This window comes from Melospiza melodia, chromosome 7 (genome assembly GCF_035770615.1).
Source record: "Melospiza melodia melodia isolate bMelMel2 chromosome 7, bMelMel2.pri, whole genome shotgun sequence".
Taxonomy (NCBI): domain Eukaryota; kingdom Metazoa; phylum Chordata; class Aves; order Passeriformes; family Passerellidae; genus Melospiza; species Melospiza melodia.
In genome coordinates this window covers 16,326,662-16,470,840 of record NC_086200.1, presented here as the reverse complement: position 1 = coordinate 16,470,840, position 144,179 = coordinate 16,326,662, and positions in this window count along the sequence as shown.

Sequence of the window (144,179 nt, the reverse complement as noted above, 5' to 3'; positions counted from 1 at the left end):
ATTTTCAGGAGCCAGCCAGTCACTCCCAGCCATAGGCCCCCAGACACAAAGCTCGGCCCGTTTCCCTGGCAAACAAAAGTAAGCTGCCCCGTATCTGGATGGCAGATTGCAGGAGCCACTTGGTACTATCAAACCAGCCCGACATGGCACTGGTGCCACCTCTGGTCTGGGAACCATCCTGCGTATCGTAGGTTCAAAGGAGCCAGCCGGCCACTCCCAGCCACAGGCCCCCAAACACAAACAACGGCGCTTTTCCCTGGAAAACAAACCTCGCCTGCCAACTTTTTGATGGCAGATTGCAGGAGCCACTTGGTACTATCAAACCAGCCCAACTTGGCACTGGTGCCACCATGGGTCTGCTCACCATCCTGCCTATCGTAGCTTTTCAGGAGCCAGCCGGTCACTCCCAGCCATAGGCCCCCAGACACAAACCTCGGCCCGTTTCCCTGGCAAACAAAAGTAAGCTGCCCCGTTTCTGGATGGCAGATTGCAGGACGCACTTGGTACTATCAAACCAGCCCATCTTGGCAGTGGTGCCACCTCTTCTCTGGGAACCATCCTGCGTATCGTGGATTCTAATTAGCCAGCCAGCCACTCCAAGCCACAGGCCCCCAAACAAAAACAACGGCTCTTTTCCCTGGAAAACAAAACTCGCCTGCCAACTTTTTGATGGCAGATTGCAGGAGCCACTTGGTACTATCAAACCAGCCCAACTTGGCACTGCTGCCACCATGGGTCTGGTCACCATCCTGCCTATCGTAGCTTTTCAGGAGCCAGCCAGTCACTCCCAGCCATAGGCCCCGAGACCCAAACCTCGGCCCGTTTCCCTGGCAAAAAAAAGTAAGCTGCCCCGCTTCTGGATGGCAGATTGCAGGAGCCACTTGGTACTATCAAACCAGCCCAACTTGGCACTGCTGCCACCATGGGTCTGGTCACCATCCTGCCTAACGTAGATTTCAGGAGCCAGCCGCTCAATCCCAGCCATAGGCCCGGAGACACAAACCTCGGCCCGTTTCCCTGGCAAATAAAAGTAAGCTACCCCGCTTCTGGATGGCAGATTGCAGGACGCACTTGGTACTATCATATCAGCCCAACTTGGCACTGGTGTCACCTTGGGTCTTGGAACCATCCTGCGTATCGTGGATTCTAAGGAGCCAGCCGGCCACTCCCAGCCACAGGCCCCCAAACACAAACAACGGCGCTTTTCCCTGGAAAACAAAACTCGCCTGCCAACTATTTGATGGCAGATTGCAGGAGCCACTTGGTACTATCAAATCAGCCCAACTTGGCACTGGTGCCACCATGGGTCTGGTCACCATCCTGCCTATCGTAGCTTTTCAGGAGCCAGCCAGTCACTCCCAGCCATAGGCCCCCAGACACAAACCTCGGCCCGTTTCCCTGGCAAACAAAAGTAAGCTGCCCCGTTTCTGGATGGCAGATTGCAGGAGCCACTTGGTACTATCAAACCAGCCCGACATGGCACTGGTGCCACCTCTGGTCTGGGAACCATGCTGCGTATCGTGGATTCTAATTAGCCAGCCGGCTACTCCCAGCCACAGGCCCCCAAACACAAACAATGGCGCTTTTCCCTGGAAAACAAAACTCGCCTGCCAACATTTGATGGCAGATTGCAGGAGCCACTTGGTACTATCAAACCAGCCCAACTTGACACTGCTGCCACCATGGTTCTGGTCACCATCCTGCCTATCGTAGCTCTTCAGGAGCCAGCCGGTCACTCCCAGCCATAGGCCCCCAGACACAAACCTCGGCCCGTTTCCCTGGCAAAAAAAAGTAAGCTGCCCCGCTTCTGGATGGCAGATTGCAGGAGCCACTTGGTACTATCAAACCAGCCCGACATGGCACTGGTGCCACCTCTGGTCTGGGAACCATGCTGCGTATCGTGGATTCTAATTAGCCAGCCGGCCACTCCCAGCCACAGGCCCCCAAACACAAACAATGGCGCTTTTCCCTGGAAAAGAATACTCGCCTGCCAACATTTGATGGCAGATTGGGAGAGCCACTTGGTACTATCAAACCAGCCCAACTTGGCACTGCTGCCACCATGGGTCTGGTCACCATCCTGCCTATCGTAGCTTTTCAGGAGCCAGCCAGTCACTCCCAGCCATAGGCCCCCAGACACAAACTTCGGCCCGTTTCCCTGGCAAAAAAAAGTAAGCTGCCCCGCTTCTGGATGGCAGATTTCAGGAGCCACTTGGTACTATCAAACAAGCCCAACATTGCACTGGTGCCACCTCTGGTCTGGGAACCATCCTGCATATCGTGGATTCTAATTAGCCAGCCGGCCACTCCCAGCCACAGGCCCCCAAACACAAACAACTGCGCTTTTCCCTGGAAAACAAAATTCGCCTGCCAGCTTTTTGATGGCAGATTGCAGGAGACACTTGGTATTATCAAACCAGCCCAAATTGACACTGCTGCTACCATGGGTCTGGTCACCATCCTGCCTAACGTAGCTTTTCAGGAGCCAGCCGGTCACTCCCAGCCATAGGCCCCGAGTCACAAACCTCGGCCCGTTTCCCTGGCAAATAAAAGTAAGCTGCCCCGCTTCTGGATGGCAGATTGCAGGAGCCACTTGGTACTATCAAACCAGCCCGACATGGCACTGGTGCCACCTCTGGTCTGGGAACCATGCTGCGTATCGTGGATTCTAATTAGCCAGCCGGCCACTCCCAGCCACAGGCCCCCAAACACAAACAATGGCGCTTTTCCCTGGAAATGAAAACTCGCCTGCCAACATTTGATGGCAGATTGCAGGAGCCACTTGGTACTATCAAACCAGCCCAACTTGGCACGGCTGCCACCATGGGTCTGGTCACCATCCTGCCTATCGTAGCTTTTCAGGAGCCAGCCAGTCACTCCCAGCCATAGGCCCCCAGACACAAACCTCGGCCCGTTTCCCTGGCAAAAAAAAGTAAGCTGCCCCGCTTCTGGATGGCAGATTGCAGGAGCCACTTGGTACTATCAAACCAGCCCGACATGGCACTGGTGCCACCTCTGGTCTGGGAACCATCCTGCGTATCGTGGATTCTAATTAGCCAGCCGGCCACTCCCAGCCACAGGCCCCCAAACACAAACCATGGCGCTTTTCCCTGGAAAAGAAAACTCGCCTGCCAACATTTGATGGCAGATTGCAGGAGCCACTTGGTACTATCAAACCAGCCCAACTTGGCACTGGTGCCACCATGGGTCTGGTCACCATCCTGCCTATCGTAGCTTTTCAGGAGCCAGCCGGTCACTCCCAGCCATAGGCCCCCAGACACAAACCTCGGCCCATTTCCCTGGCAAACAAAAGTAAGCATCCCCGCTTCTGGATGGCAGATTGCAGGACGCACTTGGTACTATCAAACCAGCCCAACTTGGCACTGGTGCCACCTTGGGTCTGGGAACTATCCTGCGTAACGTGGATTCTAATTAGCCAGCCAGCCACTCCCAGCCACAGGCCCCCAAACACAAACAACGGCGCTTTTCCCTGGAAAACAAAACTCGCCTGCCAACTTTTTGATGGCAGATTGCAGGAGCCACTTGGTACTATCAAACCAGCCCAACTTGGCACTGCTGCCACCATGGGTCTGGTCACCATCCTGCCTATCGTAGCTTTTCAGGAGCCAGCCGGTCACTCCCAGCCATAGGCTCTGTGACACAAACCTCGGCCCGTTTCCCTGGCAAAAAAAAGTAAGCTGCCCCGCTTCTGGATGGCAGATTGCAGGAGCCACATGGTACTATCAAACCAGCCCGACATGGCACTGGTGCCACCTCTGGTCTGGGAACCATCCTGCATATCGTGGATTCTAAGGAGCCAGCCGGCCACTCCCAGCCACAGGCCCCCAAACATAAACAATAGCGCTTTTCCCTGGAAAACAAAACTCGCCTGCCAACTTTTTGATGGCAGATTGCAGGAGCCACTTGGTACTATCAAACCAGCCCAACTTGGCACTGGTGCCACCATGGGTCTGGTCACCATCCTGCCTATCGTAGCTTTTCAGGAGCCAGCCGGTCACTCCCAGCCATAGGCCCCCAGACACAAATCTCGGCCCGTTTCCCTCGCAAACAAAAGTAAGCTGCCCCGTTTCTGGATGGCAGATTGCAGGAGCCACTTGGTACTATCAAACCAGCCCGACATGGCACTGGTGCCACCTCTGGTCTGGGAACCATCCTGCGTATCGTGTCTTCTAAGGAACCAGCCGACCACTCCCAGCCACAGGCACCCAAACAAAAACAACGGCGCTTTACCCTGGAAAACAAAACTCGCCTGCCGACTTTTTGATGGCAGATTGCATTAGCCACTTGGTACTATCAAACCAGCCCAACTTGGCACTGCTGCCACCATGGGTCTGGTCACCATCCTGCCTATCGTAGCTTTTCAGGAGCCAGCCGGTCACTCCCAGCCATAGGCCCCCAGACACAAACCTCGGCCCGTTTCCCTGGCAAACAAAAGTAAGCTGCCCCGTATCTGGATGGCAGATTGCAGGAGTCACTTGGTACTATCAAACCAGCCCGACATGGCACTGGTGCCACCTCTGGTCTGGGAACCATCCTGCGTATCGTGGATTCTAATTAGCCAGCCGGCCACTCCCAGCCACAGGCCCCCAAACACAAACAACGGCTCTTTTTCCCTGGAAAACAAAACTCGCCTGCCAACTTTTGGATGGCAGATTGGGGGAGCCACTTGGTACTATCAAACCAGCCCAACTTGGCACTGGTGCCACCATGGGTCTGGTCACCATCCTGCCTATCGTAGCTTTTCAGGAGCCAGCCAGTCACTCCCAGCCATAGGCCCCGAGACACAAACCTCGGCCCGTTTCCCTGGCAAAAAAAAGTAAGCTGCCCCGCTTCTGGATGGCAGATTGCAGGAGCCACTTGGTACTATCAAACAAGCCCGACTTGGAACTGGTGCCACCTCTGGTCTGGGAACCATCCTGCGTATCGTGGATTCTAATTAGCCAGCCGGCCACTCCCAGCCACAGGCCCCCAAACACAAACAATGGCGCTTTTCCCTGGAAAACAAAACTCGCCTGCCAACATTTTGATGGCAGATTGCAGGAGACACTTGGTATTATCAAACCAGCCCAAATTGACACTGCTGCCACCATGGGTCTGGTCACCATCCTGCCTAACGTAGCTTTTCAGGAGCCAGCCGGTCACTCCCAGCCATAGGCCCCGAGACACAAACCTCGGCCCGTTTCCCTGGCAAAAAAAAGTAAGCATCCCCGCTTCTGGATGGCAGATTGCAGGAGCCACTTGGTACTATCAAACCAGCCCGACATGGCACTGGTGCCACCTCTGGTCTGGGAACCATCCTGCGTATCGTGGATTCTAATTAGCCAGCCGGCCACTCCCATCCGCAGGCCCCCAAACACAAACAATGGCGCTTTTCCCTGGAAAAGAAAACTCGCCTGCCAACATTTGATGGCAGATTGCAGGAGCCACTTGGTACTATCAAACCAGCCCAACTTGGCACTGGTGCCACCATGGGTCTGGTCACCATCCTGCCTATCGTAGCTTTTCAGGAGCCAGCCGGTCACTCCCAGCCATAGGCCCCCAGACACAAACCTCGGCCCGTTTCCCTGGCAAACAAAAGTAAGCATCCCCGCTTCTGGATGGCAGATTGCAGGACGCACTTGGTACTATCAAACCAGCCCAACTTGGCACTGGTGCCACCTTGGGTCTGGGAACCATCCTGCGTAACGTGGATTCTAATAAGCCAGCCAGCCACTCCCAGCCACAGGCCCCCAAACACAAACAACGGCGCTTTTCCCTGGAAAACAAAACTCGCCTGCCAACTTTGTGATGGCAGATTGCAGGAGCCACTTGGTACTATCAAACCAGCCCAACTTGGCACTGCTGCCACCATGGGTCTGGTCACCATCCTGCCTATCATAGCTTTTCAGGAGCCAGCCGGTCACTCCCAGCCATAGGCTCCGAGACCCAAACCTCGGCCCGTTTCCCTGGCAAAAAAAAGTAAGCTGCCCCGCTTCTGGATGGCAGATTGCAGGAGCCACTTGGTACTATCAAACCAGCCCGACATGGCACTGGTGCCACCTCTGGTCTGGGAACCATCCTGCATATCGTGGATTCTAAGGAGCCAGCCGGCCACTCCCAGCCACAGGCCCCCAAACATAAACAATAGCGCTTTTCCCTGGAAAACAAAACTCGCCTGCCAACTTTTTGATGGCAGATTGCAGGAGCCACTTGGTACTATCAAACCAGCCCAACTTGGCACTGGTGCCACCATGGGTCTGCTCACCATCCTGCCTATCGTAGCTTTTAAGGAGCCAGCCGGTCACTCCCAGCCATAGGCCCCCAGACACAAACCTCGGCCCGTTTCCCTCGCAAACAAAAGTAAGCTGCCCCGTTTCTGGATGGCAGATTGCAGGAGCCACTTGGTACTATCAAACCAGCCCGACTTGGCACTGCTGCCACCTCTGGTCTGGGAACCATCCTGCGTATCGTGTCTTCTAAGGAGACAGCCGTCCACTCCCAGCCACAGGCACCCAAACTAAAACAACGGCGCTTTTCCCTGGAAAACAAAACTCGCCTGCCAAATTTTTGATGGCAGATTGCAGGAGCCACTTGGTACTATCAAACCAGCCCAACTTGGCACTGCTGCCACCATGGGTCTGGTCACCATCCTGCCTATCGTAGCTTTTCAGGAGCCAGCCGGTCACTCCCAGCCATAGGCCCCCAGACACAAACCTCGGCCCGTTTCCCTGGCAAACAAAAGTAAGCTGCCCCGCTTCTGGATGGCAGATTGCAGGAGCCACTTGGTACTATCAAACAAGCCCAACATGGCACTGGTGCCACCTCTGGTCTGGGAACCATCCTGCGTATCGTGGATTCTAATTAGCCAGCCGGCCACTCCCAGCCACAGGCCCCCAAACACAAACAATGGCGCTTTTCCCTGGAAAACAAAACTCGCCTGCAAACTTTTTGATGGCAGATTGCAGGAGACACTTGGTATTATCAAACCAGCCCAAATTGACACTGCTGCCACCATGGGTCTGGTCACCATCCTGCCTAACGTAGCTTTTCAGGAGCCAGCCGGTCACTCCCAGCCATAGGCCCCCAGACACAAACCTCGGCCCGTTTCCCTCGCAAACAAAAGTAAGCTGCCCCACTTCTGGATGGCAGATTGCAGGAGCCACTTTGCACCATCAAACTAGCCCGACTTGGCACTGGTGCCACCTCTGGTCTGGGAACCATCCTGCGTATCGTGGATTCTAAGGAGCCAGCCGGCCACTCCCAGCCACAGGCCCCCAAACACAAACAACGGCGCTTTTCCCTGGAAAACAAAACTCGCCTGCCAACTTTTTGATGGCAGATTGCAGGAGCCACTTGGTACTATCAAACCAGCCCAACTTGGCACTGCTGCCACCATGGGTCTGGTCACCATCCTGCCTATCGTAGCTTTTCAGGAGCCAGCCGGTCACTCCCAGCCATAGGCCCCCAGACACAAACCTCGGCCCGTTTCCCTGGCAAAAAAAAGTAAGCTGCCCCGCTTCTGGATGGCAGATTGCAGGAGCCACTTGGTACTATCAAACAAGCCCGACATGGCACTGGTGCCACCTCTGGTCTGGGAACCATCCTGCGTATCGTGGATACTAATTAGCCAGCCGGCCACTCCCAGCCACAGGCCCCCAAACACAAACAATGGCGCTTTTCCCTGGAAAACAAAACTCGCATGCCAACTTTTTGATGGCAGATTGCAGGAGACACTTGGTATTATCAAACCAGCCCAAATTGACACTGCTGCCACCATGGGTCTGGTCACCATCCTGCCTAACGTAGCTTTTCACGAGCCAGCCGGTCACTCCCAGCCATAGGCCCCGAGACACAAACCTCGGCCCGTTTCCCTGGCAAATAAAAGTAAGCTGCCCCGCTTCTGGATGGCAGATTGCAGGAGCCACTTGGTACTATCAAACCAGCCCAACTTGGCACTGGTGCCACCATGGGTCTGGTCACCATCCTGCCTATCGTAGCTTTTCAGGAGCCAGCCAGTCACTCCCAGCCATAGGCCCTGAGACACAAACCTCGGCCCGTTTCCCTGGCAAAAAAATTAAGCTGCCCCGCTTCTGGATGGCAGATTGCAGGAGCCACTTGGTACTATCAAACCAGACCGACATGGCACTGCTGCCACCTCTGGTTTGGGAACCATGCTGCGTATCGTGGATTCTAATTAGCCAGCCGGCCACTCCCAGCCACAGGCCCCCAAACACAAACAATGGCGCTTTTCCCTGGAAAAGAAAACTCACCTGCCAACATTTGATGGCAGATTGCAGGAGCCACTTGGTACTATCAAACCAGCCCAACTTGGCACGGCTGCCACCATGGGTCTGGTCACCATCCTGCCTATCGTAGCTTTTCAGGAGGCAGCCAGTCACTCCCAGCCATAGGCCCCGAGACACAAACCTCGGCCCGTTTCCCTGGCAAACAAAAGTAAGCTGCCCCGCTTCTGGATGGCAGATTTCAGGAGCCACTTGGTACTATCAAACCAGCCCGACATGGCACTGGTGCCACCTCTGGTCTGGGAACCATCCTGCGTATCGTGGATTCTAATTAGCCAGCTGGCCACTCCCAGCCACAGGCCCCCAAACACAAACAATGGCGCTTTTCCCTGGAAAACAAAACTCGCCTGCCAACATTTGATGGCAGATTGCAGGAGCCACTTGGTACTATCAAACCAGCCCAACTTGGCACTGGTGCCACCATGGGTCTGGTCACCATCCTGCCTATCGTAGCTTTTCAGGAGCCAGCCGGTCACTCCCAGCCATAGGCCCCCAGACACAAACCTCGGCCCGTTTCCCTGGTAAACAAAAGTAAGCTGCCCCACTTCTGGATGGCAGATTGCAGGAGCCACTTTGCACCATCAAACTAGCCCGACTTGCCACTGGTGCCACCTCTGGTCTGGGAACCATCCTGCGTATCGTGGATTCTAAGGAGCCAGCCGGCCACTCCCAGCCACAGGCCCCCAAACACAAACAACGGCGCTTTTCCCTGGAAAACAAAACTCGCCTGCCAACTTTTTGATGGCAGATTGCAGGAGCCACTTGGTACTATCAAACCAGCCCAACTTGGCACTGGTGCCACCATGGGTCTGGTCACCATCCTGCCTATCGTAGCTTTTCAGGAGCCAGCCGCTCAATCCCAGCCATAGGCCCCGAGACACAAACCTCGGCCCGTTTCCCTGGCAAACAAAAGTAAGCTGCCCCGCTTCTGGATGGCAGATTGAAGGAGCCACTTGGTACTATCAAACCAGACCGACATGGCACTGGTGCCACCTCTGGTCTGGGAACCATCCTGCGTATCGTAGGTTCAAAGGAGCCAGCCGGCCACTCCCAGCCACAGGCCCCCAAACACAAACAACGGCGCTTTTCCCTGGAAAACAAAACTCGCCTGCCAACTTTTTGATGGCAGATTGCAGGAGCCACTTGGTACTATCAAACCAGCCCAACTTGGCACTGGTGCCACCATGGGTCTGGTCACCATCCTGCCTATCGTAGCTTTTCAGGAGCCAGCCGGTCACTCCCAGCCATAGGCCCCCAGACACAAACCTCGGCCCGTTTCCCTGGCAAACAAAAGTAGGCATCCCCGCTTCTGGATGGCAGATTGCAGGAGACACTTGGTACTATCAAACAAGCCCGACATGGCACTGGTGCCACCTCTGGTCTGGGAACCATCCTGCGTATCGTAGGTTCAAAGGAGCCAGCCGGCCACTCCCAGCCACAGGCCCCCAAACATAAACAATAGCGCTTTTCCCTGGAAAACAAAACTCGCCTGCCAACTTTTTGATGGCAGATTGCAGGAGCCACTTGGTACTATCAAACCAGCCCAACTTGGCACTGCTGCCACCATGGGTCTGGTCACCATCCTGCCTAACGTAGCTTTTCAGGAGCCAGCCGGTCACTCCCAGCCATAGGCCCCGAGACACAAACCTAGGCCCGTTTCATTGGCAAATAAAAGTAAGCTGCCCCGCTTCTGGATGGCAGATTGCAGGAGCCACTTGGTACTATCAAACCAGCCCAACTTGGCACTGGTGCCACCATGGGTCTGGTCACCATCCTGCCTATCGTAGCTTTTCAGGAGCCAGCCAGTCACTCCCAGCCATAGGCCCTGAGACACAAACCTCGGCCCGTTTCCCTGGCAAAAAAAAGTAAGCTGCCCCGCTTCTGGATGGCAGATTGCAGGAGCCACTTGGTACTATCAAACCAGCCCAACTTGGCACGGCTGCCACCATGGGTCTGGTCACCATCCTGCCTATCGTAGCTTTTCAGGAGGCAGCCAGTCACTCCCAGCCATAGGCCCCGAGACACAAACCTCGGCCCGTTTCCCTGGCAAACAAAAGTAAGCTGCCCCGCTTCTGGATGGCAGATTGCAGGAGCCACTTGGTACTATCAAACCAGCCCGACATGGCACTGGTGCAACCTCTGGTCTGGGAACCATCCTGCGTATCGTGGATTCTAATTAGCCAGCTGGCCACTCCCAGCCACAGGCCCCCAAACACAAACAATGGCGCTTTTCCCTGGAAAAGAAAACTCGCCTGCCAATATTTGATGGCAGATTGCCGAGACACTTGGTACTATCAAATCAGCCCAACTTGGCACTGGTGCCACCATGGGTCTGGTCACCATCCTGCCTATCGTAGCTTTTCAGGAGCCAGCCGGTCACTCCCAGCCATAGGCCCCCAGACACAAACCTCGGCCCGTTTCCCTGGTAAACAAAAGTAAGCTGCCCCACTTCTGGATGGCAGATTGCAGGAGCCACTTTGCACCATCAAACTAGCCCGACTTGCCACTGGTGCCACCTCTGGTCTGGGAACCATCCTGCGTATCGTGGATTCTAAGGAGCCAGCCGGCCACTCCCAGCCACAGGCCCCCAAACACAAACAACGGCGCTTTTCCCTGGAAAACAAAACTCGCCTGCCAACTTTTTGATGGCAGATTGCAGGAGACACTTGGTACTATCAAACCAGCCCAACTTGGCACTGGTGCCACCATGGGTCTGGTCACCATCCTGCCTATCGTAGCTTTTCAGGAGCCAGCCGCTCAATCACAGCCATAGGCCCCGAGACACAAACCTCGGCCCGTTTCCCTGGCAAACAAAAGTAAGCTGCCCCGTTTCTGGATGGCAGATTGCAGGAGCCACTTGGTACTATCAAACCAGCCCGACATGGCACTGGTGCCACCTCTGGTCTGGGAACCATCCTGCGTATTGTAGGTTCAAAGGAGCCAGCCGGCCACTCCCAGCCACAGGCCCCCAAACACAAACAACGGCGCTTTTCCCTGGAAAACAAAACTCGCCTGCCAACATTTGATGGCAGATTGCAGGAGCCACTTGGTACTATCAAACCAGCCCAACTTGGCACTGGTGCCACCATGGGTCTGGTCACCATCCTGCCTATCGTAGCTTTTCAGGAGCCAGCCGGTCACTCCCAGCCATAGGCCCCCAGACACAAACCTCGGCCCGTTTCCCTGGCAAACAAAAGTAGGCATCCCCGCTTCTGGATGGCAGATTGCAGGAGCCACTTGGTACTATCAAACAAGCCCGACATGGCACTGGTGCCACCTCTGGTCTGGGAACCATCCTGCGTATCGTGGATTCTAATTAGCCAGCCGGCCACTCCCAGCCACAGGCCCCCAAACATAAACAATAGCGCTTTTCCCTGGAAAACAAAACTCGCCTGCCAACTTTTTGATGGCAGGTTGCAGGAGCCACTTGGTACTATCAAACCAGCCCAACTTGGCACTGCTGCCACCATGGGTCTGGTCACCATCCTGCCTAACGTAGCTTTTCAGGAGCCAGCCGGTCACTCCCAGCCATAGGCCCCGAGACACAAACCTCGGCCCGTTTCCCTGGCAAAAAAAAGTAAGCTGCCCCGCTTCTGGATGGCAGATTGCAGGAGCCACTTGGTACTATCAAACCAGCCCAACTTGGCACGGCTGCCACCATGGGTCTGGTCACCATCCTGCCTATCGTAGCTTTTCAGGAGGCAGCCAGTCACTCCCAGCCATAGGCCCCGAGACACAAACCTCGGCCCGTTTCCCTGGCAAAAAAAAGTAAGCTGCCCCGCTTCTGGATGGCAGATTGCAGGAGCCACTTGGTACTATCAAACCAGCCCGACATGGCACTGGTGCCACCTCTGGTCTGGGAACCATCCTGCGTATCGTGGATTCTAATTAGGCAGCTGGCCACTCCCAGCCACAGGCCCCCAAACACAAACAATGGCGCTTTTCCCTGGAAAAGAAAACTCGCCTGCCAACATTTGATGGCAGATTGCAGGAGCCACTTGGTACTATCAAACCAGCCCAACTTGGCACTGGTGCCACCATGGGTCTAGTCACCATCCTGCCTATCGTAGCTTTTCAGGAGCCAGCCGGTCACTCCCAGCCATAGGCCCCCAGACACAAACCTCGGCCCGTTTCCCTGGCAAACAAAAGTAAGCTGCCCCACTTCTGGATGGCAGATTGCTGGAGCCACTTTGCACCATCAAACTAGCCCGACTTGCCACTGGTGCCACCTTGGGTCTGGGAACCATCCTGCGTATCGTGGATTCTAAGGAGCCAGCCGGCCACTCCCAGCCACAGGCCCCCAAACACAAACAACGGCGCTTTTCCCTGGAAAACAAAACTCGCCTGCCAACTTTTTGATGGCAGATTGCAGGAGCCACTTGGTACTATCAAACCAGCCCAACTTGGCACTGCTGCCACCATGGGTCTGGTCACCATCCTGCCTATCGTAGCTTTTCAGGAGCCAGCCGGTCACTCCCAGCCATAGGCCCCCAGACACAAACCTCGGCCCGTTTCCCTGGCAAACAAAAGTAGGCATCCCCGCTTCTGGATGGCAGATTGCAGGAGCCACTTGGTACTATCAAACAAGCCCGACATGGCACTGGTGCCACCTCTGGTCTGGGAACCATCCTGCGTATCGTGGATTCTAATTAGCCAGCCGGCCACTCCCAGCCACAGGCCCCCAAACATAAACAATAGCGCTTTTCCCTGGAAAACAAAACTCGCCTGCCAACTTTTTGATGGCAGGTTGCAGGAGCCACTTGGTACTATCAAACCAGCCCAACTTGGCACTGCTGCCACCATGGGTCTGGTCACCATCCTGCCTAACGTAGCTTTTCAGGAGCCAGCCGGTCACTCCCAGCCATAGGCCCCGAGACACAAACCTCGGCCCGTTTCCCTGGCAAAAAAAAGTAAGCTGCCCCGCTTCTGGATGGCAGATTGCAGGAGCCACTTGGTACTATCAAACCAGCCCAACTTGGCACGGCTGCCACCATGGGTCTGGTCACCATCCTACCTATCGTAGCTTTTCAGGAGGCAGCCAGTCACTCCCAGCCATAGGCCCCGAGACACAAACCTCGGCCCGTTTCCCTGGCAAAAAAAAGTAAACTGCCCCGCTTCTGGATGGCAGATTGCAGGAGCCACTTGGTACTATCAAACCAGCCCGACATGGCACTGGTGCCACCTCTGGTCTGGGAACCATCCTGCGTATCGTGGATTCTAATTAGGCAGCTGGCCACTCCCAGCCACAGGCCCCCAAACACAAACAATGGCGCTTTTCCCTGGAAAAGAAAACTCGCCTGCCAACATTTGATGGCAGATTGCAGGAGCCACTTGGTACTATCAAACCAGCCCAACTTGGCACTGGTGCCACCATGGGTCTAGTCACCATCCTGCCTATCGTAGCTTTTCAGGAGCCAGCCGGTCACTCCCAGCCATAGGTCCCCAGACACAAACCTCGGCCCGTTTCCCTGGCAAACAAAAGTAAGCTGCCCCACTTCTGGATGGCAGATTGCTGGAGCCACTTTGCACCATCAAACTAGCCCGACTTGCCACTGGTGCCACCTTGGGTCTGGGAACCATCCTGCGTATCGTGGATTCTAAGGAGCCAGCCGGCCACTCCCAGCCACAGGCCCCCAAACACAAACAACGGCGCTTTTCCCTGGAAAACAAAACTCGCCTGCCAACTTTTTGATGGCAGATTGCAGGAGCCACTTGGTACTATCAAACCAGCCCAACTTGGCACTGCTGCCACCATGGGTCTGGTCACCATCCTGCCTATCGTAGCTTTTCAGGAGCCAGCCGCTCAATCCCAGCCATAGGCCCCGAGACACAAACCTCGGCCCGTTTCCCTGGCAAACAAAAGTAAGCTGCCCCGTTTCTGGATGGCAGATTGCAGGAGCCACTTGGTACTATCAAACCAGCCCGACATGGCACTGGTGCCACCTCTGGTCTGGGAACCATCCTGCGTATCGTAGGTTCAAAGGAGCCAGCCGGCCACTCCCAGCCACAGGCCCCCAAACACAAACAACGGCGCTTTTCCCTGGAAAACAAAACTCGCCTGCCAACTTTTTGATGGCAGATTGCAGGAGCCACTTGGTACTATCAAACCAGCCCAACTTGGCACTGCTGCCACCATGGGTCTGGTCACCATCCTGCCTATCGTAGCTTTTCAGGAGCCAGCCGGTCACTCCCAGCCATAGGCCCCCAGACACAAATCTCGGCCCGTTTCCCTGGCAAACAAAAGTAAGCTACCCCGCTTCTGGATGGCAGATTGCAGGAGCCACTTGGTACTATCAAACCAGCCCGACTTGGCACTGGTGCCACCTTGGGTCTGGGAACCATCCTGCGTATCGTGGATTCTAATTAGCCAGCCGGCCACTCCCAGCCACAGGACCCCAAACACAAACAATAGCGCTTTTCCCTGGAAAACAAAACTCGCCTGCCAACTATTTGATGGCAGATTGCAGGAGCCACTTGGTACTATCAAACCAGCCCAACTTGGCACGGCTGCCACCATGGGTCTGGTCACCATCCTGCCTATCGTAGCTTTTCAGGAGCCAGCCGTTCACTCCCAGCCATAGGCCCCCAGACACAAACCTCGGCCCGTTTCCCTGGCAAACAAAAGTAAGCTGCCCCGTTTCTGGATGGCAGATTGCAGGAGCCACTTGGTACTATCAAAGCAGCCCGACATGGCACTGGTGCCACCTCTGGTCTGGGAACCATCCTGCGTATCGTAGGTTCAAAGGAGCCAGCCGGCCACTCCCAGCCACAGGCCCCCAAACACAATCAACGGCGCTTTTCCCTGGAAAACAAAACTCGCCTGCCAACTTTTTGATGGCAGATTGCAGGAGCCACTTGGTACTATCAAACCAGCCCAACTTGGCACTGGTGCCACCATGGGTCTGGTCACCATCCTGCCTATCGTAGCTTTTCAGGAGCCAGGCGGTCAATCCCAGCCATAGGCCCCCAGACACAAACCTCGGCCCGTTTCCCTGGCAAACAAAAGTAAGCTGCCCCGCTTCTGGATGGCAGATTGCAGGAACCACATGGTAGTATCAAACCAGCCCGACATGGCACTGGTGCCACCTCTGGTCTGGGAACCATCCTGCGTATCGTGGATTCTAATAAGCCAGCCGGCCACTCCCAGCCACAGGCCCCCAAACACAAACAGTGCCGCTTTTCCCTGGAAAACAAAACTCGCCTGCCAACTTTTTGATGGCAGATTGCAGGAGACACTTGGTACTATCAAACCAGCCCAAATTGGCACTGCTGCCACCATGAGTCGGGTCACCATCCTGCCTATCGTAGCTTTTCAGGAGCCAGCCGGTCACTCCCAGCCATAGGCCCCGAGACACAAACCTCGGCCCGTTTCCCTGGCAAACAAAAGTAAGCTGCCCCGCTTCTGGATGGCAGATTGCAGGACGCACTTGGTACTATCAAACCAGCCCGACATGGCACTGGTGCCACCTCTGGTCTGGGAACCATGCTGCGTATCGTAGGTTCAAAGGAGCCAGCCGGCCACTCCCAGCCACAGGCCCCCAAACACAAACAACGGCGCTTTTCCCTGGAAAACAAAACTCGCCTGCCAACATTTTGATGGCAGATTGCAGGGGCCACTTGGTACTATCAAACCAGCCCAACTTGGCACTGCTGCCACCATGGGTCTGGTCACCATCCTGCCTATCGTAGCTTTTCAGGAGCCAGCCGCTCAATCCCAGCCATAGGCCCCGAGACACAAACCTCGGCCCGTTTCCCTGGCAAACAAAAGTAAGCTGCCCCGTTTCTGGATGGCAGATTGCAGGAGCCACTTGGTACTATCAAACCAGCCCGACATGGCACTGGTGCCACCTCTGGTCTGGGAACCATCCTGCGTATCGTAGGTTCAAAGGAGCCAGCCGGCCACTCCCAGCCACAGGCCCCCAAACACAAACAACGGCGCTTTTCCCTGGAAAACAAAACTCGCCTGCCAACTTTTTGTGAGCAGATTGCAGGAGCCACTTGGTACTATCAAACCAGCCCAACTTGGCACGGCTGCCACCATGGGTCTGGTCACCATCCTGCCTATCGTAGCTTTTCAGGAGCCAGCCGGTCACTCCCAGCCATAGGCCCCCAGACACAAACCTCGGCCCGTTTCCGAGGCAAACAAAAGTAAGCTGCCCCGCTTCTGGATGGCAGATTGCAGGACGCACTTGGTACTATCAAACTAGCCCGACTTGGCACTGGTGCCACCTCTGGTCTGGGAACCATCCTGCGTAACGTGGATTCTAATTAGCCAGCCGGTCACTCCCAGCCATAGGCCCCGAGACACAAACCTCGGCCCGTTTCCCTGGCAAAAAAAAGTAAGCTGCCCCGCTTCTGGATGGCAGATTGCAGGAGCCACTTGGTACTATCAAACCAGCCCGACTTGGCACTGGTGCCACCTCTGGTCTGGGAACCATCCTGCATATCGTGGATTCTAAGGAGCCAGCCGGCCACTCCCAGCCACAGGCCCCCAAACACAAACAACGGCGCTTTTCCCTGGAAAACAAAACTCGCCTGCCAACTTTTTGATGGCAGATTGCAGGAGCCACTTGGTACTATCAAACCAGCCCAACTTGGCACTGGTGCCACCATGGGTCTGGTCACCATCCTGCCTATCGTAGCTTTTCAGGAGCCAGCCGGTCACTCCCAGCCATAGGCCCCCAGACACAAATCTCGGCCCGTTTCCCTGGCAAACAAAAGTAAGCTGCCCCGCTTCTGGATGGCCGATTGCAGGAGCCACTTCGCACCGTCAAAGCAGCACGACTTGGCACTTTTGCCACCTCTGGTCTGGGAACCATCCTGCGTATCGTGGATTCTAAGGAGCCAGCCGGCCACTCCCAGCCACAGGCCCCCAAACACAAACAACGGCGCTTTTCCCTGGAAAACAAAACTCGCCTGCCAACTTTTTGATGGCAGATTGCAGGAGCCACTTGGTACTATCAAACCAGCCCAACTTGGCACTGGTGCCACCATGGGTCTGGTCACCATCCTGCCTATCGTAGCTTTTCAGGAGCCAGCCCATCAATCCCAGCCATAGGCCCCCAGACACAAACCTCGGCCCGTTTCCGAGGCAAACAAAAGTAAGCTGCCCCGCTTCTGGATGGCAGATTGTAGGAACCACATGGTAGTATCAAACCAGCCCGACTTGGCACTGGTGCCACCTCTGGTCTGGGAACCATCCTGCGCATCGTGTCTTCTAAGGAGCCAGCCGACCACTCCCAGCCACAGGCACCCAAACAAAAACAACGGCGCTTTTCTCTGGAAAACAAAACTTGCCTGCCAAATTTTTGATGGCAGATTGCAGGAGCCACTTGGTACTATCAAACCAGCCCAACTTGGCACTGCTGCCACCATGGGTCTGGTCACCATCCTGCCTATCGTAGCTTTTCAGGAGCCAGACGGTCACTCCCAGCCATAGGCCCCCAGACACAAACCTCGGCCCGTTTCCCTCGCAAACAAAAGTAAGCTGCCCCGCTTCTGGATGGCAGATTGCAGGAGCCACTTCGCACCATCAAAGCAGCCCGACTTGGCACTGGTGCCACCTCTGGTCTGGGAACCATCCTGCGTATCGTGGATTCTAATTAGCCAGCCAGCCACTCCCAGCCACAGGCCCCCAAACACAAACAACAGCGCTTTTCCCTGGAAAACAAAACTCGCCTGCCAACTTTTTAATGGCAGATTTCAGGAGCCACTTGGTACTATCAAACCAGCCCAACTTGGCACTGCTGCCACCATGGGTCTGGTCACCATCCTGCCTATCGTAGCTTTTCAGGACCCAGCCAGTCACTCCCAGCCATAGGCCCCGAGACACAAGCCTCGGCCGGTTTCCCTGGCAAAAAAAAGTAAGCTGCCCCGCTTCTGGATGGCCGATTGCAGGAGCCACTTGGTACTATCAAACCAGCCCGACATGGCACTGGTGCCACCTCTGGTCTGGGAACCATCCTGCGTATCGTGGATTCTAATAAGCCAGCCGGCCACTCCCAGCCACAGGCCCCCAAACAAAAACAGTGCCGCTTTTCCCTGGAAAACAAAACTCGCCTGCCAACTTTTTGATGGCAGATTGCAGGAGACACTTGGTACTATCAAATCAGCCCAAATTGGCACTGCTGCCACCATGAGTCAGGTCACCATCCTGCCTATCGTAGCTTTTCAGGAGCCAGCCGGTCACTCCCAGCCATAGGCCCCGAGACACAAACCTCGGCCCGTTTCCCTGGCAAACAAAAGTAAGCTGCCCCGCTTCTGGATGGCAGATTGCAGGACGCACTTGGTACTATCAAACCAGCCCGACATGGCACTGGTGCCACCTCTGGTCTGGGAACCATGCTGCATATCGTGGATTCTAATTAGCCAGCCGGCCACTCCCAGCCACAGGCCCCCAAACACAAACAATGGCGCTTTTCCCTGGAAAACAAAACTCGCCTGCAACATTTGATGGCAGATTGCAGGAGCCACTTGGTACTATCAAACCAGCCCAACTTGGCACTGCTGCCACCATGGGTCTGGTCACCATCCTGCTTATCGTAGCTTTTCAGGAGCCAGCCGGTCACTCCCAGCCATAGGCCCCCAGACACAAGCCTCGGCCCTTTACCCTGGCAAACAAAAGTAAGCTACCCCACTTCTGGATGGCAGATTGCAGGAGCCACTTTGCACCATCAAACTAGCCCGACTTGGCACTGGTGCCACCTCTGGTCTGGGAACCATCCTGCGTATCGTGGATTCTAAGGAGCCAGCAGGCCACTCCCAGCCACAGGCCCCCAAACACAAACAACGGCGCTTTTCCCTGGAAAACAAAACTCGCCTGCCAACTTTTTGATGGCAGATTGCAGGAGCCACTTGGTACTATCAAACCAGCCCAACTTGGCACTGCTGCCACCATGGGTCTGGTCACCATCCTGCCTATAGTAGCTTTTCAGGAGCCAGCCGCTCAATCCCAGCCATAGGCCCCGAGACACAAACCTCGGCCCGTTTCCCTGGCAAACAAAAGTAAGCTGCCCCGTTTCTGGATGGCAGATTGCAGGAGCCACTTGGTACTATCAAACCAGCCCGACATGGCACTGGTGCCACCTCTGGTCTGGGAACCATCCTGCGTATCGTAGGTTCAAAGGAGCCAGCCGGCCACTCCCAGCCACAGGCCCCCAAACACAAACAACGGCGCTTTTCCCTGGAAAACAAAACTCGCCTGCCAACTTTTTGATGGCAGATTGCAGGAGACACTTGGTACTATCAAACCAGCCCAACTTGGCACGGCTGCCACCATGGGTCTGGTCACCATCCTGCCTATCGTAGCTTTTCAGGAGCCAGCCAGTCACTCCCAGCCATAGGCCCCGAGACACAAACCTCGGCCCGTTTCCCTGGCAAAAAAAAGTAAGCTGCCCCGCTTCTGGATGGCAGATTGCAGGAGCCACTTGGTACTATCAAACCAGCCCGACATGGCACTGGTGCCACCTCTGGTCTGGGAACCATCCTGCGTATCGTGGATTCTAATTAGCCAGCCGGCCACTCCCAGCCACAGGCCCCCAAACACAAACAACGGCGCTTTTCCCTGGAAAGCAAAACTCGCCTGCCAACTTTTTGTGAGCAGATTGCAGGAGCCACTTGGTACTATCAAACCAGCCCAACTTGGCACGGCTGCCACCATGGGTCTGGTCACCATCCTGCCTATCGTAGCTTTTCAGGAGCCAGCCGGTCACTCCCAGCCATAGGCCCCCAGACACAAACCTCGGCCCGTTTCCGAGGCAAACAAAAGTAAGCTGCCCCGCTTCTGGATGGCAGATTGCAGGACGCACTTGGTACTATCAAACTAGCCCAACTTGGCACTGGTGCCACCTCTGGTCTGGGAACCATCCTGCGTAACGTGGATTCTAATTAGCCAGCCAGCCACTCCCAGCCACAGGCCCCCAAACACAAACAACGGCGCTTTTCCCTGGAAAACAAAACTCGCCTGCCAACTGTTTGATGGCAGATTGCAGGAGCCACTTGGTACTATCAAACCAGCCCAACTTGGCACTGCTGCCACCATGGGTCTGGTCACCATCCTGCCTATCGTAGCTTTTCAGGAGCCAGCCGGTCACTCCCAGCCATAGGCCCCGAGACACAAACCTCGGCCCGTTTCCCTGGCAAAAAAAAGTAAGCTGCCCCGCTTCTGGATGGCAGATTGCAGGAGCCACTTGGTACTATCAAACCAGCCCGACTTGGCACTGGTGCCACCTCTGGTCTGGGAACCATCCTGCATATCGTGGATTCTAAGGAGCCAGCCGGCCACTCCCAGCCACAGGCCCCCAAACACAAACAACGGCGCTTTTCCCTGGAAAACAAAACTCGCCTGCCAACTTTTTGATGGCAGATTGCAGGAGCCACTTGGTACTATCAAACCAGCCCAACTTGGCACTGGTGCCACCATGGGTCTGGTCACCATCCTGCCTATCGTAGCTTTTCAGGAGCCAGCCGGTCACTCCCAGCCATAGGCCCCCAGACACAAATCTCGGCCCGTTTCCCTGGCAAACAAAAGTAAGCTGCCCCGCTTCTGGATGGCCGATTGCAGGAGCCACTTCGCACCGACAAAGCAGCCCGACTTGGCACTTGTGCCACCTCTGGTCTGGGAACCATCCTGCGTATCGTGGATTCTAAGGAGCCAGCCGGCCACTCCCAGCCACAGGCCCCCAAACACAAACAACGGCGCTTTTCCCTGGAAAACAAAACTCGCCTGCCAACTTTTTGATGGCAGATTGCAGGAGCCACTTGGTACTATCAAACCAGCCCAACTTGGCACTGGTGCCACCATGGGTCTGGTCACCATCCTGCCTATCGTAGCTTTTCAGGAGCCAGGCGGTCAATCCCAGCCATAGGCCCCCAGACACAAACCTCGGCCCGTTTCCGAGGCAAACAAAAGTAAGCTGCCCCGCTTCTGGATGGCAGATTGTAGGAACCACATGGTAGTATCAAACCAGCCCGACTTGGCACTGGTGCCACCTCTGGTCTGGGAACCATCCTGCGTATCGTGTCTTCTAAGGAGCCAGCCGACCACTCCCAGCCACAGGCACCCAAACAAAAACAACGGCGCTTTTCTCTGGAAAACAAAACTTGCCTGCCAAATTTTTGATGGCAGATTGCAGGAGCCACTTGGTACTATCAAACCAGCCCAACTTGGCACTGGTGCCACCATGGGTCTGGTCACCATCCTGCCTATCGTAGCTTTTCAGGAGCCAGCCAGTCACTCCCAGCCATAGGCCCCCAGACACAAACCTCGGCCCGTTTCCCTCGCAAACAAAAGTAAGCTGCCCCGCTTCTGGATGGCAGATTGCAGGAGCCACTTCGCACCATCAAAGCAGCCCGACTTGGCACTGGTGCCACCTCTGGTCTGGGAACCATCCTGCGTATCGTGGATTCTAATTAGCCAGCCAGCCACTCCCAGCCACAGGCCCCCAAACACAAACAACAGCGCTTTTCCCTGGAAAACAAAACTCGCCTGCCAACTTTTTGATGGCAGATTTCAGGAGCCACTTGGTACTATCAAACCAGCCCAACTTGGCACTGCTGCCACCATGGGTCTGGTCACCATCCTGCCTATCGTAGCTTTTCAGGACCCAGCCAGTCACTCCCAGCCATAGGCCCCGAGACACAAGCCTCGGCCGGTTTCCCTGGCAAAAAAAAGTAAGCTGCCCCGCTTCTGGATGGCCGATTGCAGGAGCCACTTGGTACTATCAAACCAGCCCGACATGGCACTGGTGCCACCTCTGGTCTGGGAACCATCCTGCGTATCGTGGATTCTAATAAGCCAGCCGGCCACTCCCAGCCACAGGCCCCCAAACAAAAACAGTGCCGCTTTTCCCTGGAAAACAAAACTCGCCTGCCAACTTTTTGATGGCAGATTGCAGGAGACACTTGGTACTATCAAATCAGCCCAAATTGGCACTGCTGCCACCATGAGTCAGGTCACCATCCTGCCTATCGTAGCTTTTCAGGAGCCAGCCGGTCACTCCCAGCCATAGGCCCCCAGACACAAACCTCGGCCCGTTTCCCTGGCAAACAAAAGTAAGCTGCCCCGCTTCTGGATGGCAGATTGCAGGACGCACTTGGTACTATCAAACCAGCCCGACATGGCACTGGTGCCACCTCTGGTCTGGGAACCATGCTGCATATCGTGGATTCTAATTAGCCAGCCGGCCACTCCCAGCCACAGGCCCCCAAACACAAACAATGGCGCTTTTCCCTGGAAAACAAAACTCGCCTGCAACATTTGATGGCAGATTGCAGGAGCCACTTGGTACTATCAAAGCAGCCCAACTTGGCACTGCTGCCACAATGGGTCTGGTCACCATCCTGCTTATCGTAGCTTTTCAGGAGCCAGCCGGTCACTCCCAGCCATAGGCCCCCAGACACAAGCCTCGGCCCTTTACCCTGGCAAACAAAAGTAAGCTACCCCACTTCTGGATGGCAGATTGCAGGAGCCACTTTGCACCATCAAACTAGCCCGACTTGGCACTGGTGCCACCTCTGGTCTGGGAACCATCCTGCGTATCGTGGATTCTAAGGAGCCAGCAGGCCACTCCCAGCCACAGGCCCCCAAACACAAACAACGGCGCTTTTCCCTGGAAAACAAAACTCGCCTGCCAACTTTTTGATGGCAGATTGCAGGAGCCACTTGGTACTATCAAACCAGCCCAACTTGGCACTGCTGCCACCATGGGTCTGGTCACCATCCTGCCTATAGTAGCTTTTCAGGAGCCAGCCGCTCAATCCCAGCCATAGGCCCCGAGACACAAACCTCGGCCCGTTTCCCTGGCAAACAAAAGTAAGCTGCCCCGTTTCTGGATGGCAGATTGCAGGAGCCACTTGGTACTATCAAACCAGCCCGACATGGCACTGGTGCCACCTCTGGTCTGGGAACCATCCTGCGTATCGTAGGTTCAAAGGAGCCAGCCGGCCACTCCCAGCCACAGGCCCCCAAACACAAACAACGGCGCTTTTCCCTGGAAAACAAAACTCGCCTGCCAACTTTTTGATGGCAGATTGCAGGAGACACTTGGTACTATCAAACCAGCCCAACTTGGCACGGCTGCCACCATGGGTCTGGTCACCATCCTGCCTATCGTAGCTTTTCAGGAGCCAGCCAGTCACTCCCAGCCATAGGCCCCGAGACACAAACCTCGGCCCGTTTCCCTGGCAAAAAAAAGTAAGCTGCCCCGCTTCTGGATGGCAGATTGCAGGAGCCACTTGGTACTATCAAACCAGCCCGACATGGCACTGGTGCCACCTCTGGTCTGGGAACCATCCTGCGTATCGTGGATTCTAATTAGCCAGCCGGCCACTCCCAGCCACAGGCCCCCAAACACAAACAACGGCGCTTTTCCCTGGAAAGCAAAACTCGCCTGCCAACATTTGACGGCATATTGCAGGAGCCACTTGGTACTATCAAACCAGCCACACTTGGCACTGCTGCCACCATGGGTCTGGTCACCATCCTGCCTATCGTAGCTTTTCAGGAGCCAGCCGGTCACTCCCAGCCATAGGCCCCCAGACACAAACCTCGGCCCGTTTCCCTGGCAAACAAAAGTAAGCTGCCCCGCTTCTGGATGGCAGATTGCAGGACGCACTTGGTACTATCAAACCAGCCCGACATGGCACTGGTGCCACCTCTGGTCTGGGAACCATCCTGCGTATCGTGGATTCTAATTAGCCAGCCAGCCACTCCCAGCCACAGGCCCCCAAACACAAACAACAGCGCTTTTCCCTGGAAAACAAAACTCGCCTGCCAACTTTTTGATGGCAGATTTCAGGAGCCACTTGGTACTATCAAACCAGCCCAACTTGGCACTGCTGCCACCATGGGTCTGGTCACCATCCTGCCTATCGTAGCTTTTCAGGAGCCAGCCAGTCACTCCCAGCCATAGGCCCCGAGACACAAGCCTCGGCCGGTTTCCCTGGCAAAAAAAAGTAAGCTGCCCCGCTTCTGGATGGCCGATTGCAGGAGCCACTTGGTACTATCAAACCAGCCCGACATGGCACTGGTGCCACCTCTGGTCTGGGAACCATCCTGCGTATCGTGGATTCTAATAAGCCAGCCGGCCACTCCCAGCCACAGGCCCCCAAACAAAAACAGTGCCGCTTTTCCCTGGAAAACAAAACTCGCCTGCCAACTTTTTGATGGCAGATTGCAGGAGACACTTGGTACTATCAAATCAGCCCAAATTGGCACTGCTGCCACCATGAGTCAGGTCACCATCCTGCCTATCGTAGCTTTTCAGGAGCCAGCCGGTCACTCCCAGCCATAGGCCCCCAGACACAAACCTCGGCCCGTTTCCCTGGCAAACAAAAGTAAGCTGCCCCGCTTCTGGATGGCAGATTGCAGGACGCACTTGGTACTATCAAACCAGCCCGACATGGCACTGGTGCCACCTCTGGTCTGGGAACCATGCTGCGTATCGTGGATTCTAATTAGCCAGCCGGCCACTCCCAGCCACAGGCCCCCAAACACAAACAATGGCGCTTTTCCCTGGAAAACAAAACTCGCCTGCAACATTTGATGGCAGATTGCAGGAGCCACTTGGTACTATCAAACCAGCCCAACTTGGCACTGCTGCCACCATGGGTCTGGTCACCATCCTGCTTATCGTAGCTTTTCAGGAGCCAGACGGTCACTCCCAGCCATAGGCCCCCAGACACAAGCCTCGGCCCTTTACCCTGGCAAACAAAAGTAAGCTACCCCACTTCTGGATGGCAGATTGCAGGAGCCACTTTGCACCATCAAACTAGCCCGACTTGGCACTGGTGCCACCTCTGGTCTGGGAACCATCCTGCGTATCGTGGATTCTAAGGAGCCAGCAGGCCACTCCCAGCCACAGGCCCCCAAACACAAACAACGGCGCTTTTCCCTGGAAAACAAAACTCGCCTGCCAACTTTTTGATGGCAGATTGCAGGAGCCACTTGGTACTATCAAACCAGCCCAACTTGGCACTGCTGCCACCATGGGTCTGGTCACCATCCTGCCTATAGTAGCTTTTCAGGAGCCAGCCGCTCAATCCCAGCCATAGGCCCCGAGACACAAACCTCGGCCCGTTTGCCTGGCAAACAAAAGTAAGCTGCCCCGTTTCTGGATGGCAGATTGCAGGAGCCACTTGGTACTATCAAACCAGCCCGACATGGCACTGGTGCCACCTCTGGTCTGGGAACCATCCTGCGTATCGTAGGTTCAAAGGAGCCAGCCGGCCACTCCCAGCCACAGGCCCCCAAACACAAACAACGGCGCTTTTCCCTGAAAAACAAAACTCGCCTGCCACCTTTTGATGGCAGATTGAAGGAGACACTTGGTACTATCAAACCAGCCCAACTTGGCACTGGTGCCACCATGGGTCTGGTCACCATCCTGCCTATCGTAGCTTTTCAGGAGCCAGCCAGTCACTCCCAGCCATAGGCCCCGAGACACAAACCTCGGCCCGTTTCCCTGGCAAAAAAAAGTAAGCTGCCCCGCTTCTGGATGGCAGATTGCAGGAGCCACTTGGTACTATCAAACCAGCCCGACATGGCACTGGTGCCACCTCTGGTCTGGGAACCATCCTGCGTATCGTGGATTCTAATTAGCCAGCCGGCCACTCCCAGCCACAGGCCCCCAAACACAAACAACGGCGCTTTTCCCTGGAAAGCAAAACTCGCCTGCCAACATTTGACGGCATATTGCAGGAGCCACTTGGTACTATCAAACCAGCCCAACTTGGCACTGCTGCCACCATGGGTCTGGTCACCATCCTGCCTATCGTAGCTTTTCAGGAGCCAGCCGGTCACTCCCAGCCATAGGCCCCCAGACACAAACCTCGGCCCGTTTCCCTGGCAAACAAAAGTAAGCTGCCCCGCTTCTGGATGGCAGATTGCAGGACGCACTTGGTACTATCAAACCAGCCCGACATGGCACTGGTGCCACCTCTGATCTGGGAACCATGCTGCGTATCGTGGATTCTAATTAGCCAGCCAGCCACTCCCAGCCACAGGCCCCCAAACACAAACAACGGCGCTTTTCCCTGGAAAACAAAACTCGCCTGCCAACTTTTTGATGGCAGATTGCAGGAGCCACTTGGTACTATCAAACCAGCCCAACTTGGCACTGCTGCCACCATGGGTCTGGTCACCATCCTGCCTATCGTAGCTTTTCAGGAGCCAGCCGCTCAATCCCAGCCATAGGCCCCGAGACACAAACCTCGGCCCGTTTCCCTGGCAAAAAAAAGTAAGCTGCCCCGCTTCTGGATGGCAGATTGCAGGAGCCACTTGGTACTATCAAACCAGCCCGACTTGGCACTGGTGCCACCTCTGGTCTGGGAACCATCCTGCATATCGTGGATTCTAAGGAGCCAGCCGGCCACTCCCAGCCACAGGCCCCCAAACACAAACAACGGCGCTTTTCCCTGGAAAACAAAACTCGCCTGCAAACTCTTTGATGGCAGATTGCAGGAGCCACTTGGTACTATCAAACCAGCCCAACTTGGCACTGCTGCCACCATGGGTCTGGTCACCATCCTGCCTATCGTAGCTTTTCAGGAGCCAGCCGGTCACTCCCAGCCATAGGCCCCCAGACACAAATCTCGGCCCGTTTCCCTGGCAAACAAAAGTAAGCTGCCCCGCTTCTGGATGGCAGATTGCAGAAGCCACTTCGCACCATCAAAGCAGCCCGACTTGGCACTTGTGCCACCTCTGGTCTGGGAACCATCCTGCGTATCGTGGATTCTAAGGAGCCAGCCGGCCACTCCCAGCCACAGGCCCCCAAACACAAACAACGGCGCTTTTCCCTGGAAAACAAAACTCGCCTGCCAACTTTTTGATGGCAGATTGCAGGAGCCACTTGGTACTATCAAACCAGCCCAACTTGGCACTGGTGCCACCATGGGTCTGGTCACCATCCTGCCTATCGTAGCTTTTCAGGAGCCAGGCGGTCAATCCCAGCCATAGGCCCCCAGACACAAACCTCGGCCCGTTTCCCATGCAAACAAAAGTAAGCTGCCCCGCTTCTGGATGGCAGATTGCAGGAACCACATGGTAGTATCAAACCAGCCCGACTTGGCACTGGTGCCACCTCTGGTCTGGGAACCATCCTGCGTATCGTGTCTTCTAAGGAGCCAGCCGACCACTCCCAGCCACAGGCACCCAAACAAAAACAACGGCGCTTTTCTCTGGAAAACAAAACTTGCCTGCCAACATTTTGATGGCAGATTGCAGGAGCCACTTGGTACTATCAAACCAGCCCAACTTGGCACTGCTGCCACCATGGGTCTGGTCACCATCCTGCCTATCGTAGCTTTTCAGGAGCCAGCCGGTCACTCCCAGCCATAGGCCCCCAGACACAAACCTCGGCCCGTTTCCCTCGCAAACAAAAGTAAGCTGCCCCGCTTCTGGATGGCAGATTGCAGGAGCCACTTCGCACAATCAAAGCAGCCCGACTTGGCACTGGTGCCACCTCTGGTCTGGGAACCATCCTGCGTATCGTGGATTCTAATTAGCCAGCCAGCCACTCCCAGCCACAGGCCCCCAAACACAAACAACAGCGCTTTTCCCTGGAAAACAAAACTCGCCTGCCAACTTTTTGATGGCAGATTGCAGGAGCCACTTGGTACTATCAAACCAGCCCAACTTGGCACTGCTGCCACCATGGGTCTGGTCACCATCCTGCCTATTGTAGCTTTTCAGGACCCAGCCAGTCACTCCCAGCCATAGGCCCCGAGACACAAGCCTCGGCCGGTTTCCCAGGCAAAAAAAAGTAAGCTGCCCCGCTTCTGGATGGCCGATTGCAGGAGCCACTTGGTACTATCAAACCAGCCCGACATGGCACTGGTGCCACCTCTGGTCTGGGAACCATCCTGCGTATCGTGGATTCTAAGGAGCCAGCAGGCCACTCCCAGCCACAGGCCCCCAAACACAAACAACGGCGCTTTTCCCTGGAAAACAAAACTCGCCTGCCAACTTTTTGATGGCAGATTGCAGGAGCCACTTGGTACTATCAAACCAGCCCAACTTGGCACTGCTGCCACCATGGGTCTGGTCACCATCCTGCCTATAGTAGCTTTTCAGGAGCCAGCCGCTCAATCCCAGCCATAGGCCCCGAGACACAAACCTCGGCCCGTTTCCCTGGCAAACAAAAGTAAGCTGCCCCGTTTCTGGATGGCAGATTGCAGGAGCCACTTGGTACTATCAAACCAGCCCGACATGGCACTGGTGCCACCTCTGGTCTGGGAACCATCCTGCGTATCGTAGGTTCAAAGGAGCCAGCCGGCCACTCCCAGCCACAGGCCCCCAAACACAAACAACGGCGCTTTTCCCTGGAAAACAAAACTCGCCTGCCAACTTTTTGATGGCAGATTGCAGGAGCCACTTGGTACTATCAAACCAGCCCAACTTGGCACGGCTGCAACCATGGGTCTGGTCACCATCCTGCCTATCGTAGCTTTTCAGGAGCCAGCCACTCACTCCCAGCCATAGGCCCCCAGACACAAACCTCGGCCCGTTTCCCTGGCAAAAAAAAGTAAGCTGCCCCGCTTCTGGATGGCAGATTGCAGGAGCCACTTGGTACTATCAAACCAGCCCGACATGGCACTGGTGCCACCTCTGGTCTGGGAACCATCCTACGTATCGTGGATTCTAATTAGCCAGCAGGCCACTCCCAGCCACAGGCCCCCAAACACAAACAACGGCGCTTTTCCCTGGAAAACAAAACTCGCCTGCCAACATTTGACGGCATATTGCAGGAGCCACTTTGTATAATCAAACCAGCCCAACTTGGCACTGGTGCCACCATGGGTCTGGTCACCATCCTGCCTATCGTAGCTTTTCAGGAGCCAGCCGGTCACTCCCAGCCATAGGCCCCGAGACACAAACCTCGGCCCTTTACCCTGGCAAACAAAAGTAAGCTACCCCACTTCTGGATGGCAGATTGCAGGAGCCACTTTGCACCATCAAACTAGCCCGACTTGGCACTGGTGCCACCTCTGGTCTGGGAACCATCCTGCGTATCGTGGATTCTAAGGAGCCAGCAGGCCACTCCCAGCCACAGGCCCCCAAACACAAACAACGGCGCTTTTCCCTGGAAAACAAAACTCGCCTGCCAACTTTTTGATGGCAGATTGCAGGAGCCACTTGGTACTATCAAACCAGCCCAACTTGGCACTGCTGCCACCATGGGTCTGGTCACCATCCTGCCTATAGTAGCTTTTCAGGAGCCAGCCGCTCAATCCCAGCCATAGGCCCCGAGACACAAACCTCGGCCCGTTTGCCTGGCAAACAAAAGTAAGCTGCCCCGTTTCTGGATGGCAGATTGCAGGAGCCACTTGGTACTATCAAACCAGCCCGACATGGCACTGGTGCCACCTCTGGTCTGGGAACCATCCTGCGTATCGTAGGTTCAAAGGAGCCAGCCGGCCACTCCCAGCCACAGGCCCCCAAACACAAACAACGGCGCTTTACCCTGAAAAACAAAACTCGCCTGCCAACATTTTGATGGCAGATTGAAGGAGACACTTGGTACTATCAAACCAGCCCAACTTGGCACTGGTGCCACCATGGGTCTGGTCACCATCCTGCCTATCGTAGCTTTTCAGGAGCCAGCCAGTCACTCCCAGCCATAGGCCCCGAGACACAAACCTCGGCCCGTTTCCCTGGCAAAAAAAAGTAAGCTGCCCCGCTTCTGGATGGCAGATTGCAGGAGCCACTTGGTACTATCAAACCAGCCCGACATGGCACTGGTGCCACCTCTGGTCTGGGAACCATCCTGCGTATCGTGGATTCTAATTAGCCAGCCGGCCACTCCCAGCCACAGGCCCCCAAACACAAACAACGGCGCTTTTCCCTGGAAAGCAAAACTCGCCTGCCAACATTTGACGGCATATTGCAGGAGCCACTTGGTACTATCAAACCAGCCCAACTTGGCACTGCTGCCACCATGGGTCTGGTCACCATCCTGCCTATCGTAGCTTTTCAGGAGCCAGCCGGTCACTCCCAGCCATAGGCCCCCAGACACAAACCTCGGCCCGTTTCCCTGGCAAACAAAAGTAAGCTGCCCCGCTTCTGGATGGCAGATTGCAGGACGCACTTGGTACTATCAAACCAGCCCGACATGGCACTGGTGCCACCTCTGATCTGGGAACCATGCTGCGTATCGTGGATTCTAATTAGCCAGCCAGCCACTCCCAGCCACAGGCCCCCAAACACAAACAACGGCGCTTTTCCCTGGAAAACAAAACTCGCCTGCCAACTGTTTGATGGCAGATTGCAGGAGCCACTTGGTACTATCAAACCAGCCCAACTTGGCACTGCTGCCACCATGGGTCTGGTCACCATCCTGCCTATCGTAGCTTTTCAGGAGCCAGCCGCTCAATCCCAGCCATAGGCCCCGAGACACAAACCTCGGCCCGTTTCCCTGGCAAAAAAAAGTAAGCTGCCCCGCTTCTGGATGGCAGATTGCAGGAGCCACTTGGTACTATCAAACCAGCCCGACTTGGCACTGGTGCCACCTCTGGTCTGGGAACCATCCTGCATATCGTGGATTCTAAGGAGCCAGCCGGCCACTCCCAGCCACAGGCCCCCAAACACAAACAACGGCGCTTTTCCCTGGAAAACAAAACTCGCCTGCAAACTCTTTGATGGCAGATTGCAGGAGCCACTTGGTACTATCAAACCAGCCCAACTTGGCACTGCTGCCACCATGGGTCTGGTCACCATCCTGCCTATCGTAGCTTTTCAGGAGCCAGCCGGTCACTCCCAGCCATAGGCCCCCAGACACAAATCTCGGCCCGTTTCCCTGGCAAACAAAAGTAAGCTGCCCCGCTTCTGGATGGCAGATTGCAGAAGCCACTTCGCACCATCAAAGCAGCCCGACTTGGCACTTGTGCCACCTCTGGTCTGGGAACCATCCTGCGTATCGTGGATTCTAAGGAGCCAGCCGGCCACTCCCAGCCACAGGCCCCCAAACACAAACAACGGCGCTTTTCCCTGGAAAACAAAACTCGCCTGCCAACTTTTTGATGGCAGATTGCAGGAGCCACTTGGTACTATCAAACCAGCCCAGCTTGGCACTGGTGCCACCATGGGTCTGGTCACCATCCTGCCTATCGTAGCTTTTCAGGAGCCAGGCGGTCAATCCCAGCCATAGGCCCCCAGACACAAACCTCGGCCCGTTTCCGAGGCAAACAAAAGTAAGCTGCCCCGCTTCTGGATGGCAGATTGCAGGAACCACATGGTAGTATCAAACCAGCCCGACTTGGCACTGGTGCCACCTCTGGTCTGGGAACCATCCTGCGTATCGTGTCTTCTAAGGAGCCAGCCGACCACTCCCAGCCACAGGCACCCAAACAAAAACAACGGCGCTTTTCTCTGGAAAACAAAACTTGCCTGCCAACATTTTGATGGCAGATTGCAGGAGCCACTTGGTACTATCAAACCAGCCCAACTTGGCACTGCTGCCACCATGGGTCTGGTCACCATCCTGCCTATCGTAGCTTTTCAGGAGCCAGCCGGTCACTCCCAGCCATAGGCCCCCAGACACAAACCTCGGCCCGTTTCCCTCGCAAACAAAAGTAAGCTGCCCCGCTTCTGGATGGCAGATTGCAGGAGCCACTTCGCACAATCAAAGCAGCCCGACTTGGCACTGGTGCCACCTCTGGTCTGGGAACCATCCTGCGTATCGTGGATTCTAATTAGCCAGCCAGCCACTCCCAGCCACAGGCCCCCAAACACAAACAACAGCGCTTTTCCCTGGAAAACAAAACTCGCCTGCCAACTTTTTGATGGCAGATTGCAGGAGCCACTTGGTACTATCAAACCAGCCCAACTTGGCACTGCTGCCACCATGGGTCTGGTCACCATCCTGCCTATCGTAGCTTTTCAGGACCCAGCCAGTCACTCCCAGCCATAGGCCCCGAGACACAAGCCTCGGCCGGTTTCCCAGGCAAAAAAAAGTAAGCTGCCCCGCTTCTGGATGGCCGATTGCAGGAGCCACTTGGTACTATCAAACCAGCCCGACATGGCACTGGTGCCACCTCTGGTCTGGGAACCATCCTGCGTATCGTGGATTCTAATAAGCCAGCCGGCCACTCCCAGCCACAGGCCCCCAAACACAAACAGTGCCGCTTTTCCCTGGAAAACAAAACTCGCCTGCCAACTTTTTGATGGCAGATTGCAGGAGACACTTGGTACTATCAAACCAGCCCAAATTGGCACTGCTGCCACCATGAGTCGGGTCACCATCCTGCCTATCGTAGCTTTTCAGGAGCCAGCCGGTCACTCCCAGCCATAGGCCCCCAGACACAAACCTCGGCCCGTTTCCCTGGCAAACAAAAGTAAGCTGCCCCGCTTCTGGATGGCAGATTGCAGGAGCCACTTGGTACTATCAAACCAGCCCGACATGGCACTGGTGCCACCTCTGGTCTGGGAACCATCCTGCGTATCGTAGGTTCAAAGGAGCCAGCCGGCCACTCCCAGCCACAGGCCCCCAAACACAAACAACGGCGCTTTTCCCTGGAAAACAAAACTCGCCTGCCAACTTTTTGATGGCAGATTGCAGGAGCCACTTGGTACTATCAAACCAGCCCAACTTGGCACGGCTGCCACCATGGGTCTGGTCACCATCCTGCCTATCGTAGCTTTTCAGGAGCCAGCCAGTCACTCCCAGCCATAGGCCCCGAGACACAAACCTCGGCCCGTTTCCCTGGCAAAAAAAAGTAAGCTGCCCCGCTTCTGGATGGCAGATTGCAGGAGCCACTTGGTACTATCAAACCAGCCCGACATGGCACTGGTGCCACCTCTGGTCTGGGAACCATCCTACGTATCGTGGATTCTAATTAGCCAGCCGGCCACTCCCAGCCACAGGCCCCCAAACACAAACAACGGCGCTTTTCCCTGGAAAACAAAACTCGCCTGCCAACATTTGACGGCATATTGCAGGAGCCACTTTGTATAATCAAACCAGCCCAACTTGGCACTGGTGCCACCATGGGTCTGGTCACCATCCTGCCTATCGTAGCTTTTCAGGAGCCAGCCGGTCACTCCCAGCCATAGGCCCCGAGACACAAACCTCGGCCCGTTTCCCTGGCAAACAAAAGTAAGCTGCCCCGTTTCTGGATGGCAGATTGCAGGAGCCACTTGGTACTATCAAACCAGCCCGACATGGCACTGGTGCCACCTCTGGTCTGGGAACCATCCTGCGTATCGTAGGTTCAAAGGAGCCAGCCGGCCACTCCCAGCCACAGGCCCCCAAACACAATCAACGGCGCTTTTCCCTGGAAAACAAAACTCGCCTGCCAACTTTTTGATGGCAGATTGCAGGAGCCACTTGGTACTATCAAACCAGCCCAACTTGGCACTGGTGCCACCATGGGTCTGGTCACCATCCTGCCTATCGTAGCTTTTCAGGAGCCAGCCGGTCACTCCCAGCCTTAGCCCCCCAGACAAAAACCTCGGCCCGTTTCCGTGGCAAACAAAAGTAAGCTGCCCCGCTTCTGGATGGCAGATTGCAGGAACCACATGGTAGTATCAAACCAGCCCGACTTGGCACTGGTGCCACCTCTGGTCTGGGAACCATCCTGCGTATCGTGTCTTCTAAGGAGCCAGCCGACCACTCCCAGCCACAGGCACCCAAACAAAAACAATGGCGCTTTTCTCTGGAAAACAAAACTTGCCTGCCAAATTTTTGATGGCAGATTGCAGGAGCCACTTGGTACTATCAAACCAGCCCAACTTGGCACTGCTGCCACCATGGGTCTGGTCACCATCCTGCCTATCGTAGCTTTTCAGGAGCCAGCCGGTCACTCCCAGCCATAGGCCCCCAGACACAAACCTCGGCCCGTTTCCCTCGCAAACAAAAGTAAGCTGCCCCGCTTCTGGATGTCAGATTGCAGGAGCCACTTCGCACCATCAAAGCAGCCCGACTTGGCACTGGTGCCACCTCTGGTCTGGGAACCATCCTGCGTATCGTGGATTCTAATTAGCCAGCCGGCCACTCCCAGCCACAGGCCCCCAAACACAAACAACAGCGCTTTTCCCTTGAAAAAAAAACTCGCCTGCCAACTTTTTGATGGCAGATTGCAGGAGCCACTTGGTACTATCAAACCAGCCCAACTTGGCACTGCTGCCACCATGGGTATGGTCACCATCCTGCCTATCGTAGCTTTTCAGGACCCAGCCAGTCACTCCCAGCCATAGGCCCCGAGACACAAGCCTCGGCCGGTTTCCCTGGCAAAAAAAAGTAAGCTGCCCCGCTTCTGGATGGCCGATTGCAGGAGCCACTTGGTACTATCAAACCAGCCCGACATGGCACTGGTGCCACCTCTGGTCTGGGAACCATCCTGCGTATCGTGGATTCTAATAAGCCAGCCGGCCACTCCCAGCCACAGGCCCCCAAACACAAACAGTGCCGCTTTTCCCTGGAAAACAAAACTCGCCTGCCAACTTTTTCATGGCAGATTGCAGGAGACACTTGGTACTATCAAACCAGCCCGACATGGCACTGGTGCCACCTCTGGTCTGGGAACCATTCTGCGTATCGTGGATTCTAATTAGCCAGCCGGCCACTCCCAGCCACAGGCCCCCAAACACAAACAATGGCGCTTTTCCCTGGAAAAGAAAACTCGCCTGCCAACATTTGATGGCAGATTGCAGGAGCCACTTGGTACTATCAAACCAGCCCAACTTGGCACTGCTGCCACCATGGGTCTGGTCACCATCCTGCCTATCGTAGCTTTTCAGGAGCCAGCCGGTCACTCCCAGCCATAGGCCCCCAGACACAAGCCTCGGCCCTTTACCGTGGCAAACAAAAGTAAGCTACCCCACTTCTGGATGGCAGATTGCAGGAGCCACTTTGCACCATCAAACTAGCCCGACTTGGCACTGGTGCCACCTCTGGTCTGGGAACCATCCTGCGTATCGTGGATTCTAAGGAGCCAGCAGGCCACTCCCAGCCACAGGCCCCCAAACACAAACAACGGCGCTTTTCCCTGGAAAACAAAACTCGCCTGCCAACATTTTGATGGCAGATTGCAGGAGCCACTTGGTACTATCAAACCAGCCCAACTTGGCACTGCTGCCACCATGGGTCTGGTCACCATCCTGCCTATAGTAGCTTTTCAGGAGCCAGCCGCTCAATCCCAGCCATAGGCCCCGAGACACAAACCTCGGCCCGTTTCCCTGGCAAACAAAAGTAAGCTGCCCCGTTTCTGGATGGCAGATTGCAGGAGCCACTTGGTACTATCAAACCAGCCCGACATGGCACTGGTGCCACCTCTGGTCTGGGAACCATCCTGCGTATCGTAGGTTCAAAGGAGCCAGCCGGCCACTCCCAGCCACAGGCCCCCAAACACAAACAACGGCGCTTTTCCCTGGAAAACAAAACTCGCCTGCCAACTTTTTGATGGCAGATTGCAGGAGCCACTTGGTACTATCAAACCAGCCCAACTTGGCACGGCTGCCACCATGGGTCTGGTCACCATCCTGCCTATCGTAGCTTTTCAGGAGCCAGCCAGTCACTCCCAGCCATAGGCCCCGAGACACAAACCTCGGCCCGTTTCCCTGGCAAAAAAAAGTAAGCTGCCCCGCTTCTGGATGGCAGATTGCAGGAGCAACTTGGTACTATCAAACCAGCCCGACATGGCACTGGTGCCACCTCTGGTCTGGGAACCATCCTGCGTATCGTGGATTCTAATTAGCCAGCCGGCCACTCCCAGCCACAGGCCCCCAAACACAAACAACGGCGCTTTTCCCTGGAAAACAAAACTCGCCTGCCAACATTTGACGGCATATTGCAGGAGCCACTTTGTATAATCAAACCAGCCCAACTTGGCACTGGTGCCACCATGGGTCTGGTCACCATCCTGCCTATCGTAGCTTTTCAGGAGCCAGCCGGTCACTCCCAGCCATAGGCCCCCAGACACAAACCTCGGCCCGTTTCCCTGGCAAACAAAAGTAAGCTGCCCCGTTTCTGGATGGCAGATTGCAGGAGCCACTTGGTACTATCAAACCAGCCCGACATGGCACTGGTGCCACCTCTGGTCTGGGAACCATCCTGCGTATCGTAGGTTCAAAGGAGCCAGCCGGCCACTCCCAGCCACAGGCCCCCAAACACAATCAACGGCGCTTTTCCCTGGAAAACAAAACTCGCCTGCCAACTTTTTGATGGCAGATTGCAGGAGCCACTTGGTACTATCAAACCAGCCCAACTTGGCACGGCTGCCACCATGGGTCTGGTCACCATCCTGCCTATCGTAGCTTTTCAGGAGCCAGCCGGTCACTCCCAGCCTTAGCCCCCCAGACAAAAACCTCGGCCCGTTTCCGTGGCAAACAAAAGTAAGCTGCCCCGTTTCTGGATGGCAGATTGCAGGAACTACATGGTAGTATCAAACCAGCCCGACTTGGCACTTGTGCCACCTCTGGTCTGGGAACCATCCTGCGTATCGTGTCTTCTAAGGAGCCAGCCGACCACTCCCAGCCACAGGCACCCAAACAAATCAACGGCGCTTTTCTCTGGAAAACAAAACTTGCCTGCCAAATTTTTGATGGCAGATTGCAGGAGCCACTTGGTACTATCAAACCAGCCCAACTTGGCACTGGTGCCACCATGGGTCTGGTCACCATCCTGCCTATCGTAGCTTTTCAGGAGCCAGCCGGTCACTCCCAGCCATAGGCCCCCAGACACAAACCTCGGCCCGTTTCCCTCGCAAACAAAAGTAAGCTGCCCCGCTTCTGGATGGCAGATTGCAGGAGCCACTTCGCACCATCAAAGCAGCCCGACTTGGCACTGGTGCCACCTCTGGTCTGGGAACCATCCTGCGTATCGTGGATTCTAATTAGCCAGCCGGCCACTCCCAGCCACAGGCCCCCAAACACAAACAACAGCGCTTTTCCCTGGAAAAAAAAACTCGCCTGCCAACTTTTTGATGGCAGATTGCAGGAGCCACTTGGTACTATCAAACCAGCCCAACTTGGCACTGCTGCCACCATGGGTATGGTCACCATCCTGCCTATCGTAGCTTTTCAGGACCCAGCCAGTCACTCCCAGCCATAGGCCCCGAGACACAAGCCTCGGCCGGTTTCCCTGGCAAAAAAAAGTAAGCTGCCCCGCTTCTGGATGGCCGATTGCAGGAGCCACTTGGTACTATCAAACCAGCCCGACATGGCACTGGTGCAACCTCTGGTCTGGGAACCATCCTGCGTATCGTGGATTCTAATAAGCCAGCCGGCCACTCCCAGCCACAGGCCCCCAAACACAAACAGTGCCGCTTTTCCCTGGAAAACAAAACTCGCCTGCCAACTTTTTGATGGCAGATTGCAGGAGACACTTGGTACTATCAAACCAGCCCAACTTGGCACGGCTGCCACCATGAGTCGGGTCACCATCCTGCCTATCGTAGCTTTTCAGGAGCCAGCCGGTCACTCCCAGCCATAGGCCCCCAGACACAAACCTCGGCCCGTTTCCCTGGCAAACAAAAGTAAGCTGCCCCGCTTCTGGATAGCAGATTGCAGGAGCCACTTGGTACTATCAAACCAGCCCGACATGGCACTGGTGCCACCTCTGGTCTGGGAACCATTCTGCGTATCGTGGATTCTAATTAGCCAGCCGGCCACTCCCAGCCACAGGCCCCCAAACACAAACAATGGCGCTTTTCCCTGGAAAAGAAAACTCGCCTGCCAACATTTGATGGCAGATTGCAGGAGCCACTTGGTACTATCAAACCAGCCCAACTTGGCACTGCTGCCACCATGGGTCTGGTCACCATCCTGCCTATCGTAGCTTTTCAGGAGCCAGACGGTCACTCCCAGCCATAGGCCCCCAGACACAAGCCTCGGCCCTTTACCGTGGCAAACAAAAGTAAGCTACCCCACTTCTGGATGGCAGATTGCAGGAGCCACTTTGCACCATCAAACTAGCCCGACTTGGCACTGGTGCCACCTCTGGTCTGGGAACCATCCTGCGTATCGTGGATTCTAAGGAGCCAGCAGGCCACTCCCAGCCACAGGCCCCCAAACACAAACAACGGCGCTTTTCCCTGGAAAACAAAACTCGCCTGCCAACATTTTGATGGCAGATTGCAGGAGCCACTTGGTACTATCAAACCAGCCCAACTTGGCACTGCTGCCACCATGGGTCTGGTCACCATCCTGCCTATAGTAGCTTTTCAGGAGCCAGCCGCTCAATCCCAGCCATAGGCCCCGAGACACAAACCTCGGCCCGTTTCCCTGGCAAACAAAAGTAAGCTGCCCCGCTTCTGGATGGCAGATTGCAGGAGCCACTTGGTACTATCAAACCAGCCCGACATGGCACTGGTGCCACCTCTGGTCTGGGAACCATCCTGCGTATCGTAGGTTCAAAGGAGCCAGCCGGCCACTCCCAGCCACAGGCCCCCAAACACAAACAACGGCGCTTTTCCCTGGAAAACAAAACTCGCCTGCCAACTTTTTGATGGCAGATTGCAGGAGCCACTTGGTACTATCAAACCAGCCAAACTTGGCACTGGTGCCACCATGGGTCTGGTCACCATCCTGCCTATCGTAGCTTTTCAGGAGCCAGCCAGTCACTCCCAGCCATAGGCCCCGAGACACAAACCTCGGCCCGTTTCCCTGGCAAAAAAAAGTAAGCTGCCCCGCTTCTGGATGGCAGATTGCAGGAGCCACTTGGTACTATCAAACCAGCCCGACATGGCACTGGTGCCACCTCTGGTCTGGGAACCATCCTGCGTATCGTGGATTCTAATTAGCCAGCCGGCCACTCCCAGCCACAGGCCCCCAAACACAAACAACGGCGCTTTTCCCTGGAAAACAAAACTCGCCTGCCAACATTTGACGGCATATTGCAGGAGCCACTTGGTACTATCAAACCAGCCCAACTTGGCACTGGTGCAACCATGGGTCTGGTCACCATCCTGCCTATCGTAGCTTTTCAGGAGCCAGCCGGTCACTCCCAGCCATAGGCCCCCAGACACAAACCTCGGCCCGTTTCCCTGGCAAACAAAAGTAAGCTGCCCCGTTTCTGGATGGCAGATTGCAGGAGCCACTTGGTACTATCAAACCAGCCCGACATGGCACTGGTGCCACCTCTGGTCTGGGAACCATCCTGCGTATCGTAGGTTCAAAGGAGCCAGCCGGCCACTCCCAGCCACAGGCCCCCAAACACAATCAACGGCGCTTTTCCCTGGAAAACAAAACTCGCCTGCCAACTTTTTGATGGCAGATTGCAGGAGCCACTTGGTACTATCAAACCAGCCCAACTTGGCACTGGTGCCACCATGGGTCTGGTCACCATCCTGCCTATCGTAGCTTTTCAGGAGCCAGCCGGTCACTCCCAGCCATAGGCCCCGAGACACAAACCTCGGCCCGTTTCCCTGGCAAACAAAAGTAAGCTGCCCCGTTTCTGGATGGCAGATTGCAGGAGCCACTTGGTACTATCAAACCAGCCCGACATGGCACTGGTGCCACCATGGTCTGGGAACCATCCTGCGTATCGTATGTTCAAAGGAGCCAGCCGGCCACTCCCAGCCACAGGCCCCCAAACACAAACAATGGCGCTTTTCCCCGGAAAACAAAACTCGCCTGCAACTTTTTGATGGCAGATTACAGGAGCCACTTCGTACTATCAAATCAGCCCAACTTGTCACTGGTGCCATCATGGGTCTGGTCACCATCCTGCCTATCGTAGCTTTTCAGGAGCCAGCCGGTCACTCCCAGCCTTAGCCCCCCAGACAAAAACCTCGGCCCGTTTCCGTGGCAAACAAAAGTAAGCTGCCCCGCTTCTGGATGGCAGATTGCAGGAACCACATGGTAGTATCAAACCAGCCCGACTTGGCACTGGTGCCACCTCTGGTCTGGGAACCATCCTGCGTATCGTGTCTTCTAAGGAGCCAGCCGACCACTCCCAGCCACAGGCACCCAAACAAAAACAACGGCGCTTTTCTCTGGAAAACAAAACTCGCCTGCCAAATTTTTGATGGCAGATTGCAGGAGCCACTTGGTACTATCAAACCAGCCCAACTTGGCACTGCTGCCACCATGGGTCTGGTCACCATCCTGCCTATCGTAGCTTTTCAGGAGCCAGCCGGTCACTCCCAGCCATAGGCCCCGAGACACAAACCTCGGCCCGTTTCCCTGGCAAACAAAAGTAAGCTGCCCCGTTTCTGGATGGCAGATTGCAGGAGCCACTTGGTACTATCAAACCAGCCCGACATGGCACTGGTGCCACCTCTGGTCTGGGAACCATCCTGCGTATCGTAGGTTCAAAGGAGCCAGCCGACCACTCCCAGCCACAGGCCCCCAAACACAAACAACGGCGCTTTTCTCTGGAAAACAAAACTCGCCTGCCAACTTTTTGATGGCAGATTGCAGGAGCCACTTGGTACTATCAAACCAGCCCGACTTGGCACGGCTGCCACCATGGGTCTGGTCACCATCCTGCCTATCGTAGCTTTTCAGGAGCCAGCCAGTCACTCCCAGCCATAGGCCCCGAGACACAAACCTCGGCCCGTTTCCCTGGCAAAAAAAAGTAAGCTGCCCCGCTTCTGGATGGCAGATTGCAGGAGCCACTTGGTACTATCAAACCAGCCCGACATGGCACTGGTGCCACCTCTGGTCTGGGAACCATCCTGCGTATCGTGGATTCTAATTAGCCAGCCGGCCACTCCCAGCCACAGGCCCCCAAACACAAACAACGGCGCTTTTCCCTGGAAAACAAAACTCGCCTGCCAACATTTGACGGCATATTGCAGGAGCCACTTGGTACTATCAAACCAGCCCAACTTGGCACTGGTGCCACCATGGGTCTGGTCACCATCCTGCCTATCGTAGCTTTTCAGGAGCCAGCCGGTCACTCCCAGCCATAGGCCCCCAGACACAAACCTCGGCCCGTTTCCCTGGTAAACAAAAGTAAGCTGCCCCGTTTCTGGATGGCAGATTGCAGGAGACACTTGGTACTATCAAACCAGCCCGACATGGCACTGGTGCCACCTCTGGTCTGGGAACCATCCTGCGTATCGTAGGTTCAAAGGAGCCAGCCGGCCACTCCCAGCCACAGGCCCCCAAACACAATCAACGGCGCTTTTCCCTGGAAAACAAAACTCGCCTGCCAACTTTTTGATGGCTGATTGCAGGAGCCACTTGGTACTATCAAACCAGCCCAACTTGGCACTGCTGCCACCATGGGTCTGGTCACCATCCTGCCTATCGTAGCTTTTCAGGAGCCAGCCGGTCACTCCCAGCCATAGGCCCCGAGACACAAACCTCGGCCCGTTTCCCTGGCAAAAAAAAGTAAGCTGCCCCGCTTCTGGATGGCAGATTGCAGGAGCCACTTGGTACTATCAAACCAGCCCGACTTGGCACTGGTGCCACCTCTGGTCTGGGAACCATCCTGCGTATCGTGGATTCTAATTAGCCAGCCGGCCACTCCCAGCCACAGGCCCCCAAACACAAACAACGGCGCTTTTCCCTGGAAAACAAAACTCGCCTGCCAACATTTGACGGCATATTGCAGGAGCCACTTGGTACTATCAAACCAGCCCAACTTGGCACTGGTGCCACCATGGGTCTGGTCACCATCCTGCCTATCGTAGCTTTTCAGGAGCCAGCCGGTCACTCCCAGCCATAGGCCCCCAAACACAAACCTCGGCCCGTTTCCCTGGTAAACAAAAGTAAGCTACCCCACTTCTGGATGGCAGATTGCAGGAGCCACTTTGCACCATCATCTAGCCCGACATGGCACTGGTGCCACCTCTGGTCTGGGAACCATCCTGCGTATCGTGGATTCTAAGGAGCCAGCCGGCCACTCCCAGCCACAGGCCCCCAAACACAAACAACGGCGCTTTTCCCTGGAAAACAAAACTCGCCTGCCAACTTTTTGATGGCAGATTGCAGGAGCCACTTGGTACTATCAAACCAGCCCAACTTGGCACTGGTGCCACCATGGGTCTGGTCACCATCCTGCCTATCGTAGCTTTTCAGGAGCCAGCCGGTCACTCCCAGCCATAGGCCCCGAGACACAAACCTCGGCCCGTTTCCCTGGCAAACAAAAGTAAGCTGCCCCGTTTCTGGATGGCAGATTGCAGGAGCCACTTGGTACTATCAAACCAGCCCGACATGGCACTGGTGCCACCTCTGGTCTGGGAACCATCCTGCGTATCGTAGGTTCAAAGGAGCCAGCCGGCCCCTCCCAGCCACAGGCCCCCAAACACAAACAACGGCGCTTTTCCCTGGAAAACAAAACTCGCCTGCCAACTTTTTGATGGCAGATTGCAGGAGCCACTTGGTACTATCAAACCAGCCCGACATGGCACTGGTGCCACCTCTGGTCTGGGAACCATCCTGCGTATCGTGGATTCTAATAAGCCAGCCGGCCACTCCCAGCCACAGGCCCCCAAACACAAACAGTGCCGCTTTTCCCTCGAAAACAAAACTCGCCTGCCAAATTTTCATGGCAGATTGCAGGAGACACTTGGTACTATCAAACCAGCCCAAATTGGCACTGCTGCCACCATGGGTCTGGTCACCATCCTGCCTATCGTAGCTTTTCAGGAGCCAGCCGGTCACTCCCAGCCATAGGCCCCCAGACACAAACCTCGGCCCGTTTCCCTCGCAAACAAAAGTATGCTGCCCCGCTTCTGGATGGCAGATTACAGGAGCCACTTCGCACCATCAAAGCAGCCCGACTTGGCACTGGTGCCACCTCTGGTCTGGGAACCATCCTGCGTATCGTGGATTCTAATTAGCCAGCCGGCCACTCCCAGCCACAGGCCCCCAAACACAAACAACAGCGCTTTTCCCTGGAAAAAAAAACTCGCCTGCCAACATTTTGATGGCAGATTGCAGGAGCCACTTGGTACTATCAAACCAGCCCAACTTGGCACTGCTGCCACCATGGGTCTGGTCACCATCCTGCCTATCGTAGCTTTTCAGGACCCAGCCAGTCACTCCCAGCCATAGGCCCCGAGACACAAGCCTCGGCCGTTTTCCCTGGCAAAAAAAATAAGCTGCCCCGCTTCTGGATGGCAGATTGCAGGAGCCACTTGGTACTATCAAACCAGCCCGACATGGCACTGGTGCCACCTCTGGTCTGGGAACCATCCTGCGTATCGTGGATTCTAATAAGCCAGCCGGCCACTCCCAGCCACAGGCCCCCAAACAAAAACAGTGCCGCTTTTCCCTGGAAAACAAAACTCGCCTGCCAACATTTGATGGCAGATTGCAGGAGCCACTTGGTACTATCAAACCAGCCCAACGTGGCACTGCTGCCACCATGGGTCTGGTCACCATCCTGCCTATCGTAGCTTTTCAGGAGCCAGCCGGTCACTCCCAGCCATAGGCCCCCAGACACAACCCTCGGCCCGTTACCGTGGCAAACAAAAGTAAGCTACCCCACTTCTGGATGGCAGATTGCAGGAGCCACTTTGCACCATCAAACTAGCCCGACTTGGCACTGGTGCCACCTCTGGTCTGGGAACCATCCTGCGTATCGTGGATTCTAAGGAGCCAGCCGGCCACTCCCAGCCACAGGCCCCCAAACACAAACAACGGCGCTTTTCCCTGGAAAACAAAACTCGCCTGCCAAATTTTGATGGCAGATTGCAGGAGCCACTTGGTACTATCAAACCAGCCCAACTTGGCACTGCTGCCACCATGGGTCTGGTCACCATCCTGCCTATCGTAGCTTTTCAGGAGCCAGCCGGTCACTCCCAGCCATAGGCCCCGAGACACAAACCTCGGCCCGTTTCCCTGGCAAACAAAAGTAAGCTGCCCCGTTTCTGGATGGCAGATTGCAGGAGCCACTTGGTACTATCAAACCAGCCCGACATGGCACTGGTGCCACCTCTGGTCTGGGAACCATCCTGCGTATCGTAGGTTCAAAGGAGCCAGCCGGCCACTCCCAGCCACAGGCCCCCAAACACAAACAACGGCGCTTTTCCCTGGAAAACAAAACTCGCCTGCCAACATTTGATGGCAGATTGCAGGAGCCACTTGGTACTATCAAACCAGCCCAACGTGGCACTGCTGCCACCATGGGTCTGGTCACCATCCTGCCTATCGTAGCTTTTCAGGAGCCAGCCGGTCACTCCCAGCCATAGGCCCCCAGACACAAGCCTCGGCTCGTTACCGTGGCAAACAAAAGTAAGCTACCCCACTTCTGGATGGCAGATTGCAAGAGCCACTTTGCACCATCAAACTAGCCCGACTTGGCGCTGGTGCCACCTCTGGTCTGGGAACCATCCTGCGTATCGTGGATTCTAAGGAGCCAGCCGGCCACTCCCAGCCACAGGCCCCCAAACACAAACAACGGCGCTTTTCCCTGGAAAACAAAACTCGCCTGCCAACATTTGACGGCATATTGCAGGAGCCACTTGGTACTATCAAACCAGCCCAACTTGGCACTGGTGCCACCATGGGTCTGGTCACCATCCAGCCTATCGTAGCTTTTCAGGAGCCAGCCGGTCACTCCCAGCCATAGGCCCCCATGCACAAACCTCGGCCCGTTTCCCTGGTAAACAAAAGTAAGCTACCCCACTTCTGGATGGCAGATTGCAGGAGCCACTTTGCACCATCATCTAGCCCGACATGGCACTGGTGCCACCTCTGGTCTGGGAACCATCCTGCGTATCGTGGATTCTAAGGAGCCAGCCGGCCACTCCCAGCCACAGGCACCCAAACACAAACAACGGCGCTTTTCCCTGGAAAACAAAACTCGCATGCCAAATTTTGATGGCAGATTGCAGGAGCCACTTGGTACTATCAAACCAGCCCAACTTGGCACTGGTGCCACCATGGGTCTGGTCACCATCCTGCCTATCGTAGCTTTTCAGGAGCCAGCCGGTCACTCCCAGCCATAGGCCCCGAGACACAAACCTCGGCCCGTTTCCCTGGCAAACAAAAGTAAGCTGCCCCGTTTCTGGATGGCAGATTGCAGGAGCCACTTGGTACTATCAAACCAGCCCGACATGGCACTGGTGCCACCTCTGGTCTGGGAACCATCCTGCGTATCGTAGGTTCAAAGGAGCCAGCCGGCCACTCCCAGCCACAGGCCCCCAAACACAAACAACGGCGCTTTTCCCTGGAAAACAAAACTCGCCTGCCAACTTTTGGATGGCAGATTGCAGGAGCCACTTGGTACTATCAAACCAGCCCAACTTGGCACTGCTGCCACCATGGGTCTGGTCACCATCCTGCCTATCGTAGCTTTTCAGGAGCCAGCCGCTCAATCCCAGCCATAGGCCCCGAGACACAAACCTCGGCCCGTTTCCCTGGCAAAAAAAAGTAAGCTACCCCGCTTCTGGATGGCAGATTGCAGGAGCCACTTGGTACTATCAAACCAGCCCGACTTGGCACTGGTGCCACCTCTGGTCTGGGAACCATCCTGCATATCGTGGATTCTAAGGAGCCAGCCGGCCACTCCCAGCCACAGGCCCCCAAACACAAACAACGGCGCTTTTCCCTGGAAAACAAAACTCGCCTGCCAACTTTTTGATGGCAGATTGCAGGAGCCACTTGGTACTATCAAACCAGCCCAACTTGGCACTGGTGCCACCATGGGTCTGGTCACCATCCTGCCTATCGTAGCTTTTCAGGAGCCAGCCGGTCACTCCCAGCCATAGGCCCCCAGACACAAATCTCGGCCCGTTTCCCTGGCAAACAAAAGTAAGCTGCCCCGCTTCTGGATGGCAGATTGCAGGAGCCACTTCGCACCATCAAAGCAGCCCGACTTGGCACTTGTGCTACCTCTGGTCTGGGAACCATCCTGCGTATCGTGGATTCTAAGGAGCCAGCCGGCCACTCCCAGCCACAGGCCCCCAAACACAAACAACGGCGCTTTTCCCTGGAAAACAAAACTCGCCTGCCAACTTTTTGATGGCAGATTGCAGGAGCCACTTGGTACTATCAAACCAGCCCAACTTGGCACTGGTGCCACCATGGGTCTGGTCACCATCCTGCCTATCGTAGCTTTTCAGGAGCCAGGCGGTCAATCCCAGCCATAGGCCCCCAGACACAAACCTCGGCCCGTTTCCGAGGCAAACAAAAGTAAGCTGCCCCGCTTCTGGATGGCAGATTGCAGGAACCACATGGTAGTATCAAACCAGCCCGACTTGGCACTGGTGCCACCTCTGGTCTGGGAACCATCCTGCGTATCGTGTCTTCTAAGGAGCCAGCCGACCACTCCCAGCCACAGGCACCCAAACAAAAACAACGGCGCTTTTCTCTGGAAAACAAAACTTGCCTGCCAAATTTTTGATGGCAGATTGCAGGAGCCACTTGGTACTATCAAACCAGCCCAACTTGGCACTGCTGCCACCATGGGTCTGGTCACCATCCTGCCTATCGTAGCTTTTCAGGAGCCAGCCGGTCACTCCCAGCCATAGGCCCCCAGACACAAACCTCGGCCCGTTTCCCTCGCAAACAAAAGTAAGCTGCCCCGCTTCTGGATGGCAGATTGCAGGAGCCACTTCGCACCATCAAAGCAGCCCGACTTGGCAGTGGTGCCACCACTGGTCTGGGAACCATCCTGCGTATCGTGGATACTAATTAGCCAGCCAGCCACTCCCAGCCACAGGCCCCCAAACACAAACAACAGCGCTTTTCCCTGGAAAACAAAACTCGCCTGCCAACTTTTTGATGGCAGATTGCAGGAGCCACTTGGTACTATCAAACCAGCCCAACTTGGCACTGCTGCCACCATGGGTCTGGTCACCATCCTGCCTATCGTAGCTTTTCAGGACCCAGCCAGTCACTCCCAGCCATAGGCCCCGAGACACAAGCCTCGGCCGTTTTCCCTGGCAAAAAAAAGTAAGCTGCCCCGCTTCTGGATGGCCGATTGCAGGAGCCACTTGGTACTATCAAACCAGCCCGACATGGCACTGGTGCCACCTCTGGTCTGGGAACCATCCTGCGTATCGTGGATTCTAATAAGCCAGCCGGCCACTCCCAGCCACAGGCCCCCAAACAAAAACAGTGCCGCTTTTCCCTGGAAAACAAAACTCGCCTGCCAACTTTTTGATGGCAGATTGCAGGAGACACTTGGTACTATCAAACCAGCCCAAATTGGCACTGCTGCCACCATGAGTCGGGTCACCATCCTGCCTATCGTAGCTTTTCAGGAGCCAGCCGGTCACTCCCAGCCATAGGCCCCCAGACACAAACCTCGGCCCGTTTCCCTGGCAAACAAAAGTAAGCTGCCCCGCTTCTGGATGGCAGATTGCAGGACGCACTTGGTACTACCAAACCAGCCCGACATGGCACTGGTGCCACCTCTGGTCTGGGAACCATGCTGCGTATCGTGGATTCTAATTAGCCAGCCGGCCACTCCCAGCCACAGGCCCCCAAACACAAACAATGGCGCTTTTCCCTGGAAAACAAAACTCGCCTGCCAACATTTTGATGGCAGATTGCAGGAGCCACTTGGTACTATCAAACCAGCCCAACTTGGCACGGCTGCCACCATGGGTCTGGTCACCATCCTGCCTATCGTAGCTTTTCAGGAGCCAGCCAGTCACTCCCAGCCATAGGCCCCGAGACACAAACCTCGGCCCGTTTCCCTGGCAAAAAAAAGTAAGCTGCCCCGCTTCTGGATGGCAGATTGCAGGAGCCACTTGGTACTATCAAACCAGCCCGACATGGCACTGGTGCCACCTCTGGTCTGGGAACCATCCTGCGTATCGTGGATTCTAATTAGCCAGCCGGCCACTCCCAGCCACAGGCCCCCAAACACAAACAACGGCGCTTTTCCCTGGAAAACAAAACTCGCCTGCCAACATTTGACGGCATATTGCAGGAGCCACTTGGTACTATCAAACCAGCCCAACTTGGCACTGGTGCCACCATGGGTCTGGTCACCATCCTGCCTATCGTAGCTTTTCAGCAGCCAGCCGGTCACTCCCAGCCATAGGCCCCCAGACACAAACCTCGGCCCGTTTCCCTGGTAAACAAAAGTAAGCTACCCCACTTCTGGATGGCAGATTGCAGGAGCCACTTTGCATCATCATCTAGCCCGACATGGCACTGGTGCCACCTCTGGTCTGGGAACCATCCTGCGTATCGTGGATTCTAAGGAGCCAGCCGGCCACTCCCAGCCACAGGCCCCCAAACACAAACAACGGCGCTTTTCCCTGGAAAACAAAACTCGCCTGCCAAATTTTTGATGGCAGATTGCAGGAGCCACTTGGTACTATCAAACCAGCCCAACTTGGCACTGGTGCCACCATGGGTCTGGTAACCATCCTGCCTATCGTAGCTTTTCAGGAGCCAGCCGGTCACTCCCAGCCATAGGCCCCGAGACACAAACCTCGGCCCGTTTCCCTGGCAAACAAAAGTAAGCTGCCCCGTTTCTGGATGGCAGATTGCAGGAGCCACTTGGTACTATCAAAGCAGCCCGACATGGCACTGGTGCCACCTCTGGTCTGGGAACCATCCTGCGTATCGTAGGTTCAAAGGAGCCAGCCGGCCACTCCCAGCCACAGGCCCCCAAACACAATCAACGGCGCTTTTCCCTGGAAAACAAAACTCGCCTGCCAACTTTTTGATGGCAGATTGCAGGAGCCACTTGGTACTATCAAACCAGCCCAACTTGGCACTGGTGCCACCATGGGTCTGGTCACCATCCTGCCTATCGTAGCTTTTCAGGAGCCAGCCGCTCAATCCCAGCCATAGGCCCCGAGACACAAACCTCGGCCCGTTTCCCTGGCAAACAAAAGTAAGCTGCCCCGTTTCTGGATGGCAGATTGCAGGAGCCACTTGGTACTATCAAACCAGCCCGACATGGCACTGGTGCCACCATGGTCTGGGAACCATCCTGCGTATCGTATGTTCAAAGGAGCCAGCCGGCCACTCCCAGCCACAGGCCCCCAAACACAAACAATGGCGCTTTTCCCTGGAAAACAAAACTCGCCTGCCAACTTTTTGATGGCAGAATACAGGAGCCACTTCGTACTATCAAATCAGCCCAACTTGTCACTGGTGCCATCATGGGTCTGGTCACCATCCTGCCTATCGTAGCTTTTCAGGAGCCAGCCGGTCACTCCCAGCCTTAGCCCCCCAGACAAAAACCTCGGCCCGTTTCCGTGGCAAACAAAAGTAAGCTGCCCCGCTTCTGGATGGCATATTGCAGGAGCCACTTGGTACTATCAAACCAGCCCAACTTGGCACTGCTGCCACCATGGGTCTGGTCACCATCCTGCCTATCGTAGCTTTTCAGGAGCCAGCCGGTCACTCCCAGCCATAGGCCCCCAGACACAAACCTCGGCCCGTTTCCCTCGCAAACAAAAGTAAGCTGCCCCGCTTCTGGATGGCAGATTGCAGGAGCCACTTCGCACCATCAAAGCAGCCCGACTTGGCACTGGTGCCACCTCTGGTCTGGGAACCATCCTGCGTATCGTGGATTCTAATTAGTCAGCCGGCCACTCCCAGCCACAGGCCCCCAAACACAAACAACAGCGCTTTTCCCTGGAAAAAAAAACTCGCCTGCCAACTTTTTGATGGCAGATTGCAGGAGCCACTTGGTACTATCAAACCAGCCCAACTTGGCACTGCTGCCACCATGGGTCTGGTCACCATCCTGCCTATCGTAGCTTTTCAGGACCCAGCCAGTCACTCCCAGCCATAGGCCCCGAGACACAAGCCTCGGCCGGTTTCCCTGGCAAAAAAAAGTAAGCTGCCCCGCTTCTGCATGGCAGATTGCAGGAGCCACTTGGTACTATCAAACCAGCCCGACATGGCACTGGTGCCACCTCTGGTCTGGGAACCATGCTGCGTATCGTGGATTCTAATTAGCCAGCCGGCCACTCCCAGCCACAGGCCCCCAAACACAAACAATGGCGCTTTTCCCTGGAAAACAAAACTCGCCTGCCAACTTTTTGATGGCAGATTACAGGAGACACTTGGTACTATCAAACCAGCCCAAATTGGCACTGCTGCCACCATGAGTCTGGTCACCATCCTGCCTATCGTAGCTTTTCAGGAGCCAGCCGGTCACTCCCAGCCATAGGCCCCCAGACACAAACCTCGGCCCGTTTCCCTGGCAAACAAAAGTAAGCGGCCCCGCTTCTGGATGGCAGATTGCAGGACGCACTTGGTACTATCAAACCAGCCCGACATGGCACTGGTGCCACCTCTGGTCTGGGAAACATCCTGCGTATCGTAGGTTCAAAGGAGCCAGCCGGCCACTCCCAGCCACAGGCCCCCAAACACAAACAACGGCGCTTTTCCCTGGAAAACAAAACTCGCCTGCCAACTTTTTGATGGCAGATTGCAGGAGCCACTTGGTACTATCAAACCAGCCCGACATGGCACTGGTGCCACCATGGGTCTTGTCACCATCCTGCCTATCGTAGCTTTTCAGGAGCCAGCCGGTCACTCCCAGCCATAGGCCCCCAGACACAAACCTCGGCCCGTTTCCCTGGTAAACAAAAGTAAGCTACCCCACTTCTGGATGGCAGATTGCAGGAGCCACTTGGTACTATCAAACCAGCCCGACATGGCACTGGTGCCACCTCTGGTCTGGGAACCATCCTGCGTATCGTAGGTTCAAAGGAGCCAGCCGGCAACTCCCAGCCACAGGCCCCCAAACACAAACAACGGCGCTTTTCCCTGGAAAACAAAACTCGCCTGCCAACTTTTTGATGGCAGATTGCAGGAGCCACTTGGTACTATCAAACCAGCCCTACTTGGCACGGCTGCCACCATGGGTCTGGTCACCATCCTGCCTATCGTAGCTTTTCAGGAGCCAGCCAGTCACTCCCAGCCATAGGCCCCGAGACACAAACCTCGGCCCGTTTCCCTGGCAAAAAAAAGTAAGCTGCCCCGCTTCTGGATGGCATATTGCAGGAGCCACTTGGTACTATCAAACCAGCCCGACATGGCACTGGTGCCACCTCTGGTCTGGGAACCATCCTGCGTATCGTGGATTCTAAGGAGCCAGCCGGCCACTCCCAGCCACAGGCCCCCAAACACAAACAACGGCGCTTATCCCTGGAAAACAAAACTCGCCTGCCAACATTTGACGGCATATTGCAGGAGCCACTTGGTACTATCAAACCAGCCCAACTTGGCACTGGTGCCACCATGGGTCTGGTCACCATCCTGCCTATCGTAGCTTTTCAGGAGCCAGCCGGTCACTCCCAGCCATAGGCCCCCAGACACAAACCTCGGCCCGTTTCCCTGGTAAACAAAAGTAAGCTACCCCACTTCTGGATGGCAGATTGCAGGAGCCACTTTGCACCTTCATCTAGCCCGACATGGCACTGGTGCCACCTCTGGTCTGGGAACCATCCTGCGTATCGTGGATTCTAAGGAGCCAGCCGGCCACTCCCAGCCACAGGCCCCCAAACACAAACAACGGCGCTTTTCCCTGGAAAACAAAACTCGCCTGCCAACTTTTTGATGGCAGATTGCAGGAGCCACTTGGTACTATCAAACCAGCCCAACTTGGCACTGGTGCCACCATGGGTCTGGTAACCATCCTGCCTATCGTAGCTTTTCAGGAGCCAGCCGGTCACTCCCAGCCATAGGCCCCGAGACACAAACCTCGGCCCGTTTCCCTGGCAAAAAAAAGTAAGCTGCCCCGTTTCTGGATGGCAGATTGCAGGAGCCACTTGGTACTATCAAACCAGCCCAACATGGCACTGGTGCCACCTCTGGTCTGGGAACCATCCTGCGTATCGTAGGTTCAAAGGAGCCAGCCGGCCCCTCCCAGCCACAGGCCCCCAAACACAAACAAGGGCGCTTTTCCCTGGAAAACAAAACTCGCCTGCCAACTTTTTGATGGCAGATTGCAGGAGCCACTTGGTACTATCAAACCAGCCCGACATGGCACTGGTGCCACCTCTGGTCTGGGAACCATCCTGCGTATCGTGGATTCTAACAAGCCAGCCGGCCACTCCCAGCCACAGGCCCCCAAACACAAACAGTGCCGCTTTTCCCTGGAAAACAAAACTCGCCTGCCAACATTTTGATGGCAGATTGCGGGAGACACTTGGTACTATCAAACCAGCCCAAATTGGCACTGCTGCCACCATGAGTCTGCTCACCATCCTGCCTATCGTAGCTTTTCAGGAGCCAGCCGGTCACTCCCAGCCATAGGCCCCCAGAAACAAACCTCGGCCCGTTTCCCTGGCAAACAAAAGTAAGCTGCCCCTCTTCTGGATGGCAGATTGCAGGACGCACTTGGTACTATCAAACCAGCCCGACATGGCACTGGTGCCACCTCTGGTCTGGGAACCATGCTGCGTATCGTGGATTCTAATTAGCCAGCCGGCCACTCCCAGCCACAGGCCCCCAAACACAAACAACGGCGCTTTTCTCTGGAAAACAAAACTTGCCTGCCAAATTTTTGATGGCAGATTGCAGGAGCCACTTGGTACTATCAAACCAGGCCAACTTGGCACTGCTGCCACCATGGGTCTGGTCACCATCCTGCCTATCGTAGCTTTTCAGGAGCCAGCCGGTCACTCCCAGCCATAGGCCCCCAGACACAAACCTCGGCCCGTTTCCCTGGCAAACAAAAGTAAGCTGCCCCGCTTCTGGATGGCAGATTGCAGGACGCACTTGGTACTATCAAAGCAGCCCGACATGGCACTGGTGCCACCTCTGGTCTGGGAACCATGCTGCGTATCGTGGATTCTAATTAGCCAGCCGGCCACTCCCAGCCACAGGCCCCCAAACACAAACAATGGCGCTTTTCCCTGGAAAACAAAACTCGCCTGCCAACATTTGATGGCAGATTGCAGGAGCCACTTGGTACTATCAAAGCAGCCCAACTTGGCACTGGTGCCACCATGGGTCTTGTCACCATCCTGCCTATCGTAGCTTTTCAGGAGCCAGCCGGTCACTCCCAGCCATAGGCCCCCAGACACAAGCCTCGGCCCGTTACCCTGGCAAACAAAAGTAAGCATCCCCAATTCTGGATGGCAGATTGCAGGAGCCACTTTGCACCATCAAACTAGCCCGACTTGGCACTGGTGCCACCTCTGGTCTGGGAACCATCCTGCGTATCGTGGATTCTAAGGAGCCAGCCGGCCACTCCCAGCCACAGGCCCCCAAACACAAACAACGGCGCTTTTCCCTGGAAAACAAAACTCGCCTGCCAACATTTGACGGCATATTGCAGGAGCCACTTGGTACTATCAAACCAGCCCAACTTGGCACTGGTGCCACCATGGGTCTGGTCACCATCCTGCCTATCGTAGCTTTTCAGGAGCCAGCCGGTCACTCCCAGCCATAGGCCCCCAGACACAAACCTCGGCCCGTTTCCCTCGTAAACAAAAGTAAGCTACCCCACTTCTGGATCGCAGATTGCAGGAGCCACTTTGCACCATCATCTAGCCCGACATGGCACTGGTGCCACCTCTGGTCTGGGAACCATCCTGCGTATCGTAGGTTCAAAGGAGCCAGCCGGCCACTCCCAGCCACAGGCCCCCAAACACAAACAAGGGCGCTTTTCCCTGGAAAACAAAACTCGCCTGCCAACTTTTTGATGGCAGATTGCAGGAGCCACTTGGTACTATCAAACCAGCCCGACATGGCACTGGTGCCACCTCTGGTCTGGGAACCATCCTGCGTATCGTGGATTCTAAGGAGCCAGCCGGCCACTCCCAGCCACAGGCCCCCAAACACAAACAGTGCCGCTTTTCCCTGGAAAACAAAACTCGCCTGCCAACTTTTTGATGGCAGATTGCAGGAGACACTTGGTACTATCAAACCAGCCCAAATTGGCACTGCTGCCACCATGAGTCTGGTCACCATCCTGCCTATCGTAGCTTTTCAGGAGCCAGCCGGTCACTCCCAGCCATAGGCCCCCAGACACAAACCTCGGCCCGTTTCCCTGGCAAACAAAAGTAAGCTGCCCCGCTTCTGGATGGCAGATTGCAGGAGCCACTTCGCACCATCAAAGCAGCCCGACTTGGCACTGGTGCCACCTCTGGTCTGGGAACCATGCTGCGTATCGTGGATTCTAATTAGCCAGCCGGCCACTCCCAGCCACAGGCCCCCAAACACAAACAACAGCGCTTTTCCCTGGAAAAAAAAACTCGCCTGCCAACTTTTTGATGGCAGATTGCAGGAGCCACTTGGTACTATCAAACCAGCCCAACTTGGCACTGCTGCCACCATGGGTCTGGTCACCATCCTGCCTATCGTAGCTTTTCAGGAGCCAGACGGTCACTCCCAGCCATAGGCCCCCAGACAGAAGCCTCGGCACGTTACCCTGGCAAACAAAAGAAAGCTACCCCACTACTGGATGGCAGATTGCAGGAGCCACTTTGCACCATCAAACTAGCCCGACTTGGCACTGGTGCCACCTCTGGTCTGGGAACCATCCTGCGTATCGTGGATTCTAAGGAGCCAGCAGGCCACTCCCAGCCACAGGCCCCCAAACACAAACAATGGCGCTTTTCCCTGGAAAACAAAACTCGCCTGCCAACTTTTGGATGGCAGATTGCAGGAGCCACTTGGTACTATCAAACCAGCCCAACTTGGCACTGCTGCCACCATGGGTCTGGTCACCATCCTGCCTATCGTAGCTTTTCAGGAGCCAGCCGCTCAATCCCAGCCATAGGCCCCGAGACACAAACCTCGGCCCGTTTCCCTGGCAAACAAAAGTAAGCTGCCCCGTTTCTGGATGGCAGATTGCAGGAGCCACTTGGTACTATCAAACCAGCTCGACATGGCACTGGTGCCACCTCTGGTCTGGGAACCATCCTGCGTATCGTAGGTTCAAAGGAGCCAGCCGGCCACTCCCAGCCACAGGCCCCCAAACACAAACAACGGCGCTTTTCCCTGGAAAACAAAACTCGCCTGCCAACTTTTTGATGGCAGATTGCAGGAGCCACTTGGTACTATCAAACCAGCCCAACTTGGCACGGCTGCCACCATGGTTCTGGTCACCATCCTGCCTATCGTAGCTTTTCAGGAGCCAGCCAGTCACTCCCAGCCATAGGCCCCGAGACACAAACCTCGGCCCGTTTCCCTGGCAAAAAAAAGTAAGCTGCCCCGCTTCTGGATGGCAGATTGCAGGAGCCACTTGGTACTATCAAACCAGCCCGACATTGCACTGGTGCCACCTCTGGTCTGGGAACCATCCTGCGTATCGTGGATTCCAATTAGCCAGCCGGCCACTCCCAGCCACAGGCCCCCAAACACAAACAACGGCGCTTTTCCCTGGAAAACAAAACTCGCCTGCCAACATTTGACGGCATATTGCAGGAGCCACTTGGTACTATCAAACCAGCCCAACTTGGCACTGGTGCCACCATGGGTCTGGTCACCATCCTGCCTATCGTAGCTTTTCAGGAGCCAGCCGGTCACTCCCAGCCATAGGCCCCCAGACACAAACCTCGGCCCGTTTCCCTGGTAAACAAAAGTAAGCTACCCCACTTCTGGATGGCAGATTGCAGGAGCCACTTTGCACCATCATCTAGCCCGACATGGCACTGGTGCCACCTCTGGTCTGGGAACCATCCTGCGTATCGTGGATTCTAAGGAGCCAGCCGGCCACTCCCAGACACAGGCCCCCAAACACAAACAACGGCGCTTTTCCCTGGAAAACAAAACTCGCCTGCCAACTTTTTGATGGCAGATTGCAGGAGCCACTTGGTACTATCAAACCAGCCCAACTTGGCACTGGTGCCACCATGGGTCTGGTCACCATCCTGCCTATCGTAGCTTTTCAGGAGCCAGCCACTCACTCCCAGCCATAGGCCCCCAGACACAAACCTCGGCCCGTTTCCCTGGCAAACAAAAGTAAGCTGCCCCGTTTCTGGATGGCAGATTGCAGGAGCCACTTGGTACTATCAAACCAGCCCGACATGGCACTGGTGCCACCTCTGGTCTGGGAACCATCCTGCGTATCGTAGGTTCAAAGGAGCCAGCCGGCCACTCCCAGCCACAGGCCCCCAAACACAAACAACGGCGCTTTTTCCTGGAAAACAAAACTCGCCTGCCAACTTTTTGATGGCAGATTGCAGGAGCCACTTGGTACTATCAAACCAGCCCAACTTGGCACGGCTGCCACCATGGGTCTGGTCACCATCCTGCCTATCGTAGCTTTTCAGGAGCCAGCCGGTCACTCCCAGCCATAGGTCCCCAGACACAAACCTCGGCCCGTTTCCCTGGCAAACAAAAGTTAGCATCCCCGCTTCTGGATGGCAGATTGCAGGACGCACTTTGTACTATCAAACCAGCCCAACTTGGCACTGGTGCCACCTCTGGTCTGGGAACCATCCTGCGTAACGTGGATTCTAATTAGCCAGCCGGCCACTCCCAGCCACAGGCCCCCAAACACAAACAACGGCGCTTTTCCCTGGAAAACAAAACTCGCCTGCCAAATTTTGATGGCAGATTGCAGGAGCCACTTGGTACTATCAAACCAGCCCAACTTGGCACTGCTGCCACCATGGGTCTGGTCACCATCCTGCCTATCGTAGCTTTTCAGGAGCCAGCCAGTCACTCCCAGCCATAGGCCCCGAGACCCAAACCTCGGCCCGTTTCCCCGGCAAAAAAAGTAAGCTGCCCCGCTTCTGGATGGCAGATTGCAGGAGCCACTTGGTACTATCAAACCAGCCCGACATGACACTGGTGCCACCTCTGGTCTGGGAACCATCCTGCGTATCGTGGATTCTAATTAGCCAGCCGGCCACTCCCAGCCACAGGCCCCCAAACACAAACAATAGCGCTTTTCCCTGGAAAACAAAACTCGCCTGCCAAATTTTCATGGCAGATTGCAGGAGCCACTTGGTACTATCAAACCAGCCCAACTTAGCACGGCTGCCACCTCAGCTCTGGTCACCATCCTGCCTATCGTAGCTTTTCAGGAGCCAGCCGGTCACTCCCAGCCATAGGCGCCCAGACACAAATCTCGGCCCGTTTCCCTGGCAAACAAAAGTAAGCTGCCCCGCTTCTGGATGGCAGATTGCAGGAGCCACTTCGCACCATCAAAGCAGCCCGACTTGGCACTGGTGCCACCTTGGGTCTGGGAACCATCCTGCGTATCGTGGATTCTAAGCAGCCAGCCGGCCACTCCCAGCCACAGGCCCCCAAACATAAACAACGGCGCTTTTCCCTGGAAAACAAAACTCGCCTGCCAACTTTTTGATGGCAGATTGCAGGAGCCAGTTGGTACTATCAAACCAGCCCAACTTGGCACTGGTGCCACCATGGGTCTGGTCACCATCCTGCCTATCGTAGCTTTTCAGGAGCCAGCCGCTTAATCCCAGCCATAGGCCCCGAGACACAAACCTCGGCCCGTTTCCGAGGCAAACAAAAGTAAGCTGCCCCGCTTCTGGATGGCAGATTGCAGGAACCACTTGGTAGTATCAAACCAGCCCGACTTGGCACTGGTGCCATCTCTGGTCCGGGAACCATCCTGCGTATCGTGTCTTCTAAGGAGCCAGCCGACCACTCCCAGCCACAGGCACCCAAACAAAAACAACGGCGCTTTTCTCTGGAAAACAAAACTCGCCTGCCAAATTTTTGATGGCAGATTGCAGGAGCCACTTGGTACTATCAAACCAGCCCAACTTGGCACTGCTGCCACCATGGGTCTGGTCACCATCCTGCCTATCGTAGCTTTTCAGGAGCCAGCCGGTCACTCCCAGCCATAGGCCCCGAGACACAAACCTCGGCCCGTTTCCCTGGCAAACAAAAGTAAGCTACCCCACTTCTGGATGGCAGATTGCAGGAGCCACTTTGCACCATCAAACTAGCCCGACTTGGCACTGGTGCCACCTCTGGTCTGGGAACCATCCTGCGTATCGTGGATTCTAAGGAGCCAGCCGGCCACTCCCAGCCACAGGCCCCCAAACACAAACAATGGCGCTTTTCCCTGGAAAACAAAACTCGCCTGCCAACTTTTTGATGGCAGATTGCAGGAGCCACTTGGTACTATCAAACCAGCCCAACTTGGCACTGCTGCCATCATGGGTCTGGTCACCATCCTGCCTATAGTAGCTTTTCAGGAGCCAGCCGCTCAATCCCAGCCATAGGCCCCCAGACACAAACCTCGGCCCGTTTCCCTGGCAAACAAAAGTAAGCTGCCCCGTTTCTGGATGGCAGATTGCAGGAGCCACTTGGTACTATCAAACCAGCCCGACATGGCAATGGTGCCACCTCTGGTCTGGGAACCATCCTGCGTATCGTGGATTCTAAGGAGCCACCCGGCCACTCCCAGCCACAGGCCCCCAAACACAAACAACGGCGCTTTCCCTGGAAAACAAAACTCGCCTGCCAAATTTTGATGGCAGATTGCAGGAGCCACTTGGTACTATCAAACCAGCCCAACTTGGCACGGCTGCCACCATGGGTCTGGTCACCATCCTGCCTATCGTAGCTTTTCAGGAGCCAGCCACTCACTCCCAGCCATAGGCCCCCAGACACAAACCTCGGCCCGTTTCCCTGGCAAAAAAAAGTAAGCTGCCCCGCTTCTGGATGGCAGATTGCAGGAGCCACTTGGTACTATCAAACCAGCCCGACATGGCACTGGTGCCACCTCTGGTCTGGGAACCATCCTGCGTATCGTAGGTTCAATGGAGCCAGCCGGCCACTCCCAGCCACAGGCCCCCAAACACAAACAACGGCGCTTTTCCCTGGAAAACAAAACTCGCCTGCCAACTTTTTGATGGCAGATTGCAGGAGCCACTTGGTACTATCAAACCAGCCCAACTTGGCACTGGTGCCACCATGGGTCTGGTCACCATCCTGCCTATCGTAGCTTTTCAGGAGCCAGCCGGTCACTCCCAGCCATAGGCCCCGAGACACAAACCTCGGCCCGTTTCCCTGGCAAACAAAAGTAAGCATCCCCGCTTCTGGATGGCAGATTGCAGGACGCACTTTGTACTATCAAACCAGCCCAACTTGGCACTGGTGCCACCTCTGGTCTGGGAACCATCCTGCGTAACGTGGATTCTAATTAGCCAGCCAGCCACTCCCAGCCACAGGCCCCCAAACACAAACAACGGCGCTTTTCCCTGGAAAACAAAACTCGCCTGCCAACTTTTTGATGGCAGATTGCAGGAGCCACTTGTTACTATCAAATCAGCCCAACTTCGCACTGCTGCCACCATGGGTCTGGTCACCATCCTGCCTGTCGTAGCTTTTCAGGAGCCAGCCAGTCACTCCCAGCCATAGGCCCCGAGACCCAAACCTCGGCCCGTTTCCCTGGCAAAGAAAAAAATCATCCCCGCTTCTGGATGGCAGATTGCAGGACGCACTTGGTACTATCAAACCAGCCCAACTTGGCACTGGTGCCACCTTGGGTCTGGGATCCATGCTGCGTATCGTGGATTCTAAATATCCAGCCGGCCACCCCCAGCCACAGGCCCCCAAACACAAACAACGGCGCTTTTCCCTGGAAAACAAAACTCGCCTGCCAACTTTTTGATGGCAGATTGCAGGAGCCACTTGGTACTATCAAACCAGCCCAACTTGGCACTGCTGCCACCATGGGTCTGGTCACCATCCTGCCTATAGTAGCTTTTCAGGAGCCAGCCGCTCAATCCCAGCCATAGGCCCCCAGACACAAACCTCGGCCCGTTTCCCTGGCAAACAAAAGTAAGCTGCCCCGTTTCTGGATGGCAGATTGCAGGAGCCACTTGGTACTATCAAACCAGCCCGACATGGCAATGGTGCCACCTCTGGTCTGGGAACCATCCTGCGTATCGTGGATTCTAAGGAGCCACCCGTCCACTCCAAGCCACAGGCCCCCAAACACAAACAACGGCGCTTTCCCTGGAAAACAAAACTCGCCTGCCAACATTTGATGGCTGATTGCAGGAGCCACTTGGTACTATCAAACCAGCCCAACTTGGCACGGCTGCCACCATGGGTCTGGTCACCATCCTGCCTATCGTAGCTTTTCAGGAGCCAGCCACTCACTCCCAGCCATAGGCCCCCAGACACAAACCTCGGCCCGTTTCCCTGGCAAAAAAAAGTAAGCTGCCCCGCTTCTGGATGGCAGATTGCAGGAGCCACTTGGTACTCTCAAACCAGCCCGACATGGCACTGGTGCCACCTCTGGTCTGGGAACCATCCTGCGTATCGTAGGTTCAATGGAGCCAGCCGGCCACTCCCAGCCACAGGCCCCCAAACACAAACAACGGCGCTTTTCCCTGGAAAACAAAACTCGCCTGCCAACTTTTTGATGGCAGATTGCAGGAGCCACTTGGTACTATCAAACCAGCCCAACTTGGCACTGGTGCCACCATGGGTCTGGTCACCATCCTGCCTATCGTAGCTTTTCAGGAGCCAGCCGGTCACTCCCAGCCATAGGCCCCCAGACACAAACCTCGGCCCGTTTCCCTGGCAAACAAAAGTAAGCATCCCCGCTTCTGGATGGCAGATTGCAAGACGCACTTTGTACTATCAAACCAGCCCAACTTGGCACTGGTGCCACCTCTGGTCTGGGAACCATCCTGCGTAACGTGGATTCTAATTAGCCAGCCAGCCACTCCCAGCCACAGGCCCCCAAACACAAACAACGGCGCTTTTCCCTGGAAAACAAAACTCGCCTGCCAACTTTTTGATGGCAGATTGCAGGAGCCACTTGTTACTATCAAATCAGCCCAACTTCGCACTGCTGCCACCATGGGTCTGGTCACCATCCTGCCTATCGTAGCTTTTCAGGAGCCAGCCAGTCACTCCCAGCCATAGGCCCCGAGACCCAAACCTCGGCCCGTTTCCCTGGCAAAATAAAAATCATCCCCGCTTCTGGATGGCAGATTGCAGGAGCCACTTGGTACTATCAAACCAGCCCAACTTGGCACTGGTGCCACCTTGGGTCTGGGATCCATGCTGCGTATCGTGGATTCTAAATATCCAGCCGGCCACCCCCAGCCACAGGCCCCCAAACACAAACAACGGCGCTTTTCCCTGGAAAACAAAACTCGCCTGCCAACTTTTTGATGGCAGATTGCAGGAGCCACTTGGTACTATCAAACCAGCCCAACTTGGCACTGGTGCCACCATGGGTCTGGTCACCATCCTGCCTATCGTAGCTTTTCAGGAGCCAGCCAGTCACTCCCAGCCATACGCCCCCAGACACAAACCTCGGCCCGTTTCCCTGGCAAAAAAAAGTAAGCTGCCCCGCTTCTGGTTGGCAGATTGCAGGAGCCACTTGGTACTATCAAACCACCCAAACCTGGCACTGGTGCCACCATGGGTCTGGTCACCATCCTGCCTATCGTAGCTTTTCAGGAGCCAGCCGGTCACTCCCAGCCATAGGCCCCCAGACACAAACCTCGGCCCGTTTCCCTTTCAAACAAAAGTAAGCTGCCCCGCTTCTGGATGGCAGATTGCAGGAGCCACTTGGTACTATCAAACCAGCCCGACATGGCACTGGTGCCACCTCTGGTCTGGGAACCATCCTGCGTATCGTGGATTCTAAGGAGCCAGCCGGCCACTCCCAGCCACAGGCCCCCAAACACAAACAATGGCGCTATTCCCTGGAAAACAAAACTCGCCTGCCAACATTTGATGGCAGATTGCAGGAACCACTTGGTACTATCAAACTAGCCCAACTTGGCACTGCTGCCACCATAGGTCTGGTCACCATCCTGCCTATCGTAGGTTTTAAGGAGCCAGACGGTCACTCCCAGCCATGGGCCCCCAGACACAAACCTCGGCCAGTTACCCTGGCAAACAAAAGTAAGCTGCCCCGTTTCTGGATGGCAGATTGCAGGAGCCACTTGGTACTATCAAACCAGCCCGACATGGCAATGGTGCCACCTCTGGTCTGGGAACCATCCTGCGTATCGTGGATTCTAAGGAGCCACCCGGCCACTCCAAGCCACAGGCCCCCAAACACAAACAACGGCGCTTTCCCTGGAAAACAAAACTCGCCTGCCAACTTTTTGATGGCAGATTGCAGGAGCCACTTGGTACTATCAAACCAGCCCAACTTGGCACTGCTGCCACCATGGGTCTGGTCACCATCCTGCCTATCGTAGCTTTTCAGGAGCCAGCCGGTCACTCCCAGCCATAGGCCCCCAGACACAAACCTCGGCCCGTTTCCCTGGCAAAAAAAAGTAAGCTGCCCCGCTTCTGGATGGCAGATTGCAGGAGCCACTTGGTACTATCAAACCAGCCCGACATGGCACTGGTGCCACCTCTGGTCTGGGAACCATCCTGCGTATCGTAGGTTCAATGGAGCCAGCCGGCCACTCCCAGCCACAGGCCCCCAAACACAAACAACGGCGCTTTTCCCTGGAAAACAAAACTCGCCTGCCAACTTTTTGATGGCAGATTGCAGGAGCCACTTGGTACTATCAAACCAGCCCAACTTGGCACTGGTGCCACCATGGGTCTGGTCACCATCCTGCCTATCGTAGCTTTTCAGGAGCCAGCCGGTCACTCCCAGCCATAGGCCCCCAGACACAAACCTCGGCCCGTTTCCCTGGCAAACAAAAGTAAGCATCCCCACTTCTGGATGGCAGATTGCAGGACGCACTTTGTACTATCAAACCAGCCCAACTTGGCACTGGTGCCACCTCTGGTCTGGGAACCATCCTGCGTAACGTGGATTCTAATTAGCCAGCCAGCCACTCCCAGCCACAGGCCCCCAAACACAAACAACGGCGCTTTTCCCTGGAAAACAAAACTCGCCTGCCAACTTTTTGATGGCAGATTGCAGGAGCCACTTGTTACTATCAAATCAGCCCAACTTCGCACTGCTGCCACCATGGGTCTGGTCACCATCCTGCCTATCGTAGCTTTTCAGGAGCCAGCCAGTCACTCCCAGCCATAGGCCCCGAGACCCAAACCTCGGCCCGTTTCCCTGGCAAAATAAAAATCATCCCCGCTTCTGGATGGCAGATTGCAGGAGCCACTTGGTACTATCAAACCAGCCCAACTTGGCACTGGTGCCACCTTGGGTCTGGGATCCATGCTGCGTATCGTGTATTCTAAATATCCAGCCGGCCACCCCCAGCCACAGGCCCCCAAACACAAACAACGGCGCTTTTCCCTGGAAAACAAAACTCGCCTGCCAACTTTTTGATGGCAGATTGCAGGAGCCACTTGGTACTATCAAACCAGCCCAACTTGGCACTGCTGCCACCATGGGTCTGGTCACCATCCTGCCTATCGTAGCTTTTCAGGAGCCAGCCAGTCACTCCCAGCCATACGCCCCCAGACACAAACCTCGGCCCGTTTCCCTGGCAAAAAAAAGTAAGCTGCCCCGCTTCTGGTTGGCAGATTGCAGGAGCCACTTGGTACTATCAAACCACCCAAACCTGGCACTGGTGCCACCATGGGTCTGGTCACCATCCTGCCTATCGTAGCTTTTCAGGAGCCAGCCGGTCACTCCCAGCCATAGGGCCCCAGACACAAACCTCGGCCCGTTTCCCTTTCAAACAAAAGTAAGCTGCCCCGCTTCTGGATGGCAGATTGCAGGAGCCACTTGGTACTATCAAACCAGCCCGACATGGCACTGGTGCCACCTCTGGTCTGGGAACCATCCTGCGTATCGTGGATTCTAAGGAGCCAGCCGGCCACTCCCAGCCACAGGCCCCCAAACACAAACAATGGCGCTATTCCCTGGAAAACAAAACTCGCCTGCCAACATTTGATGGCAGATTGCAGGAGCCACTTGGTACTATCAAACTAGCCCAACTTGGCACTGTAGCCACCATAGGTCTGGTCACCATCCTGCCAATCGTAGGTTTTAAGGAGCCAGACGGTCACTCCCAGCCATGGGCCCCCAGACACAAACCTCGGCCAGTTACCCTGGCAAACAAAAGTAAGCTACACCGCTTCTGGATGGCAGATTGCAGGAGCCACTTTGCACCATCAAACCAGCCCTACTAGGCACTGGTGCCACATCTGGTCTGGGAACCATCCTGCGTATCGTGGATTCTAAGGAGCCAACCGGCCACTCCCAGCCACAGGCCCCCAAACACAAACAACAGCGCTTTTCCCTGGAAAACAAAACTCGCCTGCCAACTTTTTGATGGCAGATTGCAGAAACCACTTGGTACTATCAAACCAGCCCAACTTGGCACTGCTGCCACCATGGGTCGGGTCACCATCCTGCCTATAGGAGCTTTTCAGGAGCCAGCCGCTCGATCCCAGCCATAGGCCCCGAGACACAAACCTCGGCCCGTTTCCCTGGCAAACAAAAGTAAGCTGCCCCGTTTCTGGATGGCAGATTGCAGGAGCCACTTGGTACTATCAAACCAGCCCGACATGGCACTGGTGCCACCTCTGGTCTGGGAACCATCCTGCGTATCGTAGGTTCAAAGGAGCCAGCCGGCCACTCCCAGCCACAGGCCCCCAAACACAAACAACGGCGCTTTTCCCTGGAAAACAAAACTCGCCTGCCAACTTTTTGATGGCAGATTGCAGGAGCCACTTGGTACTATCAAACCAGCCCGACATGGCACTGGTGCCACCTCTGGTCTGGGAACCATGCTGCGTATCGTGGATTCTAATTAGCCAGCCGGCCACTCCCAGCCACAGGCCCCCAAACACAAACAACGGCGCTTTTCCCTGGAAAACCAAACTCGCCTGCCAACATTTGATGGCAGATTGCAGGAGCCACTTGGTACTATCAAACCAGCCCAACTTGGCACTGGTGCCACCATGGGTCTGGTCACCATCCTGCCTATCGTAGCTTTTCAGGAGCCAGCCGGTCACTCCCAGCCATAGGCCCCCAGACACAAACCTCGGCCCGTTTCCCTGGTAAACAAAAGTAAGCTACCCCACTTCTGGATGGCAGATTGCAGGAGCCACTTTGCACCATCAAACTAGCCCGACTTGGCACTGGTGCCACCTCTGGTCTGGGAACCATCCTGCGTATCGTGGATTCTAAGGAGCCAGCCGGCCACTCCCAGCCACAGGCCCCCAAACACAAACAACGGCGCTTTTCCCTGGAAAACAAAACTCGCCTGCCAAATTTGGATGGCAGATTGCAGGAGCCACTTGGTACTATCAAACCAGCCCAACTTGGCACTGCTGCCACCATGGGTCTGGTCACCATCCTGCCTATCGTAGCTTTTCAGGAGCCAACCGCTCAATCCCAGCCATAGGCCCCGAGACACAAACCTCGGCCTGTTTCCCTGGCAAACAAATGTAAGCTGCCCCGTTTCTGGATGGCAGATTGCAGGAGCCACTTGGTACTATCAAACCAGCCCGACATGGCACTGGTGCCACCTCTGGTCTGGGAACCATCCTGCGTATCGTAGGTTCAAAGGAGCCAGCCGGCCACTCCCAGCCACAGGCCCCCAAACACAATCAATGGCGCTTTTCCCCGGAAAACAAAACTCGCCTGCCAACATTTTGATGGCAGATTGCAGGAGCCACTTCGTACTATCAAATCAGCCCAACTTGGCACTGGTGCCACCATGGGTCTGGTAACCATCCTGCCTATCGTAGCTTTTCAGGAGCCAGCCGGTCACTCCCAGCCATAGCCCCCCAGACAAAAACCTCGGCCCATTTCCGAGGCAAACAAAAGTAAGCTGCCCCGCTTCTGGATGGCAGATTGCAGGAACCACTTGGTAGTATCAAACCAGCCCGACTTGGCACTGGTGCCACCTCTGGTCTGGGAACCATCCTGCGTATCGTGACTTCTAAGGAGCCAGCCGACCACTCCCAGCCACAGGCACCCAAACCAAAACAACGGCGCTTTTCTCTGGAAAACAAAACTCGCCTGCCAAATTTTTGATGGTAGATTGCAGGAGACACTTGGTACTATCAAACCAGCCCAACTTGGAACTGCTGCCACCATGGGTCTGGTCACCATCCTGCCTATCGTAGCTTTTCAGGAGCCAGCCAGTCACTCCCAGCCATAGGCCCCCAGACACAAACCTCGGCCCGTTTCCCTGGCAAACAAAAGTAAGCTGCCCCGCTTCTGGATGGCAGATTGCAGGAGCCACTTGGTACTATCAAACCAGCCCGACATGGCACTGGTGCCACCTCTGGTCTGGGAACCATGCTGCGTATCGTGGATTCTAATTAGCCAGCCGGCCACTCCCAGCCACAGGCCCCCAAACAAAAACAATGGCGCTATTCCCTGGAAAACAAAACTCGCCTGCCAACATTTGATGGCTGATTGCAGGAGCCACTTGGTACTATCAAACCAGCCCAACTTGGCACTGCTGCCACCATGGGTCTGGTCACCATCCTGCCTATCGTAGGTTTTAAGGAGCCAGACGGTCACTCCCAGCCATAGGCCCCCAGACACAAACCTCGGCCAGTTACCCTGGCAAACAAAAGTAAGCTACCCCACTTCTGGATGGCAGATTGCAGGAGCCACTTTGCAACATCAAACTAGCCCGACATGGCACTGGTGCCACCTCTGGTCTGGGAACCATCCTGCGTATCGTAGGTTCAAAGGAGCCAGCCGGCCACTCCCAGCCACAGGTCCCCAAACACAAACAACGGCGCTTTTCCCTGGAAAACAAAACTCGCCTGCCAACTGTTTGATGGCAGATTGCAGGAGCCACTTGGTACTATCAAACCAGCCCAACTTGGCACTGCTGCCACCATGGGTCTGGTCACCATCCTGCCTATCGTAGCTTTTCAGGAGCCAGCCGCTCAATCCCAGCCATAGGCCCCGAGACACAAACCTCGGCCCGTTTCCCTGGCAAAAAAAAGTAAGCTACCCCGCTTCTGGATGGCAGATTGCAGGAGCCACTTGGTACTATCAAACCAGCCCGACTTGGCACTGGTGCCACCTCTGGTCTGGGAACCATCCTGCATATCGTGGATTCTAAGGAGCCAGCCGGCCACTCCCAGCCACAGGCCCCCAAACACAAACAACGGCGCTTTTCCCTGGAAAACAAAACTCGCCTGCCAACTTTTTGATGGCAGATTGCAGGAGCCACTTGGTACTATCAAACCAGCCCAACTTGGCACTGCTGCCACCATGGGTCTGGTCACCATCCTGCCTATCGTAGCTTTTCAGGAGCCAGCCGGTCACTCCCAGCCATAGGCCCCCAGACAAAAATCTCGGCCCGTTTCCCTGGCAAACAAAAGTAAGCTGCCCCGCTTCTGGATGGCAGATTGCAGGAGCCACTTCGCACCATCAAAGCAGCCCGACTTGGCACTTGTGCCACCTCTGGTCTGGGAACCATCCTGCGTATCGTGGATTCTAAGGAGCCAGCCGGCCACTCCCAGCCACAGGCCCCCAAACACAAACAACGGCGCTTTTCCCTGGAAAACAAAACTCGCCTGCCAACTTTTTGATGGCAGATTGCAGGAGCCACTTGGTACTATCAAACCAGCCCAACTTGGCACTGGTGCCACCATGGGTCTGGTCACCATCCTGCCTATCGTAGCTTTTCAGGAGCCAGGCGGTCAATCCCAGCCATAGGCCCCCAGACACAAACCTCGGCCCGTTTCCGAGGCAAACAAAAGTAAGCTGCCCCGCTTCTGGATGGCAGATTGCAGGAACCACATGGTAGTATCAAACCAGCCCGACTTGGCACTGGTGCCACCTCTGGTCTGGGAACCATCCTGCGTATCGTGTCTTCTAAGGAGCCAGCCGACCACTCCCAGCCACAGGCACCCAAACAAAAACAACGGCACTTTTCTCTGGAAAACAAAACTTGCCTGCCAAATTTTTGATGGCAGATTGCAGGAGCCACTTGGTACTATCAAACCAGCCCAACTTGGCACTGCTGCCACCATGGGTCTGGTCACCATCCTGCCTATCGTAGCTTTTCAGGAGCCAGCCGGTCACTCCCAGCCATAGGCCCCCAGACACAAACCTCGGCCCGTTTCCCTCGCAAACAAAAGTAAGCTGCCCCGCTTCTGGATGGCAGATTGCAGGAGCCACTTCGCACCATCAAAGCAGCCCGACTTGGCACTGGTGCCACCTCTGGTCTGGGAACCATCCTGCGTATCGTGGATTCTAATTAGCCAGCCAGCCACTCCCAGCCACAGGCCCCCAAACACAAACAACAGCGCTTTTCCCTGGAAAACAAAACTCGCCTGCCAACTTTTTGATGGCAGATTGCAGGAGCCACTTGGTACTATCAAACCAGCCCAACTTGGCACTGCTGCCACCATGGGTCTGGTCACCATCCTGCCTATCGTAGCTTTTCAGGACCCAGCCAGTCACTCCCAGCCATAGGCCCCGAGACACAAGCCTCGGCCGTTTTCCCTGGCAAAAAAAAGTAAGCTGCCCCGCTTCTGGATGGCCGATTGCAGGAGCCACTTGGTACTATCAAACCAGCCCGACATGGCACTGGTGCCACCTCTGGTCTGGGAACCATCCTGCGTATCGTGGATTCTAATAAGCCAGCCGGCCACTCCCAGCCACAGGCCCCCAAACACAAACAACGGCGCTTTTCCCTGGAAAACAAAACTCGCCTGCCAACTTTTTGATGGCAGATTGCAGGAGACACTTGGTACTATCAAACCAGCCCAAATTGGCACTGCTGCCACCATGAGTCGGGTCACCATCCTGCCTATCGTAGCTTTTCAGGAGCCAGCCGGTCACTCCCAGCCATAGGCCCCCAGACACAAACCTCGGCCCGTTTCCCTGGCAAACTAAAGTAAGCTGCCCCGCTTCTGGATGGCAGATTGCAGGACGCACTTGGTACTATCAAACCAGCCCGACATGGCACTGGTGCCACCTCTGGTCTGGGAACCATGCTGCGTATCGTGGATTCTAATTAGCCAGCCGGCCACTCCCAGCCACAGGCCCCCAAACACAAACAATGGCGCTTTTCCCTGGAAAACAAAACTCGCCTGCCAACTTTTTGATGGCAGATTGCAGGAGCCACTTGGTACTATCAAACCAGCCCAACTTGGCACGGCTGCCACCATGGGTCTGGTCACCATCCTGCCTATCGTAGCTTTTCAGGAGCCAGCCAGTCACTCCCAGCCATAGGCCCCGAGACACAAACCTCGGCCCGTTTCCCTGGCAAAAAAAAGTAAGCTGCCCCGCTTCTGGATGGCAGATTGCAGGAGCCACTTGGTACTATCAAACCAGCCCGACATGGCACTGGTGCCACCTCTGGTCTGGGAACCATCCTGCGTATGGTGGATTCTAATTAGCCAGCCGGCCACTCCCAGCCACAGGCCCCCAAACACAAACAACGGCGCTTTTCCCTGGAAAACAAAACTCGCCTGCCAACATTTGACGGCATATTGCAGGAGCCACTTGGTACTATCAAACCAGCCCAACTTGGCACTGGTGCCACCATGGGTCTGGTCACCATCCTGCCTATCGTAGCTTTTCAGGAGCCAGCCGGTCACTCCCAGCCATAGGCCCCCAGACACAAACCTCGGCCCGTTTCCCTGGTAAACAAAAGTAAGCTACCCCACTTCTGGATGGCAGATTGCAGGAGCCACTTTGCACCTTCATCTAGCCCGACATGGCACTGGTGCCACCTCTGGTCTGGGAACCATCCTGCGTATCGTGGATTCTAAGGAGCCAGCCGGCCACTCCCAGCCACAGGCCCCCAAACACAAACAACGGCGCTTTTCCCTGGAAAACAAAACTCGCCTGCCAACTTTTTGATGGCAGATTGCAGGAGCCACTTGGTACTATCAAACCAGCCCAACTTGGCACTGGTGCCACCATGGGTCTGGTAACCATCCTGCCTATCGTAGCTTTTCAGGAGCCAGCCGGTCACTCCCAGCCATAGGCCCCGAGACACAAACCTCGGCCCGTTTCCCTGGCAAAAAAAAGTAAGCTGCCCCGTTTCTGGATGGCAGATTGCAGGAGCCACTTGGTACTATCAAACCAGCCCGACATGGCACTGGTGCCACCTCTGGTCTGGGAACCATCCTGCGTATCGTAGGTTCAAAGGAGCCAGCCGGCCCCTCCCAGCCACAGGCCCCCAAACACAAACAAGGGCGCTTTTCCCTGGAAAACAAAACTCGCCTGCCAACTTTTTGATGGCAGATTGCAGGAGCCACTTGGTACTATCAAACCAGCCCGACATGGCACTGGTGCCACCTCTGGTCTGGGAACCATCCTGCGTATCGTGGATTCTAATAAGCCAGCCGGCCACTCCCAGCCACAGGCCCCCAAACACAAACAGTGCCGCTTTTCCCTGGAAAACAAAACTCGCCTGCCAACTGTTTGATGGCAGATTGCGGGAGACACTTGGTACTATCAAACCAGCCCAAACTGGCACTGCTGCCACCATGAATCTGCTCACCATCCTGCCTATCGTAGCTTTTCAGGAGCCAGCCGGTCACTCCCAGCCATAGGCCCCCAGACACAAACCTCGGCCCGTTTCCCTGGCAAACAAAAGTAAGCTGCCCCTCTTCTGGATGGCAGATTGCAGGACGCACTTGGTACTATCAAACCAGCACGACATGGCACTGGTGCCACCTCTGGTCTGGGAACCATGCTGCGTATCGTGGATTCTAATTAGCCAGCCGGCCACTCCCAGCCACAGGCCCCCAAACACAAACAACGGCGCTTTTCTCTGGAAAACAAAACTTGCCTGCCAAATTTTTGATGGCAGATTGCAGGAGCCACTTGGTACTATCAAACCAGGCCAACTTGGCACTGCTGCCACCATGGGTCTGGTCACCATCCTGCCTATCGTAGCTTTTCAGGAGCCAGCCGGTCACTCCCAGCCATAGGCCCCCAGACACAAACCTCGGCCCGTTTCCCTCGCAAACAAAAGTAAGCTGCCCCGCTTCTGGATGGCAGATTGCAGGAGCCACTTTGCACCATCATCTATCCCGACATGGCACTGGTGCCACCTCTGGTCTGGGAACCATCCTGCGTATCGTGGATTCTAAGGAGCCAGCCGGCCACTCCCAGCCACAGGCCCCCAAACACAAACAACGGCGCTTTTCCCTGGAAAACAAAACTCCCCTGCCAACTTTTTGATGGCAGATTGCAGGTGCCACTTGGTACTATCAAACCAGCCCAACTTGGCACTGGAGCCACCATGGGTCTGGTAACCATCCTGCCTATCGTAGCTTTTAAGGAGCCAGCCGGTCACTCCCAGCCATAGGCCCCGAGACACAAACCTCGGCCCGTTTCCCTGGCAAACAAAAGTAAGCTGCCCCGTTTCTGGATGGCAGATTGCAGGAGCCACTTGGTACTATCAAACCAGCCCGACATGGCACTGGTGCCACCTCTGGTCTGGGAACCATCCTGCGTATCGTAGGTTCAAAGGAGCCAGCCGGCCACTCCCAGCCACAGGCCCCCAAACACAAACAAGGGCGCTTTTCCCTGGAAAACAAAACTCGCCTGCCAACTTTTTGATGGCAGATTGCAGGAGCCACTTGGTACTATCAAACCAGCCCGACATGGCACTGGTGCCACCTCTGGTCTGGGAACCATCCTGCGTATCGTGGATTCTAAGGAGCCAGCCGGCCACTCCCAGCCACAGGCCCCCAAACACAAACAGTGCCGCTTTTCCCTGGAAAAAAAAACTCGCCTGCCAACTTTTTGATGGCAGATTGCAGGAGACACTTGGTACTATCAAACCAGCCCAAATTGGCACTGCTGCCACCATGAGTTTGGTCACCATCCTGCCTATCGTAGCTTTTCAGGAGCCAGCCGGTCACTCCCAGCCATAGGCCCCCAGACACAAACCTCGGCCCGTTTCCCTGGCAAACAAAAGTAAGCTGCCCCGCTTCTGGATGGCAGATTGCAGGAGCCACTTCGCACCATCAAAGCAGCCCGACTTGGCACTGGTGCCACCTCTGGTCTGGGAACCATGCTGCGTATCGTGGATTCTAATTAGCCAGCCGGCCACTCCCAGCCACAGGCCCCCAAACACAAACAACAGCGCTTTTCCCTGGAAAAAAAAACTCGCCTGCCAACTTTTTGATGGCAGATTGCAGGAGCCACTTGGTACTATCAAACCAGCCCAACTTGGCACTGGTGCCACCATGGGTCTGGTCACCATCCTGCCTATCGTAGCTTTTCAGGAGCCAGACGGTCACTCCCAGCCATAGGCCCCCAGACACAAGCCTCGGCACGTTACCCTGGCAAACAAAAGTAAGCTACCCCACTACTGGATGGCAGATTGCAGGAGCCACTTTGCACCATCAAACTAGCCCGACTTGGCACTGGTGCCACCTCTGGTCTGGGAACCATCCTGCGTATCGTGGATTCTAAGGAGCCAGCAGGCCACTCCCAGCCACAGGCCCCCAAACACAAACAACGGCGCTTTTCCCTGGAAAACAAAACTCGCCTGCCAACTTTTGGATGGCAGATTGCAGGAGCCACTTGGTACTATCAAACCAGCCCAACTTGGCACTGCTGCCACCATGGGTCTGGTCACCATCCTGCCTATAGTAGCTTTTCAGGAGCCAGCCGCTCAATCCCAGCCATAGGCCCCGAGACACAAACCTCGGCCCGTTTCCCTGGCAAACAAAAGTAAGCTGCCCCGTTTCTGGATGGCAGATTGCAGGAGCCACTTGGTACTATCAAACCAGCTCGACATGGCACTGGTGCCACCTCTGGTCTGGGAACCATCCTGCGTATCGTAGGTTCAAAGGAGCCAGCCGGCCACTCCCAGCCACAGGCCCCCAAACACAAACAACGGCGCTTTTCCCTGGAAAACAAAACTCGCCTGCCAACATTTTGATGGCAGATTGCAGGAGCCACTTGGGACTATCAAACCAGCCCAACTTGGCACGGCTGCCACCATGGGTCTGGTCACCATCCTGCCTATCGTAGCTTTTCAGGAGCCAGCCAGTCACTCCCAGCCATAGGCCCCGAGACACAAACCTCGGCCCGTTTCCCTGGCAAAAAAAAGTAAGCTGCCCCGCTTCTGGATGGCAGATTGCAGGAGCCACTTGGTACTATCAAACCAGCCCGACATTGCACTGGTGCCACCTCTGGTCTGGGAACCATCCTGCGTATCGTGGATTCCAATTAGCCAGCCGGCCACTCCCAGCCACAGGCCCCCAAACACAAACAACGGCGCTTTTCCCTGGAAAACAAAACTCGCCTGCCAACATTTGACGGCATATTGCAGGAGCCACTTGGTACTATCAAACCAGCCCAACTTGGCACTGGTGCCACCATGGGTCTGGTCACCATCCTGCCTATCGTAGCTTTTCAGGAGCCAGCCGGTCACTCCAAGCCATAGGCCCCCAGACACAAACCTCGGCCCGTTTCCCTGGTAAACAAAAGTAAGCTACCCCACTTCTGGATGGCAGATTGCAGGAGCCACTTTGCACCATCATCTAGCCCGACATGGCACTGGTGCCACCTCTGGTCTGGGAACCATCCTGCGTATCGTGGATTCTAAGGAGCCAGCCGGCCACTCCCAGCCACAGGCCCCCAAACACAAACAACGGCGCTTTTCCCTGGAAAACAAAACTCGCCTGCCAACTTTTTGATGGCAGATTGCAGGAGCCACTTGGTACTATCAAACCAGCCCAACTTGGCACTGGTGCCACCATGGGTCTGGTCACCATCCTGCCTATCGTAGCTTTTCAGGAGCCAGCCGGTCACTCCCAGCCATAGGCCCCGAGACACAAACCTCGGCCCGTTTCCCTGGCAAACAAAAGTAAGCTGCCCCGTTTCTGGATGGCAGATTGCAGGAGCCACTTGGTACTATCAAACCAGCCCGACATGGCACTGGTGCCACCTCTGGTCTGGGAACCATCCTGCGTATCGTAGGTTCAAAGGAGCCAGCCGGCCACTCCCAGCCACAGGCATCCAAACACAAACAACGGCGCTTTTCCCTGGAAAACAAAACTCGCCTGCCAACTTTTTGATGGCAGATTGCAGGAGCCACTTGGTACTATAAAACCAGCCCAACTTGGCACTGCTGCCACCATGGGTCTGGTCACCATCCTGCCTATCGTAGCTTTTCAGGAGCCAGCCAGTCACTCCCAGCCATAGGCCCCGAGACACAAACCTCGGCCCGTTTCCCTGGCAAACAAAAGTAAGCTGCCCCGCTTCTGGATGGCAGATTGCAGGAGCCACTTGGTACTATCAAACCAGCCCGACATGGCACTGGTGCCACCTCTGGTCTGGGAACCATCCTGCATATCGTGGATTCTAAGGAGCCAGCCGGCCACTCCCAGCCACAGGCCCCCAAACACAAACAATAGCGCTTTTCCCTGGAAAACAAAACTCGCCTGCCAAATTTTCATGGCAGATTGCAGGAGCCACTTGGTACTATCAAACCAGCCCAACTTAGCACGGCTGCCACCTCAGCTCTGGTCACCATCCTGCCTATCGTAGCTTTTCAGGAGCCAGCCGGTCACTCCCAGCCATAGGCCCCCAGACACAAATCTCGGCCTGTTTCCCTGGCAAACAAAAGTAAGCTGCCCCGCTTCTGGATGGCAGATTGCAGGAGCCACTTCGCACCATCAAAGCAGCCCGACTTGGCACTGGTGCCACCTTGGGTCTGGGAACCATCCTGCGTATCGTGGATTCTAAGGAGCCAGCCGGCCACTCCCAGCCACAGGCCCCCAAACATAAACAACGGCGCTTTTCCCTGGAAAACAAAACTCGCCTTCCAACTTTTTGATGGCAGATTGCAGGAGCCAGTTGGTACTATCAAACCAGCCCAACTTGGCACTGGTGCCACCATGGGTCTGGTCACCATCCTGCCTATCGTAGCTTTTCAGGAGCCAGCCGCTTAATCCCAGCCATAGGCCCCGAGACACAAACCTCGGCCCGTTTCCGAGGCAAAAAAAGTAAGCTGCCCCGCTTCTGGATGGCAGATTGCAGGAACAACTTGGTAGTATCAAACCAGCCCGACTTGGCACTGGTGCCATCTCTGGTCCGGGAACCATCCTGCGTATCGTGTCTTCTAAGGAGCCAGCCGACCACTCCCAGCCACAGGCACCCAAACAAAAACAACGGCGCTTTTCTCTGGAAAACAAAACTCGCCTGCCAACTTTTTGATGGCAGATTGCAGGAGCCACTTGGTACTATCAAACCAGCCCAACTTGGCACTGGTGCCACCATGGGTCTGGTCACCATCCTGCCTATCGTAGCTTTTCAGGAGCCAGACGGTCACTCCCAGCCATAGGCCCCCAGACACAAACCTCGGCCCGTTTCCCTGGCAAACAAAAGTAAGCTACCCCACTTCTGGATGGCAGATTGCAGGAGCCACTTTGCACCATCAAACTAGCCCGACTTGGCACTGGTGCCACCTCTGGTCTGGGAACCATCCTGCGTATCGTGGATTCTAAGGAGCCAGCCGGCCACTCCCAGCCACAGGCCCCCAAACACAAACAACGGCGCTTTTCCCTGGAAAACAAAACTCGCCTGCCAACTTTTTGATGGCAGATTGCAGGAGCCACTTGGTACTATCAAACCAGCCCAACTTGGCACTGCTGCCATCATGGGTCTGGTCACCATCCTGCCTATAGTAGCTTTTCAGGAGCCAGCCGCTCAATCCCAGCCATAGGCCCCCAGACACAAACCTCGGCCCGTTTCCCTGGCAAACAAAAGTAAGCTGCCCCGTTTCTGGATGGCAGATTGCAGGAGACACTTGGTACTATCAAACCAGCCCGACATGGCAATGGTGCCACCTCTGGTCTGGGAACCATCCTGCGTATCGTGGATTCTAAGGAGCCACCCGGCCACTCCCAGCCACAGGCCCCCAAACACAAACAACGGCGCTTTCCCTGGAAAACAAAACTCGCCTGCCAAATTTTGATGGCAGATTGCAGGAGCCACTTGGTACTATCAAACAAGCCCGACATGGCACTGGTGCCACCTCTGGTCTGGGAACCATCCTGCGTATCGTAGGTTCAATGGAGCCAGCCGGCCACTCCCAGCCACAGGCCCCCAAACACAAACAACGGCGCTTTTCCCTGGAAAACAAAACTCGCCTGCCAACTTTTTGATGGCAGATTGCAGGAGCCACTTGGTACTATCAAACCAGCCCAACTTGGCACTGGTGCCACCATGGGTCTGGTCACCATCCTGCCTATCGTAGCTTTTCAGGAGCCAGCCGGTCACTCCCAGCCATAGGCCCCCAGACACAAACCTCGGCCCGTTTCCCTGGCAAACAAAAGTAAGCATCCCCGCTTCTGGATGGCAGATTGCAGGACGCACTTTGTACTATCAAACCAGCCCAACTTGGCACTGGTGCCACCTCTGGTCTGGGAACCATCCTGCGTAACGTGGATTCTAATTAGCCAGCCAGCCACTCCCAGCCACAGGCCCCCAAACACAAACAACGGCGCTTTTCCCTGGAAAACAAAACTCGCCTGCCAACATTTTGATGGCAGATTGCAGGAGCCACTTGGTACTATCAAATCAGCCCAACTTCGCACTGCTGCCACCATGGGTCTGGTCACCATCCTGCCTATCGTAGCTTTTCAGGAGCCAGCCAGTCACTCCCAGCCATAGGCCCCGAGACCCAAACCTCGGCCCGTTTCCCTGGCAAAAAAAAAAATCATCCCCGCTTCTGGATGGCAGATTGCAGGACGCACTTGGTACTATCAAACCAGCCCAACTTGGCACTGGTGCCACCTTGGGTCTGGGATCCATGCTGCGTATCGTGGATTCTAAATATCCAGCCGGCCACCCCCAGCCACAGGCCCCCAAACACAAACAACGGCGCTTTTCCCTGGAAAACAAAACTCGCCTGCCAACTTTTTGATGGCAGATTGCAGGAGCAACTTGGTACTATCAAACCAGCCCAACTTGGCACTGCTGCCACCATGGGTCTGGTCACCATCCTGCCTATAGTAGCTTTTCAGGAGCCAGCCGCTCAATCCCAGCCATAGGCCCCCAGACACAAACCTCGGCCCGTTTCCCTGGCAAACAAAAGTAAGCTGCCCCGTTTCTGGATGGCAGATTGCAGGAGCCACTTGGTACTATCAAGCCAGCCCGACATGGCAATGGTGCCACCTCTGGTCTGGGAACCATCCTGCGTATCGTGGATTCTAAGGAGCCACCCGGCCACTCCAAGCCACAGGCCCCCAAACACAAACAACGGCGCTTTCCCTGGAAAACAAAACTCGCCTGCCAACTTTTTGATGGCTGATTGCAGGAGCCACTTGGTACTATCAAACCAGCCCAACTTGGCACTGGTGCCACCATGGGTCTGGTCACCATCCTGCCTATCGTAGCTTTTCAGGAGCCAGCCACTCACTCCCAGCCATAGGCCCCCAGACACAAACCTCGGCCCGTTTCCCTGGCAAAAAAAAGTAAGCTGCCCCGCTTCTGGATGGCAGATTGCAGGAGCCACTTGGTACTATCAAACCAGCCCGACATGGCACTGGTGCCACCTCTGGTCTGGGAACCATCCTGCGTATCGTAGGTTCAATGGAGCCAGCCGGCCACTCCCAGCCACAGGCCCCCAAACACAAACAACGGCGCTTTTCCCTGGAAAACAAAACTCGCCTGCCAACTTTTTGATGGCAGATTGCAGGAGCCACTTGGTACTATCAAACCAGCCCAACTTGGCACTGGTGCCACCATGGGTCTGGTCACCATCCTGCCTATCGTAGCTTTTCAGGAGCCAGCCGGTCACTCCCAGCCATAGGCCCCCAGACACAAACCTCGGCCCGTTTCCCTGGCAAACAAAAGTAAGCATCCCCGCTTCTGGATGGCAGATTGCAGGACGCACTTTGTACTATCAAACCAGCCCAACTTGGCACTGGTGCCACCTCTGGTCTGGGAACCATCCTGCGTAACGTGGATTCTAATTAGCCAGCCAGCCACTCCCAGCCACAGGCCCCCAAACACAAACAACGGCGCTTTTCCCTGGAAAACAAAACTCGCCTGCCAACTTTTTGATGGCAGATTGCAGGAGCCACTTGTTACTATCAAATCAGCCCAACTTCGCACTGCTGCCACCATGGGTCTGGTCACCATCCTGCCTATCGTAGCTTTTCAGGAGCCAGCCGGTCACTCCCAGCCATAGGCCCCGAGACCCAAACCTCGGCCCGTTTCCCTGGCAAAATAAAAATCATCCCCGCTTCTGGATGGCAGATTGCAGGAGCCACTTGGTACTATCAAACCAGCCCAACTTGGCACTGGTGCCACCTTGGGTCTGGGATCCATGCTGCGTATCGTGGATTCTAAATATCCAGCCGGCCACCCCCAGCCACAGGCCCCCAAACACAAACAACGGCGCTTTTCCCTGGAAAACAAAACTCGCCTGCCAACTTTTTGATGTCTGATTGCAGGAGCCACTTGGTACTATCAAACCAGCCCAACTTGGCACTGCTGCCACCATGGGTCTGGTCACCATCCTGCCTATCGTAGCTTTTCAGGAGCCAGCCAGTCACTCCCAGCCATACGCCCCCAGACACAAACCTCGGCCCGTTTCCCTGGCAAAAAAAAGTAAGCTGCCCCGCTTCTGGTTGGCAGATTGCAGGAGCCACTTGGTACTATCAAACCACCCAAACCTGGCACTGGTGCCACCATGGGTCTGGTCACCATCCTGCCTATCGTAGCTTTTCAGGAGCCAGCCGGTCACTCCCAGCCATAGGCCCCCAGACACAAACCTCGGCCCGTTTCCCTTTCAAACAAAAGTAAGCTGCCCCGCTTCTGGATGGCAGATTGCAGGAGCCACTTGGTACTATCAAACCAGCCCGACATGGCACTGGTGCCACCTCTGGTCTGGGAACCATCCTGCGTATCGTGGATTCTAAGGAGCCAGCCGGCCACTCCCAGCCACAGGCCCCCAAACACAAACAATGGCGCTATTCCCTGGAAAACAAAACTCGCCTGCCAACATTTGATGGCAGATTGCAGGAGCCACTTGGTACAATCAAACCAGCCCAACTTGGCACTGCTGCCACCATAGGTCTGGTCACCATCCTGCCTATCGTAGGTTTTAAGGAGCCAGACGGTCACTCCCAGCCATGGGCCCCCAGACACAAACCTCGGCCAGTTACCCTGGCAAACAAAAGTAAGCTGCCCCGTTTCTGGATGGCAGATTGCAGGAGCCACTTGGTACTATCAAACCAGCCCGACATGGCACTGGTGCCACCTCTGGTCTGGGAACCATCCTGCGTATCGTGGATTCTAAGGAGCCACCCGGCCACTCCAAGCCACAGGCCCCCAAACACAAACAACGGCGCTTTCCCTGGAAAACAAAACTCGCCTGCCAACTTTTTGATGGCAGATTGCAGGAGCCACTTGGTACTATCAAACCAGCCCAACTTGGCACGGCTGCCACCATGGGTCTGGTCACCATCCTGCCTATCGTAGCTTTTCAGGAGCCAGCCACTCACTCCCAGCCATAGGCCCCCAGACACAAACCTCGGCCCGTTTCCCTGGCAAAAAAAAGTAAGCTGCCCCGCTTCTGGATGGCAGATTGCAGGAGCCACTTGGTACTATCAAACCAGCCCGACATGGCACTGGTGCCACCTCTGGTCTGGGAACCATCCTGCGTATCGTAGGTTCAATGGAGCCAGCCGGCCACTCCCAGCCACAGGCCCCCAAACACAAACAACGGCGCTTTTCCCTGGAAAACAAAACTCGCCTGCCAACTTTTTGATGGCAGATTGCAGGAGCCACTTGGTACTATCAAACCAGCCCAACTTGGCACTGGTGCCACCATGGGTCTGGTCACCATCCTGCCTATCGTAGCTTTTCAGGAGCCAGCCGGTCACTCCCAGCCATAGGCCCCCAGACACAAACCTCGGCCCGTTTCCCTGGCAAACAAAAGTAAGCATCCCCGCTTCTGGATGGCAGATTGCAGGACGCACTTTGTACTATCAAACCAGCCCAACTTGGCACTGGTGCCACCTCTGGTCTGGGAACCATCCTGCGTAACGTGGATTCTAATTAGCCAGCCAGCCACTCCCAGCCACAGGCCCCCAAACACAAACAACGGCGCTTTTCCCTGGAAAACAAAACTCGCCTGCCAACTTTTTGATGGCAGATTGCAGGAGCCACTTGTTACTATCAAATCAGCCCAACTTCGCACTGCTGCCACCATGGGTCTGGTCACCATCCTGCCTATCGTAGCTTTTCAGGAGCCAGCCAGTCACTCCCAGCCATAGGCCCCGAGACCCAAACCTCGGCCCGTTTCCCTGGCAAAATAAAAATCATCCCCGCTTCTGGATGGCAGATTGCAGGAGCCACTTGGTACTATCAAACCAGCCCAACTTGGCACTGGTGCCACCTTGGGTCTGGGATCCATGCTGCGTATCGTGGATTCTAAATATCCAGCCGGCCACCCCCAGCCACAGGCCCCCAAACACAAACAACGGCGCTTTTCCCTGGAAAACAAAACTCGCCTGCCAACTTTTTGATGGCAGATTGCAGGAGCCACTTGGTACTATCAAACCAGCCCAACTTGGCACTGCTCCCACCATGGGTCTGGTCACCATCCTGCCTATCGTAGCTTTTCAGGAGCCAGCCAGTCACTCCCAGCCATACGCCCCCAGACACAAACCTCGGCCCGTTTCCCTGGCAAAAAAAAGTAAGCTGCCCCGCTTCTGGTTGGCAGATTGCAGGAGCCACTTGGTACTATCAAACCACCCAAACCTGGCACTGGTGCCACCATGGGTCTGGTCACCATCCTGCCTATCGTAGCTTTTCAGGAGCCAGCCGGTCACTCCCAGCCATAGGCCCCCAGACACAAACCTCGGCCCGTTTCCCTTTCAAACAAAAGTAAGCTGCCCCGCTTCTGGATGGCAGATTGCAGGAGCCACTTGGTACTATCAAACCAGCCCGACATGGCACTGGTGCCACCTCTGGTCTGGGAACCATCCTGCGTATCGTGGATTCTAAGGAGCCAGCCGGCCACTCCCAGCCACAGGCCCCCAAACACAAACAATGGCGCTATTCCCTGGAAAACAAAACTCGCCTGCCAACATTTGATGGCAGATTGCAGGAGCCACTTGGTACTATCACACTAGCCCAACTTGGCACTGCTGCCACCATAGGTCTGGTCACCATCCTGCCTATCGTAGGTTTTAAGGAGCCAGACGGTCACTCCCAGCCATGGGCCCCCAGACACAAACCTCGGCCAGTTACCCTGGCAAACAAAAGTAAGCTACACCGCTTCTGGATGGCAGATTGCAGGAGCCACTTTGCACCATCAAACCAGGACGACTAGGCACTGGTGCCACATCTGGTCTGGGAACCATCCTGCGTATCGTGGATTCTAAGGAGCCAACCGGCCACTCCCAGCCACAGGCCCCCAAACACAAACAACAGCGCTTTTCCCTGGAAAACAAAACTCGCCTGCCAACTTTTTGATGGCAGATTGCAGAAACCACTTGGTACTATCAAACCAGGCCAACTTGGCACTGCTGCCACCATGGGTCTGGTCACCATCCTGCCTATAGTAGCTTTTCAGGAGCCAGCCGCTCGATCCCAGCCATAGGCCCCGAGACACAAACCTCGGCCCGTTTCCCTGGCAAACAAAAGTAAGCTGCCCCGTTTCTGGATGGCAGATTGCAGGAGCCACTTGGTACTATCAAACCAGCCCGACATGGCACTGGTGCCACCTCTGGTCTGGGAACCATCCTGCGTATCGTAGGTTCAAAGGAGCCAGCCGGCCACTCCCAGCCACAGGCCCCCAAACACAAACAACGGCGCTTTTCCCTGGAAAACAAAACTCGCCTGCCAACTTTTTGATGGCAGATTGCAGGAGCCACTTGGTACTATCAAACCAGCCCGACATGGCACTGGTGCCACCTCTGGTCTGGGAACCATGCTGCGTATCGTGGATTCTAATTAGCCAGCCGGCCACTCCCAGCCACAGGCCCCCAAACACAAACAACGGCGCTTTTCCCTGGAAAACAAAACTCGCCTGCCAACATTTGATGGCAGATTGCAGGAGCCACTTGGTACTATCAAACCAGCCCAACTTGGCACTGGTGCCACCATGGGTCTGGTCACCATCCTGCCTATCGTAGCTTTTCAGGAGCCAGCCGGTCACTCCCAGCCATAGGCCCCCAGACACAAACCTCGGCCCGTTTCCCTGGTAAACAAAAGTAAGCTACCCCACTTCTGGATGGCAGATTGCAGGAGCCACTTTGTACCATCAAACTAGCCCGACTTGGCACTGGTGCCACCTCTGGTCTGGGAACCATCCTGCGTATCGTGGATTCTAAGGAGCCAGCCGGCCACTCCCAGCCACAGGCCACCAAACACAAACAACGGCGCTTTTCCCTGGAAAACAAAACTCGCCTGCCAACTTTTGGATGGCAGATTGCAGGAGCCACTTGGTACTATCAAACCAGCCCAACTTGGCACTGCTGCCACCATGGGTCTGGTCACCATCCTGCCTATCGTAGCTTTTCAGGAGCCAACCGCTCAATCCCAGCCATAGGCCCCGAGACACAAACCTCGGCCTGTTTCCCTGGCAAACAAAAGTAAGCTGCCCCGTTTCTGGATGGCAGATTGCAGGAGCCACTTGGTACTATCAAACCAGCCCGACATGGCACTGGTGCCACCTCTGGTCTGGGAACCATCCTGCGTATCGTAGGTTCAAAGGAGCCAGCCGGCCACTCCCAGCCACAGGCCACCAAACAAAATCAATGGCACTTTTCCCCGGAAAACAAAACTCGCCTGCCAACTTTTTGATGGCAGATTGCAGGAGCCACTTCGTACTATCAAATCAGCCCAACTTGGCACTGGTGCCACCATGGGTCTGGTAACCATCCTGCCTATCGTAGCTTTTCAGGAGCCAGCCGGTCACTCCCAGCCATAGCCCCCCAGAAAAAAACCTCGGCCCGTTTCCGAGGCAAACAAAAGTAAGCTGCCCCGCTTCTGGATGGCAGATTGCAGGAGCCACTTGGTAGTATCAAACCAGCCCGACTTGGCACTGGTGCCACCTCTGGTCTGGGAACCATCCTGCGTATCGTGTCTTCTAAGGAGCCAGCCGACCACTCCCAGCCACAGGTACCCAAACAAAAACAACGGCGCTTTTCTCTGGAAAACAAAACTCGCCTGCCAAATTTTTGATGGTAGATTGCAGGAGACACTTGGTACTATCAAACCAGCCCAACTTGGAACTGCTGCCACCATGGGTCTGGTCACCATCCTGCCTATCGTAGCTTTTCAGGAGCCAGCCAGTCACTCCCACCCATACGCACCCAGACACAAACCTCGGCCCGTTTCCCTGCTAAACAAAAGTAAGCTACCCCACTTCTGGATGGCAGATTGCAGGAGCCACTTTGCACCATCAAACTAGCCCGACTTGGCACTGGTGCCACCTCTGGTCTGGGAACCATCCTGCGTATCGTGGATTCTAAGGAGCCAGCCGGCCACTCCCAGCCACAGGCCCCCAAACACAAACAACGGCGCTTTTCCCTGGAAAACAAAACTCGCCTGCCAACATTTGATGGCTGATTGCAGGAGCCACTTGGTACTATCAAACCAGCCCAACTTGGCACTGCTGCCACCATGGGTCTGGTCACCATCCTGCCTATCGTAGGTTTTAAGGAGCCAGACGGTCACTCCCAGCCATAGGCCCCCAGACACAAACCTCGGCCAGTTACCCTGGCAAACAAAAGTAAGCTACCCCACTTCTGGATGGCAGATTGCAGGAGCCACTTTGCAACATCAAACTAGCCCGACATGGCACTGGTGCCACCTCTGGTCTGGGAACCATCCTGCGTATCGTGGATTCTAAGGAGCCAACCGGCCACTCCCAGCCACAGGCCCCCAAACACAAACAACGGCGCTTTTCCCTCGAAAACAAAACTCGCCTGCCAACTTTTTGATGGCAGATTGCAGGAGCCACTTGGTACTATCAAACCAGCCCAACTTGGCACTGGTGCCACCATGGGTCTGGTCATCATCCTGCCTATCGTAGCTTTTCAGGAGCCAGCCGCTCAATCCCAGCCATAAGCCCCGAGACACAAACCTCGGCCCGTTTCCCTGGCAAACAAAAGTAAGCTGCCCCGTTTCTGGATGGCAGATTGCAGGAGCCACTTGGTACTATCAAACCAGCCCGACATGGCACTGGTGCCACCTCTGGTCTGGGAACCATCCTGCGTATCGTAGGTTCAAAGGAGCCAGCCGGCCACTCCCAGACACAGGCCCCCAAACACAAACAACGGCGCTTTTCCCTGGAAAACAAAACTGGCCTGCCAACTTTTTGATGGCAGATTGCAGGAGCCACTTGGTACTATCAAACCAGCCCGACATGGCACTGGTGCCACCTCTGGTCTGGGAACCATGCTGCGTATCGTGGATTCTAATTAGCCAGCCGGCCACTCCCAGCCACAGGCCCCCAAACACAAACAACGGCGCTTTTCCCTGGAAAACAAAACTCGCCTGCCAACATTTGAAGGCAGATTGCAGGAGCCACTTGGTACTATCAAACCAGCCCAACTTGGCACTGCTGCCACCATGGGTCTGGTCACCATCCTGCCTATCGTAGCTTTTCAGGAGCCAGCCGGTCACTCCCAGCCATAGGCCCCCAGACACAAACCTCGGCCCATTTCCCTGGTAAACAAAAGTAAGCTACCCCACTTCTGGATGGCAGATTGCAGGAGACACTTTGCAACATCAAACTAGCCCGACTTAGCACTGGTGCCACCTCTGGTCTGGGAACCATCCTGCGTATCGTGGATTCTAAGGAGCCAGCCGGCCACTCCCAGCCACAGGCCCCCAAACACAAACAACGGCGCTTTTCCCTGGAAAACAAAACTCGCCTGCCAACTTTTTGATGGCAGATTGCAGGAGCCACTTGGTACTATCAAACCAGCCCAACTTGGCACTGCTGCCACCATGGGTCTGGTCACCATCCTTCCTATCGTAGCTTTTCAGGACCCAACCGCTCAATCCCAGCCATAGGCCTAGAGACACAAACCTCGGCCCGTTTCCCTGGCAAACAAAAGTAAGCTGCCCCGTTTCTGGATGGCAGATTGCAGGAGCCACTTGGTACTATCAAACCAGACCGACATGGCACTGGTGCCATCTCTGGTCTGGGAACCATCCTGCGTATCGTAGGTTCAAAGGAGCCAGCCGGCCACTCCCAGCCACAGGCCCCCAAACACAAACAACGGCGCTTTTCCCTCGAAAACAAAACTCGCCTGCCAACTTTTTGATGGCAGATTGCAGGAGCCACTTGGTACTACCAAACCAGCCCAACTTGGCACTGGTGCCACCATGGGTCTGGTCACCATCCTGCCTATCGTAGCTTTTCAGGAGCCAGCCACTCAATCCCAGCCATAGGCCCCCAGACACAAACCTCGGCCCGTTTCCCTGGCAAACAAAAGTAAGCTGCCCCGTTTCTGGATGGCAGATTGCAGGAGCCACTTGGTACTATCAAACCAGCCCGACATGGCACTGGTGCCACCTCTGGTCTGGGAACCATCCTAGGTATCGTAGGTTCAAAGGAGCCAGCCGGCCACTCCCAGCCACAGGCCCCCAAACAAAAACAATGGCGCTTTTCCCTGGAAAACAAAACTCGCCTGCCAACTTTTTGATGGCAGATTTCAGGAGCCACTTGGTACTATCAAACCAGCCCAACTTGGCACTGGTGCCACCATGGGCCTGGTCACCATCCTGCCTATCGTAGCTTTTCAGGAGCCAGCCGCTCAATCCCAGCCATAGGCCCCGAGACACAAACCTCGGCCCGTTTCCCTGGCAAACAAAAGTAAGCTGCCCCGCTTGTGGATAGCAGATTGCAGGAGCCACTTGGTACTATCAAACCAGCCCGACATGGCACTGGTGCCACCTCTGGTCTGGGAACCATCCTGCGTATCGTGGATTGTAAGGAGCCAGCCGGCCACTCCCAGCCACAGGCCCCCAAACACAAACAACGGCGCTTTTCCCTGGAAAACAAAACTCGCCTGCCAACTTTTTGATGGCAGATTGCAGGAGCCACTTGGTACTATCAAACCAGCCCAACTTGGCACGGCTGCCACCATGGGTCTGGTCACCATCCTGCCTATCGTAGCTTTTCAGGAGCCAGCCGGTCACTCCCAGCCATAGGCCCCCAGACACAAACCTCGGCCCGTTTCCCTGGCAAACAAAAGTAAGCATCCCCGCTTCTGGATGGCGGATTGCAGGACGCACTTGGTACTATCAAACCAGGCCAACTTGGCACTGGTGCCACCTCTGGTCTGGGAACCATCCTGCGTAACGTGGATTCTAATTAGCCAGCCAGCCACTCCCAGCCACAGGCCCCCAAACACAAACAACGGCGCTTTTCCCTGGAAAACAAAACTCGCCTGCCAACTTTTTGATGGCAGATTGCAGGAGCCACTTGGTACTATCAAACCAGCCCAACTTGGCACTGCTGCCACCATGGGTCTGGTCACCATCCTGCCTATCGTAGCTTTTCAGGAGCCAGCCAGTCACTCCCAGCCATAGGCCCTGAGACCCAAACCTCGGCCCGTTTCCCTGGCAAACAAAAGTAAGCATCCGCGCTTCTGGATGGCAGATTGCAGGACGCACTTGGTACTATCAAACCAGCCCAACTTGGCACTGGTGCCACCTTGGGTTTGGGATCCATGCTGCGTATCGTGGATTCTAAATAGCCAGCCGGCCACTCCCAGCCACAGGCCCCCAAACACAAACAACGGCGCTTTTCCCTGGAAAACAAAACTCGCCTGCCAACTTTTTGATGGCAGATTGCAGGAGCCACTTGGTACTATCAAACCAGCCCAACTTGGCACTGCTGCCACCATGGGTCTGGTCACCATCCTGCCTATCGTAGCTTTTCAGGAGCCAGCCAGTCACTCCCACCCATACGCACCCAGACACAAACCTCGGCCCGTTTCCCTGGTAAACAAAAGTAAGCTACCCCACTTCTGGATGGCAGATTGCAGGAGCCACTTTGCACCATCAAACTAGCCCGACTTGGCACTGGTGCCACCTCTGGTCTGGGAACCATCCTGCGTATCGTGGATTCTAAGGAGCCAGCCGGCCACTCCCAGCCACAGGCCCCCAAACACAAACAACGGCGCTTTTCCCTGGAAAACAAAACTCGCCTGCCAACTTTTGGATGGCAGATTGCAGGAGCCACTTGGTACTATCAAACCAGCCCAACTTGGCACTGCTGCCACCATGGGTCTGGTCACCATCCTGCCTATCGTAACTTTTCAGGAGCCAACCGCTCAATCCCAGCCATAGGCCCCGAGACACAAACCTCGGCCTGTTTCCCTGGCAAACAAAAGTAAGCTGCCCCGTTTCTGCATGGCAGATTGCAGGAGCCGCTTGGTACTATCAAACCAGCCCGACATGGCACTGGTGCCATCTCTGGTCTGGGAACCATCCTGCGTATCGTAGGTTCAAAGGAGCCAGCCGGCCACTCCCAGCCACAGGCCCCCAAACACAAACAACGGCGCTTTTCCCTCGAAAACAAAACTCGCCTGCCAACTTTTTGATGGCAGATTGCAGGAGCCACTTGGTACTATCAAACCAGCCCAACTTGGCACTGGTGCCACCATGGGTCTGGTCACCATCCTGCCTATCGTAGCTTTTCAGGAGCCAGCCGGTCACTCCCAGCCATAGGCCCCGAGACACAAACCTCGGCCCGTTTCCCTGGCAAACAAAAGTAAGCATCCCCGTTTCTGGATGGCAGATTGCAGGAGCCACATGGTACTATCAAACCAGCCCGACATGGCACTGGTGCCACCTCTGGTCTGGGAACCATCCTGCGTATCGTAGGTTCAAAGGAGCCTCCGGCCACTCCCAGCCACAGGCCCCCAAACACAAACAATGGCGCTTTTCCCAGGAAAACAAAACTCGCCTGCCAACTTTTTGATGGCAGATTGCAGGAGCCACTTCGTACTATCAAATCAGCCCAACTTGGCACTGGTGCCACCATGGGTCTGGTAACCATCCTGCCTATCGTAGCTTTTCAGGAGCCAGCCGGTCACTCCCAGCCATAGGCCCCCAGACACAAACCTCGGCCCGTTTCCCTGGCAAACAAAAGTAAGCTGCCCCGCTTCTGGATGGCAGATTGCAGGAGCCACTTGGTACTATCAAACCAGCCCGACATGGCACTGGTGCCACCTCTGGTCTGGGAACCATCCTGCGTATCGTGGATTCTAATTAGCCAGCCGGCCACTCCCAGCCACAGGCCCCCAAACACAAACAATGGCGCTATTCCCTGGAAAACAAAACTCGCCTGCCAACATTTGATGGCAGATTGCAGGAGCCACTTGGTACTATCAAACCAGCCCAACTTGGCACTGCTGCCACCATGGGTCTGGTCACCATCCTGCCTATCGTAGGTTTTAAGGAGCCAGACGGTCACTCCCAGCCATAGGCCCCCAGACACAAACCTCGACCCGTTACCCTGGCAAACAAAAGTAAGCTACCCCACTTCTGGATGGCAGATTGCAGGAGCCACTTTGCACCATCAAACTAGCCCGACTTGGCACTGGTGCCACCTCTGGTCTGGGAACCATCCTGCGTATCGTGGATTCTAAGGAGCCAGCCGGCCACTCCCAGCCACAGGCCCCCAAACACAAACAACGGCGCTTTTCCCTGGAAAACAAAACTCGCCTGCCAACTTTTTGATGGCAGATTGCAGGAGCCACTTGGTACTATCAAACCAGCCCAACTTGGCACTGCTGCCACCATGGGTCTGGTCACCATCCTTCCTATCGTAGCTTTTCAGGACCCAACCGCTCAATCCCAGCCATAGGCCTAGAGACACAAACCTCGGCCCGTTTCCCTGGCAAACAAAAGTAAGCTGCCCCGTTTCTGGATGGCAGATTGCAGGAGCCACTTGGTACTATCAAACCAGCCCGACATGGCACTGGTGCCATCTCTGGTCTGGGAACCATCCTGCGTATCGTAGGTTCAAAGGAGCCAGCCGGCCACTCCCAGCCACAGGCCCCCAAACACAAACAACGGCGCTTTTCCCTCGAAAACAAAACTCGCCTGCCAACTTTTTGATGGCAGATTGCAGGAGCCACTTGGTACTACCAAACCAGCCCAACTTGGCACTGGTGCCACCATGGGTCTGGTCACCATCCTGCCTATCGTAGCTTTTCAGGAGCCAGCCACTCAATCCCAGCCATAGGCCCCCAGACACAAACCTCGGCCCGTTTCCCTGGCAAACAAAAGTAAGCTGCCCCGTTTCTGGATGGCAGATTGCAGGATCCACTTGGTACTATCAAACCAGCCCGACATGGCACTGGTGCCACCTCTGGTCTGGGAACCATCCTACGTATCGTAGGTTCAAAGGAGCCAGCCGGCCACTCCCAGCCACAGGCCCGCAAACACAAACAATGGCGCTTTTCCCTGGAAAACAAAACTCGCCTGCCAACTTTTTGATGGCAGATTTCAGGAGCCACTTGGTACTATCAAACCAGCCCAACTTGGCACTGGTGCCACCATGGGCCTGGTCACCATCCTGCCTATCGTAGCTTTTCAGGAGCCAGCCGCTCAATCCCAGCCATAGGCCCCGAGACACAAACCTCGGCCCGTTTCCCTGGCAAACAAAAGTAAGCTGCCCCGCTTGTGGATAGCAGATTGCAGGAGCCACTTGGTACTATCAAACCAGCCCGACATGGCACTGGTGCCACCTCTGGTCTGGGAACCATCCTGCGTATCGTGGATTGTAAGGAGCCAGCCGGCCACTCCCAGCCACAGGCCCCCAAACACAAACAACGGCGCTTTTCCCTGGAAAACAAAACTCGCCTGCCAACTTTTTGATGGCAGATTGCAGGAGCCACTTGGTACTATCAAACCAGCCCAACTTGGCACGGCTGCCACCATGGGTCTGGTCACCATCCTGCCTATCGTAGCTTTTCAGGAGCCAGCCGGTCACTCCCAGCCATAGGCCCCCAGACACAAACCTCGGCCCGTTTCCCTGGCAAACAAAAGTAAGCATCCCCGCTTCTGGATGGCGGATTGCAGGACGCACTTGGTACTATCAAACCAGGCCAACTTGGCACTGGTGCCACCTCTGGTCTGGGAACCATCCTGCGTAACGTGGATTCTAATTAGCCAGCCAGCCACTCCCAGCCACAGGCCCCCAAACACAAACAACGGCGCTTTTCCCTGGAAAACAAAACTCGCCTGCCAAATTTTTGATGGCAGATTGCAGGAGCCACTTGGTACTATCAAACCAGCCCAACTTGGCACTGCTGCCACCATGGGTCTGGTCACCATCCTGCCTATCGTAGCTTTTCAGGAGCCAGCCAGTCACTCCCAGCCATAGGCCCCGAGACCCAAACCTCGGCCCGTTTCCCTGGCAAACAAAAGTAAGCATCCCCGCTTCTGGATGGCAGATTGCAGGACGCACTTGGTACTATCAAACCAGCCCAACTTGGCACTGGTGCCACCTTGGGTTTGGGATCCATGCTGCGTATCGTGGATTCTAAATAGCCAGCCGGCCACTCCCAGCCACAGGCCCCCAAACACAAACAACGGCGCTTTTCCATGGAAAACAAAACTCGCCTGCCAACTTTTTGATGGCAGATTGCAGGAGCCACTTGGTACTATCAAACCAGCCCAACTTGGCACTGCTGCCACCATGGGTCTGGTCACCATCCTGCCTATCGTAGCTTTTCAGGAGCCAGCCAGTCACTCCCACCCATACGCACCCAGACACAAACCTCGGCCCGTTTCCCTGCTAAACAAAAGTAAGCTACCCCACTTCTGGATGGCAGATTGCAGGAGCCACTTTGCACCATCAAACTAGCCCGACTTGGCACTGGTGCCACCTCTGGTCTGGGAACCATCCTGCGTATCGTGGATTCTAAGGAGCCAGCCGGCCACTCCCAGCCACAGGCCCCCAAACACAAACAACGGCGCTTTTCCCTGGAAAACAAAACTACCTGCCAACTTTTTGATGGCAGATTGCAGGAGCCACTTGGTACTATCAAACCAGCCCAACTTGGCACTGGTGCCACCATGGGTCTGGTCACCATCCTGCCTATCGTAGCTTTTCAGGAGCCAACCGCTCAATCCCAGCCATAGGCCCCCAGACACAAACCTCGGCCTGTTTCCCTGGCAAACAAAAGTAAGCTGCCCCGTTTCTGGATGGCAGATTGCAGGAGCCGCTTGGTACTATCAAACCAGCCCGACATGGCACTGGTGCCATCTCTGGTCTGGGAACCATCCTGCGTATCGTAGGTTCAAAGGAGCCAGCCGGCCACTCCCAGCCACAGGCCCCCAAACACAAACAACGGCGCTTTTCCCTGGAAAACAAAACTCGCCTGCCAACTTTTTGATGGCAGATTGCAGGAGCCACTTGGTACTATCAAACCAGCCCAACTTGGCACTGGTGCCACCATGGGTCTGGTCACCATCCTGCCTATCGTAGCTTTTCAGGAGCCAGCCGCTCAATCCCAGCCATAGGCCCCGAGACACAAACCTCGGCCCGTTTCCCTGGCAAACAAAAGTAAGCTGCCCCGTTTCTGGATGGCAGATTGCAGGAGCCACATGGTACTATCAAACCAGCCCGACATGGCACTGGTGCCACCTCTGGTCTGGGAACCATCCTGCGTATCGTAGGTTCAAAGGAGCCTCCGGCCACTCCCAGCCACAGGCCCCCAAACACAAACAATGGCGCTTTTCCCAGGAAAACAAAACTCGCCTGCCAACATTTTGATGGCAGATTGCAGGAGCCACTTCGTACTATCAAATCAGCCCAACTTGGCACTGGTGCCACCATGGGTCTGGTGACCATCCTGCCTATCGTAGCTTTTCAGGAGCCAGCCGGTCACTCCCAGCCATAGGCCCCCAGACACAAACCTCGGCCCGTTTCCCTGGCAAACAAAAGTAAGCTGCCCCGCTTCTGGATGGCAGATTGCAGGAGCCACTTGGTACTATCAAACCAGCCCGACATGGCACTGGTGCCACCTCTGGTCTGGGAACCATCCTGCGTATCGTGGATTCTAATTAGCCAGCCGGCCACTCCCAGCCACAGGCCCCCAAACACAAACAATGGCGCTATTCCCTGGAAAACAAAACTCGCCTGCCAACATTTGATGGCAGATTGCAGGAGCCACTTGGTACTATCAAACCAGCCCAACTTGGCACTGCTGCCACCATGGGTCTGGTCACCATCCTGCCTATCGTAGGTTTTAAGGAGCCAGACGGTCACTCCCAGCCATAGGCCCCCAGACACAAACCTCGACCCGTTACCCTGGCAAACAAAAGTAAGCTACCCCACTTCTGGATGGCAGATTGCAGGAGCCACTTTGCACCATCAAACTAGCCCGACTTGGCACTGGTGCCACCTCAGGTCTGGGAACCATCCTGCGTATCGTGGATTCTAAGGAGCCAGCCGGCCACTCCCAGCCACAGGCCCCCAAACACAAACAACGGCGCTTTTCCCTGGAAAACAAAACTCGCCTGCCAACTTTTTGATGGCAGATTGCAGGAGCCACTTGGTACTATCAAACCAGCCCAACTTGGCACTGGTGCCACCATGGGTCTGGTCACCATCCTGCCTATCGTAGCTTTTCAGGAGCCAGCCGCTTAATCCCAGCCATAGGCCCCTAGACACAAACCTCGGCCCGTTTACCTGGCAAAGAAAAGTAAGCTGCCCCGTTTCTGGATGGCAGATTGCAGGAGCCACTCGGTACTATCAAACCAGCCCGACATGGCACTGGTGCCACCTCTGGTCTGGGAACCATCCTGCATAACGTAGGTTCAAAGGAGCCAGCCGGCCACTCCCAGCCACAGGCCCCCAAAAAAAAACAACGGCGCTTTTCCTTGGAAAACAAAACTCGCCTGCCAACTTTTTGATGGCAGATTGCAGGAGCCACTTGGTACTATCAAACCAGCCCAACTTGGCACGGCTGCCACCATGGGTCTGGTCACCATCCTGCCTATCGTAGCTTTTCAGGAGCCAACCGCTCAATCCCAGCCATAGGCCCCGAGACACAAACCTCGGCCCGTTTCCCTGGCAAAAAAAAGTAAGCATCCCCGCTTCTGGATGGCAGATTGCAGGACGCACTTGGTACTATCAAACCAGCCCAACTTGGCACTGGTGCCACCTTGGGTCTGGGAACCATGCTGCGTATCGTGGATTCTAATTAGCCAGCCGGCCACTCCCAGCCACAGGCCCCCAAACACAAACAATGGCGCTTTTCCCTGGAAAACAAAACTCGCCTGCCAACATTTGATGGCAGATTGCAGGAGCCACTTGGTACTATCAAACCAGCCCAACTTGGCACTGGTGCCACCATGGGTCTGGGAACCATCCTGCCTATCGTAGCTTTTCAGGAGCCAGCCGGTCACTCCCAGCCATAGGCCCCCAGACACAAACCTCGGCCCGTTTCCCTGGCAAAAAAAGTAAGCTGCCCCGCTTCTGGATAGCAGATTGCAGGAGCCACATGGTACTATCAAACCAGCCCGACTTGGCACTGGTGCCACCTCTCGTCTGGGAACCATCCTGCGTATCGTGGATTCTAAGGAGCCAGCCGGCCACTCCCAGCCACAGGCCCCCAAACACAATCAACAGCGCTTTTCCCTGGAAAACAAAACTCGCCTGCCAACTTTTTGATGGCCGATTGCAGGAGCCACTTGGTACTATCAAACCAGCCCAACTTGGCACTGGTGCCACCATGGGTCTGGTCACCATCCTGCCTATCGTAGCTTTTCAGGTGCCAGCCGGTCACTCCCAGCCATAGGCCCCCAGACACAAACCTCGGCCCGTTTCCCTGGCAAACAAAAGTAAGCTGCCCCGTTTCTGGATGGCAGATTGCAGGAGCCACTTGGTACTATCAAACCAGCCCGACATGGCACTGGTGCCACCTCTGGTCTGGGAACCATCCTGCGTATCGTAGGTTCAAAGGAGCCAGCCGGCCACTCCCAGCCACAGACCCCCAAACACAAACAATGGTGCTTTTCCCTGGAAAACAAAACTCGCCTGCCAACTTTTTGATGGCAGATTGCAGGAGCCACTTGGTACTATCAAACCAGCCCAACTTGGCACGGCTGCCACCATGGGTCTGGTCACCATCCTGCCTATCGTAGCTTTTCAGGAGCCAGCCGGTCACTCCCAGCCATAGGCCTCCAGACACAAACCTCGGCCCGTTTCCCTGGCAAACAAAAGTAAGCATTCTCGCTTCTGGATGGCAGATTGCAGGACGCACTTTGTACTATCAAACCAGCCCAACTTGGCACTGGTGCCACCTTGGGTCTGCGAACCATCCTGCGTATCGTGGATTCTAATTAGCCAGCCGGCCACTCCCAGCCACAGGCCCCCAAACACAAACAACGGCGCTTTTCCCTGGAAAACAAAACTCGCCTGCCAACTTTTTGATGGCAGATTGCAGGAGCCACTTGGTACTATCAAACCAGCCCAACTTGGCACTGGTGCCACCATGGGTCTGGTCACCATCCTGCCTATCGTAGCTTTTCAGGAGCCAGCCAGTCACTCCCAGCCATAGGCTCCGAGACACAAACCTCGGCCCGTTTCCCTGGCAAAAAAAAGTAAGCTGCCCCGGTTCTGGATGGCAGATTGCAGGAGCCACTTGGTACTATCAAACCAGCCCGACATGGCACTGGTGCCACCTTGGGTCTGGGAACCATCCTGCATATCGTGGATTCTAATTAGCCAGCCGGCCACTCCCAGCCACAGGCCCCCAAACACAAACAACTGCGCTTTTCCCTGGAAAACAAAACTCGCCTGCCAACTTTTTGATGGCAGATTGCAGGAGCCACTTGGTACAATCAAACCAGCCCAACTTGGCACTGGTGCCACCATGGGTCTGGTCACCATCCTGCCTATCGTAGCTTTTCAGGAGCCAGCCGGTCACTCCCAGCCATAGGCCCCCAGACACAAACCTCGGCCCGTTTCCCTGGCAAACAAAAGTAAGCTGCCCCGCTTCTGGATGGCAGATTGCAGGAGCCACTTCGCACCATCAAACCAGCCCGACTTGGCACCGGTGCCACCTCTGGTCTGGGAACCATCCTGCGTATCGTGGATTCTAAGGAGCCAGCCGGCCACTCCCAGCCACAGGCCCCCAAACACAAACAACGGCGCTTTTCCCTGGAAAACAAACTCGCCTGCCAACTTTTAGATGGCAGATTGCAGGAGCCACTTGGTACTATCAAACCAGCCCAACTTGGCACTGGTGCCACCATGGGTCTGGTCACCATCCTGCCTATCGTAGCTTTTCAGGAGCCAGCCGCTCAATCCCAGCCATAGGCCCCGAGACACAAACCTCGGCCCGTTTCCGTGGCAAACAAAAGTAAGCTGCCCCGATTCTGGATGGCAGATTGCAGGAGCCACTTGGTACTATCAAACCAGCCCGACTTGGCACTGGTGCCACCTCTGGTCTGGGAACCATCCTGCGTATCGTAGGTTCAAAGGAGCCAGCCGGCCACTCCCAGCCACAGGCCCCCAAACACAAACAACGGCGCTTTTCCCTGGAAAACAAAACTCGCCTGCCAACTTTTTGATGGCAGATTGCAGGAGCCACTTGGTACTATCAAACCAGCCCAACTTGGCACTGGTGCCACCATGGGTCTGGTCACCATCCTGCCTATCGTAGCCTTTCAGGAGCCAGCCGGTCACTCCCAGCCATAGGCCCCCAGACACAAACCTCGGCCCGTTTCCCTGGCAAACAAAAGTAAGCATTCTCGCTTCTGGATGGCAGATTGCAGGACGCACTTGGTACTATCAAACCAGCCTAACTTGGCACTGGTGCCACCTTGGGTCTGCGAACCATCCTGCGTATCGTGGATTCTAATTAGCCAGCCGGCCACTCCCAGCCACAGGCCCCCAAACACAAACAACGGCGCTTTTCCCTGGAAAACAAAACTCGCCTGCCAACTTTTTGATGGCAGATTGCAGGAGCCACTTGGTACTATCAAACCAGCCCAACTTGGCACTGGTGCCACCATGGGTCTGGTCACCATCCTGCCTATCGTAGCTTTTCAGGAGCCAGCCAGTCACTCCCAGCCATAGGCTCCGAGACACAAACCTCGGCCCGTTTCCCTGGCAAAAAAAAGTAAGCTGCCCCGGTTCTGGATGGCAGATTGCAGGAGCCACTTGGTACTATCAAACCAGCCCGACATGGCACTGGTGCCACCTTGGGTCTGGGAACCATCCTGCATATTGTGGATTCTAATTAGCCAGCCGGCCACTCCCAGCCACAGGCCCCCAAACACAAACAACTGCGCTTTTCCCTGGTAAACAAAACTCGCCTGCCAACTTTTTGATGGCAGATTGCAGGAGCCACTTGGTACTATCAAACCAGCCCAACTTGGCACTGGTGCCACCATGGGTCTGGTCACCATCCTGCCTATCGTAGCTTTTCAGGAGCCAGCCGGTCACTCCCAGCCATAGGCCCCCAGACACAAACCTCGGCCCGTTTCCCTGGCAAAAAAAAGTAAGCTGCCCCGCTTCTGGATGGCAGATTGCAGGAGCCACTTCGCACCATCAAACCAGCCCGACATGGCACCGGTGCCACCTCTGGTCTGGGAACCATCCTGCGTATCGTGGATTCTAAGGAGCCAGCCGGCCACTCCCAGCCACAGGCCCCCAAACACAAACAACGGCGCTTTTCCCTGGAAAACAAACTCGCCTGCCAACTTTTAGATGGCAGATTGCAGGAGCCACTTGGTACTATCAAACCAGCCCAACTTGGCACTGGTGCCACCATGGGTCTGGTCACCATCCTGCCTATCGTAGCTTTTCAGGAGCCAGCCGCTCAATCCCAGCCATAGGCCCCGAGACAAAAACCTCAGCCCGTTTCCGTGGCAAACAAAAGTAAGCTGCCCCGATTCTGGATGGCAGATTGCAGGAGCCACTTGGTACTATCAAACCAGCCCGACTTGGCACTGGTGCCACCTCTGGTCTGGGAACCATCCTGCGTATCGTAGGTTCAAAGGAGCCAGCCGGCCACTCCCAGCCACAGGCCCCCAAACACAAACAACGGCGCTTTTCCCTGGAAAACAAAACTCGCCTGCCAACTTTTTGATGGCAGATTGCAGGAGCCACTTGGTACTATCAAACCAGCCCAACTTGGCACTGGTGCCACCAAGGGTCTGGTCACCATCCTGCCTATCGTAGCCTTTCAGGAGCCAGCCGGTCACTCCCAGCCATAGGCCCCCAGACACAAACCTCGGCCCGTTTCCCTGGCAAACAAAAGTAAGCTGCCCCGCTTCTGGATGGCAGATTGCAGGACGCACTTGGTACTATCAAACCAGCCAAACTTGGCACTGGTGCCACCTTGGGTCTGGGAACCATGCTGCGTATCGTGGATTCTAATTAGCCAGCCGGCCACTCCCAGCCACAGGCCCCCAAACACAAACAACGGCGCTTTTCCCTGGAAAACAAAACTCGCCTGCCACCTTTTGGATGGCAGATTGCAGGAGCCACTTGGTACTATCAAACCAGCCCAACTTGGCACGGCTGCCACCATGGGTCTGGTCATCATCCTGCCTATCGTAACTAAACAGGAGCCAGCCAGTCACTCCCAGCCATAGGCCCTGAGACACAAACCTCGGCCCGTTTCCCTGGCAAAAAAAAGGAAGCAGCCCCGCTTCTGGATGGCAGATTGCAGGAGCCACTTGGTACTATCAAACCAGCCCGACATGGCACTGGTGCCACCACTGGTCTGGGAACCATCCTGCATATCGTGGATTCTAATTAGCCAGCCGGCCACTCCCAGCCACAGGCCCCCAAGCACAATCAACAGCGCTTTTCCCTGGAAAACAAAACTCGCCTGCCAACTTTTTGATGGCAGATTGCAGGAGCCACTTGGTACTATCAAACCAGCCCAACTTGGCAGGGCTGCCACCATGGGTCTGGTCACCATCCTGCCTATCGTAGCTTATCAGGAGCCAGCCAGTCACTCCCAGCCATAGGCCCCCAGACACAAACCTCGGCCCGTTTCCCTGGCAAACATAAGTAAGCTGCCCCGCTTCTGGATGGCAGATTGCAGGAGCCACTTGGTACTATCAAACCAGCCTGACATGGCACTGGTGCCACCTCTGGTCTGGGAACCATCCTGCGTATCGTGGATTCTAATTAGCCAGCCGGCCACTCCCAGCCACAGGCCCCCAAACACAATCAACAGCGCTTTTCGCTGGAAAACAAAACTCGCCTGCCAACTTTTTGATGGCAGATTGCAGGAGCCACTTGGTACTATCAAACCAGCCCAACTTGGCACTGGTGCCACCATGGGTCTGGTCACCATCCTGCCTATCGTAGCTTTTCAAGAGCCAGCCAGTCACTCCCAGCCATAGGCCCCCAGACACAAACCTCGGCCCGTTTCCCTGGCAAACAAAAGTAAGCATCCCCGCTTGTGGATGGCAGATTGCAGGACACACTTGGTACTGTCAAACCAGCCCGACATGGCACTGGTGCCACCTCTGGTCTGGGAACCATCCTGCATATCGTGGATTCTAATTAGCCAGCCGGCCACTCCCAGCCACAGGCCCCCATACACAAACAACAGCGCTTTTCCCTGGAAAACAAAACTCGCCTGCCAAATTTTTCATGGCAGATTGCAGGAGCCACTTGGCACTATCAAACCAGCCCAACTTGGCACGGCTGCCACCATGGGTCTGGTCACCATCCTGCCTATTGTAGCTTTTCAGGAGCCAGCCAGTCACTCCCAGCCATAGGCCCCGAGACACAAACCTCGGCCCGTTTCCCTGGCAAACAAAAGTAAGCTACCCCGCTTCTGGATGGCAGATTGCAGGAGGCACTTGGTACTATCAAACCAGCCCGACATGGCACTGGTGCCACCTCTGGTCTGGGAACCATCCTGCGTATCGTGGATTCTAATTAGCCAGCCGGCCACTCCCAGCCACAGGCCCCCAAACACAAACAATGGCGCTTTTCCCTGGAAAACAAAACTCGCCTGCCAAATTTTGATGGCAGATTGCAGGAGCCACTTGGTACTATCAAACCAGCCCAACTTGGCACTGCTGCCACCATGGGTCTGGTCATCATCCTGCCTAAAGTAGCTTTTCAGGAGCCAGCCGCTCAATCCCAGCCATAGGCCCCCAGACACAAACCTCGGCCCGTTTCCCTGGCAAACAAAAGTAAGCTGCCCCGCTTCTGGATGGCAGATTGCAGGAGCCACTTGGTGCTATCAATCCAGCTCAACATGGCACTGGTGCCACCTTGGGTCTGGGAACAATCATGCGTATCGTGGATTCTAAGGAGCCAGCCGGCCACTCCCAGCCACAGGCCCCCATACACAAACAACGGCACTTTTCCCTGGAAAACTAAACTCGCCTGCCAACATTTTGATGGCAGATTGCAGGAGCCACTTGGTACTATCAAACCAGCCCAACTTGGCACTGGTGCCACCTTGGGTCTGGTCACCATCCTGCCTATCGTAGCTTTTCAGGAGCCAGCCAGTAACTCCCAGCCATAGGCCCCCAGACACAAACCACGGCCCGTTTCCCTGGCAAACAAAACTAAGCTGCCCCGCTTCTGGATGGCAGATTGCAGGAGCCACTTGGTACTATCAAACCAGCCCAACTTGGCACTGGTGCCACCATGGGTCTGGTCACCATCCTGCCTATCGTAGCTTTTCAGGAGCCAGCCGGTCACTCCCAGCCATAGGCCCCCAGACAAAAACCTCGGCCCGTTTCCCTGGCAAACAAAAGTAAGCTACCCCACTTCTGGATGGCAGATTGTAGGAGCCACTTTGCACCATCAAACTTGGCACTGGTGCCACCTTGGGTCTGGGAACCATCCTGCGTATCGTGGATTCTAAGGAGCCAGCCGGCCACTCCCAGCCACAGGCCCCCAAACAAAAACAATGGCGCTTTTCCCTGGAAAACAAAACTCGCCTGCCAACTTTTTGATGGCAGATTGCAGGAGCCACTTGGTACTATCAAACCAGCCCAACTTGGCAAGGCTGCCACCATGGGTCTGGTCACCATCCTGCCTATCGTAGCTTTTCAGGAGCCAGCCGCTCAATCCAGGCCATAGGCCCCGAGACACAAACCTCGGCCCGTTTCCCTGGCAAACAAAAGTAAGCTGCCCCGTTTCTGGATGGCAGATTGCAGGAGCTACTTGGTACTATCAAACCAGCCCGACATGGCACTGGTGCCACCTCTGGTCTAGGAACCATCCTGCGTATCATAGGTTCAAAGGAGCCAGCCGGCCACTCCCAGCCACAGGCCCCCAAACACAAACAACGGCGCTTTTCCCTGGAAAACCAAACTCGCCTGCCAACTTTTTGATGGCAGATTGCAGGAGCCACTTGGTACTATCAAACCAGCCCAACTTGGCACGGCTGCCACCATGGGCCTGGTCACCATCCTGCCTATCGTAGCTTTTCAGGAGCCAGCCGGTCACTCCCAGCCATAGGCCCCCAGACACAAACCTCGGCCCGTTTCCCTGGCAAACAAAAGTAAGCATCCCCGCTTCTGGATGGCAGATTGCAGGACGCACTTTGTACTATCAAACCAGCCCAACTTGGCACTGGTGCCACCTCGCGTCTGGGAACCATGCTGCGTATCGTGGATTCTAATTAGCCAGCCGGCCACTCCCAGCCACAGGCCCCCAAACACAAACAACGGCGCTTTTCCCTGGAAAACAAAACTCGCCTGCCAACTTTTTGATGGCAGATTGCAGGAGACACTTGGTACTATCAAACCAGCCCAACTTGGCACTGCTGCCACCATGGGTCTGGTCACCATCCTGCCTATTGTAGCTTTCCAGGAGCCAGCCGGTCACTCCCAGCCATAGGCTCCGAGACACAAACCTCGGCCCGTTTCCCTGGCAAAAATAAGTAAGCTGCCCCGCTTCTGGATGGCAGATTGCAGGAGCCACTATGCACCATCAAACTAGCCCGACTTGGCACTGGTGCCACCTCAGGTCTGGGAACCATCCTGCGTATCGTGGATTCTAATTAGCCAGCCGGCCACTCCCAGCCACAGGCCCCCAAACACAAACAACGGCGCTTTTCCCTGGAAAACAAAACTCGCCTGCCAACATTTTGATGGCAGATTGCAGGAGCCACTTGGTATTATCAAATCAGCCCAACTTGGCACTGGTGCCACCATGGGTCTGGTCACCATCCTGCCTATCGTAGCTTTTCAGGAGCCAGCCGGAGAGTCTCACCCATAGGCCCCCAGAAAAAACCTCGGCCCGTTTCCCTGGCAAACAAAAGTAAGCTACCCCGCTTCTGGATGGCAGATTGCAGGAGCCACTTTGCACCATCAAACTAGCCCGACTTGGCACTGGTGCCACCTCTGGTCTGGGAACCATCCTGCGTATCGTGGATTCTAAGGAGCCAGCCGGCCACTCCCTGCCACAGGCCCCCAAACAAAAACAACGGCGCTTTTCCCTGGAAAACAAAACTCGCCTGCCAACTTTTTGATGGCAGATTGCAGGAGCCACTTGGTACTATCAAACCAGCCCAACTTGGCACTGGTGCCACCATGGGTCTGGTCACCATCCTGCCTATCGTAGCTTTTCAGGAGCCAGCCGCTCAATCCCAGCCATAGGCCCCGAGACACAAACCTCGGCCCGTTTCCGTGGCAAACAAAAGTAAGCTGCCCCGATTCTGGATGGCAGATTGCAGGAGCCACTTGGTACTATCAAACCAGCCCGACTTGGCACTGGTGCCACCTCTGGTCTGGGAACCATCCTGCGTATCGTAGGTTCAAAGGAGCCAGCCGGCCACTCCCAGCCACAGGCCCCCAAACACAAACAACGGCGCTTTTCCCTGGAAAACAAAACTCGCCTGCCAAATTTTTGATGGCAGATTGCAGGAGCCACTTGGTACTATCAAACCAGCCCAACTTGGCACTGCTGCCACCATGGGTCTGGTCACCATCCTGCCTATCGTAGCCTTTCAGGAGCCAGCCGGTCACTCCCAGCCATAGGCCCCCAGACACAAACCTCGGCCCGTTTCCCTGGCAAACAAAAGTAAGCTGCCCCGCTTCTGGATGGCAGATTGCAGGACGCACTTGGTACTATCAAACCAGCCAAACTTGGCACTGGTGCCACCTTGGGTCTGGGAACCATGCTGCGTATCGTGGATTCTAATTAGCCAGCCGGCCACTCCCAGCCACAGGCCCCCAAACACAAACAACGGCGCTTTTCCCTGGAAAACAAAACTCGCCTGCCACCTTTTGGATGGCAGATTGCAGGAGCCACTTGGTACTATCAAACCAGCCCGACATGGCACTGGTGCCACCACTGGTCTGGGAACCATCCTGCATATCGTGGATTCTAATTAGCCAGCCGGCCACTCCCAGCCACAGGCCCCCAAGCACAATCAACAGCGCTTTTCCCTGGAAAACAAAACTCGCCTGCCAACTTTTTGATGGCAGATTGCAGGAGCCACTTGGTACTATCAAACCAGCCCAACTTGGCACTGGTGCCACCATGGGTCTGGTCACCATCCTGCCTATCGTAGCTTATCAGGAGCCAGCCAGTCACTCCCAGCCATAGGCCCCCAGACACAAACCTCGGCCCGTTTCCCTGGCAAACATAAGTAAGCTGCCTCGCTTCTGGATGGCAGATTGCAGGAGCCACTTGGTACTATCAAACCAGCCTGACATGGCACTGGTGCCACCTCTGGTCTGGGAACCATCCTGCGTATCGTGGATTCTAATTAGCCAGCCGGCCACTCCCAGCCACAGGCCCCCAAACACAATCAACAGCGCTTTTCGCTGGAAAACAAAACTCGCCTGCCAACTTTTTGATGGCAGATTGCAGGAGCCACTTGGTACTATCAAACCAGCCCAACTTGGCACTGGTGCCACCATGAGTCTGGTCACCATCCTGCCTATCGTAGCTTTTCAAGAGCCAGCCGGTCACTCCCAGCCATAGGCCCCCAGACACAAACCTCGGCCCGTTTCCCTGGCAAACAAAAGTAAGCATCCCCGCTTGTGGATGGCAGATTTCAGGACACACTTGGTACTATCAAACCAGCCCGACATGGCACTGGTGCCACCTCTGGTCTGGGAACCATCCTGCATATCGTGGATTCTAATTAGCCAGCCGGCCACTCCCAGCCACAGGCCCCCATACACAAACAACAGCGCTTTTCCCTGGAAAACAAAACTCGCCTGCCAACTTTTTCATGGCAGATTGCAGGAGCCACTTGTTACTATCAAACCAGCCCAACTTGGCACGGCTGCCACCATGGGTCTGGTCACCATCCTGCCTATTGTAGCTTTTCAGGAGCCAGCCAGTCACTCCCAGCCATAGGCCCCGAGACACAAACCTCGGCCCGTTTCCCTGGCAAACAAAAGTAAGCTACCCCGCTTCTGGATGGCAGATTGCAGGAGCCACTTGGTACTATCAAACCAGCCCGACATGGTACTGGTGCCACCTCTGGTCTGGGAACCATCCTGCGTACCGTGGATTCTAATTAGCCAGCCGGCCACTCCCAGCCACAGGCCCCCAAACACAAACAATGGCGCTTTTCCCTGGAAAACAAAACTCGCCTGCCAAATTTTGATGGCAGATTGCAGGAGCCACTTGGTACTATCAAACCAGCCCAACTTGGCACTGCTGCCACCATGGGTCTGGTCATCATCCTGCCTAAAGTAGCTTTTCAGGAGCCAGCCGCTCAATCCCAGCCATAGGCCCCCAGACACAAACCTCGGCCCGTTTCCCTGGCAAACAAAAGTAAGCTGCCCCGCTTCTGGATGGCAGATTGCAGGAGCCACTTGGTGCTATCAATCCAGCTCAACATGGCACTGGTGCCACCTTGGGTCTGGGAACAATCATGCGTATCGTGGATTCTAAGGAGCCAGCCGGCCACTCCCAGCCACAGGCCCCCATACACAAACAACGGCACTTTTCCCTGGAAAACTAAACTCGCCTGCCAACATTTTGATGGCAGATTGCAGGAGCCACTTGGTACTATCAAACCAGCCCAACTTGGCACTGGTGCCACCTTGGGTCTGGTCACCATCCTGCCTATCGTAGCTTTTCAGGAGCCAGCCAGTAACTCCCAGCCATAGGCCCCCAGACACAAACCACGGCCCGTTTCCCTGGCAAACAAAACTAAGCTGCCCCGCTTCTGGATGGCAGATTGCAGGAGCCACTTGGTACTATCAAACCAGCCCAACTTGGCACTGGTGCCACCATGGGTCTGGTCACCATCCTGCCTATCGTAGCTTTTCAGGAGCCAGCCGGTCACTCCCAGCCATAGGCCCCCAGACAAAAACCTCGGCCCGTTTCCCTGGCAAACAAAAGTAAGCTACCCCACTTCTGGATGGCAGATTGCAGGAGCCACTTTGCACCATCAAACTTGGCACTGGTGCCACCTTGGGTCTGGGAACCTTCCTGCATATCGTGGATTCTAATTAGCCAGCCGGCCACTCCCAGCCACAGGCCCCCAAACACAAACAACGGCGCTTTTCCCTGGAAAACAAAACTCGCCTGCCAACTTTTTGATGGCAGATTGCAGGAGCCACTTGGTACTATCAAACCAGCCCAACTTGGCAAGGCTGCCACCATGGGTCTGGTCACCATCCTGCCTATCGTAGCTTTTCAGGAGCCAGCCGCTCAATCCAGGCCATAGGCCCCGAGACACAAACCTCGGCCCGTTTCCCTGGCAAACAAAAGTAAGCTGCCCCGTTTCTGGATGGCAGATTGCAGGAGCTACTTGGTACTATCAAACCAGCCCGACATGGCACTGGTGCCACCTCTGGTCTGGGAACCATCCTGCGTATCATAGGTTCAAAGGAGCCAGCCGGCCACTCCCAGCCACAGGCCCCCAAACACAAACAACGGCGCTTTTCCCTGGAAAACCAAACTCGCCTGCCAACTTTTTGATGGCAGATTGCAGGAGCCACTTGGTACTATCAAACCAGCCCAACTTGGCACGGCTGCCACCATGGGCCTGGTCACCATCCTGCCTATCGTAGCTTTTCAGGAGCCAGCCGGTCACTCCCAGCCATAGGCCCCCAGACACAAACCTCGGCCCGTTTCCCTGGCAAACAAAAGTAAGCATCCCCGCTTCTGGATGGCAGATTGCAGGACGCACTTGGTACTATCAAACCAGCCCAACTTGGCACTGGTGCCACCTTGCGTCTGGGAACCATGCTGCGTATCGTGGATTCTAATTAGCCAGCCGGCCACTCCCAGCCACAGGCCCCCAAACACAAACAACGGCGCTTTTCCCTGGAAAACAAAACTCGCCTGCCAACTTTTTGATGGCAGATTGCAGGAGACACTTGGTACTATCAAACCAGGCCAACTTGGCACTGCTGCCACCATTGGTCTGGTCACCATCCTGCCTATTGTAGCTTTCCAGGAGCCAGCCGGTCACTCCCAGCCATAGGCTCCGAGACACAAACCTCGGCCCGTTTCCCTGGCAAAAAAAAGTAAGCTGCCCCGCTTCTGGATGGCAGATTGCAGGAGCCACTATGCACCATCAAACTAGCCCGACTTGGCACTGGTGCCACCTCAGGTCTGGGAACCATCCTGCGTATCGTGGATTCTAATTAGCCAGCCGGCCACTCCCAGCCACAGGCCCCCAAACACAAACAACGGCGCTTTTCCCTGGAAAACAAAACTCGCCTGCCAACTTTTTGATGGCAGATTGCAGGAGCCACTTGGTATTATCAAATCAGCCCAACTTGGCACTGGTGCCACCATGGGTCTGGTCACCATCCTGCCTATCGTAGCTTTTCAGGAGCCAGCCGGAGAGTCCCACCCATAGGCCCCCAGAAAAAACCTCGGCCCGTTTCCCTGGCAAACAAAAGTAAGCTACCCCGCTTCTGGATGGCAGATTGCAGGAGCCACTTTGCACCATCAAACTAGCCCGACTTGGCAATGGTGCCACCTCTGGTCTGGGAACCATCCTGCGTATCGTGGATTCTAAGGAGCCAGCCGGCCACTCCCAGCCACAGGCCCCCAAACACAAACAACGGCGCTTTTCCCTGGAAAACAAAACTCGCCTGCCAACTTTTTGATGGCAGATTGCAGGAGCCACATGGTACTATCAAACCAGCCCAACTTGGAACTGGTGCAACCATGGGTCTGGTCACCATCCTGCCTATCGTAGCTTTTCAGGAGCCAGCCGGTCACTCCCAGCCATAGGCCCCGAGACACAAACCTCGGCCCGTTTCCCTGGTAAACAAAAGTAAGCTGCCCCGCTTCTGGATGGCAGATTGCAGGACGCACTTGGTACTATCAAACCAGCCCTACTTGACACTCGTGCCACCTTGGGTCTGGGAACCATCCTGCGTATCGTGGATTCTAATTAGCCAGCCTGCCACTCCCAGCCACAGGCCGCCAAACACAAACAACGGCGCTTTTCCCTGGAAAACAAAACTCGCCTGCCACCTTTTGGATGGCAGATTTCAGGAGCCACTTGGTACTATCAAACCAGCCCGACATGGCACTGGTGCCACCTCTGGTCTGGGAACCATCCTGCGTATCGTGGATTCTAAGGAGCCAGCCGGCCACTCCCAGCCACAGGCCCCCAAACACAAACAATGGCGCTTTTCCCTGGAAAACAAAACTCGCCTGCCAACTCTTTGAGGGCAGATTGCAGGAGACACTTGGTACTATCAAATCAGCCCAACTTGGCACTGCTGCCACCATGGGTCTGGTCACCATCCTGCCTATCGTAGCTTTTCAGGAGCCAGCCGGTCACTCCCAGCCATAGGCCCCCAGACACAAACCTCGGCCCGTTTCCCTGGCAAACAAAAGTAAGCTGCCCCGTTTCTGGATGGCAGATTGCAGGAGCTACTTGGTACTATCAAACCAGCCCGACATGGCGCTGGTGCCACCTCTGGTCTGGGAATCATCCTGCGTATCGTAGGTTCAAAGGAGCCAGCCGGCCACTCCCAGCCACAGGCCCCCAAACAAAAACAACGGCGCTTTTCCCTGGAAAACAAAACTCGCCTGCCAACTTTTTGATGGCAGATTGCAGGAGCCACTTGGTACTATCAAACCAGCCCAACTTGGCACTGGTGCCACCATGGGTCTGGTCACCATCCTGCCTATCGTAGCTTTTCAGGAGCCAGCCGGTCACTCCCAGCCATAGGCCCCCAGACAAAAACCGCGGCCCGTTTCCCTGGCAAACAAAAGTAAGCTGCCCCGCTTCTGGATGGCAGATTGCAGGAGCCACTATGCACCATCAAACTAGCCCGACTTGGCACTGGTGCCACCTCAGGTCTGGGAACCATCCTGCGTATCATGGATTCTAATTAGCCAGCCGGCCACTCCCAGCCACAGGCCCCCAAACACAAACAACGGCGCTTTTCCCTGGAAAACAAAACTCGCCTGCCTACATTTTGATGGCAGATTGCAGGAGCCACTTGATATTATCAAATAAGCCCAACTTGGCACTGGTGCCACCATGGGTCTGGTCACCATCCTGCCTATCGTAGCTTTTCAGGAGCCAGCCGGTCACTCCCAGCCATAGGCCCCCAGACACAAACCTCGGCCCGTTTCCCTGGCAAACAAAAGTAAGCTACCCCGCTTCTGGATGGCAGATTGCAGGAGCCACTTTGCACCATCAAACTAGCCCGACTTGGCACTGGTGCCACCTCTGGTCTGGGAACCATCCTGCGTATCGTGGATTCTAAGGAGCCAGCCGGCCACTCCCAGCCACAGGCCCCCAAACACAAACAACGGCGCTTTTCCCTGGAAAACAAAACTCGCCTGCCAACTTTTTGATGGCAGATTGCAGGAGCCACTTGGTACTATCAAACCAGCCCAACTTGGCACTGGTGCCACCATGGGTCTGGTCACCATCCTGCCTATCGTAGCATTTCAGGAGCCAGCCGCTCAATCCCAGCCATAGGCCCCCAAACACCAACCTCGGCCCGTTTCCCTGGCAAACAAAATAAGCTGCCCCGTTTCTGGATGGCAGATTGCAGGAGCCACTTGGTACTATCAAACCAGCCCGACATGGCACTGATGCCACCTCTGGTCTGGGAACCATGCTGCGTATCGTGGATTCTAATTAGCCAGCCGGCCACTCCCAGCCATAGGCCCCCAAACACAAACAACGGCGCTTTTCCCTGGAAGACAAAACTGGCCTGCCAAATTTTAAAGGCAGATTCCAGGAGCCACTTGGTACTATCAAACCAGCCCAACTTGGCACGGCTGCCACCATGGGTCTGGTCACCATCCTGCCTATCGTAGCTTTTCAGGAGCCAGCCGGTCACTCCCAGCCATAGGCCCCCAGACACAAACCTCGGCCCGTTTCCCTGGCAAACAAAAGTAAGCATCCCCGCTTCTGGATGGCAGATTGCAGGACGCACTTGGTACTATCAAACCAGCCCAACTTGGCACTGGTGCCACCTTGGGTCTGTGAATCATCCTGCGTATCGTGGATTCTAATTAGCCAGCCGGCCACTCCCAGCCACAGGCCCCCAAACACAAACAACGGCGCTTTTCCCTGGAAAACAAAACTCGCCTGCCAACTTTTTGATGGCTGATTGCAGGAGCCACTTGGTACTATCAAACCAGACCAAATTGGCACGGCTGCCACCATGGGTCTGGTCACCATCCTGCCTATCGTAGCTTTTCAGGAGCCAGCCGGTCACTCCCAGCCATAGGCCCCGAGACACAAACCTCGGCCCGTTTCCCTGGCAAACAAAAGTAAGCATCCCCGCTTCTGGATGGCAGATTGCAGGACGCACTTGGTACTATCAAACCAGCCCAACTTGGCACTGGTGCCACCTTGGGTCTGGGAACCATCCTGCGTATCGTGGATTCTAATTAGCCAGCCGGCCACTCCCAGCCACAGGCCCCCAAACACAAACAACGGCGCTTTTCCCTGGAAAACAAAACTCGCCTGCCAACTTTTTGATGGCAGATTGCAGGAGCCACTTGGTACTATCAAACCAGCCCAACTTGGCACTGCTGCCACCATGGGTCTGGTCACCATCCTGCCTATCGTAGCTTTTTAGGAGCCAGCCGGTCACTCCCAGCCATAGGCCCCGAGACACAAACCTCGGCCCGTTTCCCTGGCAAACAAAAGTAAGCTACCCCGCTTCTGGATGGAAGATTGCAGGAGCCACTTGGTACTATCAAACCAGCCCGACATGGCACTGGTGCCACCTCTGGTCTGGGAACCATGCTGCGTATCGTGGATTCTAATTAGCCAGCCGGCCACTCCCAGCCACAGGCCCCCAAACACAAACAACGGCGCTTTTCCCTGTAAAACCAAACTCGCCTGCAAACTCTTTGATGGCAGATTGCAGGAGACACTTGGCACTATCAAACCAGCCCAACTTGGCACTGCTGCCACCATGGTCTGGTCACCATCCTGCCTATCGTAGCTTTTCAGGAGCCAGCCGGTCACTCCCAGCCATAGGCCCCGAGACACAAACCTCGGCCCGTTTCCCTGGCAAACAAAAGTAAGCTGCCCCGCTTCTGGATGGCAGATTGCAGGAGCTACTTGGTACTATCAAACCAGCCCGACATGGCACTGGTGCCACCTCTGGTCTGGGAATCATCCTGCATATCGTAGGTTCAAAGGAGCCAGCCGGCCACTCCCAGCCACAGGCCCCCAAACACAAACAACGGCGCTTTTCCCTGGAAAACAAAACTCGCCTGCCAACTTTTTGATGGCAGATTGCAGGAGCCACTTGGTACTATCAAACCAGCCCAACTTGGCACTGGTGCCACCATGGGTCTGGTCACCATCCTGCCTATCGTAGCTTTTCAGGAGCCAGCCGGTCACTCCCAGCCATAGGCCCCGAGACACAAACCTCGGCCCGTTTCCCTGGCAAACAAAAGTAAGCATCCCCGCTTCTGGATGGCAGATTGCAGGACGCACTTGGTACTATCACCCCAGCCCAACTTGGCACTGGTGCCACCTTGCGTCTGGGAACCATCCTGCGTATCGTGGATTCTAATTAGCCAGCAGGCCACTCCCAGCCACAGGCCCCCAAACACAAACAACGGCGCTTTTCCCTGGAAAACAAAACTCGCCTGCCAAAATTTGATGGCAGATTGCAGGAGACACTTGGTACTATCAAATCAGCCCAGCTTGGCACTGGTGCCACCATGGGTCTGGTCACCATCCTGCCTATCGTAGCTTTTCAGGAGCCAGCCGGTCACTCCAAGCCATAGGCCCCCAGACAAAAACCTCGGCCCGTTTCCCTGGCAAACAAAAGTAAGCTACCCCGCTTCTGGATTGCAGATTGCAGGAGCCACTTTGCACCATCAAACTAGCCCGACTTGGCACTGGTGCCACCTCAGGTCTGGGAACCATCCTGCGTATCGTGGATTCTAATTAGCCAGCCGGCCACTCCCAGCCACAGGCCCCCAAACACAAACAACGGCGCTTTTCCCTGGAAAACAAAACTTGCCTGCCAACATTTTGATGGCAGATTGCAGGAGCCACTTGGTATTACCAAATCAGCCCAACTTGGCACTGGTGCCACCATGGGTCTGGTCACCATCCTGCCTATCGTAGCTTTTCAGGAGCCAGCCGGTCACTCCCAGCCAAAGGCCCCGAGACACAAACCTCGGCCCGTTTCCCTGGCAAACAAAAGTAAGCATCCCCGCTTCTGGATGGCAGATTGCAGGACGCACTTGGTACTATCACCCCAGCCCAACTTGGCACTGGTGCCACCTTGGGTCTGGGAACCATCCTGCGTATCGTGGATTCTAATTAGCCAGCCGGCCACTCCCAGCCACAGGCCCCCAAGCACAATCAACAGCGCTTTTCCCTGGAAAACAAAACTCGCCTGCCAACTTTTTGATGGCAGATTGCAGGAGACACTTGGTACTATCAAATCAGCCCAGCTTGGCACTGGTGCCACCATGGGTCTGGTCACCATCCTGCCTATCGTAGCCTTTCAGGAGCCAGCCGGTCACTCCCAGCCATAGGCCCCCAGACACAAACCTCGGCCCGTTTCCCTGGCAAACAAAACTAAGCTAACCCGCTTCTGGATGGAAGATTGCAGGAGCCACTTTGCACCATCAAACTAGCCTGACTTGGCACTGGTGCCTCATCAGGTCTGGGAACCTCCCTGCGTATCGTGGATTCTAATTAGCCAGCCGGCCACTCCCAGCCACAGGCCCCCAAACACAAACAACGGCGCTTTTCCCTGGAAAACAAAACTCGCCTGCCAACATTTTGATGGCAGATTGCAGGAGCCACTTGGTATTTCCATATCAGCCCAACTTGGCACTGCTGCCACCATGGGTCTGGTCACCATCCTGCCTATGGTAGCTTTTCAGGAGCCAGCCGGTCACTCCCAGCCATAGGCCCCGAGACACAAACCTCGGCCCGTTTCCCTGGCAAACAAAAGTAATCTACCCCGCTTCTGGATGGAAGATTGCAGGAGCCACTTTGCACCATCAAACTAGCCCGAATTGGCACTGGTGCCACCTCTGGTCTGGGAACCCTCCTGCGTATCGTGGATTCTAAGGAGCCAGCCGGCCACTCCCAGCCACAGGCCCCCAAACACAAACAACGGCGCTTTTCCCTGGAAAACAAAACTCGCCTGCCAACTTTTTGATGGCAGATTGCAGGAGCCACTTGGTACTATCAAACCAGCCCAACTTGGCACTGGTGCCACCTCTGGTCTGGGAACCGTCCTGAGTATCGTGGATTCTAATTAGCCAGCCGGCCACTCCCAGCCACAGGCCCCCAAACACAAACAACGGCGCTTTTCCCTGGAAAACAAAACTTGCCTGCCAACTTTTTGATGGCAGATTGCAGGAGCCACTTGGTACTATCAAACCAGCCCAACTTGGCACGGCTGCCACCATGGGTCTGGACACCATCCTGCCTATCGTAGCTTTTCAGGAGCCAGCCGGTCACTCCCAGCCATAGGCCCCGAGACACAAACCTCGGCCCGTTTCCCTGGCAAACATAAGGAAGCTGCCCCGCTTCTGGATGGCAGATTACAGGAGCCACTTGGTACTATCAAACCAGCCCGACATGGCACTGGTGCCACCTCTGGTCTGGGAACCATGCTGCGTATCGTGGATTCTAATAGGCCAGCCGGCCACTCCCAGCCACAGGCCCCCAAACACAAACAACGGCGCTTTTCCCTGGAAAACAAAACTCGCCTGCAAACTCTTTGATGGCAGATTGCAGGAGACACTTGGCACTATCAAACCAGCCCAACTTGGCACTGGTGCCACCATGGGTCTGGTCACCATCCTGCCTATCGTAGCTTTTCAGGAGCCAGCCGGTCACTCCCAGCCATAGGCCCCGAGACACAAACCTCGGCCCGTTTCCCTGGCAAACAAAAGTAAGCTGCCCCGCTTCTGGATGGCAGATTGCAGGAGCTACTTGGTACTATCAAACCAGCCCGACATGGCACTGGTGCCACCTCTGGTCTGGGAATCATCCTGCGTATCGTAGGTTCAAAGGAGCCAGCCGGCCACTCCCAGCCACAGGCCCCCAAACACAAACAACGGCGCTTTTCCCTGGAAAACAAAGCTCGCCTGCCAACTTTTTGATGGCAGATTGCAGGAGCCACTTGGTACTATCAAACCAGCCCAACTTGACACTGGTGCCACCTTGGGTCTGGTCACCATCCTGCCTATCGTAGCTTTTCAGGAGCCAGCCGGTCACTCCCAGCCATAGGCCCCGAGACACAAACCTCGGCCCGTTTCCCTGGCAAACAAAAGTAAGCTACCCCGCTTCTGGATGGAAGATTGCAGGAGCCACTTGGTACTATCAAACCAGCCCGACATGGCACTGGTGCCACCTCTGGTCTGGGAACCATGCTGCGTATCGTGGATTCTAATTAGCCAGCCGGCCACTCCCAGCCACAGGCCCCCAAACACAAACAACGGCGCTTTTCCCTGTAAAACCAAACTCGCCTGCAAACTCTTTGATGGCAGATTGCAGGAGACACTTGGCACTATCAAACCAGCCCAACTTGGCACTGCTGCCACCATGTGTCTGGTCACCATCCTGCCTATCGTAGCTTTTCAGGAGCACGCCGGTCACTCCCAGCCATAGGCCCCGAGACACAAACCTCGGCCCGTTTCCCTGGCAAACAAAAGTAAGCTGCCCCGCTTCTGGATGGCAGATTGCAGGAGCTACTTGGTACTATCAAACCAGCCCGACATGGCACTGGTGCCACCTCTGGTCTGGGAATCATCCTGCGTATCGTAGGTTCAAAGGAGCCAGCCGGCCACTCCCAGCCACAGGCCCCCAAACACAAACAACGGCGCTTTTCCCTGGAAAACAAAACTCGCCTGCCAACTTTTTGATGGCAGATTGCAGGAGACACTTGGTACTATCAAACCAGCCCAACTTGGCACTGGTGCCACCATGGGTCTGGTCACCATCCTGCCTATCGTAGCTTTTCAGGAGCCAGCCGGTCACTCCCAGCCATAGGCCCCGAGACACAAACGTCGGCCCGTTTCCCTGGCAAACAAAAGTAAGCATCCCCGCTTCTGGATGGCAGATTGCAGGACGCACTTGGTACTATCACCCCAGCCCAACTTGGCACTGGTGCCACCTTGGGTCTGGGAACCATCCTGCGTATCGTGGATTCTAATTAGCCAGCAGGCCACTCCCAGCCACAGGCCCCCAAACACAAACAACGGCGCTTTTCCCTGGAAAACAAAACTCGCCTGCCAAAATTTGATGGCAGATTGCAGGAGACACTTGGTACTATCAAATCAGCCCAGCTTGGCACTGGTGCCACCATGGGTCTGGTCACCATCCTGCCTATCGTAGCTTTTCAGGAGCCAGCCGGTCACTCCCAGCCATAGGCCCCGAGACACAAACCTCGGCCCGTTTCCCTGGCAAACAAAAGTAAGCTACCCCGCTTCTGGATGGAAGATTGCAGGAGCCACTTTGCACCATCAAACTAGCCCGACTTGGCACTGGTGCCACCTCTGGTCTGGGAACCATGCTGCGTATCGTGGATTCTAATTAGCCAGCCGGCCACTCCCAGCCACAGGCCCCCAAACACAAACAACGGCGCTTTTCCCTGTAAAACCATACTCGCCTGCAAACTCTTTGATGGCAGATTGCAGGAGACACTTGGCACTATCAAACCAGCCCAACTTGGCACTGCTGCCACCATGTGTCTGGTCACCATCCTGCCTATCGTAGCTTTTCAGGAGCACGCCGGTCACTCCCAGCCATAGGCCCCGAGACACAAACCTCGGCCCGTTTCCCTGGCAAACAAAAGTAAGCTGCCCCGCTTCTGGATGGCAGATTGCAGGAGCTACTTGGTACTATCAAACCAGCCCGACATGGCACTGGTGCCACCTCTGGTCTGGGAATCATCCTGCGTATCGTAGGTTCAAAGGAGCCAGCCGGCCACTCCCAGCCACAGGCCCCCAAACACAAACAACGGCGCTTTTCCCTGGAAAACAAAACTCGCCTGCCAACTTTTTGATGGCAGATTGCAGGAGACACTTGGTACTATCAAACCAGCCCAACTTGGCACTGGTGCCACCATGGGTCTGGTCACCATCCTGCCTATCGTAGCTTTTCAGGAGCCAGCCGGTCACTCCCAGCCATAGGCCCCGAGACACAAACGTCGGCCCGTTTCCCTGGCAAACAAAAGTAAGCATCCCCGCTTCTGGATGGCAGATTGCAGGACGCACTTGGTACTATCACCCCAGCCCAACTTGGCACTGGTGCCACCTTGGGTCTGGGAACCATCCTGCGTATCGTGGATTCTAATTAGCCAGCAGGCCACTCCCAGCCACAGGCCCCCAAACACAAACAACGGCGCTTTTCCCTGGAAAACAAAACTCGCCTGCCAAAATTTGATGGCAGATTGCAGGAGACACTTGGTACTATCAAATCAGCCCAGCTTGGCACTGGTGCCACCATGGGTCTGGTCACCATCCTGCCTATCGTAGCTTTTCAGGAGCCAGCCGGTCACTCCAAGCCATAGGCCCCCAGACAAAAACCTCGGCCCGTTTCCCTGGCAAACAAAAGTAAGCTACCCCGCTTCTGGATGGCAGATTGCAGGAGCCACTTTGCACCATCAAACTAGCCCGACTTGGCACTGGTGCCACCTCAGGTCTGGGAACCATCCTGCGTATCGTGGATTCTAATTAGCCAGCCGGCCACTCCCAGCCACAGGCCCCCAAACACAAACAACGGCGCTTTTCCCTGGAAAACAAAACTTGCCTGCCAACATTTTGATGGCAGATTGCAGGAGCCACTTGGTATTACCAAATCAGCCCAACTTGGCACTGGTGCCACCATGGGTCTGGTCACCATCCTGCCTATCGTAGCTTTTCAGGAGCGAACCGGTCACTCCCAGCCATAGGCCCCGAGACACAAACCTCGGCCCGTTTCCCTGGCAAACAAAAGTAAGCATCCCCGCTTCTGGATGGCAGATTGCAGGACGCACTTGGTACTATCACCCCAGCCCAACTTGGCACTGGTGCCACCTTGGGTCTGGGAACCATCCTGCGTATCGTGGATTCTAATTAGCCAGCCGGCCACTCCCAGCCACAGGCCCCCAAACACAAAAAACGGCGCTTTTCCCTGGAAAACAAAACTCGCCTGCCAAATTTTTGATGGCAGATTGCAGGAGACACTTGGTACTATCAAATCAGCCCAGCTTGGCACTGGTGCCACCATGGGTCTGGTCACCATCCTGCCTATCGTAGCCTTTCAGGAGCCAGCCGGTCACTCCCAGCCATAGGCCCCCAGACACAAACCTCGGCCCGTTTCCCTGGCAAACAAAAGTAAGCTACCCCGCTTCTGGATGGAAGATTGCAGGAGCCACTTTGCACCATCAAACTAGCCTGACTTGGCACTGGTGCCACATCAGGTCTGGGAACCTCCCTGCGTATCGTGGATTCTAATTAGCCAGCCGGCCACTCCCAGCCACAGGCCCCCAAACACAAACAACGGCGCTTTTCCCTGGAAAACAAAACTCGCCTGCCAACATTTTGATGGCAGATTGCAGGAGCCACTTGGTATTTCCAAATCAGCCCAACTTGGCACTGGTGCCACCATGGGTCTGGTCACCATCCTGCCTATGGTAGCTTTTCAGGAGCCAGCCGGTCACTCCCAGCCATAGGCCCCGAGACACAAACCTCGGCCCGTTTCCCTGGCAAACAAAAGTAAGCTACCCCGCTTCTGGATGGAAGATTGCAGGAGCCACTTTGCACCATCAAACTAGCCCGAATTGGCACTGGTGCCACCTCTGGTCTGGGAACCCTCCTGCGTATCGTGGATTCTAAGGAGCCAGCCGGCCACTCCCAGCCACAGGCCCCCAAACACAAACAACGGCGCTTTTCCCTGGAAAACAAAACTCGCCTGCCAACTTTTTGATGGCAGATTGCAGGAGCCACTTGGTACAATCAAACCAGCCCAACTTGGCACTGGTGCCACCATGGGTCTGGTCACCATCCTGCCTATCGTAGCTTTTCAGGAGCCAGCCGGTCACTCCCAGCCATAGGCCCCGAGACACAAACCTCGGCCCGTTTCCCTGGCAAACAAAAGTAAGCTGCCCCGTTTCTGGTTGGCAGATTGCAGGAGCCACTTGGTACTATCAAACCAGCCCGACATGGCACTGGTGCCACCTCTGGTCTGGAACCGTCCTGCGTATCGTGGATTCTAATTAGCCAGCCGGCCACTCCCAGCCACAGGCCCCCAAACACAAAAACGGCGCTTTTCCCTGGAAAACAAAACTGCCCTGCCAAATTTTTGATGGCAGATTCCAGGAGCCACTTGGTACTATCAAACCAGCCCAACTTGGCATGGCTGCCACCATGGGTCTGGTCACCATCCTGCCTATCGTAGCTTTTCAGGAGCCAGCCGGTCACTCCCAGCCATAGGCCCCCAGACACAAACCTCGGCCCGTTTCCCTGGCAAACAAAAGTAAGCATCCCCGCTTCTGGATGGCAGATTGCAGGACGCACTTGGTACTATCAAACCAGCCCAACTTGGCACTGGTGCCACCTTGGGTCTGGGAATCATCCTGCGTATCGTGGATTCTAATTAGCCAGCCGGCCACTCCCAGCCACAGGCCCCCAAACACAAACAACGGCGCTTTTCCCTGGAAAACAAAACTCGCCTGCCAACTTTTTGATGGCTGATTGCAGGAGCCACTTGGTACTATCAAACCAGCCCAACTTGGCACTGGTGCCACCATGGGTCTGGTCACCATCCTGCCTATCGTAGCTTTTCAGGAGCCAGCCGGTCACTCCCAGCCATAGGCCCCGAGACACAAACCTCGGCCCGTTTCCCTGGCAAACAAAAGTAAGCATCCCCGCTTCTGGATGGCAGATTGCAGGACGCACTTGGTACTATCAAACCAGCCCAACTTGGCACTGGTGCCACCTTGGGTCTGGGAACCATCCTGCGTATCGTGGATTCTAATTAGCCAGCCGGCCACTCCCAGCCACAGGCCCCCAAACACAAACAACGGCGCTTTTCCCTGGAAAACAAAACTCGCCTGCCAACTTTTTGATGGCTGATTGCAGGAGCCACTTGGTACTATCAAACCAGGCCAACTTGGCACTGCTGCCACCATGGGTCTGGTCACCATCCTGCCTATCGTAGCTTTTTAGGAGCCAGCCAGTCACTCCCAGCCATGGACGCCCAGACAAAAATCTCGGCCCGTTTCCCTGGCAAACATAAGGAAGCTGCCCCGCTTCTGGATGGCAGATTACAGGAGCCACTTGGTACTATCAAACCAGCCCGACATGGCACTGGTGCCACCTCTGGTCTGGGAACCATGCTGCGTATCGTGGATTCTAATAGGCCAGCCGGCCACTCCCAGCCACAGGCCCCCAAACACAAACAACGGCGCTTTTCCCTGGAAAACAAAACTCGCCTGCAAACTCTTTGATGGCAGATTGCAGGAGACACTTGGCACTATCAAACCAGCCCAACTTGGCACTGCTGCCACCATGGGTCTGGTCACCATCCTGCCTATCGTAGCTTTTCAGGAGCCAGCCGGTCACTCCCAGCCATAGGCCCCGAGACACAAACCTCGGCCCGTTTCCCTGGCAAACAAAAGTAAGCTGCCCCGCTTCTGGATGGCTGATTGCAGGAGCTACTTGGTACTATCAAACCAGCCCGACATGGCACTGGTGCCACCTCTGGTCTGGGAATCATCCTGCGTATCGTAGGTTCAAAGGAGCCAGCCGGCCACTCCCAGCCACAGGCCCCCAAACACAAACAACGGCGCTTTTCCCTGGAAAACAAAGCTCGCCTGCCAACTTTTTGATGGCAGATTGCAGGAGCCACTTGGTACTATCAAACCAGCCCAACTTGGCACTGGTGCCACCTTGGGTCTGGTCACCATCCTGCCTATCGTAGCTTTTCAGGAGCCAGCCGGTCACTCCCAGCCATAGGCCCCGAGACAAAAACCTCGGCCCGTTTCCCTGGCAAACAAAAGTAAGCATCCCCGCTTCTGGATGGCCGATTGCAGGACGCACTTGGTACTATCACCCCAGCCCAACTTGGCACTGGTGCCACCTTGGGTCTGGGAACCATCCTGCGTATCGTGGATTCTAATTAGCCAGCCGGCCACTCCCAGCCACAGGCCCCCAAACACAAACAACGGCGCTTTTCCCTGGAAAACAAAACTCGCCTGCCAAATTTTTGATGGCAGATTGCAGGAGACACTTGGTACTATCAAATCAGCCCAGCTTGGCACTGGTGCCACCATGGGTCTGGTCACCATCCTGCCTATCGTAGCTTTTCAGGAGCCTGCCGGTCACTCCCAGCCATAGGCCCCCAGACAAAAACCTCGGCCCGTTTCCCTGGCAAACAAAAGTAAGCTACCCCGCTTCTGGATTGCAGATTGCAGGAGCCACTTTGCACCATCAAACTAGCCCGACTTGGCACTGGTGCCACCTCTGGTCTGGGAACCATCCTGCGTATCGTGGATTCTAATTAGCCAGCCGGCCACTCCCAGCCACAGGCCCCCAAACACAAACAACGGCGCTTTTCCCTGGAAAACAAAACTCACCTGCCAACTTTTTGATGGCAGATTGCAGGAGCCACTTGGTATTAACAAATCAGCCCACCTTGGCACTGGTGCCACCATGGGTCTGGTCACCATCCTGCCTATCGTAGCTTTTCAGGAGCCAGCCGGTCACTCCCAGCCTTCGGCCCCCAGACACAAATCTCGGCCCGTTTCCCTGGCAAACAAAAGTAAGCATCCCCGCTTCTGGATGGCAGATTGCAGGACGCACTTGGTACTATCACCCCAGCCCAACTTGGCACTGGTGCCACCTCAGGTCTGGGAACCTCCCTGCGTATCGTGGATTCTAATTAGCCAGCCGGCCACTCCCAGCCACAGGCCCCCAAACACAAACAACGGCGCTTTTCCCTGGAAAACAAAACTCGCCTGCCAACTTTTTGATGGCAGATTGCAGGAGACACTTGGTATTTCCAAATCAGCCCAACTTGGCACTGGTGCCACCATGGGTCTGGTCACCATCCTGCCTATGGTAGCTTTTCAGGAGCCAGCCGGTCACTCCCAGCCATAGGCCCCGAGACACAAACCTCGGCCCGTTTCCCTGGCAAACAAAAGTAAGCATCCCCGCTTCTGGATGGCAGATTGCAGGACGCACTTGGTACTATCAAACCAGCCCAACTTGGCACTGGTGCCACCTTGGGTCTGGGAATCATCCTGCGTATCGTGGATTCTAATTAGCCAGCCGGCCACTCCCAGCCACAGGCCCCCAAACACAAACAACGGCGCTTTTCCCTGGAAAACAAAACTCGCCTGCCAACTTTTTGATGGCTGATTGCAGGAGCCACTTGGTACTATCAAACCAGCCCAAATTGGCACGGCTGCCACCATGGGTCTGGTCACCATCCTGCCTATCGTAGCTTTTCAGGAGCCAGCCGGTCACTCCCAGCCATAGGCCCCGAGACACAAACCTCGGCCCGTTTCCCTGGCAAACAAAAGTAAGCATCCCCGCTTCTGGATGGCAGATTGCAGGACGCACTTGGTACTATCAAACCAGCCCAACTTGGCACTGGTGCCACCTTGGGTCTGGGAACCATCCTGCGTATCGTGGATTCTAATTAGCCAGCCGGCCACTCCCAGCCACAGGCCCCCAAACACAAACAACGGCGCTTTTCCCTGGAAAACAAAACTCGCCTGCCAACTTTTTGATGGCAGATTGCAGGAGCCACTTGGTACAATCAAACCAGCCCAACTTGGCACTGGTGCCACCATGGGTCTGGTCACCATCCTGCCTATCGTAGCTTTTCAGGAGCCAGCCGGTCACTCCCAGCCATAGGCCCCGAGACACAAACCTCGGCCCGTTTCCCTGGCAAACAAAAGTAAGCTACCCCGCTTCTGGATGGAAGATTGCAGGAGCCACTTGGTACTATCAAACCAGCCCGACATGGCACTGGTGCCACCTCTGGTCTGGGAACCATGATGCGTATCGTGGATTCTAATTAGCCATCCGGCCACTCCCAGCCACAGGCCCCCAAACACAACCAACGGCGCTTTTCCCTGGAAAACAAAACTCGCCTGCAAACTCTTTGATGGCAGATTGCAGGAGACACTTGGCACTATCAAACCAGCCCAACTTGGCACTGCTGCCACCATGGGTCTGGTCACCATCCTGCCTATCGTAGCCTTTCAGGAGCCAGCCGGTCACTCCCAGCCATAGGCCCCGAGACACAAACCTCGGCCCGTTTCCCTGGCAAACAAAAGTAAGCTGCCCCGCTTCTGGATGGCAGATTGCAGGAGCTACTTGGTACTATCAAACCAGCCCGACATGGCACTGGTGCCACCTCTGGTCTGGGAATCATCCTGCGTATCGTAGGTTCAAAGGAGCCAGCCGGCCACTCCCAGCCACAGGCCCCCAAACGAAAACAACGGCGCTTTTCCCTGGAAAACAAAACTCGCCTGCCAACTTTTTGATGGCAGATTGCAGGAGCCACTTGGTACTATCAAACCAGCCCAACTTGGCACTGCTGCCACCATGGGTCTAGTCACCATCCTGCCTATCGTAGCTTTTCAGGAGCCAGCCGGTCACTCCCAGCCATAGGCCCCCAGACACAAACCTCGGCCCGTTTCCCTGGCAAACAAAAGTAAGCATCCCCGCTTCTGGATGGCAGATTGCAGGACGCACTTGGTACTATCACCCCAGCCCAACTTGGCACTGGTGCCACCTTGCGTCTGGGAACCATCCTGCGTAGCGTGGATTCTAATTAGCCAGCAGGCCACTCCCAGCCACAGGCCCCCAAACACAAACAACGGCGCTTTTCCCTGGAAAACAAAACTCGCCTGCCAAAATTTGATGGCAGATTGCAGGAGACACTTGGTACTATCAAATCAGCCCAGCTTGGCACTGGTGCCACCATGTGTCTGGTCACCATCCTGCCTATCGTAGCTTTTCAGGAGCCAGCCGGTCACTCCAAGCCATAGGCCCCCAGACACAAACCTCGGCCCGTTTCCCTGGCAAACAAAAGTAAGCTACCCCGCTTCTGGATTGCAGATTGCAGGAGCCACTTTGCACCATCAAACTAGCCCGACTTGGCACTGGTGCCACCTCAGGTCTGGGAACCATCCTGCGTATCGTGGATTCTAATTAGCCAGCCGGCCACTCCCAGCCACAGGCCCCCAAACACAAACAACGGCGCTTTTCCCTGGAAAACAAAACTTGCCTGCCAACATTTTGATGGCAGATTGCAGGAGCCACTTGGTATTACCAAATCAGCCCAACTTGGCACTGGTGCCACCATGGGTCTGGTCACCATCCTGCCTATCGTAGCTTTTCAGGAGCCAGCCGGTCACTCCCAGCCATAGGCCCCGAGACACAAACCTCGGCCTGTTTCCCTGGCAAACAAAAGTAAGCTGCCCCGATTCTGGATGGCAGATTGCAGGACGCACTTGGTACTATCACCCCAGCCCAACTTGGCACTGGTGCCACCTTGGGTCTGGGAACCATCCTGCGTATCGTGGATTCTAATTAGCCAGCCGGCCACTCCCAGCCACAGGCCCCCAAACACAAACAACGGCACTTTTCCCTGGAAAACAAAACTCGCCTGCCAAATTTTTGATGGCAGATTGCAGGAGACACTTGGTACTATCAAATCAGCCCAGCTTGGCACTGGTGCCACCATGGGTCTGGTCACCATCCTGCCTATCGTAGCCTTTCAGGAGCCAGCCGGTCACTCCCAGCCATAGGCCCCCAGACACAAACCTCGGCCCGTTTCCCTGGCAAACAAAAGTAAGCTACCCCGCTTCTGGATGGAAGATTGCAGGAGCCACTTTGCACCATCAAACTAGCCTGACTTGGCACTGGTGCCACATCAGGTCTGGGAACCTCCCTGCGTATCGTGGATTCTAATTAGCCAGCCGGCCACTCCCAGCCACAGGCCCCCAAACACAAACAACGGCGCTTTTCCCTGGAAAACAAAACTCGCCTGCCAACATTTTGATGGCAGATTGCAGGAGCCACTTGGTATTTCCAAATCAGCCCAACTTGGCACTGGTGCCACCATGGGTCTGGTCACCATCCTGCCTATGGTAGCTTTTCAGGAGCCAGCCGGTCACTCCCAGCCATAGGCCCCGAGACACAAACCTCGGCCCGTTTCCCTGGCAAACAAAAGTAAGCTACCCCGCTTCTGGATGGAAGATTGCAGGAGCCACTTTGCACCATCAAACTAGCCCGAATTGGCACTGGTGCCACCTCTGGTCTGGGAACCCTCCTGCGTATCGTGGATTCTAAGGAGCCAGCCGGCCACTCCCAGCCACAGGCCCCCAAACACAAACAACGGCGCTTTTCCCTGGAAAACAAAACTCGCCTGCCAACTTTTTGATGGCAGATTGCAGGAGCCACTTGGTACTATCAAACCAGCCCAACTTGGCACGGCTGCCACCATGGGTCTGGTCACCATCCTGCCTATCGTAGCTTTTCAGGAGCCAGCCGGTCACTCCCAGCCATAGGCCCCCAGACACAAACCTCGGCCCGTTTCCCTGGCAAACAAAAGTAAGCATCCCCGCTTCTGGATGGCAGATTGCAGGACGCACTTGGTACTATCAAACCAGCCCAACTTGGCACTGGTGCCACCTTGGGTCTGGGAATCATCCTGCGTATCGTGGATTCTAATTAGCCAGCCGGCCACTCCCAGCCACAGGCCCCCAAACACAAACAACGGCGCTTTTCCCTGGAAAACAAAACTCGCCTGCCAACTTTTTGATGGCTGATTGCAGGAGCCACTTGGTACTATCAAACCAGCCCAACTTGGCACGGCTGCCACCATGGGTCTGGACACCATCCTGCCTATCGTAGCTTTTCAGGAGCCAGCCGGTCACTCCCAGCCATAGGCCCCGAGACACAAACCTCGGCCCGTTTCCCTGGCAAACAAAAGTAAGCATCCCCGCTTCTGGATGGCAGATTGCAGGACGCACTTGGTACTATCAAACCAGCCCAACTTGGCACTGGTGCCACCTTGGGTCTGGGAACCATCCTGCGTATCGTGGATTCTAATTAGCCAGCCGGCCACTCCCAGCCACAGGCCCCCAAACACAAACAACGGCGCTTTTCCCTGGAAAACAAAACTCGCCTGCCAACTTTTTGATGGCAGATTGCAGGAGCCACTTGGTACTATCAAACCAGCCCAACTTGGCACTGCTGCCACCATGGGTCTGGTCACCATCCTGCCTATCGTAGCTTTTTAGGAGCCAGCCGGTCACTCCCAGCCATAGGCCCCGAGACACAAACCTCGGCCCGTTTCCCTGGCAAACAAAAGTAAGCATCCCCGCTTCTGGATGGCAGATTGCAGGACGCACTTGGTACTATCAAACCAGCCCAACTTGGCCCTGGTGCCACCTTGGGTCTGGGAATCATCCTGCGTATCGTGGATTCTAATTAGCCAGACGGCCACTCCCAGCCACAGGCCCCCAAACACAAACAACGGCGCTTTTCCCTGTAAAACCAAACTCGCCTGCAAACTCTTTGATGTCAGATTGCAGGAGCCACTTGGCACTATCAAACCAGCCCAACTTGGCACTGCTGCCACCATGGGTCTGGTCACCATCCTGCCTATCGTAGTTTTTCAGGAGCCAGCCGGTCACTCCCAGCCATAGGCCCCCAGACACAAACCTCGGCCCGTTTCCCTGGCAAACAAAAGTAAGCTGCCCCGATTCTGGATGGCAGATTGCAGGACGCACTTGGTACTATCACCCCAGCCCAACTTGGCACTGGTGCCACCTTGGGTCTGGGAACCATCCTGCGTATCGTGGATTCTAATTAGCCAGCCGGCCACTCCCAGCCACAGGCCCCCAAACACAAACAACGGCGCTTTTCCCTGGAAAACAAAACTCGCCTGCCAACTTTTTGATGGCAGATTGCAGGAGACACTTGGTACTATCAAATCAGCCCAGCTTGGCACTGGTGCCACCATGGGTCTGGTCACCATCCTGCCTATCGTAGCCTTTCAGGAGCCAGCCGGTCACTCCCAGCCATAGGCCCCCAGACACAAACCTCGGCCCGTTTCCCTGGCAAACAAAAGTAAGCTACCCCGCTTCTGGATGGAAGATTGCAGGAGCCACTTTGCACCATCAAACTAGCCTGACTTGGCACTGGTGCCACATCAGGTCTGGGAACCTCCCTGCGTATCGTGGATTCTAATTAGCCAGCCGGCCACTCCCAGCCACAGGCCCCCAAACACAAACAACGGCGCTTTTCCCTGGAAAACAAAACTCGCCTGCCAACATTTTGATGGCAGATTGCAGGAGCCACTTGGTATTTCCAAATCAGCCCAACTTGGCACTGGTGCCACCATGGGTCTGGTCACCATCCTGCCTATGGTAGCTTTTCAGGAGCCAGCCGGTCACTCCCAGCCATAGGCCCCGAGACACAAACCTCGGCCCGTTTCCCTGGCAAACAAAAGTAAGCTACCCCGCTTCTGGATGGAAGATTGCAGGAGCCACTTTGCACCATCAAACTAGCCCGAATTGGCACTGGTGCCACCTCTGGTCTGGGAACCCTCCTGCGTATCGTGGATTCTAAGGAGCCAGCCGGCCACTCCCAGCCACAGGCCCCCAAACACAAACAACGGCGCTTTTCCCTGGAAAACAAAACTCGCCTGCCAACTTTTTGATGGCAGATTGCAGGAGCCACTTGGTACTATCAAACCAGCCCAACTTGGCACGGCTGCCACCATGGGTCTGGTCACCATCCTGTCTATCGTAGCTTTTCAGGAGCCAGCCGGTCACTCCCAGCCATAGGCCCCCAGACACAAACCTCGGCCCGTTTCCCTGGCAAACAAAAGTAAGCATCCCCGCTTCTGGATGGCAGATTGCAGGACGCACTTGGTACTATCAAACCAGCCCAACTTGGCACTGGTGCCACCTTGGGTCTGGGAATCATCCTGCGTATCGTGGATTCTAATTAGCCAGCCGGCCACTCCCAGCCACAGGCCCCCAAACACAAACAACGGCGCTTTTCCCTGGAAAACAAAACTCGCCTGCCAACTTTTTGATGGCTGATTGCAGGAGCCACTTGGTACTATCAAACCAGCCCAACTTGGCACGGCTGCCACCATGGGTCTGGACACCATCCTGCCTATCGTAGCTTTTCAGGAGCCAGCCGGTCACTCCCAGCCATAGGCCCCGAGACACAAACCTCGGCCCGTTTCCCTGGCAAACAAAAGTAAGCATCCCCGCTTCTGGATGGCAGATTGCAGGACGCACTTGGTACTATCAAACCAGCCCAACTTGGCACTGGTGCCACCTTGGGTCTGGGAACCATCCTGCGTATCGTGGATTCTAATTAGCCAGCCGGCCACTCCCAGCCACAGGCCCCCAAACACAAACAACGGCGCTTTTCCCTGGAAAACAAAACTCGCCTGCCAACTTTTTGATGGCAGATTGCAGGAGCCACTTGGTACTATCAAACCAGCCCAACTTGGCACTGCTGCCACCATGGGTCTGGTCACCATCCTGCCTATCGTAGCTTTTTAGGAGCCAGCCGGTCACTCCCAGCCATAGGCCCCCAGACACAAACCTCGGCCCGTTTCCCTGGCAAACAAAAGTAAGCATCCCCGCTTCTGGATGGCAGATTGCAGGACGCACTTGGTACTATCAAACCAGCCCAACTTGGCCCTGGTGCCACCTTGGGTCTGGGAATCATCCTGCGTATCGTGGATTCTAATTAGCCAGACGGCCACTCCCAGCCACAGGCCCCCAAACACAAACAACGGCGCTTTTCCCTGTAAAACCAAACTCGCCTGCAAACTCTTTGATGTCAGATTGCAGGAGCCACTTGGCACTATCAAACCAGCCCAACTTGGCACTGCTGCCACCATGGGTCTGGTAACCATCCTGCCTATCGTAGTTTTTCAGGAGCCAGCCGGTCACTCCCAGCCATAGGCCCCGAGACACAAACCTCGGCCCGTTTCCCTGGCAAACAAAAGTAAGCTGCCCCGCTTCTGGATGGCAGATTGCAGGAGCTACTTGGTACTATCAAACCAGCCCGACATGGCACTGGTGCCACCTCTGGTCTGGGAACCATCCTGCGTATCGTAGGTTCAAAGGAGCCAGCCGGCCACTCCCAGCCACAGGCCCCCAAACACAAACAACGGCGCTTTTCCCTGGAAAACAAAACTCGCCTGCCAACTTTTTGATGGCAGATTGCAGGAGCCACTTGGTACTATCAAACCAGCCCAACTTGGCACTGGTGCCACCTTGGGTCTGGTCACCATCCTGCCTATCGTAGCTTTTCAGGAGCCAGCCGGTCACTCCCAGCCATAGGCCCCGAGACACAAACCTCGGCCCGTTTCCCTGGCAAACAAAAGTAAGCATCCCCGCTTCTGGATGGCAGATTGCAGGACGCACTTGGTACTATCACCCCAGCCCAACTTGGCACTAGTGCCACCTTGCGTCTGGGAACCATCCTGCGTACCGTGGATTCTAATTAGCCAGCAGGCCACTCCCAGCCACAGGCCCCCAAACACAAACAACGGCGCTTTTCCCTGGAAAACAAAACTCGCCTGCCAAAATTTGATGGCAGATTGCAGGAGACACTTGGTACTATCAAATCAGCCCAGCTTGGCACTGGTGCCACCATGGGTCTGCTCACCATCCTGCCTATCGTAGCTTTTCAGGAGCCAGCCGGTCACTCCAAGCCATAGGCCCCCAGACAAAAACCTCGGCCCGTTTCCCTGGCAAACAAAAGTAAGCTACCCCGCTTCTGGATTGCAGATTGCAGGAGCCACTTTGCACCATCAAACTAGCCCGACTTGGCACTGGTGCCACCTCAGGTCTGGGAACCATCCTGCGTATCGTGGATTCTAATTAGCCAGCCGGCCACTCCCAGCCACAGGCCCCCAAACACAAACAACGGCGCTTTTCCCTGGAAAACAAAACTTGCCTGCCAACATTTTGATGGCAGATTGCAGGAGCCACTTGGTATTACCAAATCAGCCCAACTTGGCACTGGTGCCACCATGGGTCTGGTCACCATCCTGCCTATCGTAGCTTTTCAGGAGCCAGCCGGTCACTCCCAGCCATAGGCCCCGAGACACAAACCTCGGCCCGTTTCCCTGGCAAACAAAAGTAAGCATCCCCGCTTCTGGATGGCAGATTGCAGGACGCACTTGGTACTATCAAACCAGCCCAACTTGGCACTGGTGCCACCTTGGGTCTGGGAACCATCCTGCGTATCGTGGATTCTAATTAGCCAGCCGGCCACTCCCAGCCACAGGCCCCCAAACACAAACAACGGCGCTTTTCCCTGGAAAACAAAACTCGCCTGCCAACTTTTTGATGGCAGATTGCAGGAGACACTTGGTACTATCAAATCAGCCCAGCTTGGCACTGGTGCCACCATGGGTCTGGTCACCATCCTGCCTATCGTAGCCTTTCAGGAGCCAGCCGGTCCCTCCCAGCCATAGGCCCCCAGACACAAACCTCGGCCCGTTTCCCTGGCAAACAAAAGTAAGCTACCCCGCTTCTGGATGGAAGATTGCAGGAGCCACTTTGCACCATCAAACTAGCCTGACTTGGCACTGGTGCCACATCAGGTCTGGGAACCTCCCTGCGTATCGTGGATTCTAATTAGCCAGCCGGCCACTCCCAGCCACAGGCCCCCAAACACAAACAACGGCGCTTTTCCCTGGAAAACAAAACTCGCCTGCCAACATTTTGATGGCAGATTGCAGGAGCCACTTGGTATTTCCAAATCAGCGCAACTTGGCACTGGTGCCACCATGGGTCTGGTCACCATCCTGCCTATCGTAGCCTTTCAGGAGCCAGCCGGTCACTCCCAGCCATAGGCCCCCAGACACAAACCTCGGCCCGTTTCCCTGGCAAACAAAAGTAAGCATCCCCGCTTCTGGATGGCAGATTGCAGGACGCACTTGGTACTATCAAACCAGCCCAACTTGGCACTGGTGCCACCTTGGGTCTGGGAATCATCCTGCGTATCGTGGATTCTAATTAGCCAGCCGGCCACTCCCAGCCACAGGCCCCCAAACACAAACAACGGCGCTTTTCCCTGGAAAACAAAACTCGCCTGCCAACTTTTTGATGGCTGATTGCAGGAGCCACTTGGTACTATCAAACCAGCCCAACTTGGCACGGCTGCCACCATGGGTCTGGACACCATCCTGCCTATCGTAGCTTTTCAGGAGCCAGCCGGTCACTCCCAGCCATAGGCCCCGAGACACAAACCTCGGCCCGTTTCCCTGGCAAACAAAAGTAAGCATCCCCGCTTCTGGATGGCAGATTGCAGGACGCACTTGGTACTATCAAACCAGCCCAACTTGGCACTGGTGCCACCTTGGGTCTGGGAACCATCCTGCGTATCGTGGATTCTAATTAGCCAGCCGGCCACTCCCAGCCACAGGCCCCCAAACACAAACAACGGCGCTTTTCCCTGGAAAACAAAACTCGCCTGCCAAATTTTGATGGCAGATTGCAGGAGCCACTTGGTACTATCAAACCAGCCCAACTTGGCACTGCTGCCACCATGGGTCTGGTCACCATCCTGCCTATCATAGCTTTTTAGGAGCCAGCCGGTCACTCCCAGCCATAGGCCCCCAGACACAAACCTCGGCCCGTTTCCCTGGCAAACAAAAGTAAGCTACCCCGCTTCTGGATGGAAGATTGCAGGAGCCACTTGGTACTATCAAACCAGCCCGACATGGCACAGGTGCCACCTCTGGTCTGGGAACCATGCTGCGTATCGTGGATTCTAATTAGCCAGCCGGCCACTCCCAGCCACAGGCCCCCAAACACAAACAACGGCGCTTTTCCCTGTAAAACCAAACTCGCCTGCAAACTCTTTGATGGCAGATTGCAGGAGACACTTGGCACTATCAAACCAGCCCAACTTGGCACTGCTGCCACCATGGGTCTGGTCACCATCCTGCCTATCGTAGCTTTTCAGGAGCCAGCCGGTCACTCCCAGCCATAGGCCCCGAGACACAAACCTCGGCCCGTTTCCCTGGCAAACAAAAGTAAGCTGCCCCGCTTCTGGATGGCAGATTGCAGGAGCTACTTGGTACTATCAAACCAGCCCGACATGGCACTGGTGCCACCTCTGGTCTGGGAATCATCCTGCGTATCGTAGGTTCAAAGGACCCAGCCGGCCACTCCCAGCCACAGGCCCCCAAACACAAACAACGGCGCTTTTCCCTGGAAAACAAAACTCGCCTGCCAACTTTTTGATGGCAGATTGCAGGAGCCACTTGGTACTATCAAACCAGCCCAACTTGGCACTGGTGCCACCTTGGGTCTGGTCACCATCCTGCCTATCGTAGCTTTTCAGGAGCCAGCCGGTCACTCCCAGCCATAGGCCCCGAGACACAAACCTCGGCCCGTTTCCCTGGCAAAGAAAAGTAAGCATCCCCGCTTCTGGATGGCAGATTGCAGGACGCACTTGGTACTATCACCCCAGCCCAACTTGGCACTGGTGCCACCTTGGGTCTGGGAACCATCCTGCGTATCGTGGATTCTAATTAGCCAGCAGGCCACTCCCAGCCACAGGCCCCCAAACACAAACAACGGCGCTTTTCCCTGGAAAACAAAACTCGCCTGCCAAAATTTGATGGCAGATTGCAGGAGACACTTGGTACTATCAAATCAGCCCAGCTTGGCACTGGTGCCACCATGGGTCTGGTCACCATCCTGCCTATCGTAGCTTTTCAGGAGCCAGCCGGTCACTCCAAGCCATAGGCCCCCAGACAAAAACCTCGGCCCGTTTCCCTGGCAAACAAAAGTAAGCTACCCCGCTTCTGGATTGCAGATTGCAGGAGCCACTTTGCACCATCAAACTAGCCCGACTTGGCACTGGTGCCACCTCAGGTCTGGGAACCATCCTGCGTATCGTGGATTCTAATTAGCCAGCCGGCCACTCCCAGCCACAGGCCCCCAAACACAAACAACGGCGCTTTTCCCTGGAAAACAAAACTTGCCTGCCAACATTTTGATGGCAGATTGCAGGAGCCACTTGGTATTACCAAATCAGCCCAACTTGGCACTGGTGCCACCATGGGTCTGGTCACCATCCTGCCTATCGTAGCTTTTCAGGAGCCAGCCGGTCACTCCCAGCCATAGGCCCCGAGACACAAACCTCGGCCCGTTTCCCTGGCAAACAAAAGTAAGCATCCCCGCTTCTGGATGGCAGATTGCAGGACGCACTTGGTACTATCAAACCAGCCCAACTTGGCACTGGTGCCACCTTGGGTCTGGGAACCATCCTGCGTATCGTGGATTCTAATTAGCCAGCCGGCCACTCCCAGCCACAGGCCCCCAAACACAAACAACGGCGCTTTTCCCTGGAAAACAAAACTCGCCTGCCAACTTTTTGATGGCAGATTGCAGGAGACACTTGGTACTATCAAATCAGCCCAGCTTGGCACTGGTGCCACCATGGGTCTGGTCACCATCCTGCCTATCGTAGCCTTTCAGGAGCCAGCCGGTCCCTCCCAGCCATAGGCCCCCAGACACAAACCTCGGCCCGTTTCCCTGGCAAACAAAAGTAAGCTACCCCGCTTCTGGATGGAAGATTGCAGGAGCCACTTTGCACCATCAAACTAGCCTGACTTGGCACTGGTGCCACATCAGGTCTGGGAACCTCCCTGCGTATCGTGGATTCTAATTAGCCAGCCGGCCACTCCCAGCCACAGGCCCCCAAACACAAACAACGGCGCTTTTCCCTGGAAAACAAAACTCGCCTGCCAACATTTTGATGGCAGATTGCAGGAGCCACTTGGTATTTCCAAATCAGCCCAACTTGGCACTGGTGCCACCATGGGTCTGGTCACCATCCTGCCTATGGTAGCTTTTCAGGAGCCAGCCGGTCACTCCCAGCCATAGGCCCCGAGACACAAACCTCGGCCTGTTTCCCTGGCAAACAAAAGTAAGCTACCCCGCTTCTGGATGGAAGATTGCAGGAGCCACTTTGCACCATCAAACTAGCCCGAATTGGCACTGGTGCCACCTCTGGTCTGGGAACCCTCCTGCGTATCGTGGATTCTAAGGAGCCAGCCGGCCACTCCCAGCCACAGGCCTCCAAACACAAACAACGGCGCTTTTCCCTGGAAAACAAAACTCGCCTGCCAAGTTTTTGATGGCAGATTGCAGGAGCCACTTGGTACTATCAAACCACCCCAACTTGGCACTGGTGCCACCATGGGTCTGGTCACCATCCTGCCTATCGTAGCATTTCAGGAGCCAGCCGCTCAATCCCAGCCATAGGCCCCCAAACACTAACCTCGGCCCGTTTCCCTGGCAAACAAAAGTAAGCTGCCCCGTTTCTGGATGGCAGATTGCAGGAGCCACTTGGTACTATCAAACCAGCCCGACATGGCACTGGTGCCACCTCTGGTCTGGGAACCCTCCTGCGTATCGTGGATTCTAATTAGCCAGCCGGCCACTCCCAGCCACAGGCCCCCAAACACAAACAACGGCGCTTTTCCCTGGAAAACAAAACTGCCCTGCCAAATTTTAAAGGCAGATTCCAGGAGCCACTTGGTACTATCAAACCAGCCCAACTTGGCACTGCTGCCACCATGGGTCTGGTCACCATCCTGCCTATCGTAGCTTTTCAGGAGCCAGCCGGTCACTCCCAGCCATAGGCCCCCAGACACAAACCTCGGCCCGTTTCCCTGGCAAACAAAAGTAAGCATCCCCGCTTCTGGATGGCAGATTGCAGGACGCACTTGGTACTATCAAACCAGCCCAACTTGGCACTGGTGCCACCTTGGGTCTGGGAATCATCCTGCGTATCGTGGATTCTAATTAGCCAGCCGGCCACTCCCAGCCACAGGCCCCCAAACACATCAACGGCGCTTTTCCCTGGAAAACAAAACTCGCCTGCCAACTTTTTGATGGCTGATTGCAGGAGCCACTTGGTACTATCAAACCAGCCCAACTTGGCACGGCTGCCACCATGGGTCTGGACACCATCCTGCCTATCGTAGCTTTTCAGGAGCCAGCCGGTCACTCCCAGCCATAGGCCCCCAGACACAAACCTCAGCCCGTTTCCCTGGCAAACAAAAGTAAGCATCCCCGCTTCTGGATGGCAGATTGCAGGACGCACTTGGTACTATCAAACCAGCCCAACTTGGCACTGGTGCCACCTTGGGTCTGGGAACCATCCTGCGTATCGTGGATTCTAATTAGCCAGCCGGCCACTCCCAGCCACAGGCCCCCAAACACAAACAACGGCGCTTTTCCCTGGAAAACAAAACTCGCCTGCCAACTTTTTGATGGCAGATTGCAGGAGCCACTTGGTACTATCAAACCAGGCCAACTTGGCACTGCTGCCACCATGGGTCTGGTCACCATCCTGCCTATCGTAGCTTTTTAGGAGCCAGCCAGTCACTCCAAGCCATAGGCCCCCAGACAAAAACCTCGGCCCGTTTCCCTGGCAAACAAAAGTAAGCTACCCCGCTTCTGGATTGCAGATTGCAGGAGCCACTTTGCACCATCAAACTAGCCCGACTTGGCACTGGTGCCACCTCAGGTCTGGGAACCATCCTGCGTATCGTGGATTCTAATTAGCCAGCCGGCCACTCCCAGCCACAGGCCCCCAAACACAAACAACGGCGCTTTTCCCTGGAAAACAAAACTTGCCTGCCAACATTTTGATGGCAGATTGCAGGAGCCACTTGGTATTACCAAATCAGCCCAACTTGGCACTGGTGCCACCATGGGTCTGGTCACCATCCTGCCTATCGTAGCTTTTCAGGAGCCAGCCGGTCACTCCCAGCCATAGGCCCCGAGACACAAACCTCGGCCCGTTTCCCTGGCAAACAAAAGTAAGCATCCCCGCTTCTGGATGGCAGATTGCAGGACGCACTTGGTACTATCACCCCAGCCCAACTTGGCACTGGTGCCACCTTGGGTCTGGGAACCATCCTGCGTATCGTGGATTCTAAATAGCCATCCGGCCACTCCCAGCCACAGGCCCCCAAACACAAACAACGGCGCTTTTCCCTGGAAAACAAAACTCGCCTGCCAACTTTTTGATGGCAGATTGCAGGAGACACTTGGTACTATCAAACCAGCCCAGCTTGGCACTGGTGCCACCATGGGTCTGGTCACCATCCTGCCTATCGTAGCCTTTCAGGAGCCAGCCGGTCCCTCCCAGCCATAGGCCCCCAGACACAAACCTCGGCCCGTTTCCCTGGCAAACAAAAGTAAGCTACCCCGCTTCTGGATGGAAGATTGCAGGAGCCACTTTGCACCATCAAACTAGCCTGACTTGGCACTGGTGCCACATCAGGTCTGGGAACCTCCCTGCGTATCGTGGATTCTAATTAGCCAGCCGGCCACTCCCAGCCACAGGCCCCCAAACACAAACAACGGCGCTTTTCCCTGGAAAACAAAACTCGCCTGCCAACATTTTGATGGCAGATTGCAGGAGCCACTTGGTATTTCCAAATCAGCCCAACTTGGCACTGGTGCCACCATGGGTCTGGTCACCATCCTGCCTGTGGTAGCTTTTCAGGAGCCAGCCGGTTACTCCCAGCCATAGGCCCCGAGACACAAACCTCGGCCCGTTTCCCTGGCAAACAAAAGTAAGCTACCCCGCTTCTGGATGGAAGATTGCAGGAGCCACTTTGCACCATCAAACTAGCCCGAATTGGCACTGGTGCCACCTCTGGTCTGGGAACCCTCCTGCGTATCGTGGATTCTAAGGAGCCAGCCGGCCACTCCCAGCCACAGGCCCCCAAACACAAACAACGGCGCTTTTCCCTGGAAAACAAAACTCGCCTGCCAACTTTTTGATGGCAGATTGCAGGAGCCACTTGGTACTATCAAACCAGCCCAACTTGGCACTGGTGCCACCATGGGTCTGGTCACCATCCTGCCTATCGTAGCATTTCAGGAGCCAGCCGCTCAATCCCAGCCATAGGCCCCCAAACACTAACCTCGGCCCGTTTCCCTGGCAAACAAAAGTAAGCTGCCCCGTTTCTGGATGGCAGATTGCAGGAGCCACTTGGTACTATCAAACCAGCCCGACATGGCACTGGTGCCACCTCTGGTCTTGGAACCGTCCTGCGTATCGTGGATTCTAATTAGCCAGCCGGCCACTCCCAGCCACAGGCCCCCAAACACAAACAACGGCGCTTTTCCCTGGAAAACAAAACTGCCCTGCCAAATTTTAAAGGCAGATTCCAGGAGCCACTTGGTACTATCAAACCAGCCCAACTTGGCACGGCTGCCACCATGGGTCTGGTCACCATCCTGCCTATCGTAGCTTTTCAGGAGCCAGCCGGTCACTCCCAGCCATAGGCCCCCAGACACAAACCTCGGCCCGTTTCCCTGGCAAACAAAAGTAAGCATCCCCGCTTCTGGATGGCAGATTGCAGGACGCACTTGGTACTATCAAACCAGCCCAACTTGGCACTGGTGCCACCTTGGGTCTGGGAATCATCCTGCGTATCGTGGATTCTAATTAGCCAGACGGCCACTCCCAGCCACAGGCCCCCAAACACAAACAACGGCGCTTTTCCCTGGAAAACAAAACTCGCCTGCCAACTTTTTGATGGCTGATTGCAGGAGCCACTTGGTACTATCAAACCAGCCCAACTTGGCACGGCTGCCACCATGGGTCTGGACACCATCCTGCCTGTCGTAGCTTTTCAGGAGCCAGCCGGTCACTCCCAGCCATAGGCCCCGAGACACAAACCTCGGCCCGTTTCCCTGGCAAACAAAAGTAAGCATCCCCGCTTCTGGATGGCAGATTGCAGGACGCACTTGGTACTATCAAACCGGCCCAACTTGGCACTGGTGCCACCTTGGGTCTGGGAACCATCCTGCGTATCGTGGATTCTAATTAGCCAGCCGGCCACTCCCAGCCACAGGCCCCCAAACAAAAACAACGGCGCTTTTCCCTGGAAAACAAAACTCGCCTGCCAACTTTTTGATGGCAGATTGCAGGAGCCACTTGGTACTATCAAACCAGGCCAACTTGGCACTGCTGCCACCATGGGTCTGGTCACCATCCTGCCTATCGTAGCTTTTTAGGAGCCAGCCAGTCACTCCCAGCCATGGACGCCCAGACAAAAATCTCGGCCCGTTTCCCTGGCAAACATAAGGAAGCTGCCCCGCTTCTGGATGGCAGATTACAGGAGCCACTTGGTACTATCAAACCAGCCCGACATGGCACTGGTGCCACCTCTGGTCTGGGAACCATGCTGCGTATCGTGGATTCTAATAGGCCAGCCGGCCACTCCCAGCCACAGGCCCCCAAACACAAACAACGGCGCTTTTCCCTGGAAAACAAAACTCGCCTGCAAACTCTTTGATGGCAGATTGCAGGAGACACTTGGCACTATCAAACCAGCCAAACTTGGCACTGCTGCCACCATGGGTCTGGTCACCATCCTGCCTATCGTAGCTTTTCAGGAGCCAGCCGGTCACTCCCAGCCATAGGCCCCGAGGCACAAACCTCGGCCCGTTTCCCTGGCAAACAAAAGTAAGCTGCCCCGCTTCTGGATGGCAGATTGCAGGAGCTACTTGGTACTATCAAACCAGCCCGACATGGCACTGGTGCCACCTCTGGTCTGGGAATCATCCTGCGTATCGTAGGTTCAAAGGAGCCAGCCGGCCACTCCCAGCCACAGGCCCCCAAACACAAACAACGGCGCTTTTCCCTGGAAAACAAAGCTCGCCTGCCAACTTTTTGATGGCAGATTGCAGGAGCCACTTGGTACTATCAAACCAGCCCAACTTGGCACTGGTGCCACCTTGGGTCTGGTCACCATCCTGCCTATCGTAGCTTTTCAGGAGCCAGCCGGTCACTCCCAGCCATAGGCCCCGAGACACAAACCTCGGACCGTTTCCCTGGCAAACAAAAGTAAGCATCCCCGCTTCTGGATGGCAGATTGCAGGACGCACTTGGTACTATCACCCCAGCCCAACTTGGCACTGGTGCCACCTTGGGTCTGGGAACCATCCTGCGTATCGTGGATTCTAATTAGCCAGCCGGCCACTCCAGGCCACAGGCCCCCAAACACAAACAACGGCGCTTTTCCCTGGAAAACAAAACTCGCCTGCCAAATTTTTGATGGCAGATTGCAGGAGACACTTGGTACTATCAAATCAGCCCAGCTTGGCACTGGTGCCACCATGAGTCTGGTCACCATCCTGCCTATCGTAGCTTTTCAGGAGCCTGCCGGTCACTCCCAGCCATAGGCCCCCAGACAAAAACCTCGGCCCGTTTCCCTGGCAAACAAAAGTAAGCTACCCCGCTTCTGGATTGCAGATTGCAGGAGCCACTTTGCACCATCAAACTAGCCCGACTTGGCACTGGTGCCACCTCAGGTCTGGGAACCATCCTGCGTATCGTGGATTCTAATTAGCCAGCCGGCCACTCCCAGCCACAGGCCCCCAAACACAAACAACGGCGCTTTTCCCTGGAAAACAAAACTCGCCTGCCAACTTTTTGATGGCAGATTGCAGGAGCCACTTGGTATTAACAAATCAGCCCACCTTGGCACTGGTGCCACCATGGGTCTGGTCACCATCCTGCCTATCGTAGCTTTTCAGGAGCCAGCCGGTCACTCCCAGCCATAGGCCCCCAGACACAAATCTCGGCCCGTTTCCCTGGCAAACAAAAGTAAGCATCCCCGCTTCTGGATGGCAGATTGCAGGACGCACTTGGTACTATCACCCCAGCCCAACTTGGCACTGGTGCCACCTCAGGTCTGGGAACCTCCCTGCGTATCGTGGATTCTAATTAGCCAGCCGGCCACTCCCAGCCACAGGCCCCCAAGCACAAACAACGGCGCTTTTCCCTGGAAAACAAAACTCGCCTGCCAACTTTTTGATGGCAGATTGCAGGAGCCACTTGGTATTAACAAATCAGCCCACCTTGGCACTGGTGCCACCATGGGTCTGGTCACCATCCTGCCTATCGTAGCTTTTCAGGAGCCAGCCGGTCACTCCCAGACATAGGCCCCCAGACACAAACCTCGGCCCGTTTCCCTGGCAAACAAAAGTAAGCTACCCCGCTTCTGGATTGCAGATTGCAGGAGCCACTTTGCACCATCAAACTAGCCCGACTTGGCACTGGTGCCACCTCAGGTCTGGGAACCATCCTGCGTATCGTGGATTCTAATTAGCCAGCCGGCCACTCCCAGCCACAGGCCCCCAAACACAAACAACGGCGCTTTTCCCTGGAAAACAAAACTCGCCTGCCAACTTTTTGATGGCAGATTGCAGGAGCCACTTGGTATTAACAAATCAGCCCACCTTGGCACTGGTGCCACCATGGGTCTGGTCACCATCCTGCCTATCGTAGCTTTTCAGGAGCCAGCCGGTCACTCCCAGCCATAGGCCCCCAGACACAAATCTCGGCCCGTTTCCCTGGCAAACAAAAGTAAGCATCCCCGCTTCTGGATGGCAGATTGCAGGACGCACTTGGTACTATCACCCCAGCCCAACTTGGCACTGGTGCCACCTCAGGTCTGGGAACCTCCCTGCGTATCGTGGATTCTAATTAGCCAGCCGGCCACTCCCAGCCACAGGCCCCCAAACACAAACAACGGCGCTTTTCCCTGGAAAACAAAACTCGCCTGCCAACATTTTGATGGCAGATTGCAGGAGACACTTGGTATTTCCAAATCAGCCAAACTTGGCACTGGTGCCACCATGGGTCTGGTCACCATCCTGCCTATGGTAGCTTTTCAGGAGCCAGCCGGTCACTCCCAGCCATAGGCCCCGAGACACAAACCTCGGCCCGTTTCCCTGGCAAACAAAAGTAAGCTACCCCGCTTCTGGATGGAAGATTGCAGGAGCCACTTTGCACCATCAAACTAGCCCGACTTGGCACTGGTGCCACCTTGGGTCTGGGAACCATCCTGCGTATCGTGGATTCTAAGGAGCCAGCCGGCCACTCCCAGCCACAGGCCCCCAAACACAAACAACGGCGCTTTTCCCTGGAAAACAAAACTCGCCTGCCAACTTTTTGATGGCAGATTGCAGGAGCCACTTGGTACTATCAAACCAGCCCAACTTGGCACTGGTGCCACCATGGGTCTGGTCACCATCCTGCCTATCGTAGCATTTCAGGAGCCAGCCGCTCAATCCCAGCCATAGGCCCCCAAACACTAACCTCGGCCCGTTTCCCTGGCAAACAAAAGTAAGCTGCCCCGTTTCTGGATGGCAGATTGCAGGAGCCACTTGGTACTATCAAACCAGCCCGACATGGCACTGGTGCCACCTCTGGTCTGGGAACCATGCTGCGTATCGTGGATTCTAATTAGCCAGCCGGCCACTCCCAGCCACAGGCCCCCAAACAAAAACAACGGCGCTTTTCCCTGGAAAACAAAACTGCCCTGCCAAATTTTAAAGGCAGATTCCAGGAGCCACTTGTTACTATCAAACCAGCCCAACTTGGCACGGCTGCCACCATGGGTCTGGACACCATCCTGCCTATCGTAGCTTTTCAGGAGCCAGCCGGTCACTCCCAGCCATAGGCCCCCAGACACAAACCTCGGCCCGTTTCCCTGGCAAACAAAAGTAAGCATCTCCGCTTCTGGATGGCAGATTGCAGGAGCTACTTGGTACTATCAAACCAGCCCGACATGGCACTGGTGCCACCTCTGGTCTGGGAATCATCCTGCGTATCGTAGGTTCAAAGGAGCCAGCCGGCCACTCCCAGCCACAGGCCCCCAAACACAAACAACGGCGCTTTTCCCTGGAAAACAAAACTCGCCTGCCAACTTTTTGATGGCAGATTGCAGGAGCCACTTGGTACTATCAAACCAGCCCAACTTGGCACTGGTGCCACCTTGGGTCTGGTCACCATCCTGCCTATCGTAGCTTTTCAGGAGCCAGCCGGTCACTCCCAGCCATAGACCCCGAGACACAAACCTCGGCCCGTTTCCCTGGCAAACAAAAGTAAGCATCCCCGCTTCTGGATGGCAGATTGCAGGACGCACTTGGTACTATCACCCCAGCCCAACTTGGCACTGGTGCCACCTTGCGTCTGGGAACCATCTTGCGTATCGTGGATTCTAATTAGCCAGACGGCCACTCCCAGCCACAGGCCCCCAAACACAAACAACGGCGCTTTTCCCTGGAAAACAAAACTCGCCTGCCAAATTTTTGATGGCAGATTGCAGGAGACACTTGGTACTATCAAATCAGCCCAGCTTGGCACTGGTGCCACCATGGGTCTGGTCACCATCCTGCCTATCGTAGCTTTTCAGGAGCCAGCCGGTCACTCCCAGGCATAGGCCCCAGACAAAAACCTCGGCCCGTTTCCCTGGCAAACAAAAGTAAGCTACCCCGCTTCTGGATGGAAGATTGCAGGAGCCACTTTGCACCATCAAACTAGCCCGACTTGGCACTGGTGCCACCTCAGGTCTGGGAACCTTCCTGCGTATCGTGGATTCTAATTAGCCAGCCGGCCACTCCCAGCCACAGGCCCCCAAACACAAACAACGGCGCTTTTCCCTGGAAAACAAAACTCACCTGCCAACATTTTGATGGCAGATTGCAGGAGCCACTTGGTACTATCAAACCAGCCCAACTTGGCACTGCTGCCACCATGGGTCTGGTCACCATCCTGCCTATCGTAGCTTGTTAGGAGCCAGCCAGTCACTCCCAGCCATAGGCCCCGAGACAGAAACCTCGGCCCGTTTCCCTGGCAAAAAAAATTAAGCTGCCCCGCTTCTGGATGGCAGATTGCAGGAGCCACTTGGTACTATCAAACCAGCCCGACATGGCACTGGTGCCACCTCTGGTCTGGGAACCATCCTGCGTATCGTGGATTCTAATTAGCCAGCCGGCCACTCCCAGACACAGGCCCCCAAACACAATCAACGGCGCTTTTCCCTGGAAAACAAAACTCGCCTGCAAATTCTTTGATGGCAGATTGCAGGAGACACTTGGCACTATCAAACCAGCCCAACTTGGCACAGCTGCCACCATGGGTCTGGTCACCATCCTGCCTATCGTAGCTTTTCAGGAGCCAGCCGGTCACTCCCAGCCATAGGCCCCGAGACACAAACCTCGGACCGTTTCCCTGGCAAACAAAAGTAAGCATCCCCGCTTCTGGATGGCAGATTGCAGGACGCACTTGGTACTATCACCCCAGCCCAACTTGGCACTGGTGCCACCTTGCGTCTGGGAACCATCCTGCGTATCGTGGATTCTAATTAGCCAGACGGCCACTCCCAGCCACAGGCCCCCAAACACAAACAACGGCGCTTTTCCCTGGAAAACAAAACTCGCCTGCCAACTTTTTGATGGCAGATTGCAGGAGACACTTGGTACTATCAAATCAGCCCAGCTTGGCACTGGTGCCACCATGGGTCTGGTCACCATCCTGCCTATCGTAGCTTTTCAGGAGCCAGCCGGTCACTCCCAGCCATAGGCCCCCAGACACAAACCTCGGCCCGTTTCCCTGGCAAACAAAAGTAAGCTACCCCGCTTCTGGATTGCAGATTGCAGGAGCCACTTTGCACCATCAAACTAGCCCGACTTGGCACTGGTGCCACCTCTGGTCTGGGAACCATCCTGCGTATCGTGGATTCTAATTAGCCAGCCGGCCACTCCCAGCCACAGGCCCCCAAACAAAAACAACGGCGCTTTTCCCTGGAAAACAAAACTCGCCTGCCAACATTTTGATGGCAGATTGCAGGAGCCACTTGGTATTTCCAAATCAGCCCAACTTGACACTGGTGCCACCATGGGTCTGGTCACCATCCTGCCTATCGTAGCTTTTCAGGAGCCAGCCGGTCACTCCCAGCCATAGGCCCCGAGACACAAACCTCGGCCCGTTTCCCTGGCAGACAAAAGTAAGCTACCCCGCTTCTGGATGGAAGATTGCAGGAGCCACTTTGCACCATCAAACTAGCCCGACTTGGCACTGATGCCACCTCAGGTCTGGGAACCATCCTGCGTATCGTGGATTCTAAGGAGCCAGGCGGCCACTCCCAGCCACAGGCCCCCAAACACAAACAACGGCGCTTTTCCCTGGCAAACAAAAGTAAGCTGCCCCGCTTCTGGATGGCAGATTGCAGGAGCCACTTGGTACTATCAAACCAGCCCGACATGGCACTGGTGCCACCTCTGGTCTGGGAACCATGCTGCGTATCGTGGATTCTAATTAGCCAGCCGGCCACTCCCATCCACAGGCCCCCAAACACAAACAATGGCGCTTTTCCCTGGAAAACAAAACTCGCCTGCCAACTTTTTGATGGCTGATTGCAGGAGCCACTTGGTACTATCAAACCAGCCCAACTTGGCACTGGTGCCACCTTGGGTCTGGGAACCATCCTGCGTATCGTGGATTCTAATTAGCCAGCCGGCCACTCCCAGCCACAGGACCCAAACACAAACAACGGCGCTTTTCCCTGGAAAACAAAACTCGCCTGCCAACTTTTTGTGAGCAGATTGCAGGAGCCACTTGGTACTATCAAACCAGCCCAACTTGGCACTGGTGCCACCATGGGTCTGGTCAACATCCTGCCTATCACAGCTTTTCAGGAGCCAGCCAGTCACTCCCAGTCATAGGCCCCGAGACAAAAACCTCGGCCCGTTTCCCTGGCAAACAAAATTAAACTGCCCCGCTTCTGGATGGCAGATTGCAGGAGCCACTTTGTACTATCAAACCAGCCCGACATGGCACTGGTGCCACCTCTGGTCTGGGAACCATGCTGCGTATCGTGGATTCTAATTAGCCAGCCGGCCACTCCCAGCCACAGGCCACCAAACAAAATCAACGGCGCTTTTCCCTGGAAAACAAAACTCGCCTGCCAACTTTTTGATGGCAGATTGCAGGAGCCACTTGGCACTATCAAACCAGCCCAACTTGGCACTGCTGCCACCATGGGTCTGGTCAACATCCTGCCTATCGTAGCTTTTCAGGAGCCAGCCGGTCACTCCCAGCCATAGGCCCCCAGACACAAACCTCGGCCCATTTCCCTGGCAAACAAAAGTAAGCATCTCCGCTTCTGGATGGCAGATTGCAGGACGCACTTGCTACTATCACCCCAGCCCAACTTGGCACTGGTGCCACCTTGCGTCAGGGAACCATCCTGCGTATCGTGGATTCTAATTAGCCAGCCGGCCACTCCCAGCCACAGGCCCCCAAACACAAACAACGGCGCTTTTCCCTGGAAAACAAAACTCGCCTGCCAAATTTTGATGGCAGATTGCAGGAGCCACTTGGTACTATCAAACCAGCCGAACTTGGCACTGGTGCCACCATGGGTCTGGTCACCATCCTGCCTATTGTAGCATTTCAGGAGCCAGCCGCTCAATCCCAGCCATAGGCCCTCAAACACAAACCTCGGCCCGTTTCCCTGGCAAACAAAAGTAAGCTGCCCCGCTTCTGGTTGGCAGATTGCAGGAGCCACTTGGTACTATCAAACCAGCCCGACATGGCGCTGGTGCCACCTCTGGTCTGGGAACCATCCTGCGTATCGTGGATTCTAATTAGCCAGCCGGCCACTCCCAGCCACAGGCCCCCAAACACAAACAACGGCGCTTTTCCCTGGAAAACAAAACTCGCCTGCCAACTTTGTGATGGCAGATTGCAGGAGCCACTTGGTACTATCAAACCAGCCCAACTTGGCACTGCTGCCACCATGGGTCTGGTCACCATCCTGCCTATCGTAGCTTTTCAGGAGCCAGCCGGTCACTCCCAGCCATGGACGCCCAGACAAAATCTCGGCCCGTTTCCCTGGCAAACATAAGGAAGCTGCCCCGCTTCTGGATGGCAGATTTCAGGAGCCACTTGGTACTATCAAACCAGCCCGAATTGGCACTGGTGCCACCTTTGCTCTGGGAACCATCCTGCGTAACGTAGATTCTAAGGAGCCAGCCGGCCACTCCCAGCCACAGGCCCCCAAACACAAACAACGGCGCTTTTCCCTGAAAAACAAAACTCGTCTGCCAACATTTGATGGCAGATTCCAGGAGCCACTTGGTACTATCAAACCAGCCCAACTTGGCACGGCTGCCACCATGGGTCTGGTCAACATCCTGCCTATCGTAGCTTTTCAGGAGCCAGCCGGTCACTCCCAGACATAGGCCCCGAGACACAAACCTCGGCCCGTTTCCCTGGCAAACAAAAGCAAGCATCCCCGCTTCTGGATGGCATATTGCAGGACGCACTTGGTACTATCAAACCAGCCCAACTTGACACTGGTGCCACCTTGGGTCTGGGAACCATCCTGCGTATCGTGGATTCTAATTAGCCAGCCGGCCACTCCCAGCCACAGGCCCCCAAACACAAACAACGGCGATTTTCCCTGGAAAAAAAAACTCGCCTGCCAACTTTTTGATGGCAGATTGCAGGAGCCACTTGGTTCTATCAAACCAGCCCAACTTGGCACTGGTGCCACATTGCGTCTGGGAAACATCCTGCCTATCGTAGCTTTTCAGGAGCCAGCCGGTCACACCCAGCCATAGGCCCCCAGTATAAAACCTCGGCCCGTTTCCCTGGCAAACAAAAGTAAGCTACCCCACTTCTGGATGGCAGATTTCAGGACGCACTTTGCACCATCAAACTAGCCCGACTTGGCACTGGTGCCACCTCTGGTCTGGGAACCATCCTGCGTATCGTGGATTCTAATTAGCCAGCCGGCCACTCCCAGCCACAGGCCCCCAAACACAAACAACGGCGCTTTTCCCTGGAAAACAAAACTCGCCTGCCAACTTTTCCATGGCAGATTCCCGGAACCACTTGGTACTATCAAACCAGCCCTACTTGGCACTGGTGCCACCATGGGTCTGGTCACCATCCTGCCTATCGTAGCATTTCAGGAGCCAGCCGCTCAATCCCAGCCATAGGCCCCCAAACACTAACCTCGGCCCGTTTCCCTGGCAAACAAAAGTAAGCTGCCCCGCTTCTGGATGGCAGATTGCAGGA